The sequence below is a fragment of the Panthera pardus genome, unplaced genomic scaffold (assembly GCF_024362965.1).
Source record: "Panthera pardus isolate Hobbes unplaced genomic scaffold, ASM2436296v1 HiC_scaffold_15, whole genome shotgun sequence".
NCBI lineage: Eukaryota > Metazoa > Chordata > Mammalia > Carnivora > Felidae > Panthera > Panthera pardus.
In genome coordinates this window covers 5,635,177-5,774,579 of record NW_026526710.1, presented here as the reverse complement: position 1 = coordinate 5,774,579, position 139,403 = coordinate 5,635,177, and the positions used below count along the sequence as shown (strand labels likewise).

The 139,403-nt window shown below is 55.5% G+C and overlaps 4 protein-coding genes and 1 long non-coding RNA gene across 8 annotated transcripts; 2 read left to right on the top strand and 3 right to left on the bottom strand.

Moving 5' to 3' along the window:
• Window positions 1-36,425: 36,425 nt before the first annotated feature.
• Window positions 36,426-45,019, bottom strand: LOC109277610 (uncharacterized). Of its 2 annotated transcripts, none has more exons than XR_002085245.2 (2): window positions 44,949-45,019; window positions 36,426-36,765 (listed from the first exon to the last, which is right to left on the bottom strand). It is a non-coding gene; the product is annotated as an uncharacterized LOC109277610 (long non-coding RNA). The 2 variants fall into 2 exon arrangements; XR_008422124.1 differs by having other exon boundaries at window positions 36,426-36,768; window positions 44,949-44,995.
• Window positions 45,020-45,437: 418 nt separating this feature from the next.
• On the top strand, window positions 45,438-53,871 carry LHX5 (LIM homeobox 5). The gene is made up of 5 exons (XM_053901904.1): window positions 45,438-45,696; window positions 47,731-47,954; window positions 48,670-48,947; window positions 49,638-49,803; window positions 53,504-53,871. Exons 1-5 carry the CDS (start codon window positions 45,524-45,526, stop codon window positions 53,869-53,871), a joined length of 1,209 nt encoding a protein of 402 aa, XP_053757879.1. The 5' UTR covers window positions 45,438-45,523.
• A 17,226-nt stretch (window positions 53,872-71,097) lies between these two features.
• Window positions 71,098-83,566, bottom strand: SDSL (serine dehydratase like). 3 transcript variants are annotated; one of them, XM_053902072.1, is made up of 10 exons: window positions 83,461-83,545; window positions 81,138-81,354; window positions 80,498-80,581; window positions 79,977-80,159; window positions 79,706-79,745; window positions 78,878-79,017; window positions 76,485-76,573; window positions 75,581-75,808; window positions 72,497-72,621; window positions 71,098-71,438 (listed from the first exon to the last, which is right to left on the bottom strand). In XM_053902072.1, the coding sequence occupies exons 4-10, from the start codon at window positions 80,148-80,150 to the stop codon at window positions 71,245-71,247; spliced, it is 990 nt and encodes a 329-aa protein (XP_053758047.1). In that variant the 5' UTR covers window positions 80,151-80,159; window positions 80,498-80,581; window positions 81,138-81,354; window positions 83,461-83,545; the 3' UTR covers window positions 71,098-71,244. The 3 variants fall into 3 exon arrangements, with proteins under 3 accessions (XP_053758047.1, XP_053758046.1, XP_019322917.1); XM_053902071.1 differs by lacking the exon at window positions 80,498-80,581; XM_019467372.2 differs by lacking the exons at window positions 80,498-80,581; window positions 81,138-81,354 and having other exon boundaries at window positions 83,461-83,566.
• A 9,863-nt stretch (window positions 83,567-93,429) lies between these two features.
• Window positions 93,430-101,532, top strand: SDS (serine dehydratase). The gene is made up of 8 exons (XM_053902070.1): window positions 93,430-93,627; window positions 96,795-96,949; window positions 97,283-97,322; window positions 97,570-97,709; window positions 97,815-97,906; window positions 98,145-98,372; window positions 100,124-100,248; window positions 100,907-101,532. The coding sequence occupies exons 2-8, from the start codon at window positions 96,797-96,799 to the stop codon at window positions 101,113-101,115; spliced, it is 987 nt and encodes a 328-aa protein (XP_053758045.1). The 5' UTR covers window positions 93,430-93,627; window positions 96,795-96,796; the 3' UTR covers window positions 101,116-101,532.
• A 1,435-nt stretch (window positions 101,533-102,967) lies between these two features.
• On the bottom strand, window positions 102,968-124,987 carry PLBD2 (phospholipase B domain containing 2). The gene is made up of 12 exons (XM_019467373.2): window positions 124,643-124,987; window positions 118,118-118,211; window positions 115,516-115,674; window positions 113,528-113,628; window positions 113,098-113,312; window positions 108,632-108,729; window positions 106,703-106,863; window positions 105,980-106,075; window positions 105,661-105,732; window positions 104,868-105,020; window positions 104,133-104,295; window positions 102,968-103,914 (listed from the first exon to the last, which is right to left on the bottom strand). The coding sequence occupies exons 1-12, from the start codon at window positions 124,930-124,932 to the stop codon at window positions 103,747-103,749; spliced, it is 1,770 nt and encodes a 589-aa protein (XP_019322918.1). The 5' UTR covers window positions 124,933-124,987; the 3' UTR covers window positions 102,968-103,746.
• Between the last annotated feature and the right edge of the window lie 14,416 nt (window positions 124,988-139,403).

Here is a 139,403-nt window from a genome sequence, read left to right as displayed (position 1 = left end):
GATTCGAGCTTTCGGCCAACCTGGGCTCCCGCCTCCGCGGGATGGACCAACCGGGCCAGGCGGGAGGCTCCTGTCCTGTTGGATGGAGAGGGGTTCGCTCGCCACGTTGCTGGGGTTTTGTTTTCTTCCCCCTGCTCCTGGCAGGGGAGGCTGGCAGAGTTGGCCGCGAGCCCTGTCCCTGGAATTTGCCATCTCAATTAGGGCCCAAGATGAGCAAAACACCTGACAGGGAGAGGAGGAGGCGAGATGGAGAGAAGCAGGGATGGGAACCCCTCCAGCCGTGCCTCTGGGAAGCAGAGATCCAGGGAGAGAGGAAAGCAGAGGACCTGAAAATCGCCCAGACCTGCTCGCTTTGGAGGGGAGGTGTGGAGGGGTCACCAAGGACACGCAGCAGGAGAGACAGAGTGTGAGCAGGGTCCGAGGCAGGCTCCAGGCTCCGAGCTGTCAGCACAGAGCTTGACGTGGAGCTCAAGTCCACGGACCGCGAGATCATGGCGTGAGCCAAAGCTGGACACTCAACCAACCGAGCCACCCAGGCGCCCCGGAAGCAGGCAACATTCGAGCAGAGGCTTGAATGAATTCAGGACACAAGCGAATGGGAGAAGACCAATCCAGGCAGAGGGAACCACAGATGCAAAAGCCCTGGGGTGGGACGAAGCCTATGGGTTTGAGTGGCAGCCCATGGACCAGTATGGCTGGCACGTAGCGAGCAAAAGGGCTTGGTAGGAGGTAAGGACTGGGAGGCAGCAGGAAGTCAACCAGGCAGGCCCTTGGAAGCCATGGGGAGCAGGTAGGACGTGGAGGGTTTGAGCTGGGAGTCGTGTCATCTGGTTGATAATGTACAGAAATCCCTCTGGAAGGGTGGGGGGTGGTGGTGGGGAGGACTGTAGGGCCCAGCGGTGGGAGCAGGGAGGCCCAGGCAGCAGCCGTGGGATGGAGAGACGTATCTGACCTGGGATGCAATTTGGAGCCGGAACCAACGAGAACCAGTCCTTCCGTTCACAAGCATGCAAACGGGGGCTCACAGAGTAGGCACAACTTGCCCAAGTCTTCCCAGTGAACTGATGGGCCTGGGACCAGTACCCGGGATTCCCAAGCAAAGCCCTCCCCTGCACCCCGAGTCGTCATCTTAAAACAGCAGTCCATACAGCTTTTGCGGCAAAGAAACAAATGGTCTCGATTGCAACCGCTCAGCTCTGCTCTCGTCGCTGAAAACAGTCACGGGCAGTGTGTCAACAAATGGGCGTGGCCGGGTGCCAATAAAACTTTATTTACAAAAACAGGTGGCCTGCCCAGGAGCCAAACGCGGCCCAGGAAGACTTTCAGAAGAGGGGAGTGAAGAGAAATCACTTAACGAAACCTTCTTACCTGATTGAGGTGAATGGGACAGAACGTCTGCGCCTTGAGAAGATGAACACACCCATTGCAAAGAAACAGTTAGCATTTGACTCAAAGCCCGAAAACCTCCACCTCCACTAAGAAGGCTTGCTTCAAGCCCCCAGGGAGGAAGCGCTGAGCAGGAGTCCCCGCTCAGAGGTATCTGTCCGTCTGATGACAAGACCTGGGGAGGTGGGGACCCCCCGCGCCATCAATGTCTCAGCTGTGTGGGCTGGCGATACCTCCAGACCGCTGGCGCTCAGCGATCGTCCCAGGAGAGAAAGCAGGACACAGATGCTATTCCAGAGCATGAAATGGGTTGGAGGAAATGGAGACATTGCCCGGGGGGAGGGGGGTGGGGGGAAGCTCCCCCCCTCCCCCACCGGGGTCCCTGTCATCGTATTAAGAAAGGGCCGGTGTGCTGCCTGAAAAGTGATGGTTGCTGTTTCGTTTGATGTGTGTTTACGCATGTGTCTGTTGGGAAGGCATGCATTTCTTTTTTTCCTTTAGATTTGGTATTTGGTTCAGCAAAGGCGCCTCGGCCATACCTGGTTCGTGCGGCTCCTGTCACTTGGTGGGAGACTTTAACTGCAACCACCACTCGAGCTGAGCTTCAGTTTCCTTCTTTATGAGGCAGGAAACCATCGAGGTAGAAATGGCATCTCATGGGACTAGGCCAGTGCCTCTCAACCTTGCCGGTGCATCAGAACCACCCGGGAATTTTTTTTTTTTTGAAATTTTTTTAACATTTTTATTTATTTCTGAGAGACAGAGAGAGACAGAGTGCGAGCAGGGGAGGGGCAGAGAGAGAGAGGGAGACACAGAATCTGAAGCAGCCTCCGGGCTCTGAGCTGTCAGCACAGAGCCCGGTGCGGGGCTCGAACCCACCAACTGTGAGATGGTGACCTGAGCCCAAGTCGGATGCCTAACCGACTGAGCCATCCAGGCGCCCCATCTCCTGGGAATTTTAAACCCTCCTCCAGCCCTGCCACCCAGTGCCCAGAGCTCCTCCCCAGAGATTCTGAATCAATCGGGGGAGGGCAGGGCTTGGCGATTGGTACGCTTTAAAAATGTCCTTTTTTTGGTCATGTAGATGACACGGTCGTGTAGATAACCCGGCTAAAGTGTTAGGGGTACTGGCATATCCAGTGGGCAGAGGCCAAGGATGCCGAACACTCCACACTGCACAGGACAGCCCCCAAACAAAGTAGCCACGGGGCCAAGGTCGAGGAAGGCTGGCAAAGGTTCGGCAGCCCTCGGCTGGGGTACGAGTTCCTCTGGGGAGCCACTCCAGGCTCCCAGCACGTGTGGGAGGTGCCCCTCCCCTGGAGCCCCCACAGCAGCGGTGCGCATCCATCAGGGTCCAGGGAGGACATCAGAAGCCGCGTGAAGTGTTCACAAGGGCAGGAATCATGCAAGGACCTGGCGATTCTAGTGCTGAGGAAGCTGATATCCCACAGGGGAGAGGACGGAGGCACCGGAGGTTAGCAAGAGGTGGGAGCCGCCTCCACCCTAGTCGGGAGGGACAGAGGAAGAAGGCGATATCACTGGAGCCAGGCACTGGAGGTCCTCAGAAGAAACCAGAACCACAGTCAGGGGCTCTCCAGAAGGAGCTGGAGCCACGGAGGGGATACCACGGAAGCCACCCGCAGAAGAGACGGCAGGGGAAATACCCTAGCTTCTCCCTCCCTCCCGCCTTCCAGTGCCCTGATGGTGTCTCCCACTGCCAAACTCAACTGGCCAGGAGCCTAGAAATGCAGCCGGTAGGTGCCAGCCCTCCAGCGGCAGAGCAAGATCAGGAAATAGATCTGAGAGCAAAGGAGCTTAAGATCGGCCCACTAAGGGGCGCCTGGGTGGCTCAGTCGGTTGAGCGTCCGACTTCGGCTCAGGTCATGATCTCACGGTCCGAGAGTTCAAGCCCTGCGTCGGGCTCTGTGCTGACGGCTCAGAACCTGGATCCTGCTTCGGATTCTGTGTCTCTCTCTCTCTCTGCTCCTCCCCTGCTCATGCTCTGTCTCTGTCTCAAAAATAAATTTTAAAAATTTAAAAAAAGAAAAGATCAGTCCACTAAGCCCCACGGGGGGCTGGCAGTGAAGAGGTGACTGTCTGTGCCTGACAATGCACAGGGTCTAGGGTGCATTTAGGTTGGGCACACCACCCTGCTCCTTTCTGCCTCCAGTCTGGAATAGTTTCAGAGGGATCCGTGGTCAAGCCAACCTCAGGACTTCCCTGTCACATCCTGGCTGCAATCAATCCATAGACAATGCTTTGAGCACCTGTTATATACCGTTCCCAACGCTGTGAGCTTTAGGGGCTCAGAAGCCCAACAAAACACAGTGAACGAGACAGGCAACTGGCATGGGAGACAGACAGCAAGAGAGTAAACAACCACCTTAAATAATTTCAAGTGATTTCAAGTGCGGGGGGGTGGGGAGGACAAACCAGATGATGTAATCAAAAGTCATCAGGAAGAAGGGGGAGGGGCTATTTTCGATCGGGAGGTCAACAGAAGCCTCTCTGAGATGTTTAAGCCGAATCCTGAGTGAGGTAAAGGGAGCAGCCCTGCAGCGTGGTGCAGGAAGGGCATCCCAGGCAGAAGGGACAGCCAGTGCAAAGGCCCTGAGGTAGGGTGCATTTGGTGGGTCTGAAGAATGACTGAGGCCAGCGTCATAAATTGGCTTAAAAGGGATAGGAGAGCTTTAGGTAGTGTTGCCACATGACCTGGTTCCTGGGTTTGCACCCTGGCTCTGTGTGGCAACATGCACCAGGTTGAAGAAATGAATCAGGCTGTCATTGATTCCCTTAGATTTTACCGACTAGTAAATTCTCTGCCATCCTGACCTCAAAAATGGGGGACCATTATATGAGGTTGTCAAGCTTTCATCTCACCAAGACTGCAAATGCCCAAAAAGAAAAAAAAAAACCTACTGGATCCCCATCATCATACTTTTATAATAGAGAGGACATTTCAGCACCAGAAAACAAGGAGAAAGGAGGAAGGACATAATCTCAGAATAAAGGACAATGCTTTGTATTCAATAGAGTTGACTTTGTGCAAGGCTCCCTCCTTTATCCTGCCTTTGCTCATTTTCTCTGAGGATGGTGGCCATTTCATCACGCCCCGGTGTGCCCTTGACCCCCAGGGCTGGCCAGGAGGTCAGAGGAGCAGCCAGGCGTGGGATAGAGCTCAGGTCCTCCAGGAGGTGCTGTGATGAAGTCCTTTTTCATCCAGAGCCCTTTTGACAAACCTAAAATCCTCCACAGAGAGAAATCAGGATCTGGTTCCCTTCTCCTCCCACCCTAGGACACCCCTGCCCCGTGTCAAGTGTGAGAATCATTGAGCCATCAAAGGCAGAAGTCCTGGGGCACCTGGGTGGCTCATTGGGTTAAGCATCTGACTCTTGATCCCAGCTCAACTTAATAGCTCATGGTTCGTGAGATCGAACCCCATGTGGGGCTCTGCACTGACAGTGTGGAGCCTGCTCAGGATTCTCTCTTTCTGCCCCTCCCTAGCTCAGGTGCACACATGCTTGCTCGCTCTCTCTCTCAAAATAAATAAATAAACTTTTAAAAAGGCAGAAGTCCTTCCTGGGAGCTCAGAAGATAACACTGAGCCTTAGGTTATACCATAGATAGATAGATAGATAGATAGATAGATAGTATTTATTGAGCACTCCTATGTGTCCCCAGCACTATTCCAAGAGCTTTATAAATATTAATCGAGGGCGCCTGGGTGGCTCAGTCGGTTGAGCCTCCGACTTCGGCCCAGGTCATGATCTCACGGTTCACGAGTTCGAGCCCCGCGTCAGGCTCCGTGCTGTATCACAGAGCCCGCTTCAGATGCTCTGCCTCCCTTTCTCTCTGCCCCTCCCCCCCTCAAAAATAAACATTTAAAGTAAAAAAATAAACACTAAGCCATTTAGCGACGATAATCTAGTAATTGTAATGTATTATATACAATATGCACATACGATTATTAAGCAGTACCTGTACTGTCTGTAGTATTACATCATTATAACAGTCCTATAGGGCAGGTACCACAGTTCTATGATGAGAAGCCATAACTTGCCTGGAATAAGGCGAGAGCTGGCAAACCGGTGCGGCCAGACTCCTGTGCCCGGGACTTCAGGTTTTCCACTGGCCACTTCGGTTTTTCTCCTTTGCTTTCCAAACATAAAATTACACTCTAATACTGACTCTGCTTTATCAAACTGCACGTGCCCCACCCATCCCCCCCCCCCCCAAGACTCAGATCCAAGTCCTATTTATTTATTCAGCCGAAAGGCACTGGACACCTACCGCGTGGAAGGTTCTTTACTGGGCACTGGGTGGCCAGCCCCGCGCCCCGGCAGAGAGAGCTGGAGGGGACGTTCTGGAGAGAGGAGCGGCTGGGGCAAAAGCCTGGGGGTGTCAATGATGACAGGGACAGACCAGAGAGATGGGGAGGCAGGGCAGATGTGGGGAGAGGAGGGGTGAGTGGCAGCGGGAGGCGGGGAGGTCAGGAGGGGGCAGCGGGCATCTATGTCATTACCCCACCCATGGCCCATCTCTGGACTGTGAAAGGGCACATCAGTGAAACGCATAAAAGATCCGTGTAGATTCTTTTCCAAGCCTGCTTTTCAAAGCCAGGCATTCCCTCTGGGTTTATTCCTTCAGTCCACAGAATCTTCACGAACACCTTCTCCGTGATGTGCCGGCCACTGAGCACACAGCCGAGCACCAAACAGATCGGCCAACGTCGAAGGTGTGTGGAAGTCAGATGCTCCTTGGAACGAGCCTGTGATCACAAAGCCGTGAGGGGAGGAGCCTGAACAGGCTGTGAGACAATACGAGGCCACCTTACTCTGCCCGGGCTGGCAGGAGGTGGCCTTTGGGCTCTGATTAGACATAAGAGCCACAACTGGCGAGCTTAGAGCTTCTCAACCCTCCCAGGGCTTCAAAATCACCTGACGGGACTTGAAAAATACCCAAGCCCAGGAGTCACCAGGAGAGAAGCCGCGTGGATTGGTCTGAGCGGGATTCGAAGGTTGGTGACCTTCAGGCACCTGACTGGGGGACGCAGGCCATGTGGGGAAAGGCAGGCGGCACAAAGAGAGAGGGGAGAGCTCGCCAGTCAAAGCGATCGGCCTGAACCAAAGCCCAGGAGCTGGAAAGAGCTTGCCTCTGGGCCTGGCTGGGTGCAGATTACTTTTCCCCCAAATCAGAGAGCTTCCTAGAGTCAGAGGGCTGGACAGACCTTCTTTCCTTCAGACGCCTTTTCCTCCTCGTGTTAAGACCCAGCTTCAAATCCTAGCCCTGCCCCCAGCAATCTGTGCCAGTCTGCAACATCTCTGAGTCTCGGTTTCCCCCATCCATCCATCCATCCATCAGGGCAAATGTTTTCCGGATTCGCAGGAGAAGCAAATGAGATCTCCTGAGGGGTGCTTGAAAACACGGTGCTCGTGGGCCCGGCACTGCGCGGGAAAGTGGGGGCAGAGCCGTGGATAGGCCGTAGACTCTGCCCTCAAGAAACTCAAAGGCTAGTGTAGACCATGAAGACATTCACAGATATCTTGTAACGAGAAGGGGGCTGGGACCAGGCGGGTGTGGCGGGGTCCTCACGGGGACATCTGCCTTCCGGCCGCTCCGAGGCTGAGGTGGGGCAGCCAGGGGCCACCGGGAAGGCAGCGGGCCACAGGAGAGGGCGCAGCGGGCACGGCGGGGGGGTGGACAGCAAGGCCTGGAGAGGGTGGGGAGCCGACTCAGGGTGGGCGCTAGGGGAACGGGGCACCTTGCCATTGGGACCCTTGAGGAGGCCGCCCCCAGAAGGAAGTCGACCACACAAAGGGAGCCAGGAGACAGCAGGGGGAGCCTGATGCAACCTTTTAAAAACCAATAAATAATAGCGCCCGGTGATAAATGCATCCCCCATGTGAATGGCGGCTGGAGAACCGGCCCCTTCTTTCTAATCACTTAATGACCCCCAAGAGGGCGGAGGGGGCTCACTCAAGGCCCCCCTCCGCCTTCCCCTCTCTGCACCAGGTCTATAAAGAGAAACTGGCTCCTTAAAGAGGGTCATTTACAAACCCTCCTTAATGGAGGGCGGCAGAGCTCCCGGGTGACACCCTTCTGGTCCCGGACAAGGGTCATGAAAAAGGAATTGGCTTCGGAGGCCCGCGCACATGAGCTCGCGCAGCCCCAGCCGCTCCCGCCCCCCACTCCTCTCCAGCCGGGAGCCCCGCGGCTGGCACGCTCCGATGTATTTATTATTTTTCCCCCCATTGTCTCGCCCTCCCCCCTGCCCCGCCCGAGCCCCCTCCCTCCTCGGGGCCTCCCCCTCCCCAGCCGCCCCTCCGGCCCGCCCTCCGCCTGCATCCAGCCTCTCATAATAGCGTCCTTTTCACAGAGACAAATTGTCCGGCCTCAGGATGCACCTGAGGACTTTCGCCCCTTAACAAATGGTCTTTTAATTTTCTACCAGAAGGGCAGAGGGGAGGGGGGCTGAATCAATCACACATCCGTCTTCATCATTGCTGCTGAGGGACTCTTTTTGCTGGCTGGCTGCCCCTGGGGAAGATGGGGTGAAAGAGAGGAAGGGGGGGGCGCCGTCGGAAGGGCCGTGGGGGAGGGGCAGCTGCAGGGAAGCCATGCGGAGAAGAAGCCGGCCGCCTCTCCGAGGGGGATGCCCACCCCCCCACCTCCCCCTCCCTCCCCTGCCCCCCCCCCCCCACCCACCTCGCCTCCCAGCGTGGTTTGAGTCCAACCAACACCACGCAGGGCAGGAGGTGCTGCTATCTTGGCAAATGGGGAAACTGAGGCCCACCTAGCCAGTGGTCTGACAGGGAGGAAGTACCAGAGCCGAGATGGGAGGGCGGCTCAAGCCGCTTTGCCACTTCTGGCAAAGTCTTTGGGGCCAGGGAGGCAGGCTTTCCAGTTCTGCCGGGTGCCCACTTACTAGCTGCACCGAGGCCCCGTGAGCCCTTCAGCCTAAGCCTCCAAACTTCTCACCTCCCTCCTAAGGGTGCTGCGGGAACCGAGGGAGATAATTCAGGGGAAACGCGTGGTCTGGTCCCCAGCACAGAGTGGGCATTTGATCCATGATAGCTATGTTCCCCAGATACTAGGTTTCAGATCTCCCCCCACATTACCCCCCTCCCTTCCAAAAACACGGTCTCTCTACTTAGAAACTTGGTTTTCCTGGAGTCTGGGGAGGAAGCATCTATTTTCAGGCCCAAGTGTGCTCAGGGCCTTTGCCCCGGCTGTTCCTTCTGCCTTCTTTCATCAGATATCACCCTTTCACCTCTTCAGGTCTCTACTCAAAAGTCATTCCCCGAGCGAGGTCTTTCTAGATCATTCTACATCATCCTGGAACACCTCCCACAGTTTCTTTTTCTGTGGAGCACCTATCTATCTAATACCCTATGTGTATTTTTTGTTTAAACAAACATTTGCATAGCATGAGCTAGGGGCCAGGCATGGTTCTGAGCACATTTCAGATACCGGCTCATTTAATCCTCATATCAATCTAGGAGGTAGGGATTATTGTTTCCTGCTAACACGGGGAGAAACTGAAGCACCCAGCTAGGTGTTCTGAGAACTCCTACGTGAAGTGACACCCCAGTAGCCGTGAGCACACCCGGAGCCCAGACTGTGGCTTCTACATCCCATTCCCCCACTAAAAGGAGCTAGGGTTCCTCAAAGAAATGGCTGATTCCAGGTCTGGAGCAGAGAAAGGGCAAAGTGAGTCCGAGACACCTGGAAATGTCCATAGAATGATGGGGGCCTGTCCAAAGGGCACAGGAGTCCACTTGAAAGACTCCCATTGGCCAAAGCTAGGACAACTTGAACATCAAAATACATAGGTGATGGTAAAAGATTATTGGCCAGTGAATAAAGTAAGAGTCCTAAGTCCATCCTGACATAGTAAATACATAAATGAATAAACAAATGAACGGATGGATAAATAAATATATATATATAAACAAACAAGCAAATAAGTAAATAAGGAATCCTCTTGTTTACAGTAGAAAGCCAACTAATAAGTATAGAAGGAAGACCAGAGTTAGAAAATTTGCATTTGGGAAGCATCATAAGGGGCATCTGGGTGGCTCGGTCAGTTGAGCATCCGACTTCAGCTCAGGTCATGAGCTAACAGTTCACGGGTTCCATCCCCGCGTCGGGCTCTGTGCTGACAGCTCGGAGGCCGGAGACTGCTTCAGATCCTGTGTCTCCCTCTCTCTCTGCCCCTCTCTTGCTCATGCTCTGTCTCTCTCGAAAGTAAATAAAAACATTAAAAAAAATAATCGATGCAGGCAAGAATCATCAAAGAATGCTAAAACCAGTCAGTGCGAATCTGAGGAGTAGCATCATCTCAAAAGATACATAGATGCCAGTTTGCCCCTCTTCGTCTGTCTTCCTGCCTACCGCCCACACAGCCCTCAAAGTCCCAGGAAGACAGAACGGTTTGGGTTTGGGTTTGGGTTTTTGTATTCTGTTTTATCAACTGCTATATTCCCCGAGCCTAGAGCAACGCCTGGCACACAGTGGGAACTTAATAAATGTTTGTTGAGTGAATGCATGAAGTTCAGGCAGAGGCGTTGAGGGCCCCCTCCCCCCACCCCTCCACCCCCCCCCCCCCATCACGCAGCTGCCAGGGATGGAGTTTGGCCTTGGCCAGGTTTGGGTAACTCCACAGGCACACCCTCACACCTGCTGCATCCCATGGCCCCCAGGGTCTGTGTCCTGGGGACTCCAGGGTCTGGGGGACTCTCGCAGGGAACAGGCTTTGCCACCTCCCCAACCCAAGAGGAAAACCAGAAACCAAAGCCTCCCTTTTCCCTGAGGGCCACGAGGGCCACATCCCTGGCCCTAGCAAATAACGTGGGCTTGCCTTGCGCGTTGGGGCTTATTAAACCGGAATGCAGATCTCAGATCAAGCCTGAGGCTGCTGAGAAAACCAACCCGCTGGAGTTTTAGCTCAGCCCCTGCCTGGAGGGGAGCTGGCAAAAAAAAAAAAAAAAAAAAAAGCCTGGCTTCCTCTCCCTCCCTAAGGCCTCCCCTCCTCGTCCCATCCCCCAAATCCATCCCCTGAGGGAAGGCTGGGAGCCCTGGGAGGGCCGCCTCCCTCTCTGCAGAGGGAACTGAGGGAGAAGGTTAATTAGATGTTTGCATCCAATTTATGTCTTGTTTGTGAAAGCGCCGTTTCAGCCGCAGCCCGGGCGGCGGCCCCTTGGCCTCCTCACAAGCCTCAGAGTTAGTTCACAGCTCGGGAACTGGTTAGCCCGGGTCAAAACGCGCCCATTATCATTTTATCACTGCCTCTTCCTCTATAATTACGGAGCTCTGCTTCCCACCATCACCACCCCCCACTTTTCTGTTGTTTCAACCCCAACCCCCCTTCTCATCCTCCTCCCCGGGCACCCACGTTGGGAGAGACGGGCCTCGGGGAGGTCCACGCGGGCCAACACCGCTGACCAGGACCTGCCTTCCCGGGCTGGGCTCCGAGCTGGGCACCCTGGGGCGGGGCGGGGGGGAGGGGATGGCACTGCTCTGGAAGGTTCCCATACCAGCTAGCTGCCCCGGCCAGGGATCAGAGCCCCCTTGCACACTCGGATGCCATGCAGGTAAGGCACGTGGGCCATGCTGGAGATTGAAAAGCCACAGGGGAAGGGGGAGACGTGGGCAAAATGGAGCAGACCGCCCAGCCCGAAGGGGCGCCATTCTTGCGCTCTGGCCAACGGATAACCGTCCACTGGCAGGTTGGCCCATCCCTGTGTTCGGGAAAGGTGGCGGTGGGGGTCAGGAGGACAACATGGCCCAGGATGGACGAACAGCCCATCACTGGAAACTCTGCCAATACCCATCAACAGTAGAACAGGTAAATCAAACAGGGTGTAGTCATACCATGAAATATGACGCGGCACTGAGAAAGATCACTCAGCAACTACCGCCAGGATCGGTTTTCATCTCTGTTGTCCCCGATGCGGTCCCAGCGCCTCCCGCGGCACCTGGCGCGTAGTAGGTGCTCGCTATGCGTTTGTTGAGTGAATGAGCAAAAGCCCTCAAGAAACATGTCCCAAGACTCAATTCTAAAAGTCTGCTTGTGGAGATCTCTGCCCCTGCTGGAACCCAGCCTGGACCCTGCTCAAGAAGGCCGTCCCCGTGCCCAGCCCCCACCCACAGCCTGCCTCCTTCCACGCTGTGTCCCTCAGCCAGGCCTGTTGTGACCTGTCAGTCACTCTAAGTCCTGCAGGCAAGGCCCACTGGAGACCAGATGGAGCCCTCCTAACTCATTCGGCTTGTCAGGGGACCCCCACCTGGAGGGGGGGGCAGGGGCTCTGGGGAAAGGGGGCCAGTTGGGTCTATTAACCCCTTCACCCCTGCCCAGCTCCGTCCAGGGAGGGCTGGGCTTTGGGATGCAAATCGAGGTGGTCCCTGGTGAAGGAGGGATGTTCCTCCTTTCTGTGGTTTGGGAAGACCCCATGCCAGCTCCAGGTGGGGGGTGGGGCCCTCCCTGGGGCTCCTGGGCCCCCAGCACCTCAGGAAATATAAAATGTAGTTCTGCTTTGTCCTTGGAGGGAGAGCCCGCCAGCCGCAGAGACAGGAGGGGGGCGCTGACCTGCAACTCTCCTCCCTCTACCTCCCAGGGCACCTATTCAGCCTCCCTGTTTGCAAACAGGGAAACTGAGGCCCAGTGGGAGAAAAACCTGAGCTCACCAGCCGGTCAGAGGGGAGAGCTGAGATCGCACCTCCTGAGTTCACTGCCAAGGTCTTGCCTTCTCTCCTGTGCAAAGTCCCCACTGTCCAAGGACCCATTCTGCTGTTGCCCCCAGCCCACCACAGCCCTGCAGACCCCCTACCCATCCTTAGCAGGCAGAGCAAGGGAAGGCATCTCACCTTCAGGGGCGAGGGTTTCGGGGAGAGGAGCTTGGGCAAAAGGGATCCAGAAGGGGGAGTTGGTGCCGCTTCTCTTGACGTCCCCAAATGTTCCTTACTCTCTGCAAAGATACAGAATTACCCGCTGCCTCGGTTTCCCCCTCTGCCACCGTTTGGCTTCTGTGCGCAGAACTACCGTAGAGATCTTGAGAGATCTACACACAGCACCCCACTGGGACACTGCACCTGAGTTGTGCCTTTCCAGAGCCCTGGCGTGGAGCCTAAGAAACCCCGACTTAGAAGCTCCGTTGTGATGCCACAAGGCAACTCTGTCTCCCTCCATTGGAGCCTCCAGCCCTGCCCCAGGCTCCTCCCTCTGACTAGATGGGTGGGTGGGCAGGGGGGAAGGCGCTCTGCCAGAACTGGCTGATCCCCTTAAGCATCAATCCCCACCCCCTAACTTGGGGGGAGTTGGGAAAACCAGAAAGGCTCTGTATCCGGAAGGAGGGAAGAAAGAAGGAAGGGGGGGGGGGGGTCTCGCTTCTTGCGACACTATAGTGGCAGGATCATTTACAGAGATTAAAATCCAATTCGTAATGGGGTTTTTAATAATTTCCCCACTGCAGGGCCAGCAGCTGGGCAGGGGTCCCTCACACGCCGAAGTGTGAACAGCTCAGCTACAGGTTCGGGACTCGTGACAAATCAGTTCACCTTCCGGTCCTAGGAAGGCTGAGGTACTGGCTGGGGTTGGGCGGTGGCCCTTGGTTCACGTTCTCTCATTCGTCCCAGTGTTTGTGGCATCTGCTGAATGCCGGGCACCGCGCCAGGCGCCGGGGAGGTGTAACCCCTGCCCTCATAGCGTGCACAGTCTTGTGAGGCTGCACCATGCGAAAGAAGCTGTCAGACAAAGGAATAGAAAATCCCAGTGATTGGGCTCCATCGAACCCTTTCCTGAGAAGGGAAAATCCTGAGATAGAGGGTCCTTGGCAAACTTCCCCCTGCCCCCAAGCAGGTCCAGGCTTCAGAGACTGGAAATATAAAGAGCCCGCCTTCAAGTCCTGCCTTGGTCGCTTCCCAGCTGGATGACCTTGGGTAAACGGTGGCCTCTCTGAACCTCGGTTTCCTCCTCTGTGGCCAGGAAACGATGATCACAGCACCTGCTTCCTGGGGTCGTTGGCAAAACCGGCTCATTGGTGGCAGGTCGTAAAAGGCCGGTGACGGGAATAGGGAGGAGGCTGGAGAGCATCAGGGACATTCTGGGCAGCTGGGCCCAGACTGGGGGGATTATGGAAATGCAGAAAGTACCAGGCAGGGTAGACATAAGGAGAGAGAAGGAGACGGCAGGAGAATCCGTATTACTATGGAATTCAAGGCACGGAAGGTAATAGTTAAACACACAACCTGCCTGGGTTCAAATGCCAGCTCCAACCCTGACCCGCTGTGTGACCTTGGGCGAGTTACCTAATCTCTCTGTGCCTCCCTTCCCCCGTCTGAAAAACGGAGAGCATAATCACACCAATCTCACAAGGTTGCCGTGAAAATTGTTAATACGTGGATATCGCTGAAAACAGTGCTTTTGGCACAAAGGAAACATCACGTGAGCAAAAGCGCGAAATAAATAAACATATATAGAAACCGCATCCCGTTCAGGCAGCCCCTGCCAGCAGACCCCCAGCCTTCAGCAGTAGCTGGGGAAGGACAGTCGCCCCCCCCCCCCACACACACACACACACACGGATGTGAGAGAACATTCCACCATCAGCAAATAGAAACACTGAAAGGTTTTGCTTGAAGGAGCCAGAGATCATTCGTTCACCAGCCTGGGATCCTGCTGCTGACCTCAATGAGCAAAGGGACAGATGGTTACAAAAGACCTGATGAGTTTATTGGGCCCCGGCCACAAAGCGCTTTCAGGGTGTACCAGGTTGAAAATCAATAGGGAGCCAGAAGGGGCGTGGCTTAAAAATAGCTTAGTGGGGAGGGGATTCCAGGGGACAGCGGGGAAGGGCACGGAGATACCAGAGCTTGGTGGAAGGAGGGCTCACTGGCTGGGGAGGCAGGAGGTAGCTTTCAGACCCCGGGCAGATCTGGGTCAGCTGTGGGTCCTCGATAAGCCTCTTGGAAGCCAACCCCAAGCCTAGCACCTGCCACGGACATCACACAGTTTCAGGGACTGTGAATTACCCTGGGGGCTTTGTCTAAAATAGCTGGGCTGATCCACGAGGAGCCCAAATGGTGAAAGCGGGAAGAATTGTAATATTCAACCAGTTAATTATAGCAGCTCACGCTGACCAAGCTCTTACTACGTGCCAGGCACAATAAGGGCTTTACCTGGCATGTGAGTTTCCTAGGGCCGCTGTAAACAGATTGTGGTTTAAAACAACACACAAAAAATGACTGTCTTCTCATTCCGTAGGTCAGAAATATGTCATGGGTCTCCCTGGGCGAAATCAAGGTGTTGGCTGGGTGGCATTTAGTCTGGAGGTTTTAGGGCAGAATCTGTTCTTTACCTTCTCTAGCTTCTCAAGGCCACCTGCTTTCCTTGGCTTATAGCCTCCTCCTCCTCATAGAAAGCCAACCGCTTTCCCTCCTGTCTCTCTCTCTCTTCCTTTCTCACGTCTCCTTCTCTGATTGTGATCCTCCAACCTCCCTCTTATAAAGACCCTTAGGGTTACACTGGGCTCACCTAGATAATCCAGGATAATTTCTCCATCTCAAGATCCTTAATCCCATCTGCAAGGTCCCGGTGGCCATGTAAATGAACATATTTACAGGCTCCAGGGATTAGGATCCAGGAACAATTTTCTCTTCAGCCTACCTGACTTGGATCGACTCATTTCACCTTATGAGGGAGGGACCGTTAGTCCCTCCATTTTACAGATGAGAAAACTGAGGCTCTGAAAGGGAATCTGCCTATCTAAGATCATGCTCCCAGGAAAAGCAGAGACCCTCCCTTTCTCTGGCCTAGAACCTAGGAGGATGAGCCCCCAGATCCAACTGTGCCTGAAGGAGTCTACCTTCAACTTTTCAGTGAATAAGCTAACAAATTACCTTTTCTGGATCAAGTCGATCAAGTTGGATCTCCTGTCACTTGCAACCGAGAGAGTTCTGCGGGACATGGGAGTCCTTTAGGAAGAGTATACAGGGGATCTGTTTCCTCCAGGGCAAGGATTATACATGGCGATAATGCCCAGTGACTTAAGAGTCTGCTGTCAGAGTCTGATTCTTAAAAAAGTTGGGTCTCGTATCCATTCATTCATTCCACAGATAAATTTTGAACACTCGCTGTGCGTCAGGCGGTGTCCCAGGTCAGGAGATGGCAACGTGTTTCTGCAAAGGGCCAGGTAGTAAACACTTTTGACTTTGCACCCCCCTGTCTCTGTTGAACTCTGCAGCTGTTGGGCGAAAGCAGCCGTTGACAGTCAGAGATGAATGGGCATGGCCGTGTTCCAACAAAACTTTATTTACAAAAGCAGACTGCAAGCTGGCTTTGTCCGTGGGCTGTAATTTATTGACGCCTGCCCAGCTAATAACAATATAGCCGCGAACATGTCTTTCAAAGTCTCTGCCCTCATGGAGCTTCCATTCTATGGACAGAAAGGGACCACAAAGAAATAAATAGCTGTATGAATAACAGTCAAGAAGTGCTAAGTGCCATGGAGAAAAGTAAAGACTGGACGGAAAACAGGGAGGTCTGGGCAGAGCAGTCAAGGAAGGGCTGTGTAGGTCACCTTTACCTGAAGGTAGGCGGCTGCAGGAAGAGTGAGCCGGGCAGGGACCAGCAGGTGCAGACACGCCAAGATGGGACCGTGCTCGGGGAGTCTGAGGAACAGCAAGGAGGCTGCGGCGGGAACAGAGTGATGGAGGGCACAGAGGGAACCGGGGCCCACAGTTAGGACTTAGGGATTTGGCTACGACGGGGGTGATCGGAGGGTTTGGGGCAGGGGAATGACAGGACCTAGCTTGCGCTCTGGGACAGCTCTGGCTGCTGGGTGCAGAAGGAAGGAGCCCAGGCAGGGGACTGCAACAGTGGACGGCCAACACATGATGGGGTGTCCGGCCCGGGGCAGCAATGCAGAGGGCGGGAGCTGATGGGATTCAGGATAAACGCTGAAGGTCGAGCTGACATGACTGTCTGATGGGCGCCCCCACCCCCGACCCGCCCGACCCAGGCCTCGCTTTCCATCACCTTCTGCAGCAGCCCCCACCCACCCCCACAACAGTGAAAACAGCTGTCAAGACTTCTTTTTTTCAGAGAATGAAAAAAAAAGCCAACAATCTATTAACTCATCAATACAGAACCCCGCCAATCTGTCCATCACCCGGGTTCCCGTCGATAACTCCATCTCGGGACTGACAAGGCGGGAGGGAAGAGGGGAAAATGAAATATTTATAATTTCTTAAGGGACAAAGCCCTTCCCCAAGGTGATGTTCTCAGGTTCAAGCGCATTAAGGTTTCCATCACCGAACAGTCTCCCTGACTCCTGCTGCCATCTTGGTAGGGCAGAAACACCCAACAGAAAAGAAAATCCTAGAAGCCATCTAGAAGAAAACCTCTTTAATTTTGGACCTCGACTTGGAGGGAGGGCAGATTCATAGATTTCCATGGGCTCCTAGATGTGTGACAAAGGGCAAATTGTTTCACCTCTCTGGCCTCAGTTTCCCATCTGTAAAGTGGGAACAAGATAAATGGAGGTGATGTACATGAAGCACTGAACATAGTGTGTGGCACATGGGGAGAGTCACCGTAAGAAACATTTCCTGGGTGCGCCTATTTGATCTGAGTCTTGATCGAAACGGCATATCAAGCAGGAGAGGAAGAGCCTGGGCAAAGGCCCTGAGGGTTGAAGGAATGTAGATTTGAGGAGCTGTGTAGGGCCTGGTGGGAGATGAGACAGATGTAGGCAAATTAATTCCTCCCCTGGCACCAGAGACAATAAGATTAGGTACCCGAGGATGTAAGCAAGAATGTCAGACTTCCCCAGTTTGGGCTGAGGAAAGACAGAATCTGGGGCTGGTCACTCTGCCAAGAAGAGAAGGCGATGCCCTGTGATGAGTGGGTTGGTTTGTTCTTAACCTCAAGGGGTGAAATCAAGTTGACCCTTCTCAATGCACAGGGTACATTATCACCGTTTATTCAGGCAAGCCTCCCCTTTTGCTTTTTATTATTATGTTTCCCTTTGTCCCTGTGTTAGCCAGCTACTGCTGCAATAATGCCGCGTAACAAAAAAACCCAAAAAACACAAACAAAAACTCAGAATCCCAGAGGCTTCCGACAACAAATTTACAATTTTTTTTTCACACACGTGGGTCTGCAGGTTGGCTGTGGTTTGGCTGATCCAGGCCGAGCCCTCCTGGGTCAGGTTGGCTCCAGGCTCCGTGAAGGGCATGACTGTGCTCCATGGAGACCAGTAGCTGCCCAGGGCATGAACTTATCAAGGCAGATCATGAAAGTGCAAGAGGAGAGGGTCAACCCCATATGCACATTTAAAGCCTGTGCTGGTATCACATCCTTTAACATTCCATTGGTCAAGTCACATGGCCAAGTTCAAAGTCAAGGGGCAGGGAAGTTCACCCCACCACACTGAAGACACAGCAAAGGTGGAGAAGTATAATTTTATAACATGACGGAGTGGGGAATTGGGAGCAATGATCCAATCTATCACAATCCCCCATTCACAATTTCCTTTTCCTCCCCACCGTGGGCACCTACGCTTATCTATGTCCAACGAGCAGAAGACACATACGTACATACGTACGCGCATACACACACACATACATACATACACACAGACACAGATAGAGACATAGAGGCATATATACATATACAGCCACTAAAAAAATCTTTTAAAAACATTTTTTAATGCCTATTTCTTTTTGAGAGACAGAGAGACACGGTGTAAGCAGGGAGGGACAGAGTGAGAGGGAGACACAGAATCCGAAGGGAGCTCCAGGCTCTGAGCTGCCAGCACAGACCCTGACGCAGGGCTCGAACTCACAAACCGTGAGATGATGACCTGAGCTGAGGTCAGATGCTTAACCAACTGAGCCACCCAGGCGTCCCTAAAAAAAATCTTAAGTGTTGGGTGCCTGGCTGGCTCAGTCAGTGGAGCATGTGACTCTTGATCTCGGGGCTGTGAGTTCGAGACCTACACGGGGTGTAGAGATCACTTAAAAATAAAATCTGTTAAAATAATTTTTAAGTATTATTTTTGTTTTATATTTTCTTATTTACAATAAAATACTGTTTTAAATAAACCTTATTGAAGCTAAAGTCACGCACCCGTTTTAAGTATCGAATTTGGTAAATTTCGATGAATGTATACATTCATGTAACCTCTTCCATCAAGACGAGCACATCGCCATCACCCTAGAGAAAGTTCCCTCGTGCCTCCTTGGAGTAACTCTACCTCCCCTAGCCCCAGCCTTCTGCCCTTAGAGATTAGTTTTACTTGTTCTTGACTTTCATGTCAACGGAGCCCCACGACATGTCGCCTTTCGGGTCTGGCTCCTACCTAACAGGATGCTTTGGAGAGTCATCTGTACTGTGGCCTGAATCAGGAGCGCATTCCTTTTTATTGCTGAGTAGTGTTCCTCTGCGTGAATGTGCCATAGTCTACGAATCCATTCAACCGTGGAGGGGCTGTAGTACTTTTCTTCATTTACGTAAGCGATACCGTTTTGCACATCTTACCCCGTTTCTTACTTTTTCACATCAAATATTTTCATGGCCACCATGTGGCCATGCATAGCTCTGGTTTGCTTTCTGGCTGGCTTGCATGAGCATGTGTGTGTGTGTGGGTGTGTGTGTGGGTGTGGGTGTGGGGGTGGGTGGGTGGGTGTGGGTGGGCAGGTGTTACCCCTGTGTCTATTTCCACAGACCACACACTGCATTTGCACAGTGGTGTCCCCTACCCCCTCCCCAAGCCTGTTTGTAAAGACACCCGGCATAATGTGGATGTGTGTGTGGATGTGTGTGTGTGTTTCCCTTTTATTTTGCTCACTGTTCTGTGACAACAGAATGCTTTCCCCCGCTTACCTCCTCTTCCACATTGCAATCCTTTGGGGGATATCAAGGGCAAGCCAGAGAAGGGTTACCTGGAGAAAAAGGTTGCTAAGCAACCAAACACCCACCACCCCGGAGCACCACCAACCCAAAACTCCGTTCCAGGCCTGCAACCAGATTAGCATATTAATGAGGCTGTAATTTCCCCCGAATTGTCTGCTCGTACACACTCAACTCACAGCACACTGGCCCAGGAGTTTGCTATGCAAATAAACTGGTTTTACAGACTGCGACTTAATTAACTCATCAAGTTCATCCTCCTAACAGAAAAGGCAGACGAACTACAGATTAATGAACCTGTGTTTGCTCGCCCCTCTCTCTCTCCCCAGCCACAGCAAGCCGCCTTTCTCTTTTTATGGCCCGTTTCCTTTCCTTCTCCTCCTGAACCCCGTAGCCCCCCGAAAGCCCACCTGGGGCTCTTCTCCACCTTCCTCCGGGGTTTCCCACTCCGAGCCTGGTGGCCCCGACACCCCGAGCGCCTGGCCTTCCTCATCCCTGCCTGGAGCCCCCAGTGCTCCTCCCCCCCCCCCCCCACCCACTCCCAGCCCCACCCCCACCCCACCCCCCCGCGCCGCACCCGGCTCAAAGCAGCAGGCAAGCTGATGGGGAGGCAGGGGGCTGGAAATGGGACGCTGCTCCTTTAACAAGTGGAGCGCGCAGGCTTTATTTTTGACACACGATTCATAGTTTAGCCCGAGCCCTGATATTCAATCAGCTGAATACAGACTCTGGAAGAAGAGGCATTCTCCCTGCCTGCGTGTTAATTAGAAACGCCAGTCCTGGCTGACGCCCACACTAATCAACTTTCTCCGCGGCTTGACGGAAGACACACACCCGGGAGGGGTCTCTGAAACTCGGTGGAGAAGTTCCCAATGCCTTGGAGGCAGGAGGCGCCTCGGGAGGGAGTGGCTTTGAACACCGGACCATTTCTCCTTAAACCCCTTTTCTTTTCTCTCTGGGTTGGCCCCTCACTGAGGTCTGGGGTGGGGGAGCATCACCTCCTCTGGGAAGCCCTCTCTGGTTTGCTGAAATTCAATGTATGTGGTGGAAGTTGAAGACATTTCTTCCCCCGTCCCTGACCTCACATAAGGCAAGACCTTTGGCAATTTCTCCAATGCCACAGATGCCCTGCACACTGACTCTCTGCCCCTTCTCTATTCTTCTCTGTGCAAGTTCAGGCCCTACTGTTTCTCCCATGAACAGTTGCACCCTGGTCCTATATCACTTCTCCCTGCCTCCTGTCTTCCCTCCTTCCAACCAGCCTCCCCTGCTCCGCCAGAGAAATAAGCCCGGTCCCTCCCTTGCTCAAACACCTTCGATGGCTCCCTATGGATCTCAGGACAAAGTCTAAATGTAGCACAACATTAAGGCCGCCTGTGATCTGGCACCACGTAACCTCCCCCGGGTTTTCTCGGCACCCCAAATATCTGTGGTTCCGAAATACCAGGGAGTGTGAGAACCCCCTGGAGCCTTTGTTATAATACAGATTCCTGCTGCCTCCTTCAGAGATTGTTTCGGGAGGCCTGAGGCAGGCCCAGGAATCTGCAGCTTTAACCAGTAACCCAGGTAACTGGGTCCTCAGACGGCTCTGCGAGGCAGTCTTGTGAGTTGAAATTCCCTTCTGCCTCCACCTGATTAAACCCACCCGGCCTAAGCACCTGCTCAGGACTGGCCCTCCTTCTACAAAGGCCACCTTGACTCCTCCCACCTGGTGCTCCCGCCTGGGGTCTCCCGTCAGGGCTGCTGCCTGGACTGTAGTGAGTGGGGGGCCTTTCCCTGAATGCTCCAGCCCCACAGGTGCCCGCAGAAGGGGGGATCTTCTGTCTGTGGGCAGTGGGCACCCATGCAGCCCCTGGGGCAGTCGCGTGTTACTTTAGAGGCCGGTTCAAGGTTATTTTTTTAACTGTCCTTCCAAACCAAGATCTATTTGGAAATTTGGGGGGGCAAAAATAATAATAATTCTCCCAAATGGTAGCTCTTACCGTCGATCAATAAAGACCTTGAGTGTGAATAAGAAAGAACGTGAATTCTAGAGTCCAGCCTCCTGGGTTCGACCGACTCCCTCATCTTGCCACCAGCTGGCTGTGTGACGCTGGGCAAGTGTCCTCCCCTCTCTGTGCCTCGGCCCCCCGGTAAGCAAAGTGTGAATGATGGTAGCATCTGCTTCATAGGAGCGGACACGAGATTTTACAACATCCACAGGACTAGCGGAGATGCCCGGACCGTGGCCGGTCACTGCCGGTGTGGTTAATGCCCCGTTTGCCTGCTGGTCGCAATCCAAGGGGTGCTGAGAGCTTTCTGCCAACCAAGGGTTCGGGTTTGGGTGTGCGAGAGAGCGTGAGCGGGGCAGGGGCAGAGACGGGGGAGGACAGAGGATCTGAAGCAGGCTCTGTGCTGACAGCAGAGGGCCGGACTCGGGGCTCGACCTCACGAACTGCGAGATCGTGACCTGAGCCGAAGTCGGACGCTCAACCGACTGAGCCCCCCAGACGCCCCAGACAAGCTCCTTTTATGCATCCAGGCACTTCTCACATTCACACACACACACACACACACACACACACACACACACAGACACGCACAGACAGACAGGCATAGAGAAGGACACATTCAGACACACAGACACACAAAGACAGAAACACATAAAGACAGACGCGATCAGACGCCCACAAATATAGACAGGCGTTCGCACACATACGAAGGCTCACCCAGATGCCCACGTGCACACTCCCACGCACACAGATTCTCACACGTGCACACGCGTGCACACACACACACACACACACACAATGCCAGTCTGTTCAGTCCTCTTACACCAACAAGCTCAGGGGCAGCGACCACTGCAGGAGCGGCCTCCCCATCTCTAGAACAAGCCTGCATTTATTTGAAGAGAGTCAGGAGGTCATTCCTCAGCTAAATAGTGTCATGCCCGTCCTTTCTGTCTCGTCCTAGGACCTATTCCGCGATCCATTCATCATGCCCCGCACCTCCAGCCGCAGGGCCCCTCCACGGACGTCCCGACGCGGCCCCTCCCACACGGGGGGCCGCCGCAACCTCTCTGGGGGGCTGGCTCCAAATCCCTCCCCCTGCTCAGCGATTACTGCCCCCACCCCACGGATGAGAAGGCGGAGGCTCAGGGAGGAGAAACGCTTTCATTTCATTCATTCGTTCGTTCGTTCGTTCAGACACTGGATGGTAAACGTTCACTGCAGGCAGGAAGCAGACACCACCTAAAAGTCCACCCACAGACGCTTAAACGGATGTGGCCGATCCGTACAACGGGATACTCTGCGGCCAGAAAAAGGAGCAAAGCCCTGATACCTGCCACCTCGAAAACGTGACGCTGAGCGGAAGAAGCCAGGCACGGAAGGACAAATGCTGCGCGGCCCCGCTTACCGTGAAACACCTAGAACAGTCAACCCCAGAGAGACAGAGAGCAGATCGGGGGTGACCAGGAGCTGGGACGGGGGGAGCAGGACTTAGTCCTTAAGGGGGCGAGTCGGGGGTGAGGACGTTTGCAAACAGACCATGGTGATGGTGGCACAGCACGGTGAATGCCCCTGATGAAAAATGGTTAAGACGGCAAGTTTTACGTTGGATTTATTTCGTCACGGTAAAGAAAAAGAAGGAAAAAACCCACCGCCGGGTAGAGAATGGTAGAGGCAGGGACAGCAGCGGGGAGACCAGTGTGAGGGCCACGGCCTTGGTCCAGGCGAGAGAACACTTCTACCCAAGGTGTCCCGGGGATACGGTTAATACTGGGGCTCCAACCCAGGACTGTGGCCCCCACACCCTTTCCTGTGGCAGAAACGTCCGGCTTTGGGGGCTTTCGGAATAGACTCGCAGCTGAGAGTTCAGATTCCAGGGCTGCCCTCCCAGCTCTGTGACGTTGGGTCGATGACCTCCCCTCTCTGGGCCCCAGTTCCCTCATCTGCTGAGTGGGAGCCATAATAGCGCCCGCCCCCGGGGCCTGGAGGGAGGATTCGTGGGCGTAGGCGGAAAGGGCTTGCCCGGGGGCCTGGCAGCACAAAGGACTGAGCACTCAGTACTCAGCTGAGGTCACTGTGGGATTCCCAGTCCCAGGGGCCCTCCCTTCTCCTCCCTCTTACTCTCTGCTCCTCCCTCCCTCTCCTTTCCCCTTCTTTTCTTTTTTTCCCCCACCTCTCTCTTCTCTCCAGGATGGGTTTCGTGGCCACACAAACTGTGAAGTCCCACGGGGGCCTCCCACTTGCTTTAATGGCCTGCGGTCGCCATCTTGAGATTCTCAAAAGTTCTTAAGAATTGTTAAGGGCCTCTCGTTTTCGTTTTGCGCCTGGGGTCCTGCCACCCCCTCGTCCAGACCCTCCTCCACAAAGAGAACCACGGTGCCCATCCCTGGTCTTCAGGAAGGCGTTTCTAGAACTCCAGGCCAGAAGGGGCTGTGCCCGCTAGCTCACCAGGAGCCTTCAATATTATTTTAATGACCCGCCTCCTATTTTAACCGTCCTCCCTCTAGGGAATAGCAAAGGGGGGGGGTGGGGGGCCAGAAGTCTGAAGACTCTCAAAGTTGGCTACATCTCAGACTCGCCAGGAAAATGGATTGAAGAGTGGCCTCTGTGGCCCCACCATTCCCAGGGTTCCTGATGATTCTGGTGCAGGGAGATAATATCCAGGTCCCCACGGGGCCAGGTGCCGTCTGGCCGGCCCACACCCTTCTCTTCTGCCACCCCCTCCCCACCCCAGGGCCTGGGCACCTCCCTTTTCTTCTCCCAGGAACGCTCTCTCCCTGGATCTTTAGCTTAAATGTCACCTCCTGAGGCCCACATCTAAAGCAGGTCCCTAGCCCCCATCCCTCTCCATCACCCGAGTTGGTTAACTTCGCCACACTGATCCCAACACACAGCTCCCTTATTTAGGTTTCCCCGTCTGTCTCCCCGACTAGGACGGGAGCCACGTGACAGCCAAGACTTCAGTGTCCTGCCACTGCGGGGGCCTTGGCTGCCTCGCCCGGGGCCTGGCACATGGTAGTTGCTCAGTAAACATCAGCTGCACGTACGAACGAACGAGTCTGTGTTTTCCACAAGTGCCTTGGTGATTTGCAGGTGTCTGGGCGTCAGAGACCTGGATGGGTCCCTGCTGGAGTGCTCTCTGCATCCCATCAGCTTTTGCTTGCACACCCCCGGCGTTGGGGAGGCTCATCCCCTTTTGCGACAGCCCTAACAGTTGGCAAGACTGACCTTCTTGAGATGCTGAGCCTGCGTCCCCATAGCTTCCAGCGATTGGCCCTTATTCGACCCACAAACCCCTCCGAACGGCCCTAATTCCTCCATCAAACCACGGCCCCTCAAAAGCTTCAGGACTTCATTCAGGCTGCACCTCTCCTGGCCCTTCAACAAGCCCCATTTCATAGTTTCACTTCCGCTTAGAGAGGACCAGGATTTAATCGAAGTAGATCCCTCTTCTGGAGTAGATACCTCCCGTATCTCCCATTTATTACTTTTGACATCGGCTTCTTCTCCAAAATGTTCCACCATGAACTTGGATTCCTTCCATAATCAGAGAGAAGAGCATTTAAGAAGACACGCTATTCAAAGCGACAGTCACTTAGGAGAACGCTCCCTCCTCCTGCACCACCTCCCCGCCCCCCAAATAAAAACAAATGTCTTTGAGGTCTAGAAAGAGAGTCGGTACTGAGGAGTGGAAGTCACCAAAAAGGCAGAGAGCTCTCTTCACGATGCTTGTGGAGAAAAGCAAATGTATGTCCTCATTCGTGAGGGCCACTTGGGGGGGTTCACAGGCCCTGGGGGACCTATTTTGTGACAAACCTAAGCCAGCCCAAACGGTCGGACCCATGCTTCAGGAAGAGACAGAACTTCCAATGGGGGTGCCTTCAATTTTGGAATTTTCAGCACGAAGTCCTGGATGTGCTGTTGAGAGAAGCATATTGATCAGAAGAGGGTTGGGTAGGGGCGCCTGGGCGGTTTACTGGGTTAAGCGTCTGACTCTTGGTTTCAGCTCAGGTCAGGTCATGTTCTCAAGGTCTGTGAGTTTGAGCCCCACATTGGGTTCTACGCTGACAGAGCAAAGCCTACTTGGGATTGTCTCTCTCTCCTCTCTCTGCCCTCCCTCAAGCTTGCTCTCTCTCTCTCTCTCTCTCTCTCAAAATAAATAAATAAACTTAAAAAAAAAGAACAGGACCGGGTATAAATTCAAAAATCTCTTTCTGATCATGTGGAAATTGTTCCCACACATGGGACTAAGACCTCAGTTCCCAGAAAGCCTGAAGGCCCGGGGCCTCTGTGCAAAGACCTTGGGGTGAGTCAGGTTTGAAGGTTGTACAGTGATCCTCCCGGAGGAGCTGCGAGCCTCTAGGATCATCCAAGGAGACTCCTAGGGTGGCAACGGGAAAGGACTCTGGAAAACAACCCGTCCCCACCCAGGCCATCTTCTGGTGCTTTTTAGAAAGTTTTCAAGCAGCAAGCATCAGCTTTGGTCAACATACCCAGAGAAGCAACTGGAATGATGGCTTGTCAGGCAGGAGACACCGTCTCTCAGCAGGAGCTGTGACCCCTGTGGGAACAGCTGCCCAACGCCCCTCTGGCCTCCCTCTGGGGATCCCCTTTGGGCAAACCCAAGCAGAAGCCAGGGGGGAGAGAGACGCCTGGGCGGCTCAGTCCGTTAGGCATCTGATTCTTGATTTCGGTTCAGATCGTGGATCTCACCGTCATGGGATCGAGCCCCACGTTGTGCTGGGCTCTGTGCTGGGCGTGGGACCTGCTTGGGATTCTCTCTCTCCGGAGCAGACAGAAGACCCCCCACACCATTCTAGCCCCGTCCCCAGCACAGTGCCTACCATCTGCCTGGAGCTCAACAGACGTTCGATGAGTGAGTGAGTGAGCAAGTGAGCGAGCGAGCGAGTGATGCTTGGCATAGCCTCACCTCGTTACCTTGCATTTCTCCGCCTTTGGATTTTTGTGCACGCTAGTCTCTTCCCCTAAAATGCCTTCTGCTTCCTCTCTGACTCAGACCCCGTCCTTCCCAGCCCAGCTCAGACTCAGCTGAGACCCTGTAGGCCCACTGAAAGAAGCCAGACACAAAACACTACATACTGCATGGCTCTGTCTGCATACAATTTTAGAAAACGCAAACTCATCCGTAGGGACAGAAAGCAGAGCAGTGGTTGGGGGGGGGGGGCAGTCGGGGAGGGGCGGCTTGGTAAGAAGCGTCATAAAAGGACGTGTGGTCACTTTAAAGGCCGATGGCCGTGCTCAGTCTCTTGATCGCGGTGACGGTGTATACAGGTGCGTGCATGTGTCCAAACGCATCAGATCGTACGCTTTAAATATGTGCAGCTCATTACACACCAATTGTATTTAAATAAAACTAGACCCAAAAAAATCCGCCCCCCCCCCCGCCAAAATCTTCAGATTCCCCACCTCCTGATGATGCCTGGTCCCTGGCTCTCTCTGCCTGGCATGCATTCATTCCCCAGCTATTTATTGAGCATCCACTAGGAGCCACGCAGTGGGGCTGGATGCTGAGACCAGCCCCAGCCCTCAAGGAGCTCAGAGCCCTGTGGGGAAATCCACAGGGGGTCTGGGGAGTAGGAAGGTTTCCTGGAGGAAACGTGTCTGAGAGCCGACCTGAAAGGCAAGAGAAGCAGGGGGAAGCCGGGGAGGAAAAACAGTTAAGATGAAAGAAACAGGCTCAGAAAGGGACAGAGTGTGTTGGCGAATCCAGTCAAAGCTCAGGATGGCTGGACTGTAGGGAGGGAGGAGGCAAGAGAGGGAGTAAGTGGGGGGTGGGGGGGTGGCTGGAGGGGGGGCAGGGAGACAGGGGGTTGGAAACCAGCTAAGACACTGCATTTTGTTCTGGCAGCAATGGGGAAGCACCCGGAAGCTTTCAAGCATGGGAGTCACCTGGTCCGTTTTGTTCTACAGCAAAATCACTCTGGCAGGGGTTGGGGTGGGGGTGGGGGGCGTGGGAATGAATTGGAAGAGGAGGGGTGGGAGCCTTGTGTCCAGGCAGGTCACAGGCAGGTGGGAGACTGGGCGGGATTCGGGAGGGGTTGCAGGGAGCAGGAGAGAAGGAGCCCGTGTGGTTTCTGGCTTGGGCGGCTGGGAGGACAGCGGTACCCGGAAGGGGCAGCAGGTAAGGGAGGGAGAAGGTGACCGGTTAGTACCGATCACGCTGAGGGGTCTGTAGCCACCCCCACCGCAGGGAGTCTGTTCAGTGGGCAGCTGAGTAGACGAAGCTGACGCCCAGGAGCCAGGTCTCCAAGCCCTCCTCAAGCTGTGAGACCCTTGAAGAGACTATGAGATCCCTGAGGATCTTTGCATCGTCCCCAGCAAGCCACCCACAAGGCCTCACAGATCTTTGTCTCTTAACGGATGTTTGTCGATTGGCCCATTGCTGATTTCTCTCTCCAGGCCGAAGCTCAGTCTCAAGGGACATCTACTTCGTTGGTGGTGGGGTATCATCGCCTCCATCCAAGCCTCAGGTGCGAACGGTGTATGGAAAGCAGCGCTAAATTCCCATGGGCCCATTCCGCCAAGCCCTCCCATGACTCCCCCACTGGGCTCCATTCCTGGAGAAGAGGCGGCCTCTGGTTGGCCAACCCTCTTCATGGTCACTTTGTCCTCAGGAGGGAACAGAACTCCTGCCATATATTTACTATGTTTTTAATGTTTCTTTATTTTTGACAAAGAGAGAGAGAGAGAGAAACAGAGCATGAGCGGGGGAGGGGCAGAGAGAGAGGGAGGCACAGTATCCGAAGCAGGCTCCAGGCTCCAAGCTGTCAGCACAGAGCCCGACGCGGGGCTCGAACCCACGAGCTGTGAGATCATGACCTCAGCCGAAGTCGGACGCTCAACCGACTGAGCCACCCAGGCGCCCCAATGCCTGCCATATATTAATCATTGCATCTCGGAGAGCCCCGACATTGTGTTCCAGGAAGCTCTGGCCAACGTCCCCAAGGCTGGGGACGCATAATTCCCAATTCAAAGATTGAGACACGCAACAGAGAGGTTCAGGGACTCTCCCAAGGCCACACAGCAAATCCAAAGGCAGAACCAGGCCTCCGGATGCAGAGGGTGTCTTGTCCCCAACACGGGCTCATCTTCCCTGTCTACACTCTCCAAAGTTGGCCTCTGAGGACCCTGAGGGGCTCAGATTAGAAAAGCCGTGAGGACTGCAGAAGGGTAAAGGGACTTGCCCACGGCCTCACAGCTAGGGAGGGGCGGGGAGCTTTTTCACTGGAGCGGAAACTGGAACCCTCCTCTCCTCCACTTCCAGACTTCTCCAGGGAACACGTACAATCAGCACTCTATTTATCTACACTGATGAGCTCGGTCACGGCAAACCCTTCCTTCCGGGGGGCATTTCGTATCTTTTACTGGTTTCATATTTAATCTTTTCCAACTGAACTCCTGGGGCCAGAACTGGGTCTGATTCATCTTCCTGCTCCCCAACCCCTCACAAAGTGTCCTGATGGGGGAGGAGGCTCGACAGTAAGCGTCTGACCCTTCGACGAGGCGGAGAGGAGACATCGCTGGCAGAGGGGAGACACAAACCGTTGACTGAATAATGCCCATGGCCCGGGAGGCCCTCTGGAACTCTGGATTTCTACCCCGACCCTTTTTGCTACCACGTGGCAGTTACCAAAACAGCCATCTGTTCCAGGCCTCAGATGTCTACAAAGTGGTAGTGATGATATAAGGAAGGACTTGAGGCCTAGGCAATCAGAATTCACACGGAAAGCATCGCATCTCATCGAGGAAGGGGGCGGGGCACGCTGCTCCCTTGTCCTCTCTCCTCTCGAACTTCGTGGGGATCAGAGACCAGAAAAGGGCCGCTGCTATCCACCGTGGAGAATGGCCGGCTCAAAGAAACACACCCCGGTCAAGTCCATGCAGGGCTGGGGTAGCCGACCCACTGGGTCCACCTCACAGACCGGTGCCCAGAGAGGTAGAGGGACTCCCTCAAGCTCACACAGCAAGAGAGTGGCAGCGTTTGGCAACATGAGGTCCACCAGACAAAAGCGTCCCTGCTGGGAGAGTGTCTTGCTGAGGTAGCATCAGACAGCTCCAGATTCCATCCTGGCTTTGCAAGTGAGACGTTGTAACATCCAGGAAAAGTGGCCCAACCTCTCCGCACCTCAGTTTCCTCATCTGTGCAGTGGGTGGAATGGTAGCACCTGCCTCAAAGACGCGGAGGCCCCGGGACACGCCATCATCAGCTGAGCTGTCGTGGCTGCTGTTTACTTTCCAAAAGACCCCCAAGAGGTAGAAATGACTCGCATTGAATCAGAGCTGGCTGGGAGACCTTTCGGACCACAGAACTTCTGATGCCCTCAGAGCTCCCGATCCGGTGCCAGACCACCTGGTCACCCGTGCCCCGCCCCACCTGCAGATTCCACAGGGACATGGTCCGTAGAGACCTGTGTGCAACAGCTGGGTCACCTCCTTCCAGAGAGAGCCCCGACGGCATCTTTAAGAACAAAGACCTTCTCGGATCTGGTTTCATGAGGCCTCAAAAATCCTGAAGCTTCCCAGAGAGAAGGAGAGAGGCAAAGAGACCCCAAGACATTTCCACAACACTAGCCTGCCAGGAGAGACCTCCAGAGAAGCCCATGTGGCTACTGGACCCCGGGGATCTGACCAGCTGGGGCTACCGATTGGCTCAGGAGGGAGCGGGCTGGGCCTGCCCGGGTGTGGGTGCACACACACACACACACACAAACACCACAGTAGGGGCCTCTAGTGCAGGGGCTTGGGTCTCAGGGCCTTAATCCCAGGCACCGGAATGGGGGCTTTCTCCCAACCATAGGACGTAAGGCAAGGTTTCTCCGCTTTTACACTACTGAGATTTGGGGTAATTCTGGGGTTGGAAGAAATGGTCCTGTGCATGGGAGGATGTTTAACAGCATCCCTGGTCTACCTGTCCCATGCCCATAGCACGCTGCACTTGGTTGGGTCAGCCGACATGTCCCCAGATATTGCCGTATGTCCCTTGGGAGACAAAATCACCCCTGACCGAGAACCACCGACATAAAGGGGGCTTCCCAGCAGGGGAGGGAGGAACAGAGCCCCAGGTTAACAGTGGTGGGTAGAAGGGGAGAGAAAGGGGAAGAAGCGTAGACACGCCCACCGGCCTTAGAACGGAATCTTGTCCAGGTAACAGAGCTCACATTCTGCCCCTTTATTCTGAGGGATCCCTCCTTCTTATTTTTCTTAAGGGCATGATTCTATTATGTAAATATTTATTGATCGCTTTTTGGAGACAAGGCACTTCCACGCATGCCTTTCAAAAATGATTCAAGAAATTTGTGCTGCTCGTATTATTACTACATATTTCATCCGTGATCATGAATAGCAGCCGTCGTTAATTGGGCACTTACCTTGGACCAGGCACTGTAGTAAGCACTTTACATTTATCATCTCATTTAATCCCCACAACTCCTGGAGCTGAGTCGTTGCTTTTATCAGTGTTCTTTCTCCCGGTTTGCAAATGAGGACAGTGAGCCGTCAAAAGCAAAAGCACTCAAGCTGGTATAGCTTGGGGGAGGGAAGGAAGGGAAGAAGGAAGGAAGGAAGGAAGGAAGGAAGGAAGGAAGGAAGAAGGAAAGAAGGAAGGAGGAAGGAGGAAGGAAGGAAGAAGGGAGTGAGGGAGGGAGGAAGGAAGAGAGGGAGGGAGGAAGGAGGGAAGGGGAAAGGAAGGAAGGAAGGAAGGAAGGAAGGAAGGAAGGAAGGAAGAGGAAGGAAGGAAGAAGGGAGGGAGGGAGGAAGGAGGGAAGGAAGGAGGGAAGGAAGGAAGGAAGGAAGGAAGGACAGCCCAACAGTCCATACCTCTTCTTCCTTTGATGTTCGGTAGTAATATGTAGACGCTGTGTGCAAATTCGAGTTGATGGTGGGTCTCCCTTGCCAGGCCGTGAGGCAGTTTGGGAACTGGGGTGGGGGTGGGGTGCTCCTCATTCACAGAGGCAACTTCAGCCTCTGGCACAGGGGTTGGCACACAGTAGGTGACCAATACAGGTTTACCGAGTGAGCCAACGAAAGGAGGCACTTTGCGCACGTCTAATTTACCCTCATAAACACCACCTCCCAAACCCAGCACGGGCTCTGTCCCATCATAGGATCTCTCAGTATGACTGTATTTTGTTCAAAGAGGACAGGACGGGTTCTGGAATCCTGAGGCTTCCCAGGGCTTGAGGCAAGTCTGGGAGACCTGTGGGTTTTTTCCCCAATGTTTTATCTGTTTTTGAGAGAGACAGAAGCACAGAGTGCGAACGGGGGGTGGGGGTGGTGCAGAGAGAAAGGGAGACACAGAATCCAGAGCAGGCTCCAGGCTGTCAGCACAGAACCCGACACGGGGCTCGAACCCACAGACTGCAAGATCATGACCAGAGCAGAAGTCGGACGCCTAACCAACTGAGCCACGCAGGCGCCCCTCTAGGTCAGTAGTTCTTAAGTGGCAGTGATTTTGCACCCCAGGGCACAGTTGGCGATATCTAGAGACCCTTGGGGCTGTCATACTCCTGGCATTTAGGAGGAAAGGCAGAGGAGGCCGCCTAGCATCCTTCTATGCACAGGACAGCCCCCCACGAGAAAGACGTATCCAGCCCAAGATGTCAATAGAGCCTCCTCTATTATAATCAAGCCCGCTCTACGTGGACATATTAGCAGATGAATTGTAATCGGGGATTGTTACAGATATCTAGGGACAGACACTCTGGGGTCACCTAGCTGTTCGTTCATTCATCCAGAACACCTGTACCCAAACCATCTGACGTAAGGAAATCGCAAGAAGGGGTGGGTGAGGAAGAGACAGATAAATACGGCTCAGTTGCGCTCTGCCAAGCTTACCAGCTCCTGGGGTTTCTGCTAACGACAAGCAACACCGGAGTGCTGGATAGGAAATGAGTGGTGAGTGAGCCAAAGAGAGGAGAACTCAAGGAGAGGGAGGAGGCACACCACCTTGGCGTTGCTCAGGGGGAGGGAGGCTCTGCCCCACTTCAATTTCATCCCGCGATCTTTCCAACTGTGTGTCGACGAGATGCACCAACGGGGGGAACCACGTGGAGAGAAATGTCTCCTCTCGTCCCAAGTCACATCTGTGTGTTTACCTTACAGAGGATTTTCTTGGACAGCTCATATTACATTGTGAAGTTTGTTTATATTTTACACACACACACACACACACACACACACACAAAGAAAGCCCGTTAGCACTGGGGCCAGAAATTCAGTCCGAGTCTTCAGATCCAGGTACAAATCTGGGCGATGGGCTCTGACACCAGCCGTGTGACTTCCCTTCCCTTAGTGTCTCCGCCTGCGAAACGGGGTCTGCCTCCTAGTGCCGTTCGGAGCATTCGACAACATGATGTGCTTACGTGGATCATCAGGATCACCGCACTGCAGAGCACCGTATCTGGCCCCTGAAAAGACTTGATGACTTTTTTTTAAGGCGTACAGATTAGGGAGTGCTCATTAACCTAACAAAGGGATTCACCAGGAGAATTATCTTAACGGCACATTCCAGTAGGGCATCGACCATCGTGGGTTGGAGAGATGTCTCTGTAGAACATTCTGTTACGTAAAGGATGGTTCCCCTGAAGGGTGAAACTGACCACAGTGGCCCAGATAAGGTCTCTGGGAACCAGCGCCATCTGAAACCGGGTCAGCCCCAGCAACAGGATTGGCTATAAGAAGGCCCTTTAATGACTCCAAGCAGGTCGCCTTCCTACTCTGATCCATTCTAGGGCCCAAGAATAATGCTCAAAGAGACACGTTTGTTTATAAAGAGAAAAAAAAAAAAAGCTCCACATAAGACCCATTGACAGCAGCTAACTACTAGAGATGCTGTCCCACATGCTGGACAGGTTCCCAAACATCATCTCCCCAAATGCCAAATGAGGCAGGCTTACAATACTGCCCATTTTATAGATAAGAAGACTGAGACTTGGAGAGGCTGAGAGTTCCTTCCTGCCATGACTGAGCTGGTCAGTGCTGCAGCTAAGACTCCAAGCCAGGCCCTCTAATTTCCGAGCCCTCTTCTACCTTGACAGATAAGAGAAGAGCTCTTGAAGGAGAAAAGGAGCTCTTAAAAAGGTGACTCTCATCTTTTTCCCTTGGCACTCAGTCTGCTTGCATCTATGTCTCTCCCACTCTCAACCCTGCTCCCCTTCTCCTCTCCTATACCAAACTCCAACACAAATAAAACAGACTAGAGCAATCCCTCATGGCCACTCTACAAGATAGGTATACTATTTTTATCTCTAGTCCACAGATGAGGAAACTGAGGAACAGAGAGGCCCAGTGACTTGCCCCCCGTCACGCAACTCCATTCGGTGAACAATGGAGCCAGATTCCAGGCCAGGAGAATTGGGCTCCAGAGTTTGAAACTGTTAACTAACACCACACTGTATTACTTCTCTCACAAGTAGGACTGGCTAGATTTTTTCAAGAAAGATTTTGTAATTTAGATATCTTCCCGATTTGCTGTGCTTTTCCATTGCCACCCTTTTGTTCGTAACCAAGAGAAGGTTCCAGGTCCGACAAGAACAAATAAAAATCACTCTCTGAGGCATAAACCTGCTTTGCCACCCCAATGTGATTTCTGCATCTGGTTTTCAGAATCCACCTAAAGACTGTGCCCTCTTGGGGTCTTTGGCAAACTTTTCTTTCTTCCCTTCTCCATACTGGGAACCCACCAGGTGGCTGCTCCATTTGTGGAGCCCAGAAGATAGGCAAATGCAGTTCAGTCTCTCCTCGGCTTTGAGCCCATCTCCATTCACTTCTGTACCACGTGGTTCATCAGTTACTTTTCATTCAGTCGACACACGCATACTGAACAGCTCTGTTCCAGGTACTGGGCTAGGCACTGGGGATTCAACAGTGAACGAGACAAACACAGTCTCTGCCCTCAAGGAGCTTTTATTTTATGAAGAAACACAGACAACGTGCACCTAAACAGACAAGTAGGATAATTCTAGATATTGGTAAAGGGCTACAAAGAAAATTGACAGAGGGGTAGACTGGAGAGTGACCGAGGACAGAGTGCTTAGAGAAGGTGGCCAGGAAAGACTTCTCTGAGGACTTGACGTTTGAGCTGAGACCTAAGGGACAGAAGGGAGCCAGTCTCCTAAGGATCTGAGGGCAGAGGGGCAAGCCAAGTGCAAAAGGTCTGGAGGTGAGAAAATCTAGAAGTGTGTGAGGCACAGCAGAGGGGCCAATGAAGGGGGAGCATGTTACAGAGATGGGCGGGGGCCAATCACAAAGGGCCCCGCAGAGCAGGGTGGGAAGTATGGATTTTATTCCAAGTGTGCTGGGGAGCCGTGGGAGGGTTAAAAACAGAAGAATGACAAGATCTGATTTATGATTTTAAAATATAATTTGAGTTATCGTGTAGAGAATAGATTGCAGAGGAGGGCAAAGATAGGAGAAATAGGGAGACCAGTCAGGAGGCTACTTTTATAAAATAGATGAGATGATGGCGGCTTAGACTAGGGTAATAATGGAGAAGAAGATGAGAAGTAGATGGGTTGGAATATATTTTGGAGGCAGAGCTAACTGCATTTGCTGATGGATTGGATACATGGCAGGAGAGAAAGGGGGAGGTAAGGATGACTCTTAGGTGTGACTCCTGTGAGATGGCCCAGGACCCTTTTCACATTCTGCAAATACCCACCTAACCCACATGAATGGAGGCTCCTCCGTCCTCTCCATTCTTATTTCTCGCTTTCAGATTTAGAGTTTAAGCCAACTTCCAAATACAGACCAAAGGCCATGATGGCTGGGCAACCCAAAGGGATTGTGGCAGTGTGGCCACTGATATAACCACCAGTATAACCATCAGTGTGATCCCCAGAAAAGCATGGGATATGAGAGTAAGGACAGGCTCCAGAACCAATGAAACCTAGGTTAGAATCATTGTATAACCATAAGGAACTTCATGAACATCTCTGAGCCTCAATTTCCTCATCTGTAACATGGAGCCATGATAAATATCTACCATTTTTCAGAATCTCAGTGAAGATTAGGAATCAAATGCACATAATGGTCACTCAATAAATGGCTTTTTTTTTTTTCATTTCTCCTTTACTCACTCAAGGTCAGGGTTTCTGTCCTGCATTCTTCTAAGAGGTTGAAAGGTATATGATCCAGAAGGATGATGGCTTTCGCCTTAATGAAATATCTCAGGTTGTTTTAACAGTGCGGGTTTGGCGGAATGGGGGTTCGTTACCTCAACCCAAAGATTCAGCCTCCTATTACAAATCCCCCCCCCCGTTTAAGAATTCTGGTTCCCCTGCCTTTAGGGGCAAATTAGCTCTAGAATGCCCAGGTGGGGAGCCAGAGTGAATCTATTCCATTGAATTCACAGGGACCTCTCTCCAGATGTATTGACAATGCTAACAACTGGGCTTAGCTGACACCCCTGTGGTGGGGAGGATTGGAGGGTTCAGAGAAGACCATAAGAAGTGGCCCCAGGGTATCTGGGCTCTCTGGGAAGCAGTGTATCTATGAGATGCCAGAAGGAACGTGTACGGATCTGTGTGCATTAAAAATGGGTGGGCGCTTCTCTTCCAGAGGAAGTATGTGATTTTTTTTCTCCCCTGCCCAAACTTCTTTAGACACGTACTGCATACAAATTTGAGCAGAGGAATCGATGCTTGGTTATACACCATGCCAGGCATCTAGATAACACAGTGCACATTTAGAAAACGAAACCCAAGATTAACCCTTTTGTACCCAAACTTTCGAAAGGAATCATTTCCATCTTGATAATCCTAGAGATCGTTACCTTTTCAGATCTCATCTCAGCCTCAAAGGGTTAAGTCAACTTAATGTCCATGCTGTGACCCTCACAAGCCATCTATTGACTTGTAGGCAAACGTCTTAGTCTGTTCACTTTCATATTTGACTGCCAATCCTCTCCAGCTCTTATATTTTTGAGCCCAAAAGTTAAGATGCCAAGGATATGATTTTCCTGAAACTAAGATGTCTAAACCCCTCGCCTCTTCTTTAGAATAAATCAAAAGGCAGATTCATGGCATCCGCTATTGCCCAGTTCTATTGTTTTAAGCATGAGTTTCCACTTCGTTGGGGTTAGCGATACCTACTTGTATCTATTTAAGAGTACACTTAAAATGCACCTTTCTTACATCATTTATTTGGGAAGAAAGGAGAGGACACCGTATTTAGTCAGTTGTTTTGTTCTTTGATATATATACCTGTGTACAGGACGCGGGTGCTAAGGAAAGACAAAGCGGGGGAAACAAACGCAGGAGAGAGCGAAAATCACAGGGTAAAGGGAAGGTGGAAGGAGGGAGTGAAGGAGGAGAGGGCAGGTTACAGGAGCCCGTTTGCCCCCTTGGCGGCGCGGCAGGTTCAGCACCGCGGACAGCACCCGTCTTTGTCTTGGTCCAAACTCCGGGCCCGCGCTTAGCGAGGTAGCGACCGCCGGTGCACCTGCTGCCTTCTCCACCAAACCTGCTTCGGAGAGAGAGAGGGAGCGTGGAGGAGAGGGAGGGATTTTCCTATCCCCTCCCCGTATCTTCCGAATTCGGCCCTGATGCCATCCCACCATAGCACGGCGGCTGATATTAACTTGGCGTCGCCAGGAACCTCGCTTCTGTCTACATGGTGTTGGGGGCTGGGGTGTCTCCGTGGTGAGTTCAAATTGGGTTTGGAATTCGTTTTGCTGTCACTGTCCCAGGTCCTAGACCCCCACATCTGTCCCCAGACAATGCCTAGCCTTTGACTAAAAAAAAAAAAAAAAAAAAAAAGAAGGTGGCGATGTCGAACGGTTCGCTGATGCGCGTCCCGAGCTGTGGACACACAAGGACGCCCAGACCAGCTGAGCTTGGCCCAAGACCCACAGCATCAAATCCAGGAAAACCACCACTGGGAGACAGGAGCCAGAAAGATGAGAAAGGGTTTCTTCTGATTCAACCTAAGCCTGGCAGAAAGCAATGGATTATGTTGTGTTCAGAAACTATACATCCCACCACACGAAATCAGCCTCGTTTTTCTCCCTTTCGCCAAAGAAAGCATCTGGCTCTGAGTTCAACAAGCATCACCCACAGAGGCTGCTCAAAATACTTTTTTTTCTGGGCCCTTTCGTAGGATCCAGGATAAAAAGAACGTCTCATGTTCTCCTCTGCCTCAAACCTTGCTTCCCCGAGGGAGTAGGAGATGCCGTGCATGTGAAACTCATTCTCCAAATCTTAACACACACACACACACACACACACACAGAATGTAGCCTAGGGTCACTAAAGTTCTGCGCTTTTGCCAAGCTTCAGAGAAGTCGACCAGCCAAGCCACCATTTGTTCTCATAGAATTTGTTCCCCAAGTGGAGCCCTAGGGTGGGGGTATAGACGAGGAAAGTTTAAGAATGAGCCTCCTGCACAAGGAGGACTTCCTTTGGCAGTCCGCAAATATGTTAGGAGGAAAGAAAGCGGACCCTTGCAGATCTGAAGCTTAGGGCCCCCACACCAGCATCTGGAGCACAGAGATAGCACCACAAACCAACCAGCCAGAAGACCCGGAGCCCAGTCCAGCCACTGTAGACGGATTGGTATTCCCCTCCAAAATAAGATGCTTCACCATCCCCTTCAGGGGGGAAAAAAAATCCCTGGATTTTTTTTTTAAACAGCATTCTGTCCCTCCCCTCCTCCTCCCCCCAAGAAACCTGGAGGAGAAAGGCCACCGCGCACCGTTGGGCAGCTCAAAGGAGTTTTAGAGAAAGCGCATCCCCGCTGAGGTCCCCGTGGAGCAGAAGGGCGCTCAGCGGGGTAAACATACTCGCCTTGGGAGGAAGGAGCGGGGGGTCGCTTTCCCTGGGCCCCTCCCCCCTCCCGAGGTCCGACGCCTGGGGCGGGGGGTGGGGGGAGGACGCCCCCCCCCCCACCCCGCCCGCTCCGGTGCGTCGTTCAGCCCGGCTGCGGTGTAAACCGCCGCTTTCCGATGCAGATTTCCCTTTTAACACCTTCTAAACAAAGGCTAATGAGGCCACTGCTTTACTCTATCAACACACAATCATTAGCAGCCGAGAAATACACGCGCGCGCGCACGCACACACACAGCGCGAGGCTGCCAAAGTCGGGCGGATTCTAAAGGAACCCATATGAGGCTAACAAAAAGGAGGTGGGGTAGGGAGGGGCGGGGAGAGGAGGTGGGATAGAACGGGGAGAGAAGGGCGGGAGGGATGTTATGGAGACCGCGAAAAAGACCAAGAGGAAAGAAAGAGGCAGCAAGATCCGGGCTCAAACGCAGACTCGCTGGTTCAAGGGTACCAGAAAGTGTAGGGGGTCCTAAATCGGAAGGTTAGAGGCCCCAGAAAGCTCTCTCGTTTGTGCTCCAGAGATGGCGTAGGGTTGCAGGCACCTCCTTCCAAACGGCTCCCTCAGTCCTCAGTCCCGCAGCTGGTCTCCACCTTCAGATACGCTCAATGGGGCCAGGGAAGCCGTGGCCACAGCCCGATCCCTCAGCGCTGCCGGCCCTCCGTCGCCACTCGGCTGGGGCTGGCCTCCAGGCCTAACCGCCAGGGCGAGGCTGAGGAGGATCCCAGCCGTTCTCAGCTCCGACCGTCGTCTTATCTGGCCGCCCGGGAGATGCGCTTCGGCGGGCAGCCCGCAGCTCAGCACCAAGTGCGAAGGGCAGCGTTTCCCCTCTCTGAACAAAAGCTTCAGTGTTTTCCTCAAGGGTTGGGGGGCTGGCTTGCACCTTTTTTTTCTGTCTTCCTTGGGCCCCCTTCTGGTTCCAGGGAATCAGCCCCAGCCGGTGGCCTCCCAACGAATGGAGCCTGAGTCCCGCCCTGTATCGCAGTGCCCAATCTCAGAATACAGGCTGCAGGAGCTTGCTGGGCAAGTAGAGGCTCCCGAAGGGTGCGTTCCAGGAGAGGGGCTTGCAGGAAGGAGAGAGGGGCCACCATTCCCTGCCCCCACCGCACTACTGTCGGGGTCTCTAAGCTGGCCAGCACTCACAAGCACTTGCACTCGCGCTTTGGGACTGGATCTCCCAGAACCCGAAGCGGTGCTCAGCCGCTGTCCTCCCCACCTGCTCCCTCCCAGAGTTGCCAGGCCTGCTCCCCAGTGCCTGGTAAGGCTGCAGAACTGACCTGCACCGGCCACCCGACTCTCCACCCTGTGAAGCTGATCACAGTCTTCTGGCCCCCGAGTCCGTCCCAAAGCTACCAAACATGACAGTGTTGCCCAACCCCTGCTGGCTTGCCCCTCTCGGGCCCCTCAAAGTCCCAAGCAGATACTAGACTGGGGTTGAGTTCAGACTCAAAAGCCACCCTTGCAGGCTCTGGCAAGGGAACTCAGGGGAGGGAGGGGGCTTGAGGAAGAGTGCCATTGTTGAATGGATAGAGGGGAGGGAGGGAGGGAGGAAGGAAGGAAGGAAGGAAGGAAGGAAGGAAGGAAGGAAGGGAGGAAGGGAGGGAGGGAGGGAGGAAGGGAGGGAGGAAGGGAGGGAGGAAGGGAGGAAGGAAGGGAGGAAGGGAGGGAGGAAGGGAGGGAGGAAGGGAGGGAGGGAGAAAGGGAGGAAGGGGGGAGGAAGGAAGGGAGGGAGAAAAGAAGGGAGGGAGGGAGGAAGGGAGGAAGGAAGGAAGGGAGGGAGGGAGGAAGGGAGGAAGGAAGGAAGGGAGGGAGGGAGGAAGGGAAGAAGGAAGGGAGGGAGGGAGGAAGGAAGGGAGGGAGGGAGGAAGGAAGGGAGGAAGGAAGGGAGGAAGGAAGGGAGGAAGGGAGGGAGGGAGGGAGGGAGGGAGGGAGAAAGGGAGGAAGGGAGGGAGGAAGGAAGGAAACAGAGGGATTCCCTGCCTTTTTGATTAAACGTTCCAGGTCGGGCCTGCCCAGTTAACGAGACCGTTAATTAAGCCATGCGCAATTCAACTGACAGGAAGGCCCCGCACCCCGCAGAGATGTTCTGGAAACCAAGCAGTCCAAGGCAGAGCGTTAGGGGCACACCAGCCTCATCGCCCCTGTCCTCCAGGGTTCCGCCTATGTCCCGGCACTCTCGGCGAGGCCCAGGCCCAGATACTTTCCCTGCCTGGACTCGGGGCTGCCCCCAGGTGGCCACCCCCTGGGGCTCCCGGAAGGTTCGTCCACCCCCACATTCTGCATCCCTGTGCGGATATCCAGGCCTGCGCCGGAGCCCTGACCTACTCATCGCACTCCACCAGCGTCCACCCGGGCCAGCCAGGGCGCACACGTTCCGGGCGTCCTCGGGCAAACTCGAACTCCCGAGGATAGAGGTTGGAGACCCGGCCGGCCAGCTCGACTCTCTGGGTCTCTCCGGAGCGCCAAACCAGGCGCTCTTCTCAGGCCTCCGGGCGTCAGGGCCCAGCCTCCACGCCCGCTCTTACTCGGGGGCCGATTGCGCGCAGCGGCGGGCAGAGCGAGGCGGCGCGGCGGGACGCTGAGTGTGTGTGCGCGGCGCGGCCTATATTTACACCCCAAACAAAATAATTACACTTTTGTCGGAGGGAGAAAGCCAGTGATTAGGCGCGGGCTCTTTGCGGCAAAACAGTTTCTCAGTGGTACACCAGTATAATTTTTCACGGCTGGCTGAAATCAAAGAGGGGAAGTAATGAATCCGGCGAGCAATTTAAATTTACAATTTGTAACGCCGCCGCCGCCGCGCAGACCCGGCCGAGAGCGCAGCTCTGAGGCGCTCGCTGCGTTTGTTTAATGTTAAAGCCCGCGCCGGCTCTTGGGGGAGGGGTGGGGGGGTGGATGCGGAGAATGCGTTTGGCTGGGGGGGTTGGGGGGAGGTAATGAACGAAGTCGCGAGCGGACCGGCAGCGCCGCCCAAGATGCCGCGCGGAGAAGCCAACGAAGGGCGCACCCCTCGGGTTCCCTCAGAGCGCGCGTCCCCCAAGAAAGCAAGCCGCTCCGGACCACTCAAGGGGAGGGGATGCCTTCGGAGGAGCGAAAGGAGATATTCCGGCCGCCACAAAAGCTCCAGGTTCCTGCTGGCCTGCGGAACCACCCACCCGCCCCACCCCAGGCAAGAGAGCTTCCAGGGAGTTAGGGAGGCGCGACCGAAAATCCTCCTTAGCCTGCGGGGAGGCCAGCTCCAAATTCGCGAAGAGTCCCCGTTCCGGCCGCCGCCCCGAGTCCCCGGCTGGAGAAGACAAGGGCGAAGCACCCCAAGCCCCAGCTCAGCGCGCCTCCAAACTCCCACCCCGGGCGGGTGTGTGCCTCTTCGCCGGTAATTAATTACCGAACTCAAGGGGGAATATGCAAACCACATATTACTAACTCTACAGGGCTTAAGTGATTGGAAACAGATTATTATCTTGTTTGTCTTTTGTCTGTTTTACTTATCCCGCCGCCGTCTGTTGAGTTGTAATGTTGATACTCTTTAGTCTAGGAGGAAGATTTTTATATAGTAAATTCCATCAACATCTTGTATAAGTGACACTGCGTCTCCATGCATTACCCTGTTAAGACACAAGCGGTTTATTAGTTACATATAGGAGCGGATTTCGCTGCCTGGTCGCCATCTGTTAGCGCTGTTAGGGCGGGATAATTCGTCTAATAGTTGGTCTGCCGGCGTTTTTCGGATGCTGTGCGCCCTGGAAGGTGGAAGGCTGGTAAAGGCCAAGCAGGCTTTCCTGCGGTGGGGCTGGGGCATGGAGGTTCTGGACTGGGGCTGGGCTGGGCTGAGGCCCCCAGGGTGACTTCAGGGGGGCTCTGTCCTGCACGGGATGGGTAAACCCAGCTACAGGAGGCAGAGGCCAGAGCAGGGCTTCTGGAAGCAGAGCTCTCTTCTCCTGCAAACGGGCACTCGGCCCCTCGTGACTCACCACATCCAGGCTCCGGAAGACTCAGAACTGCTCTCTGAGACCGTCCCCGATTCCTGCTACCTCCCCAGCCTGGTATCACAGCCGCTGGGGCCTGGCTGTGCACTGGCATTTAAGCACATCCAGGAGGTGAGGGCAGGTGGATCTGTCCCAGATGGAACCCGGCACACAGCACCCAGCAGCCGGCAGGGTTGGCAAAGCCAGGGCTGGGAAGACACAGTAACCTGGCTCTCAAGGACCCAGTCGGGCGGGGGGGGGGGGGTGGGGGGCATTGGAGGACAGTGAGTTTGGGGTGTTTATCCAGAACAGGGCAGAAGGCTGTCAGATGGGGCTTTTAATGACTGTATGTGAGTCTCCCAGCACCCCAAGAGCTGTGCGGTGCGCGATGAGAATTGTTCACTGAAGCATTGAGCACGGTGCTGGATTTGGGCGCCCAGCAGAGAAGAAGGGGGGAGAAAATAAAAACGGAGTGAAATCGAGAAAGTGATGGAGAAACAGAGATGAAGGGAAAACAGAAAGAGAACAGAGGCTGAACATAAGAAAGAAAAGGAGACAGAAAGGAAAGCAGATGTGCAGAGAACGCGGGAGAGAGAAACCCCAGCGAAACAAAGGCGGGGTAGGCAACCCAGTTGGCCTCCCCTCCCAGCCCGGCGCCTCTCTCCTCCTGCGTTCTCGGTCCTCCCGGAGCCTGCCCCGCTGGAGGCTGGGGCCCCTCATGCCCCGGGAGGGCAAAGCCAGGCTGCCAGAAACTGTGGTTTTCGTTCGGGGCTCTGGGAGCTCTCCCAGCTGGGCCTAGGGGACCGGGCGAGCACCGGCCACTGGCCGAGCCCGGCTCTAACCAGCCACGCTGCTACCTCGTGTGGACACCTGTCCCTGGGCAAGCCAGAGGCTGGAGTGACAGCACCATCAGGCAGAAGCTACCCGATGTGGGGACTTCTTTTCAGAGACCCAGCTGTGGGTCAGTGTCCCACCTGGCGACCAGCATCTGTCAATCTCCTGTCCCCAGCCAGATCGCCTCCCCTAGAGACGGGGGGACAGCGCTAAGCCTAGACAGGAACAGAGAGAGAAGTAAGCATCTCTGTGCCTCCACCAAATGCCCCAACACGGGCATCCAGAAATCCTGCCCCCATCAAATCCACAAAGGTAATACGAGCCGCACACACACAGCAGGGCCCCCAAAGCCTACAGGAGTCACATAAACAAAAACAGGCCATCCACACACACACACACACACACACACACACACAGTGACTGGCATACAAGCACAGACCCACAAAATTCTGCGCGCACAACCTAGCTCAGTCTCACACACACACACACACACACACACACACACACACACGGTGTCTCAGGCACGCACACGCTCACCCACGCACAAACACACACCTCCGGGTTTTTTTAAGTCCCCTTACACGTCAATGTTAGCACACACACGCGATAATATTATCCACACGCACACTCACACGTGCAAACACCCTCCCGCTTGAGTGTCTGAAAGTAAGCCTACACACACACACACACACACGCACCCCGACAGAAACAAGACCACACAGGCTAAAACACAGCGCAGAACTATTAACAAATGCAAACACACAGATTTGCACCAAAAAAGACACATGCCCAAATGTATTCACGTGATTAATGGCTAACTATAAATAGAGGCAAAAATGCAATTCTCAAACAGCAAACAGACACTAACAAACTCCGTAGATGCGCCAAACACACGTTCACAGCCAAGTCTTGGCACAAACACACTTCTCTGGCCCCAGCCCAGGGCCTACCTACCCGGTCGGCCAATGGCGACTTTCGGCGAGCAGGGCGCAAAAAAAAATCCTGCGGAGGCTTCCCGGCCTTGGTGAGTCGGGTCGCCAGGTCGGCCCCTTGGGAGAGGTGGCCGGGCCTCTCCCTCCACCCCCCAGACCCACCCCTCCCTCTTCACACACACACACCTGCAAGCGCCCCCCGCCCCCCCCCACACGCCCCAGACCCTCGGCTCCCCGCCGAGCCGCTCTTCCTTCGCTCGACTTTGGATGGAACTTGTACACACAGCCCGCACGCGCCGCCAAGTACAAGCAGCGCCCACACAACCTCTAGCGTTCCGCCCCCACCCCTCGAAAGCATGACCCACTCACCACGGTGCCCCGACTGGCTGAGCCGGGATCTGGAAGGTGCATGGAGGAGAGAAGAGACGTGGTGAACGCCACCTCTGAGCTGGCTTCAGAAAGACCCGTCCGCCCTGGGTCGTCTGCTCCCCACCTCTCCCCCAGAGTCCCGTGGGCGGCGCGCTCAGGCCTGAAACGCCAGGGTCTCGGACCAGGCCAGATGACCCACTCCCCCTCCCCCCCACCCCGCTCCACCTAGGTTTGGGGCCTGCGCGGGGAAAGATACCCAAACGGCGCGACGCGGCTGGCGCTCCCGCTTGCTCTCTCGCTCGCACGTTCGCGCTCTCTCTCGCTCTCTCTCTCTCTCTCTCTCTCTCTCTCTCTCTCGGTCTCTCGGCCCATGAGAAAGGCCGGGCTGGGCCCCAGCTCCGTGTGTGACAAAAGAAGCCGCCCGGCTCGGGGAGCCCCGTGAACCGCGCTGTCGCAGCTCCAGGGCGCAGACCCCAGGGACGCCGGGACGAGGGAGTCCAATCTGGGCGTGCTGGACTGGGAACGAGGAGGGGTGGACGCAGAGCGCGCTCCGGGCCTCGGGCAACTTCTGCAAGTTCCGGGGATGGCGAATGGGGCAGGGGTCCCTCTCCCGCCAGGCCTTGGAATCCTGGCCCCCAAATATTTACGAGAAGACAGAGGAAGGGAGATGCAGTTCTGAGATCGCGCGGCCCGCGCCCCCAGCCCCAAACTGGAAGGTAATACTTACTTAGCCTCCGAACCAGGTACAAGCTAATACTCAACAATACTGATGCCTTGTTTTTTTTGCTCTGTCCGGACCGCAACGCTGTAGCCAATTTAGATATGCTATAAATTTAAGAGGTTGCCATGGCCACCGCGCGCCCATTGGCCGCCGGGCCCCCTACGTGCCGCGCCACGTCACCAAATCTGAATAAGGATGCGCGAATTAGGCGGCGGCCAGACAAAGATGAGGATCGGGACCGCTTGAAAGTGGGGGAAAGTGCCGGCGCCTCCGCCACCGGGGAAAGCCGCTCCGCAGCGCCGAGGCCATTCGCCACCCAAGACAGCTGGGGGAGCCGGGAGCCAGCGCTGGGGCGCGCGGCCCGGGGCATGAGGCTGTGAAGGCCACCCCTCCCCACCCCACCCCCGGCAGCCCAGCGCCAGGCCAGCGATCGTCCAAGGACTTGACCGGCTGAATCTTGGTCCGGACCGGACTCGCCCGGCGGCGGCCGAGATAAGAGGCGGAGCGCAGCAGCGGGGCCCGGGGGCCCGAGGGCCGGGGGCCCAAAGGGAGGGCAGGGCGGCCCGAGCCGCCGGGGCGCTATGATGGTGCACTGTGCCGGTTGCGAACGGCCCATCCTCGACCGCTTTCTGCTGAACGTGCTGGACCGCGCGTGGCACATCAAATGCGTTCAGTGCTGCGAGTGCAAGACCAACCTCTCGGAGAAGTGCTTCTCGCGCGAGGGCAAGCTCTACTGCAAAAATGACTTCTTCAGGTAAGAGGCCGCGCCGCCCTGCTGCCTGCGCGCCCGCCCTGCGCGCGCTCCTCTGGGGCGCCCGGGCAGGGGGACACCGCCAAAGCAGCCTCCTTGGGCTCCCAACCTTAAACGGGAAGCGGGGCAGCCCACTGCTCTCCTCCTGCCCTTGGTCCGGGAAGGCGCCCGAGCCCGGGCGGAGTCAGAAGAACGCTGCTTCGCTGTCTCTAGTTCGCTCCTCCAGCCCGGCCTGGAGCCGCGGTGGGGCAGGGGCGGAGAAGCCCTGAGAAACTTGCTTGCCACCCATCTCTGCCCCTTCCCCGCAGCTGCGACCCCAGGGTGGAAGTTCAGGCCCGGTTCTGAGAGAGGAAGAATTTTTGCCTAAGTTAGGGACTGCTGGAGGCTTCTCCCGGCCGGCAGAGTGCGGGAGCCCAGGGGCTGACCTCCCGCAGGCCAGGGCCCCAGAGCCCTCCTGGACAAGCCGAAACTTCCCAACTCCGAGGGGACTCGGTCAGGAAGATCTCCTCTGATGACGGAGGGAGGGAACCTTCTCCTCCTTGCCCCCACCCCACCCCCAACTCCTTAAACATTTTCTCCCGCGTTGAAATGTCCAAACGAAATCGAAGCTGAGAATCAGGACCTCCAGGGTCCAGTCTGCGATGTGTCACCTCCCTTTGCCACCCACGGATCATTTTTCTGGGCCTCAGTTTCCCCAGCTGGGAAATGCCAGGGGATGACCTGAAAGGCTGTGGGGTTTTCGGCAGCTCAGCCCTGCCTGCTTCCGCCAGGCGCCCAGAGCCGGCTTTGTGCGTGCGAATTCCCGGGCACCAAGGGAAGGGGGGCGTGATTAACGCCGCGGAGAAAGGCTGTTCTCCGGCCCCACCAGCCAGGCACCAGGGAATTTGAATGGGAGAAAATGTCAGCCTCGGCTTTACACGTGTAAACTCCCTGGCTCCGGAGGCCTGAGGCCCCTAATGTGGTGCTGCTTTGCAAAGTGCCTAATGATTTTTGATAAGGTGCATATGGCCAATTACGCTGCCGGATAAGGCCAAAAGTGACTTATGGCTTCTAATGCCCTCACTACATCAACGTCACCCAAATTCGCCCTGTTTAGAGACATGGGTATGAGTCGATGGGGGGCCCCAAAGTCCTGGGTCCTCACTCTCCCCCTCGACCCACACCTCCCCCCTCCCAGTGCTGGCCTGCACCACCCATTTTGGGGGGAGGCTGGCCTTCTCCAAGCGCTCAAGGAAGAAAGAAAAGGATTTAGATCAGGAACGCGGGAAAGGGGGGATTTGAGAGATCCTGTGTACTGGCCGTGCAGGTTGAGGATTGCCTTCTGGTTACATTCTCCCAGCTCCTGCCAGGGCCAGAGATTGGAGACAGGGAGGGGCGGGGGAGACCCGATCCCTGCTTTCCGGAGACCATCGCTCTGAGGCCCTGCTGTCCACAGGCTCCCAACTAGCTCCAGCGGGTCCCAGAGTGGTCCCGGACTGGAAGGCCTCCAGCGCCCGTGGCACTGGGAGTCAGCTAAAGGTCCCTTCCTCCTTGCTCGGGTCCAGCTCCGAAGAGCTCCCCACCCCGTTGATAGGACCTGCCATCCGGGCCCGTCTGGCCTTACCCGGGCCCCAGCAGGCTGGAAAAGCATCCAGGAGGCAAAGGAAGGGGTGGTCCAAACCTGGCTTGCCGGGCTTAAAACGCCTCCTAACTTGGAGATGCAAGTTTGCCTCAGGAGAGCAGCCGGGCGGATCTGGCAGGGACGGGGGCTGGCATCTCGGGGTGCTCTGGCCTGTGTTTGGCTCAAGGCTCCAAGCTGTGTGTGGACAAACCTGAACAAGGCACGCAACAGTCGCAGCCCCAAGCACAGCCCGGGACATTTGTCTCATCTCTCTTGCGCTAGTCGGACAGCATAGGATTGGGGTCTCGTTTGACAGATGTGGACGGGGCGGGGGGGGGGGGCTTCTGAGAAGCTAGGGCGCGTGGGAAGAGGTCAGGGGCTCGAGGGAATGGGACGCCGGGCTGCTCCGAGGTGACAGGCCACGTTGCGTTCCGCAGGCGCTTTGGCACTAAGTGTGCAGGCTGTGCGCAAGGCATCTCGCCCAGCGACCTGGTGCGCAAGGCCCGCGGCAAAGTGTTCCATCTCAACTGCTTCACCTGCATGGTGTGCAACAAGCAGCTGTCCACGGGCGAGGAGCTCTACGTCATTGACGAGAACAAGTTCGTGTGCAAGGATGACTACCTGAGCTCCTCCAGCCTCAAGGAGGGCAGCCTCAACTCAGGTAGGAGCCCTCCTCCCCTGCCCAGCCGGGGGCCCTGAGACCCTGCGGCGCGGCCAGCCGGGCCCTCTCTACTTTGCACCCCACCCCCCGCCACCACCCCCCCCCACACCCCCGTGTGCGTTCTGTGCCAGGCTCGGCGCTCTCCGCTCCCACCAGGCATTTCTGGGGCAAATGGAAGGGGCGGTGAAGGGGGACAGCATCTGGAGTCTGTCCCCCCCCCGGATACGGACTCCTGGCTCTTTCCCGCTCTCCTTCCCTGGAGGGACCTTTTCCGAGCTGCCCTCCTCCCCCAGTTTGGAACCACACGACTCCCCCCACTTTCCGAATCTTTTCAGCTCCTGGTAACTTCAGGCCGCTCTGGGAGGACGGTCAGTGGGGTCTGGAGGAAGGAGAGAGGGGAGAAGGCGTCTGTGGCCTCCTCCCGGTCCCCTCTCCGCGAAGGCCAGGCTCCCCCAGAGGGCGTGCCTGCCCCTCACCCAGGCCATAGCCGAAAAGCGCTGGAGAGGGCTGGAGAAGGGTCTCTCCGAAGGCCGGGCCCCGCCTGGAGGGAGTGGGCGGGCGCCGGGCCCCTGGGGGAGGGGCTGTCGCAAGGCTTGGGGAGGAACCCGGCGCGGGTAGCGGCGCGCCGGGGTCGGCGGGAACCCGCTACCCGGTTGCAGAGACCTTGGGCCGCCGCTGACGCCGGGGTCCTCTTCCCGCTCTGTGCGCCCCGCAGTGTCATCCTGTACGGACCGCAGTTTGTCCCCGGACCTCCAGGACCCTCTCCAGGACGACCCCAAGGAGACGGACAACTCGACGTCGTCGGACAAGGAGACGGCCAACAACGAGAACGAGGAGCAGAACTCGGGCACGAAGCGGCGCGGCCCGCGCACCACCATCAAAGCCAAGCAGCTGGAGACGCTCAAGGCTGCCTTTGCCGCCACGCCCAAGCCCACGCGCCACATCCGCGAACAGTTGGCGCAGGAGACCGGCCTCAACATGCGCGTCATCCAGGTGCGGCTGGGCCCGGGTCGCCCTTTCCCAGCCCAGAGGAGCCCCGGAGCCAGGAGGCCCACGGGAGCCTCCCACCCAGCCTCCTTGGCCAAGAGTGCGCCGAGCTGGGGTCTGCCGAAGGGCAGACTCTGTGCCCGAGGTCAGGGCCGGCTGGTCAAACTCCTAACCGAAAGATTCTGCAAAGCCCCGCTGACCTCCTGACGGCGCGATCTTGGGCGGGTCACTTCACCCCTCGGAATCCCGCCCCCTCCCCGTTCAAGGAGTTTTAAGCCTCGCTGGGGTACCCCCTCCCTTCCTCTCCTATTTCGGAGCGGAGAAGAAGGCAAGGTTCTCCACGCGCCCTCTCCCTGCGCCGGTGCGCGGGCGGACGGACAAACGGCCCGAGCCCGGCTGGGGAGCCGAGGGGCCGGGACCAGGGCCGTGCAGGGCGGGAGGCCTTTATAAAGCCGTCAGGCCGAGGGCGGGCCGAGGACCAGGAAGCCCAGGTCTTTATGAGTCGCCCCACGGGTCCGCGAAATCCTTCACCCTTGGCTGGTTCCCCGAAGCCCCTCTCCACCTCTCCTGGCCTAATCCGCCCGCCCCCGCCCCTGGGCAGTCTTGGTGAGGAGGCTATAGAACCCAGAAGGAGCGGCCTGGGCAGGAAGGAGAGGGCACCCCGGATCGGAGCTCACAGTCCCTGCTCTGTCCCAGGTGTGGTTCCAGAACCGACGGTCCAAAGAACGCAGGATGAAACAACTGAGCGCGCTGGGCGCCCGGAGACACGCCTTCTTCCGGAGTCCGCGGCGCATGCGTCCGCTGGGCGGCCGCTTGGACGAGTCTGAGATGTTGGGGTCCACTCCGTACACCTACTACGGAGGTAAGGGCCCCCCTCCCCCCACCTCGGAGCGCGCTGCCCTACACCCAGGCCCGTGCCGTTCTGGGGGTTGAGGACGCAGGTCCGGATCCCGGGCGCTGTTGGCCGCCAGGGACGCCCTCCCTCCCTTCTACTCACGCGGGACGTACATACACAATCAGGAACACACCTTAACAGACGCACAGCAACGTAGGCGTGTGCACTCTCCTACTCCTGGACCCCAAATCAGACACCCATACAGCGACACACACAGATGAACACCCACGCACCCACGCAGGACTCATGGGTACACACTCCCTTGCACACACACTGGAGTTCAGAGACCTCGTGGACACAAATCTAGACACATGATCCCACACGACAACACACAGGTGGGTGCCACTCCCCAGTTACATTCAATGACAAATATACCCAAAGAAACGCACAGGCTCACACACTCCCAAGCGTCATGCCAAGGCGAGCGCTGGCAAATCCACCTGCCCCCTGTGCCAGCCGGACACAAAGCCTTCGTGCTGCCCTTGCCCCGTGGCCTGGTGTCCCTGGCCCCAGCGGGAACACAGGCACTGGAGGGCAGCGCGGGCGGTAGGGATGGAGGGGTCGGGATCCATCCATGGCTGTGCTGTGCGCCCTGGGCGTCTGGAACTGTCCGCCAGGATGCCGGCCGGGCGCTCTGGGCAGGACTCCCGCGCGCTCTCCAGCTCCAGGCACGCCAGTGGTCATTAGGGTTGGAGTTACTAGATAGAATTGGACGAACCCGGTTCCCCACTCCGGGTCTTTGGAGCTGCAGGGGGCCAGGAGCTGGACTCTGCAGACAGAATTCTGCTGTTGCTGTTACCGGGTTCAAGGCCTGGGTGAACTCTCCTCCTGGTCACCCCTTTTCTTCCTTCCCTCCTCTTCTCCTTCCTCCCTACTCTCCTCACCACCACCACCACCCCCCTTCCATTTCCTTGGCATTTGCCTGGCCACCCATTCCAATCCCCCACTGCCCTCCCAACTCCCTCACCAGGTCCTGCGCTTCCCCAACCTTTGGGCTCAAGGAAAACACCTCCCGCTTCTGTTTGTTTCTGAGCCTCTGAATTTGGAGAGCCCCCAGGAGTGCCTATGCCTCAGACACATCTCTGCTGAGTTGCTCAGTGCCACAGGCCTGTGGGGGGCTGGTGTCCCGGATTGGGGAGAGGTGACTTTTCTTAGAAACGTGGGTTCGGAGGCAATGCCGAGGCCCGCGGGTGGGCGCCTGGCACGCGGGCCGACCCAGGAAGGAAGGCTTCCGCACATTGTGCGTCTAGGAGGTTAGATCTCACCTCCGGCCAGGGCCGCCAGAAATTGTGGGCATATGGGGCCGCTGTGTTCTGGGAAGAGACTCTGCGGTGGCAGGGCCCTGACTGGGGGGCTGCAGACGCCCAGGACGGCTCGGATGGTGGACGTGTCCCGGGGTCTTCAGTCACCAACTCTCTCTACCTATCTTTGCGTCCTTCGGCTCACGATCTCCGCCCGGCGCGGGGAGATGGTGGGGCGGCGCCGTCCGGAATTTCTCCCCGCCTGGGTAATTAAGCGAGGTCTCCCCGAGGACTCGTGTGCCCCCACCGGTCCCGCTGCCTCCTCTCCCCGCGCGTCTGCTGGATGGGGCGGGGGCCTGGACACGCGGGCCCCTCTTTCTCCAGGAATGGGGGGCAGGACCCCCGCCCCCCCAGCCCCAGGGAGGCAGCCCCGCCTAATCCGCGCTGGGAGATCCCGGCGGCGGCGGCCGGCAGCGGGCGAGAAAGGGGCTGGGCGGCGGGGCCGGCGGCTCCCCGTGGGAGCGCGGACAAAGCCCCAGCTGCGGCTTTTGTGCCCTTTTCAGACGGCGTTTGTTCCAATTACCTCCGGCCCGGCCGCCATATGGGCGGAGGCGGCGCGCTGCGCGCGGGGGCCGCGGCCCTGGCTGGCTTGCCGGCTCGCCCCGAGCCGCGGCCGGCCCCCATCCCCGTCCCTCAGGGGCCCCAAGTTCGCCGCTTCCAACCTTTCTCTTCGCTTTCGGGGAGAATGGAACGAGTGGTTTTTAAAAAGTTAATTGGCCAACGCTTTAGCTGTTGCCGAAACCGTCGACAAGCCGCGCGCCTCCGGGCACCCCCATTTGGACTGATTTCGGGGTTTGGAGAGGGAAGGGAGCCGGCGGCAGGGGACGTCCCGAATTCGCCCCAGCGACGGAGACCCCCCAAGACGGAGTGCGAGGGTGGGGGGGCGTGCAGAGAAAACCCCGGCTTGGGGGCGCGCTGGTTTTCCCGCCGCACAAAGCGGGTTATTGTCACCGGTGGCCGCTACAAGGTGCTCCTTCCGTGGGGTCCCACACCTCAAACCTTCACGGGCGGAGGAGGGGAGGAGGCTGCCTGGAAAGACCCAAGCGAAGGGGTTCTGGAAGGAGGTGAGAGAGGTGATGCGGAAACAATTTTCTTGAGAACCAGGGGGGCTTGTCACCGGGAGCCCCTGCGCCCCCTGGTTTTGGGGGGGAAATGCGATGTGTGCATTTTTCTGGAGAAAGCCCATAGCTATCACCAGATTCTCAGAAGCACTCAGTGTCCCCAAATGTTTCCGAAGCTGGGTGTCCTGGCCAACCGCCCCCCCCCCCCCGGGTGAGACTGAAGGCCCCAGCCTTCCCGCTGAAGTACCCACGAAGCGTTGGACGTGACCAGGCGAATACCCTCCCTCCTTCAAGTTCCGGCTTCTAGTGAGGCCGGCACAAATGGTGGGACCCCCACATTCACCCGGAAGGTCCAAGGGCTGTGTTTGAGGGGGCGAAGGACCGGCCAGGGCCGTGGGGTTCCGGGGGCTGTCAGAGTTCTGGTTGCCAGGTCCCCAGGCCAACTCCTCAGCCCTGCTCTGCTGCTCAGGCAGGGGGCAGGGGACCAGGTCCGGCTTCTTCCCCCCCCCCCCCAGGTCACCGTCCCCTCTCAACCATTTGGTGCTCTGGTCTCTGGCCACCCCAGCATCCCCCACCCAGCTCTTCTCCGGTCTCTCTGACTCATCTGCCGGGTCTGTGGGCGCCTCTGTCTCTCCTGGCCTCCCCCCCTCCCCGGCTCTCGATGGGTTTTTCACGGTGTATCTCTAACCAACGGTCCATCTCATCCCTTTCTCTGTGCTTATCCTAGGCGATCGCCCTGGTCTCTGTCTCTGCCTTGGGCTTGGTGCCTCTGGGTCTCTTTTCCGACCTGAGTCTGGGGACTCCCTCCTGGGTCCCCTCTTCGCCCCCCTGTCACACTGTTCACTGCCCATCTCCCAGTGACCCTGTCTCTGGCTATTTCCGTGTCTCCGGCTCTCGGTGGATCTCCCCACTTCAAAGGCACCGTCTCGGATGGTTCACTGACTCTGTGTCCACTGTTCTCTGTCTCTGTCGGGGAACCTCTGACTTTGAAGTCACGATATTTTTCTGTCTGTGCTTCTGGCTCTGGTCCTTGTGTCTCTCAGCCTGGGTCCCTGGGCCTTCGGGCAGCTCTCATGGTCTCTCTCGGGGACGCTTGTCCCGGGTGTGGGGGGGGGCGGGGGGAGGTGTCTGTGTCCTGGTCTGCCAGCCGCCCTCTCCCTTGGTCTCCTCAGGCCTCCCCGCGGGGCTCGCCAACCTGAGTCGGTGTGCGCCCCCCCCTCCCCCCGCGTCCGTCCGTCCGTCCGCGTTCCTCCCGGCCCGGCCGCCTCTGACCTGTCCCTGTCTCCTCCCCGCCCCCTCCCGCAGACTACCAAGGCGACTACTACGCGCCCGGAGGCAACTACGACTTCTTCGCGCACGGCCCGCCGTCGCAGGCGCAGTCCCCGGCCGACTCGAGCTTCCTGGCGGCGTCGGGGCCCGGCTCGACGCCGCTGGGCGCGCTGGAGCCGCCGCTCGCCGGCCCGCACGCCGCCGACAACCCCAGGTTCACCGACATGATCTCGCACCCGGACACGCCGAGCCCCGAGCCGGGCCTGCCCGGCGCGCTGCACCCCCTGCCCGGCGAGGTGTTCAGCGGCGGGCCCAGCCCGCCCTTCCCCATGAGCGGCGCCAGCGGCTACAGCGGACCCCTGTCGCATCCCAACCCCGAGCTCAACGAGGCCGCCGTGTGGTAAGGCCGCGGGGCCGGGCCGCCCCCGGACGCAGCCGCCCGAACCGCCACGCCGCCCTCAGGGGTTCCCTCTCGCGTCCGCGCGCAGCGGCAGCTGCTCCTCGGCGGGGCGCGCGGGGGCGCCCCGGTGTCCACCCCGCGGGGCCGTCCCGGCGGCGCGAGCGGTGCTCGGGACCAAAGTCAATCCTGCGGAGGGTCGAGAGATTTCGAGCAACGCCCTAGACTTCCCCCGACCCCCGCCACCACCGCCTCTTCGGACCGAGAGAGGGTTGAGGCCCAGCGGCGAGGCTGACGTTCCCCCCTCTCCGCCATCCGAGTGGCATTTGGTAACCTTATTTCTCACTCTGCTTCCCCCCGTCTTTAAAACAAGAGGATCAGAAAAAGAGAGAGATGGAAGGGAGGGCGAGGGAAGGGAGCAAAATGAGGAAGAGAGAAGATGGAGAGAGAGCGCGAGAGAGGAGCGCGCTCGAGGGGTGGGGGGGTGTCGCCGGGAGGACGAAGGATCCGCCTGCGCGTGGGCGCCCCCTGGTGGCCAAACTGGAGGATCAAGGTCAGCTTTCTAGGAAGGGGGCGGTCCGGACCTCGCGGCCCCGGGCCGGGCACACACCCCCCATCCCCCGCCCCCCCCCCCGCCCGCTCCACCCCCCACCGTCTCTCCACTCTTCCTTCCTTGGACATTTATTGTGAGCCCGGGGGTCCAGGCCAGACTGGAACATTCGCCCACCCTGCTCTCCCCGCCCTGGCAAGGGCGAGGCGCCAAGATCTCCGGGCTCCGGCCCACAGACCACCCTCCCTGCCCGGGGCCTGGAGGCTGGGTCGTCAGGATGTACAGTATTATACTTTTTTGGAAGTCGAACGCTTCTAGTTTCCTTATTTTGTATAAAGAAGAAACAAATAAAGTATGTTTTTGTGTTTACTGTTTATTTATTGTACTCTAGTTATCCGGGGTTGGACATTTTTATATTTTTAAGAGGAGGGTGGGGCAGAGTGAGGGAGGGGAGGCAGAAAGAGGTTTACCTAAAAAAAAAAAAAAAAAAAAAAATCACAAAAACACAAAAAATCAACTTTTTTTAAAAAGAAAGATTAATAAAAAAAAATGCTTTTTTTTCCCTTACTGCTGTGTGTGTGGTTTTCTTTTGTGTGTGTGCCTGCCTTCAGCCGCTCAGAGTGAAGGGAGCCATTCTTTTCTCTGGTCCACGTGTCCCACATAACACGGACTCGATGGGTGCACAGCCCTCTCTGCATCTGGGGGGGGGGGTGCTTTTAAGAACCAGGAGGTAATGACAATGGCTGCCATCTTCCCCCCCCCCCCCCCCCCACAGCTACTATGTGCCGGGCACAGTATAGCCCAGATGCTTTAATACTCTGCTGCTATACTTAATATCCCGCCTCTCACATCGGGCTCACAGTAGGCCTTCAAAGCCGTTGACGAATGCATGACTGTGTCATTTGTTCGTCCTCAGTGTGGGTCAGAAGAATTCCAGCCTGGCTCCTAACGAGGCCCCCTCGGGCAAGAACTATGGGCGGGCTGGTAAGCTAGTTATCTTCCGAGGCCCTGTTAGGACAGAAGTGCCCCAGGGAGAGTGAGCAGCTGAGGCTGAGGTCCTCTGCCTTTCTGATGCGAGGCGTGCCCGCGCCAGCAGGTAAATCCGCAGCAGCATGACGGAAAGTGCTAGAGATTCGGGAGGCCTGAGGCCACTACCTGAAGACAAGTCCCTCCTTCCTGTTGCCTCAGTTTCCTGACTTCCAAAAGCGGGGATTGGAGGGAGGGCTTGCTACCTTCCCTTCCGGCTCAGACACTGTAGGGTTAGAGAGGCGGATGGGGGAGATACCAGTAAATGGAAGAGTGTTCTGCACGGGGTCCCTTTTCACCTAAGCCTGGGGGGAGGGGGTGGCCCACTTCAGGGGCAGAGGGGCCAGGAGGGGACGAGGGAGACCAAGGAACGGGCACACACTAAGAGCCCTTTTATGTGGACTGTGGCGCAGCAACTCAAGGTGGCTTGGCTTTTTCTTTCCTTCCCCTGACATGCGTTTGTCTTTATCAGACCAATGCTCCGCGCTCGTTGAGGAAAATTTAGAAACTTCAGCTAAACAAAGGGAGGAGAACGGAATCACCCAGAATCTCAAGCGCCTTGGTGATGTATCTGGCGCATTTCCTTCCAGACTTTCGTTTTTGTCTTCATTTTGAAACTAGAGATCATTCTCCCCACACTATATGGTTACCTGTTCTGTTTCACTCAGCAAGATCCCCAGGTTAATAAACTGATCACAGAGCGATGTCATCCTCTGGAGTGACTGGTGAAAACTTCCTGGCGATGGGCGAACCACCCTTTTATGGTTTTAAGTGTTTTATTTATTTTTGAGAGAGTGAAAGTGGGGGAGGGGCAGAGAGAGGCGGTGCGGGGGGGGGGGCGATGAGGACAGAGGATCTGAAGCGGGCTCAGCGCTGACAGCAGTGAGCCCGATGTGGGGCTTGAACTCGTGAACGGCGAGATCGTGACCTGAGCCCAGATGTGATGCTTAACCAGCTGAGCCACCCAGGTGCCCCGGGTTTTGTTTTCTCTTTAACCTATTCTGTTGTTGGACATTTGGGTCTGTTTCCAACTTTTTGCCGCTGTAAACCAGGCTGGAATAGACATCCTCGTCGCTAAATCTTTCGACTGGTATCAGGGGAGGTGTTATTTGCCCCCTTAGGATGCTCGGAGAGGTCAAGGGACTTGCGGAAGGTCACACGGCTGGGGAGTGGCAGAGTAGGGATTCAGGCCCATGTATGTATCAGGTTGTGTTTCTACGCCACAAGGGTGCCCTGATTGTAATGGGTCTCGGAGCCCCAGAGACAATTTGCAAGATTCTGGGCCCCATCTCTGCCAGGCCCCCAAGTGTTTTCTGGGCACATGTGAATTTTGCAAGCTTAGGCTCGCTCAGAACTTTTCACCAGAGAGAAACCTGGGCAAGTGAAGTTCAGAGGCACAGACTCACCGTCACTCCCCTGCAGACAGGCCTGTGACAGGGTCACGGAGGCAGGGGAGGAGGAGGGGAAGGGATTTACAAGAGAGAGGAGGACTCCCCCCACCCCAGCTGTGCCAGGTCACGTGACCTGCCGCTCAGCCCCGCCCCCCCAACCTCACCCCACCCCCCTCCAGCTGCCGACAGGTGGAAAGACTGAGCAGAGGTATCAGCTCCTTCCTGGGGACAGCAGAGTGGACCTACAGGGTGAGAATTCTCGGTAGCACCATCCCTCCCAGCCCCCCATCCAGCTACACACACACACGCGCACGCACACACACACGCACACACGCACACGCACCAAACACGTATGTCCTCACACAAATGCACATTCACACATACAAAAACATGTGCACAAACAGAACACCCACACAGACACAGACACGGGCACAGGCACACGGACGCACTCCTGCCGATGCACACACAGGCACGTGCGTGATGATCGGGCACACACGGGTGCGTGCCAGCACAGGCACATTAATGTGCACACCCCACGTGCTTGTGTCCAGTGTGATTTGCACAGATACGCAAGCGCAGACAAGCACACACACGCATGCCCACACATCCATGCTTTGAGCCCACACGCCCAGCCCCCACGGACGCCCGCAAACCCAAACCTCATATCCTTGTGAACGTGTGCTCACGCACATGGATTCAGAGCATATACCCGCCCTTCGCATGCCCACAGTTTCGGCCTGAGAGAACCGGGAGTGGAAGGAGCCCACTCGCGCACCAGGGAGTGCTTGAATGGCCCTGGGGTGGTCCGTCAAGATCTCTGAGGGTGGTTCCAGAAACCAGAATCCAGGAGGGAGGGACATCTGTGGGGTCGTGACCAGTACTGGGGGCTGACTCCCAGGGCACTCCCTCTGAGCGTGCCTGAGTGAGGAAGGATGAGAGCAGAGGTCTCCTGGGACCAGGATGAGGGCAGAACAGAGCAAGGGTCCTGGGGTCCCGGAGGTAATCTGGTTGGTCACCGTATCACCCTTCTGAGGCTTTTTTTTGGTCCCGCTGCAAAATGGGCTCACAATGGCATTTCATGCACGTCGGAGAGATGTCATTCATCCAACCTGTGGCCAAGGTTCAGGAAATCTAGGACCTGGGTCCAATCCCCACCCCCATCTCCCCCCCACCTCCACGCACACCAGCTTCCTCGAAAGGGGACAAGCAGGGGGCTGGGGGGTGTTGTCGTCGACATCTGCTCAAGCCCACGCCCACTGCTGTGAGCTCATCTCAACCGCCCAAGTGCCTACCTGGACCCAGGGACTCTGAGAGGAGAGATCCCACCCCCACCCACCTCGTCTCAGTGCCCCTGCAGGGGACCCGCGGTGCAGTGGCTAAGTTAGGTGTGCTAAGTTAGGGAGACCGCTCCTGAGGAAGGCGGTCCGGGGAAGGGGGAGGGCTGGGCGTGATTGCCGGTCCCTAGAGACCCACAACCATTTTCTCAAAGTGTGATCAGGGGACGGTGCTTGCTACGAGTACATATCCCCCCGGGGCCTCCTGGCCCCTGGCTGGCATTGCTCCCAGGCCCGCACCCCAGATGCTCCACCCACTCAAGCTCCCAAGCTGATTCCACTGTCCCCCAAACATTCAGGACCACCGCCCGATGAAGTCTTGTCCATCTGGGGTCCACGTAGACCCTCAGATGCCCTTCAGCGTGAGTGTTGTTATCCCCACTTTGCAGACGAGAAGACTGAGCCCCGAGAGGTGACGTGAGCTGCCCCCGGGTCACACAGCCAGGGAGTGGCAGACCCAGGCTTCGAAAGCAGGACTCCTGCTTCCAGAGCCCATGTTGCCCCTGGACCCAGGACAGAGCCTGGCCCAGGTAACGCCTCGTTCTCTGTGGAATAACTACAGGAATGAATGAATGAATGAATGCAGTGCAGCTGCCACCAAAAGAGATTTCTTTAAGAGAGACTCTAACGGGTGCTAACTCTCACGGGTAGCGACCTCACCGGATTTGGATTTCGTTCAGGGGTCAAACAAAGCTAGCCCGAGGGCAAAGGGCGTAAGGAAAATCGCCAAGGTCAAAAGACACAGGGACTTCCGGCTTCTCCAGGCTCGCCTTTGTTTCTTTCACTCTCCCTCCCCGCTGCCATCTCCACCTCCATTAATGAAACTGTTCCTCTCCTCTTCTATCTCTTCATCACCTGTATTTATTATCATTTAAAAATAAAAGATTTCCGAGAGGGGGAAGAGAAAATGCTCTGAGCTGTGCCCGTAAGGAAGCTAGCCAGGCCCTTCCCCCCCTACAAGCGGTGCCCTCCAGCTCTGGGAGAAAGGGGCCGGCTCCTCTCCCTCGCTGCCCCCAGGCTGTGATTCTGGCAACCCTGGGCAGTGAAACCACATGTATTCCGCCCCCCCCCCCTCCTGCCTGCTCTCCCCAGCCCCAGCCCTGTCCCCCTGCCCGGCAATGAACCCCCCACAGAGCACGAAAGCTGACCCACTGTGCTTAGGACTAATATTTAAAATGCAGAATGGCTGTGGAGGGCTCCGGTTCCCAAGCCTTGTCGTGCAGTAAAAAGATATAAACAGAATAAATTACCTCTCCAGCTCGGATTATGAGAATACCCATCTCCTGACCGGAATTTTAAGTCCTGTCTCCCTCGTAGTGCCGCACACGGCTGATTTATGGAAACCTGAGCACTTCTCTGCATATTTCTTCTGTTGAGCCAAGTGACTGAGTTTACCCTTCCTATGCCATTAGTGTTATTAACACCTGGGCAACCGATCATTGCAAATGGGCCATTTCTGTGATGAACGGAAATCTCTCCCGCCACTTCTCTGGGGCCTTGCCGCCTCTGGCCTCCTTTTTCTGCATTTTGTGCCCGGGCTCAAGACCACCGCCCCCTCCCCCCCACCGCCCCCCGCTTCCCCCTAGCACGTGCCGATGGGCTCCTGAGGGCTCTGGAAGGAAATCCTCACCCCAGCAGGTGCCCGTGGCTCTCTGGCAGGCACGCAACAGCAGGGACCCCAACTTCACGGTCAACCTGAGTGAAGACGAGGCAGCCGGCCGAGCCAGGGAGACTGCAGCACTGCGAAGCGACATCCCGACCCACGCTGCGTGCCCGTCCCCGTCCTCAGGCTGCGAGCAACTTGAAACCAGGGACTGTGTGACTTCACATCGGCCGCTCAACCTCTCTGAGGCTTGCCAGCTGTAAAAAGGGTACGACAATACCAACTTCGAGTGTCATTGTCAGCGTTAAGTAAGGCCACATCGATCAGAGTCTAAGCGCGGTGCCTGGCATAGAGCGGGCCACAGAGTGATAGACCCTGAATGAAATGATAATAGTTTAGTAAGATAGCAATGGCCACTTACTGCTTGATGTCGTGATTATTACCATTACCCTGTTTTCTTCTTTGAAGAAGGGGCTTAAAGCATTTAAAAAAATTTTTTTTAGTGTTTATTTTTGAGGGGGAGAAAGAGAGAGAGAGAGAGACACGGAGTTGGAAGCAGGATCCAGGCTCTGAGCTGTCAGCACAGAGCCCGACGCGGGGCTCGGACCCGAGAACCGCAAGACCACGACCTGAGCCAAAGTCGGACACTTAACCGACTGAGCCACCCAGGGGCCCCAAGCATTTTTTTAAGACAAAGACTAACTTCACAGCCTATCTGGATAGATATGCAATGTATTACTTTCCAGAACGTACTAATAGATGGAACACTTGCTAGATGGAAAATTATAGGGCCTGTAAAGACAAGAACGTGCCCGCATGCGGTAGGAGGCCAAGACAGGGGGGACAGAGGATCCGAAGCGGGTTCCATGCTGACACCAGAGAACCCCATGCGGGGCTCGAACTCATGAACGGTGAGATCATGACCTGAGCCGAAGTCAGACGCTCAACCAACTGAGCCACCCAGGTGCCCAACAGTTGCACTGTCAACAACGAAAGGATATTGTGGTACGTCCATTCAGTGGGCTATTATTACTCAGCCATGAAAAGGGATGAAGTATACTGATACCCGCTAAGACATAGGAGAACCTCGAAAACATGACGCTAAGCGAAAGAAGCCAGACAGGTGCAAGGAAATCACACGTTGTCTGGTCTTACCGTCTCCGTGAAATATCCAGAACAGACACATCCAGACACAGCAAGCCGATCGACGGTTGCTGGGGACTGAGGGGGGCGAGGATGAACAGTGGCTGCTCAATGGGTACACAGAGTTTCCTTCTGTGATGACGGAAACGTCCCGAAACCGGACACAGAAGGTGGTTGCACAGCATTATGAGTGTGCTCACTGCCTCTGAATCGTTCGCTTTAACGTGATTCATTTTATGCTGTGTTTCACCTCATTTTTTCCACATGAAAAGAGGGGCGCCTGGGTGGCTCAATCGGTTAAGCGTCCGACTTCGGCTCAGGTCATGATCTCACGGTTCGTGGGTTCGAGCCCCACGTCGGGCTCGGTCTGGACAGCTCGGAGCCCGGGGCCTGCTTCGGATTCGTGTCTCCCTCTCTCTCTGCCCCTCCCCCGCTCATCCTCTGTCTCTCTTCCTCTCAAAAATTAAAATAAAAACACTTAAAAAATAAATCAATCCTTGCTGGAGAATGAAGAGTCTCTTGGGGCCTCTGTTCCTGCCCACGGTGGATGTTCGGGCTCCAGCTCCTCCTGGAAGACTTTGGGGGGTGGGGGGGGGTCCCTGAAATAAAATCGGCATCATTGTGGGGTTCTACCGGGCCGTTACTTAACTGAGGCAGGGTTTCCCAGGGTGAGGGGCAGGGGCCTCTGGAGGAAGCAGGAAGTCACTCTCTTTCCCCTGCTTCTCCCGCTCTCCTGACCGTCTCAGGGCCAGTCCCCGCTGGGTGTTTGCGGGTCTTCAACGCCCCTCTCGCGCTTGCTTCTCAAACACACTGCAGGCAGGCTCGGAGACCCGGAAGCCCGCCCCCACGCACAGGCATCGCTTTGCTTTTCCCTGTATTCATTGCTACATTCATTGCCTAATCCTGGGAAGTGATACCGTGTCTCCATTTAGAGTGGTGATAACGTTTTCTTTCTAGAAGGCATTTAAGATTTCAAGAAGCACAACCCTAGGTGGCAGCGGGGGGTTCCGGGACGATATTGCAGGTACATGCGCACTGTAGGAGGGCTGGCCCCCACCCGGCCGGCTCGGGGTCACCAGAGGCTTTCCTGCGGTGAACACGCAGCCCCGTGGGATTCTCACGCGTGCGGCTTGCTCGGCCGTGGCTGTGCTGTGTGGCTGACTGCGTTACTCACCCCCTCTGGGCCTCAGCCTCCTCATCTGAAAAATGGGGCTGGGAGGTGGACCAAAGACCTTGAAGCCAAGTTGTACAGGCACCTGCCTGACCTCCTACACTTCCTCTTCATTCATTCACTTAGCAGGTATCTGTTGAATTGCCTCGTATGCGCTGGGCACTCTTCTGGGCTCTGGGTTACGGATGTGAATAGAATAGATTTGATCCCAGCCCTCATAGAGCTGATATTTCCCTGGGAGAGACAATAGCTCCCGCCGCCTCCGGGCACAAAATGTAAGGGGCGGGGCAGGGGAGAGGCGCCCCAAGCACTGTAATCGCGATCAATCGCATTTTCATACAATATTTTGAAAAATCGAAATGAGTGCGCAAGAACCCATAATGAGCCAAATGGCAACCTTTCCGATAAAGACCGGATCTGACAGGCCTGGGATTCGGTGAGGAGAGGCACGCACGTCCAAGTGAGGCCCTGTCTTTATTTAAAATGTCACTATTTTACTTTTCACGAATTTCTTCCACGTTAATTTTAATTGAAACAATGTTTCATTGCTATGTAATTTCTTCTGATTTCTGAGTTGGGGGTACCCCTTACTTTTTGCTCCCCAGCCGAGGGCCACGCTGGCCTCAGCCTAGACCCGGCCCTGAGAGGCAGGCTGCGAGCCCTCAGAGGGAGGGCCCCTCTAAGTGCCGAGTCAGCTGAGATGTGGGGGAAAAGTGTGACAGGCAAAGGGAACAGCACTGACGATGGCCCTGAGGCCGGGTCAAGCTTGGTGAATCCTAGGAAGAGAAAGAGGCTGGTGTGGCTGCAATTTGGGGAGAGGTGAGGAGGGGCCGGGGAAAGGCAGGAGCTAAGGTCTGTCTGAAAGGTCAGCAGAGATCAAATGATACAGGGTTCTATAGGCCAAGGCGAAGGGGGGGCCCTTTATGCTAAATGCGGTGGGGGCATGGGAGGGTGTAAGCAGGGTGGGGAGAGGGGGCAAAGATCTGCCTTAGCCTCGTTCTAGACTCCAGATCAGGGGGTGAGGGCAGCCCCAACACCGGGCAGGGAGACCAGTGGGGTCTGGCCCACTTTCTGCCCACCTTACCAGCTCAGAAGAAAGGGCTGCCTCACGTGACTTCAAATAAACAAGCCTCAGTTTCCCTCAGCTGCAATGTGGGACGAATTGTAGTACCCACTTCCTAGACTTGAAGGGTGGAGGGAATTAAATAAGCCACGCCCCGGCGAAGCACACCGTACCTTTTCCCTTAAAAGGAAGGGAAAAAAAGCCCTTCCCCACCCACTTCTCTCTCCGCTGGTTCTCCCCTAAATGGAGAAACTTTGGTATTTGTTCTTCAAACATTTATTTTATTCTTTAGGGGTTTTTTTTTTGTTTTTTTGGTTTTTTTTTTTTTTTTTTTTTGGAAGAGGAAGGCTTGGTGAAGGTAATCAGTTTTCGGACTTAAGATAAAAAATCGCAGCAAAGGGTCGGCTTGACTCTTTATAATTAATGGGGCAGCTTGTAATAGGATTCTCCTGCCTATGGCGCTCCCAGGAAACACCTTTTTACATAAGATATTGCCCACGCCGGAGTGGCAGCGAGGTGATTTATGGGGTTCCTTGCTCCAGAAAACCTCTCCTGGGGTTGCCCGGCCGGTGGAATTTATCAGGGAGTTTGGAAGCAGTGAGAGAAACCGGCCCATGACATTTTTGGTGGAGTTTAAAAAGCGCAAACACTGGAGAAGGGAGAGGCCGATGGGACGGGGAGCCGAGAGGGAGGGTCCCATTCGGCTGGCTTCTCCGCCAGCAGAGCAGGAGGGCAGTGGCTGGACGGAGGGCGGGGAGGGCTCAGGGGGAGACTGACCTCGGCCTGATGCCACCCAGGGGGCCCTGCTCTGGGGATGGCACCACGGAAGCGCCCCGCCTGGGGCTCGCAAAGGGGTCTCCTTTTACTTCCCTCCATCGGTCATCGGCTGCGGGGTACCCCGGGGGGGCGTGGCCTCTCGCGCGTCCCTGGACACAGCGGTTCCCCTTGACCTTTCTCCGGAGAAGGGTGGGTGCAGCTGGGGGCTATTAGCAGCCGATAACCCCAGCAGCTGCGGAATGGTGCACCTGCCTGATAAAGGGGACTTGAGTCAGGGAGAGAGGCAGCAGTAGGGTCCCTTGTGGAGACAAAGGGGTCCCTGGACAGGAGACGGAACTCAAAGCGGGGGATGGGGCTAGGGGATGCAGGGGGGGTGGGTGGTCTCATCCTCCACTGTCCCAGGGCTCTCGCTCAGGCACAGAGTAAAAACCAAAGTCCTAACCCCAGCCCAGAAGACCCTCCATGATCGGATGTCCTGTTCCCCTCCCCCCCCCCACAGACACTCTTGCCTCTCTGTCCACCTTCTACCATCTTCCGCCATTCTCTCCCTCGCCCGCTCCCCTGCAGCCTTACTGGCCTCCTCACAGGTTCCCACCTCAGGACCTTGGCACATGCTCTCCCCTCTGCTCTTCCCCCCACGTGCCCCACATGACTCGTTCCTTCATTTCCTTCAGGCCTCAGCTCAGGTTTTCCCCTTTCTGAGAGGCCTTCTCGGACCATCCTACCTCAACCTACCGACAGAGTAAGAGACCCGAGAGACCCCTTTCAGAACCGAATGCGACGTGAACACGTTGGCCCCTGATTCCAACAAACCCACGCCAACAAGACAGCTTTGAGACCGTCTTGGAAAAGCTGAATACAGACTGAGTAGCGGATCCCATTAAGCAGTAACTTGTTAATGGCGATGGACCTGGTAAGGGTATCATGCGTGCATTAAAACATTTTTTTCCTTATCTATTAGGGGCCATGCTGATATACTTTATAAGTCAAACCATAGGATGCCTGGGATCGCTTTGGCAGACTCCAGCGGGACAAACTAGCCCCCCACCTCTTGCGAGGCATTCTCTCTCCTTTTCTCCCGCCTCATCTTTCCTCACACCATCCATCACCATCTGACGTGTCACACAGTTTTCTAATTCCTTTTTTGTAATGTTTATTTTTCCTTTTGAGAGAGAGAGAAACGGAGTACAGGCAGGGGAGGGGCAGCAGGCGAGAGAGAGCCGGCCCCAGGCTCTGGGCTGTCTGCCCAGAGCCCGATGCGGGGCTCGAACCCTAGAACCGTGAGATCACGACCTGAGCCGAAGTTAGACGCTTACTCACCTGAGCCACACAGGCGCCCCTGACGCGTCATATTTTTATTTGGGGATTTGTGATTGTCTGTCTGTCTCCATTAGAATGTAAGCGCTACGAGGCCAGGGCTTTTGCTGTATTCCCATCACCTGTAAAAACGCCCAACACAGAGTAGGTGCTTAATAAATATTTGCTAAGCGAATTATTGAGTGACTAAATGAATGGCGGGTGAATGGATGGATCTTTTCTTCCCACATGCTCCCTCTGTTCGGATCTCCCCTCTCAGTCGTCTTCCCAGACGGTCACCAAGCCTGGTGGGCCCCTCACCACGCCAAGTCAATCACTAGGTCGTGTCGGTCCCACTCGACACATTCCTTATTTCCCCAAACTCGTCACCTCTTCTCCAAGCAAACCACACGGCCAGACCACACGCTCAAAGCCGCCGGGGCCCGGCCCAGCGTCACCCGGCCAAGCAGAGGTGAGTCTGGGGTTGGGCATCTGAGCATCTAACCCCAGCACAGACTTCAGCCCAGTCGGGGCACCTCCCACGCCCTCATCCACCGTCACCCAATCACCCGTCCCTTCGTTCCTCGTCATGGCGAAAACTGCAAATTGCCCTTTGGTCCCACTTCTCCTCTTTGGAAGTCGAACCCTGAGCTTCAGCCTGGAGAGTGCCTCCCTAGCTACAGACTACATTTCCCATGTTCCTGTGCAGCCAGGTGACCCATGTGATTGAGTCTTGGCCGACGGGCCACCAGCAGGCGCAAAGGGTGTCACATCCAGGGGAAGCCCTTAAAAAGGAAACGTCTTGCCCTCTGCTTTCTCCTTTCCCCACGGCAGCCTCGGTTATTACGGACCAATGTTGAGCATGTGGACAAGGACAATATTTTCAGCGGTGGTGAAGCAACAGGACAGAAGGAACCTGGGTCCCTCTATAACCTCGTGGAACAGAGCCGCCTCCCTTCTCTGAACTAACACCGTAGCGTGGGGTCTCTTCATTCTACCAACTTAACCTGTACCCGTCCACGTTTAGTCTGTGTGCCAAAGACTTCTTGTCATCCCTCAATATTCATTTATTCTTCTTTGTCTGTAGCAGAACCTTTGGTCTTAGCTGGGCGTATGGCTGTCTGGAATAAAGACTACATTTCCCAGCTGCCCTTGCAGCTAGCTGTGCCATGGGACTAAGTTCTGACCAATGGGCTATGAGTAGAAAACAGTGTGCATTAATTACAGGGAGCGTCCCTAAAGAGAAGAAATGTGCTTCTCCTCATCCTCTCTGCCTTCCTACTGCCTGGAATGAGGATGTAATGGCCGGCCCCCCAGCATCCATGTGGGACTGTGAGGTGACCACGGCAACAGGATCCATTCACAGCTGAACCAAAAGCAAAGGAGCCTGGGTCTCTGACACCACTGAGACACTACACCAGCCCTTTTAAGTGAAAGAGAAATAAACTTCTATTTTGGTTAAGCCGCTTATTTCTGTGTTTTCTGAATCGCGACGCGGAACCTAATCCTAACTGATACACTTGCGTGCGTTTATTCATTCTGAAATGAACCAGCAACAACAAAAGAATGGAACTGAGTGTGTAATTCCGGGTTGGATCCTCCTTACCCTTCTGCACGGGACGCCGAGTGGCCAGTCTGCCCCAGAAAGCCCGAGAGGAGCCGGACTTTGAGATTAGGAATAAGTGGGGTCTACATCCTCGTGAGAACAGGCGCCCTACGAGAGCACTGTGAAAGCCCAGGTGTCCTGGAGGGAGTGGCTGCCCCTCTCCGGGCCTCGCCAACCTCCTGGTTCTCCCGGCAGCTAACGGTCCTGCCGGGCCTTCCAGGAAAGGTGGGCATGAGGCTCTAAGTCAGAGTGATGCTGGTCGCAGGCCCCGGGGGTGTATGGAAAATTAGGCAACCGTCTTCTTACAGGCTGGCGGCGTCTCTGGGTTCCACCAGCCCCAACACCACTCACACCGGCACCGGCTACTTCCAAAAGAGACTCCTACCCTCTGATTTAAAACACCCTCCCAGCCTCATCAAACACTGCCCCCCAACGTCATCAATATCACAGTGGGTTAGGCTTTGCTCTTCCCGTAAAGGCAGGCGGGACGAACCCCCACGCCCAGGAGGGAGAATGAAAAGTGCACCCAAAGACAGGCGGAGAACGAAAGACAAACTGCCCAGACTGGCCTCATTTTTGCCGAGGGCCAACCGCAGGTCGGGCTCAAACCCAGGCAGCTCGAAGCAAGTGAGTGCAACTCGGGAGACGTGTGCTGACTGTGTAGGCCATCAGTCAGGGCCCTTTCTGCCCCAAGTGACAGACACTGCTATAAAGGGGAATGCACTGGCTTGCATAAATGAACAGTCCATGGATGGCTCCCAGTTCCCTCCTAAAGTCCTGACCAGACACTCTGACTGGACAGCGTGGCTCCTGGGCCCAACGGGAACCAATCACTGTGGCCAGGGGACAAACAAGCCTCCAACTGGCTCAGGCTGGGGTCACGGGCTCCTCCGGACTCAGAGCAGTCACTTTCCTGCAGGACTCATCAGAGACTTTCCATGAAGACGTGGGCAAAGACACGTGGTGTTTCCTAAATTGCTTTGAATCCGGCCGAACCATCAGGAGATCTGTCGTACCGGGACTGTGGTTAGATGGGCTTGAGCAGCGGCTGCCTCCCTGAGACAGACCACAAGTTCTCAGTTTGCTCCAATCCCCACCATTCCCTAATGTGTAGCCCCCAGCCCGCCTCCCTGTAGACACTGAAGTTTGAAATCTGCTTGTGGTTGCATAAGTCCCAAATGCAAAGATGTGAAGCACACTATGAGAGAAATCAAATAGCCTTCAAACATTTTTTTAATGTTTATTTGAGAGAGAGAGAGAGAGAGAGAGTGAGTGGGGCGGGGGCAGAGAGAGGGGGAGACACAGAATGGGAAGCAGGCTCCAGGCTCCGAGCTGTCGGCACAGAGCCCGACGCGGGGCTCGAACTCACGGACCGCGAGATCGTGACCTGAGCCGAAGTCGGCTGCTCAACAACCCACTGAGCCACCCAGGTGGCCCTCAAATGGCCTTCAACTAACGGCAACACTCCCTCATAAATACCTGAGTGTGCGCCCTCGCCCACGTGCACACACACGTGGACCCAAACACGCAGGGGCACGCAGACGACCCGGGACACAGAGCCAGCCTGAGCCGTCACGTCCCCAGCACGGGGGTCAGGTCTTGCCCTGCAGGTGCTGGGGCATGTGCCCCGCCCTGCATGGGCTCCCACTGGGGCTGGAGGAGGGGGATGTGTGTCTGCATGTATGACTCTGGTCCCCCCCCTCCTCACATCCCGCCTCGTCTGGGTTCCAAGCCCCTGTGTCACCCCGGATTAAGGCTGGAACAAAGGACCGGATGGAGGGGAGGCATCGGGAGGCAGGGTGCCTGGGTCAGGCCGGCCAGGGGGCAGAGGAAGCCTCAGCTACTAGAACACGTAGGGGGCCAAAGGGGCCCTGTGCCCCGCGCGGGGGCCCCGGTGGCGGCGGGGAGGCTGCGTGTACCCAGGGCAGGTACGCGCACCTGGCGGCGGCCCCGTTTGCTGCGCTCTCTGCACAGCCCTGGACAAACAAAACACAGAGAAGCTCCCGCTGCCAGGACCCTCCTCCAGGCTCCCCGTCTCCCCCCCGCAGCGGTCCGCGAGGGCACAGACAGATGGTGAGAGTCCCCGTGCCCGGTGCCCGTCCTGCTACACCCCCTCCCTGCGCCTCCGCCCTGCCCTTGGCATTCCTGGGGTGTCAACCAGGAAGGGCTAAAGTAAGGTCGCTGCCGGGCGTTATCTGAGCGGGGCCACGGGCCCCTCGGCGTCTTATCTCTGGCTCGCCAGGACCGGTAGGTGAGCAAACAGCAGCTGACAAGTCTCCCAAGGGTGCGGCCGCGGCCCAGGCCTGACTGGGAGACGGGGCACCTGGGACTGAGGTGCGCCCTGCCCCTCGCCTGGACCAGCACGGGGCGGGGGGCGGAGAGCATCGCTGGCTGAAGCAATCCCGTGGGGCTTCTGGGAGGAGGCTGCCCTGCCGATGCGCTTTGAAAGCACGTAGGATTTAGAAGCGCGGAGAAGCGTGGGAGCAGGAGCAGTCACACACACGCGCCTCGGGGGGTTTACGCAGCGGGGTTCTGGTCGGGCTGTGTGGCCTGGAGGAAGCGCTCAACTCCTCTGTGCCTCAGTTTCCTCGTTCGCAAAAATGAAGGTAATGGTATCTACCCACGTGGGTGATCGCGGGATTCAATGACTGCTAAGGCCCATTTGCACACAGTAAGTACTCAGGACACGAATAAACTCTGGCCCCCGCGCACCCTCGTTGCTGGGGAGCACGCTCAGGAGGTAGTAAGAACCAACATTGATTGAAATAGGCCAGGCCCATAGCAAGAATCCGCAAACCACCCATTTTACAGATTAGGACGCTGAGGCTCTGAAGCCGGGCAGTGCTTGCTCAGTGAGGAGGAACAGGGCCGGGCTCGGTTCTGGCTGAATCCACAGCCGGGGCTCTCCGCGCCCCCTCTGTTCCGGGGAGCTCACACCGTAGGGTTCCCAGGAAACACCGCAGGGCCCAGTGGCTTCTGGAGGGGCAACTCTGGCAATCGAGGCCAACGTCAGGGTCAAAGAGAGAATGGGACACAGGCAGAGGGAGGTCACGGCAGGTCTCAAATTCTCTTGCGGGAAGGAGGAGGTTCCTGGGAGGGGGAAGCGCTGGGGCAAAGGAAAAGAGGCGGGAAGCCAGCACACTGGCGCAGGCTTTGAAGCCCAGAGAAGGGAGGGCACTCGCCCAAGCACACACAGCCCTCCTGAGGCAGCAGGGGGGACTCCGTGGGAGGGGAGCCAGGGGCTGTTGCCAGCTGGACCCCACACCCTCGGAGCCTTGTTTCCAGCAGGGTCGTGAGGGTGGGATAGGGCTTCCCGATTCCAAGACCTCATGGGCTCCGGCCATCTCTGGGACCTCAGCACCCCTAGCTGGGGTGAAGGCCCCTGAGGGGCAGAGCCCAGGGAGGCTGGAGGGGCGGGTCCCGGCCTTCCCAGCCCAGAGCCCGGCTTCCCCATCAGAGACGCTTTGCTGCCCCCTGGTGGCTCCAAAAGATTCTAATTTCCCTTCCTAAGGGATGCTTCCCACAGGTCAGATCAGCACCCACCCTCCTTGTGACCCACAGGTGTATCCGAACCAACCTGGAGGTCCTCCCTCCTTCCCCAATGTCCCGCCACCACCGACCTGCACACAAAGGTGTCATATTGAAAATCACAGGGTTTGAGCCTGGCTGGGCCGCACTCCAGCTATGACCCTGAGTGGGTTCGGTCACCTTCCTGTGCCTCAGTTTCCCCATCTTTAGAACGGGGGTGATAATAATGGTTTCTGCTTCATAAGGACCTTTGTGAACATTAAAGCAGCAAATGCATAGAGAGCACTTGGTAAAGGGACGTCTGGGTGGCTCAGTCAGCTGAGCGTCCGCCTTCGGCTCAGGTCATGGTCTCACAATCCGTGGGTTCGAGCCCCGCGTCGGGCTCTGTGCTGACAGCTCAGGGCCTGGAGCTCCCTTCGGATTCTGGGTCTCCCTCTCTCTCTCTGCCTCTCACTCAGTCACACTCTGTCTCTGTCCCTCAAAAATGAATAAAGGTTAAAACTTTTTGTTTTTTTTAACAAAAAGCGCTCGGTAAAGACTGGTGATATTGTCCTTGCCTACCCAGGCCTGAGGTCCCCCTCCTCCCGAGCGGGTCCCCCAGGGAGGAAAGCCCTGAGGGGGTTCCGCATGACGGGATTCCCTTAGAGACCCAAGTTTTGCTTCCTTGCTATCATCACCATGTGATGTAGAAAGAGGCGCCTCACCGCAGAGCCAGCCTCGAGGAGAGACCGGACCAGCTGGAATCACAAATTCAACTCAGAAAGGGTTTATTGGCCAGGGCTGCGGGGAGTCACAGGGAGCAGGAGGGCTTCCTGTAGGAGGCGGCTGCGCCATCCACGAGCCCAGAGGCCCCTCGGCCACCTGCGGGTGTGTCCGTCCGGAGGAGGGGCCCTCAGCTCTGACCCAGCTGGGCTTTCAGGGCCTGCAGCCCTTGACTGTTGATGTTGTTGCCTCCACACACAATGACCACGACCGAGGCCAGGGAGGGGCTCAGGCGGCCCTCAGCCTGGAGCCTCCCCAGGAGGCCTGAGTAGATGACAGCCAGAGCTGCCCCGCAGGCAGGCTCCACCAACATGCGCTCGTCGTCTGCCCGGAGGAGGGGACGGGGGTGGATGAGAAGAGAGAAAGGGAGGAGGAACCAGTCAGTGCTCAGTAGGCTCTGGGCACTGCAAATCCATGAAGCCAGCCAGCCAGCCATCTCGCAATCCATCATTTGGCTGACCCCCTCTCCATCCATCAATCTGACCATCTATCCATCCATCCATCCACCTTTCATCTATCTATCCATCCATCCATCCCTCTATCCATCATGGGACTGTCTGTCTGTCCATCCATCAGCGTGTCCATCAATCAACGGATCCATCTATCTATCCATCCATTCATCCATCATCCCCTATCCATCACGGGACTGTCTGTCTGTCCATCCATTAGTGTATCTATCAATCAATGTGTCCATCCATCCATCCGTCCGTCCATCTATCCATCCATGCATTCATCCATCCATCCCCCTATCCATCATTGGACTGTCTGTCCATCCGTCAATGTGTCCATTAATCAATGTGTCCATCCATCCATCTATCCACCCACCCACCCATCCATCCATTATCTACCTTTCCACTCACTCATACGTTCACCCATTCATTCAACAAATATTTATTGAGTGCCCACTCCCTGCCAGGCCCTATGCTAGGAAGGCTCTGGGGACACAACAGTACACAGGACACAGCAGGCCCCACCCTCACGGGGGCTACATCTAGTGCCGTGGATGAATAAGGACCAGGCAGGTATGAACAGACAAACTGATGCCTGGGACGTCTCTAACCCCAGCAGGATGTGGGTGGGAGACCGGAGGAGGCTGCCCGGAGCAGGTGCCGTGATGACTGAGTAGCCCCGAGTCACACGAAATCGACAGGGGCCAGGGATGGGCGGCCGGAAGGAAGAAGGTACACATGGAAGCCTGGAGGCTAGAGACGGCCCGGCACACGCCCCTTCTGTGCACTCAACGTGCAGTTATTTGGTAAGCACCGCACGCCCAGCCCCGTGGCAGGCACTGAGGATACAGACAAGAGAGAACACGCTACCTCTAGGGGCCCAGGGACCTCATGAGTCTCCGAGCCTGGGGAGGGAGGGCAAGGCTCACTCACCCAGGAACTTCTGCACAGCACTCACGGCCTGGGCATCGTCCACTACCTCAGAGAAGATCTCCAGCTCCTTCGTGCACTCCAGGGCCCTCCTGGCCACAGTCTTGGCACCCAGGCTCTTGGCCACGCTGCAGGAGGGGGCAGGCAGGACAGGGAGCGCAGGGGTGTGGGGAAGAGCTGGTGAATCCTCGGACCTCCGCCTTCGCGGACCCAGCCCTCCAAGCCCCAGGGCCCCCTCCCATCCAGCCATGAGTCGCGGCTCAGCCCTGTAAGAGGCTAGCACAGCACGGGCCCAGAGGACGTGCTCAACGATCGGGTGTCCCACGAATGGCGGACAAATGCACCTCAGTCCCTCCCACTCGATAACCACGAGTGTGCCCTTCCTTTGCACGGACCCCAGAAACCCAAGCACAGAAATGGGTTGGTTTTTTTTTTTTGCATCTTATTCATTAATAACTATTTATCACGTCTGCACGATACTTGCTGAGTATCTGCAGGGTGATAGATGCATTTTCTCTTTCAATTCTCATGATCCCCCCTTGAGTTAGAAATTTATGAACTCTTGGGGCGCCCGGGTGGCTCAGTCGGTTGAGCGTCCGCCTTCGGCTCAGGTCATGATCTCGCGGTCCGTGAGTTCGAGCTCCGCGTCGGGCTCTGTGCTGCCAGCTCGGAGCCTGGAGCCCGCTTCGGATTCCGTGTCTCCCTCTCTCTCTGCCCCTTCCCCTCTTGCACTCAGTCTCTTGCTCGCAAAAATAAATAAACATTAAAAAAAATTTTTTTTAAAGGAAGAAATTTATGAACTCCCTTTTACAGAGAGGAAATTGAGGCTCGGGGGGAATAAGTAACTGATTCCAGGACACGCAGTGAGTCAGTAGCAGAACGTGGAATCAAATCCAGGCAGTCTGGCTCCAAGGTCCTTGCTTCTTATCTCTGTGCTTGGGATCACCTACCTGCTGGCACTTTCCGGAGCTGGGCAGTTTGCCTCAGGCCCAGGAGAGACTTTGCCGAGTCCATCACAGCTGGCTCTGCGTCCCGAGGGGCCCAGAGCATAGATTCGGGAGCCAGGCTGCCTGGTTTGAAACCTTGGCTCTGAGCTAGCAGTGTGACCTTGGGAAAGTCACTTCACCTCTCTGAGCCTCAGTATCCTCAATCTGAAAAATGCAGATAATCATGAGATTGTCCTGGGGACGGACTTCGAACATTTCAAGGGCCTAAAAGATTTGAGAGCCTGGCATTTCACTAGATGTGAGTTCTACAGAAGGCTTAGTGGTGGTTATTGTCATCGCCATCGCCAAGAATAAAGCCAACAGCAACAAGAGAGAAATGGTCTCACAACTACAAAGACCCACTAGTGGTTGCCAGAGGGGAGGGGGCTGGGTGGATGGGCGATACAGGTGAAGAAGAGGAAGAGGTACAAACTTCCAGTTATGAAATTAACCAGCCAAGGGGATGAAAAGGACAGCATGGGGAACCGAGTCAATGATACGGTAATAGCTTTGTGTGGTGACAGATGGCGACAACACTCACGGCGGCCAGCGCAGCGTAATGTATAGGCTTCCCGGGTCGCTATGAGGTACACCGGAAATGAATAGAGTATTATAGGTCAACTATATACTGGGTGGCAACTGCCTGGCTGAGCCACGGAGGATTTCATCAATGCAAGAAAGGCTGGTATTTCAGGTGGAAAGGACAAGAAAGGCTCAGAGATTAGAGGCACAAATAATTTCCAGGAAAAAAGCAGTACAGAGATGCTGGAGGGTGGGTGGGGCCAGAAAGGAGGAGAGATGGTAACCAGAAACACAAGAAGCAGACTCATATATCCGGATAGAATTCTCTCTTTTTTTTTTTTTATTTAATTTAATTTTTTCAATTTTTTTAATGTTTATTTATTCTTGAGAGAGAGATCACAAGCCAGGGAGGGACAGAGGGAGAGGGAGACACAGAATCTGAAGCGGGCTCCAGGCTCCGAGCTGTCAGTCAACACAGAGCCCAATGCAGGACTCGAACTCATGAACTGCGAGATCCTGACCTGAGCTGAAGTCGGGCATTTAACTGACTGACCCACCCAGGCATTCCTAATTTATTTTTTAAAATATTTTTTATGTTTATTTATTTTTGAGAGAAAGAGAGAGAGAGAAGCAGGCTCCATGCTGTGCCAGCAGCTCAGATCCTGAAGTGAGGCTCGAACTCACGGACCATGAGATCATGACCTGAGCCAAAGTCCGATGTTTAACTGACCGAGCCACGTAGGTGCCCCCAGATAGAGTTCTTGAGGTAAGGACTGAGTTGTTTCTCTAACTGGCCACCCAGAACCTTACACAATAGGTGCTTAATATACATGACTTAGGGGGCGCCTGGGTGGCTCAGTCAGTTAAGTGTCTGACTCTTGATCCCAGCTCAGGTCATGATCTCACAGTTCATGAATTCAAGCCCTGCATCGGGCTCTATGCTGAGGTGCAGAGCCTGTTTGGGATTCTCTCTCTCTCCTTCTCTCTGACCTTCCCCAGCTTGTGCTCGCTCTCGCTCTCTCTCTCTCTCACTCTTCCTCTCAAAATAAATAAATTTTATATATAAATAAATTATATATATATACATATGTATGTACAAATACATATACATATACAAATTCACTCATTCATTTCACAAACATTTGTTGAGCACCTACTGTATATGCCAGGCACATTTTACTTGTGTGTAACTATGCATGCACAAGGGGAAAACAAAGACTAGGAAAATGTAGCCCATTGTTCATCTTTGGATGGTGGGATTGAAGGTGCCGTTTTGTTTTCTGTTGCTTATTGCTTGCCTACATTTTCTACCTTACCTGCAACACATTTAACTTCCTTTTTAACGGTACATGCCAATGAAACTTGTTTTATTAATTCATGAAACTTAAACAGATCATATCCTTCATCTACTTGTTTGGCATCACCTTCTAAGTGAGATCCACATTTCCATGGTCGGGGTCCCCAGGTGAAGTAGAACCTCTTGTGTACACCCTGCCTCCACCGGTTGGGACTGAGAAGCCCAGTGACACTAACACCCCCATCCTCCAGCCCCCCACAAATGCCCCCAGCCCACACCTACCTGGTGATGTCTGGCAGTGTGACTAGCTTGCCTGCCTTGATGGCTGCATTGAAACAGTATGCCCCTTGGGTCTCTGCTGTGATGATGGGCACATGCTTCCAGCCCACCTCTATGAGGCCAGCTGCCACGCCAGCTAGGAGCCCTCCACCGCCTACTGCCAGCACCAGGGCCCCCGGTGGGGTCCCCAGTGCTGCCTTCAGCTCTCGCACCAGGCTGGCATGGCCTTCCCTGGGGGAAGGAGGAAGCAGGTTGAGCAAGGTCTCCCCACATATACACAAACTCTCCTCATCACCACCCCAATCCCCACCCGCATCAAGGGGAGAGGAGACCCAGGAACACTTAGTTCACTCAGCTTTCATTCATTCAATGTATTCATTCATTCATTCTTTCCAGGCACGTTCTCAGACACTGTCCCGTTTAATCCCCTCCACAACCTTGGAAATGGGTAGTTAGTGTGTGCTTAAGAGGAGACCAGCATGTCACTTGGAACCAGCTGACTCAAGTTCTGGGCCTGGGACCCGATGTCTTGGCCACGTACTAGCTGTGTGATCTCAGGCAAGTTCCTTGACCCCTCTGTGCCTGTGAAATGGGCATAAAACACTCACCTCTAGGGCTTTGGGGAGGATCAAATGGCTTAAATGCATCCCAAAGTGCATGCCATAAACAGGATTTGTTATTAACATTTCCATTTTATACATGTGGAAACTGAGGCATGGGGTGGTGAGATACTTTGCCAAGTCCCACAACTCACAAGTGACAGAAGCAGGGCCTGAACCCCAGTGTGCCTGGCTTCCAAGCATCTTCTCCTTTCTAGGCCTCAGTTTTCCCTTCTGTACATTGGGAGGACGCCAACGCAACGAGGGTCTGGGCTCTCAGCTCTATGAGGGAGGGACAGCAACCTTACCAGATCAGGGGGTGGTCAAATGGAGGGACGTTCACCCAACCGTCCCTCTTGGCCAACTCTTGCGCCTTCAGACTGGCCTCATCCCAGACCTAAAGAGAAACCGAGGGTCTCAGAAGGCCCAGGCATCAGACCACTCGGAGGCTGGAGCAGAGCCTGAGGTCTCCTGGATGGCCCCAGTCCCGTGCCGGGGGACGCAGAGAAAGCAAAGAAATGGTCTCTGTCCACAAGGAATTTCTAATCTAACCGCAGAGATGGGCCTCATTCTCTTGAGTCATTGAAACAAAGATGAGATTCAAAACCATGTGGCCCTTGACTCACCTGGACCAGCTGCCTCCTCACAGGCTTTCCTGCCTCCTGTCCGTTGCCCGAGTAAGGGTCCCATCGTGTCCCTCCCCTGCTCAAAATCCTGTCATGGCTCCCCATTGCCCTCAGATGAAAACCTGTGCCAGCCTGACCCGCAAGCCGCCCTGCTGCTGAGGCGGCCATCCCCACCCCCACTCTCGGGCCTCACCTGTCATCCCCCCCCCCCCCCCCCAGGGGAATGGAATGCACCAATGCTCATCCCCATCCATGCCTTTCCCTCGCTCTTTCTTCTGCCCACGACCCCCTCTGCCCTTTCTCCAATGGGAGGACTTGTATTCCCCTCTCAAGACCCAACCCAGGGGACCCTTCTTGGGGAGACTTTCCTGGGTCATCTCCCCAAATCTGAGGCACAGCCGGGCGGTAGTTTGGACCACTGCCCAGTTCCTTCCCTCCATTACACTCACACACCATGCCTTTTGCCACGTGACCACTGTTCTTCCCACTAGAGAGGGCAGAGGACATTCTCCACCACCAATTGATGCAGGTCCCAGTGTGGAACTTGCTTTGGCCAATGCCATGTGACAGAAGCGACAGCACAACAGTTCTGAGCCACGGCCTTGAGAGGCACTCTGCTCTCACTCTTCCTGACATTCACCTTGAGAAGAACAAGTCCCAGGTGGCCACTGGTCAAGACGGATGAGGGGCACGCGTGCAGAGCTTAATCCCGTCTGCAGCCTGAAGCAGAGCCACCCTGGCCCACGCACAGGCCCATGAGCAAGACAGATCATGTTTCTCATAAGCCCCTGATATGTGGGGGCTGCTTGTTACGCAGCATTATCTAGCAGCAATCACTGATTAAAACAGTATACCTTCTCTGTTCTTCCTCAGGGCCCTGTGCTTCCCATCACAACACTTACCACATTCTCTTGTCACCATCTGCTTATCTGTGTGTCTCCCCAACATCGGGGAGTTTTGCAAGAGTAGAGACCATGGCTTACTATCTCTATATCGCTGGCTCTAACATACTACAGGCACATAGAAGTTCAATGAATATTGGATGGATGGATGGATGGATGGATGGATGGGAGGGAGGGAGAGAGGAAGGAAGGAAGGAAGGAGTAGAAAGGAGGGAGAAAGGAAGGGACAAAGGAAGGGAAGGTGATGAGGGATGGATGGATAAATGGATGGATGGATGGATGGATGGGAGGGGGGAAGGAAGGAAGGAAGGAGTAGAAAGGAGGGAGAAAGGAAGGGACAAAGGGAGGGAAGGTGATGAGGGATGGATGGATAAATGGATGGATGGATGGATGGATGGGAGGGAGGGAGAGAGGAAGGAAGGAGGGAAGGAGTAGAAAGGAGGGAGAAAGGAAGGGACAAAGGGAGGGAAGGTGATGAGGGATGGATGGATGGATGGATGGATGGATGGGAGGGAGGGAGGAAGGATGAATAACTAGAAGAAAGGAGGAAGAAAGGAAGGAAGGAAACTGGGCACTGAATATTTGGACACCAGGTCTCAGGTACCATGGTATGGTTTTTAGTTTTAATTCTGATGCTTTAAAAAATTCTCTTTTCCAAGGATGCTTTTTTTCCTTCTTTCCAGGAAGGTAGAAGGATTACATAGTTGCATCTCTGTTTCCTCAGTAACGAGATGAGCCAGCGATATCCTTGACGGCGGGCCCCTTTCTCACTGGGGTGGTCTCAGAATGAGAAATGATGCCACCGTGATCTTTCTCTACGCTTTTTGTCTCATCAAATGCCAACAATTTTCAGACGAATAAGGCCAAGTGTTAGTGAGGATGTGAGGACACGGGCACACTCCTGGCCCATTAGCTTCCTGTTTCTCCTGGGCCCACGCAGGGCAAGGAGGGGTAGGTAGAGGCGGGAAGCGCTAGCCCTCAATATACATCATGCCTCGCTCCTGCCCCTCGGCTCAGCCATCCTAAGAGAAGGCTGGGCTCCAGGCATAATTCATTTTAAAAATGTGTGTGGATGGCGGTCGGGGGGGGGGGCAGATACCATCTCTTAGGGGTGAGTGGAGGGTAAAGGGGGACAGCCCACTCCATCCGGCTTCTCCTTCCTGGGGTCCTTACCTTTCCAGCCAGCTGGACTTCAGCCCCCTCCCCCTGCAGCCTCCTCACCACGTGAGGGGAGGTGCCCTCAGGGAGCACAATGGTGGCAGGGATGCCCAGCTTCCGAGCGGCATAAGCAGCAGCAAAGCCTGCGTTGCCCCCTGTGGAAGAATTGGAAGGGTGGTCAGCGTGGTTTTAGCCCGTTAACACACTCTCCCCCCTCCCCACTACTTCCCTTTGTGAGCCACTCCTTCCCCACGCTCATATGCCCCACCTTCTGTCCTCTTTCTGGTCCCAGAGGTGGATATGTGACCTAGAATGAGTCAATCAGAGAACTCAGTCCCCTAACCTGTGACTGTTTCAGGGATGAGAACATGACCCAAGACGGGTGCAAAAGACCAATTCATGGATTGAGGAGAACCAGCCAGAAGGGGTGCTCCCTTTTCACTAGGGCTGATAGGGTGACAGGAGGCAAGCCTGGAACTCCTGATGGCCATCTTGCTGCTCTGAGGTCTGCGTGAGATTAAAGCTAGTACAGAGGAAAGACAAGCCAAGAGAAGGAGAAATACAAAGGGGAGCTCCTGGATCCAGCTGTACCTGAAAGCCACTTATCCCAAGAATTTTCCATTCTTGGAACCTGTAGCTTAAGCCTGTATAAATTGGGTTTTGGTCACTTCTGCCACGAGTCCTGAATGACGGGAAGAGGGCGGGCAGAGGACAGTGGCCACCTGACCATGACCTTGATGAGGCGGGACCTTCGGGAGGAGGCTGATCCCCAGACATCTACTGCTGCTGCTCCAGCTCTTCCTCCCCCACACCCAGAGCTGAGGACCCAGCCCTGAGGGTCACCTGAGGAGCACACCAAGTGTCTGCATCCCTTCTTGACCGCCTGGGAAGAGAAGGAATGAGCTTAGGGGCTGACCCAAGCAGACATCACAGAGCCTGTGCGGGATGGACTCAGACCGTCCCCAGCCCTCTCCTCACCCCTCGTCCTGCCCCTCCCATCTGTACAAGTCTGCTTCTCCCCTCCTGCCCTTGCCCCCCATCCAGCCGGCATCCATCCCCCGCCTCCTCCTCCTTCCCCTCCGCCCTCACTTCTCCTCTCCTGCCAACACCTCACCTCCTGGCAGAAATGCCCAATGCCCCGGATCTTGAAGGAGCCGGCCGGCTGCACGTTCTCACACTTGAGGAAGACGGTCGTGCCTGCCACCTGGGATAGTGCCCGGCTCTCCAGCAGAGGAGTGACCACATGGAAATGCCCACCCTGAGCACAGTCTGCCAGGGGGCTCTCCATTCCAGCAGCCTGCAGAAGAACGCGACGGTCATAGCCCAGGCGGCTCCAGCAGGAGACCCCTTAACCGGGACAGAGGAGGGAAAGAGGGAGAAGAGCCTCGACTAGGCCCCTCAGCCCTATCTGGCTGCGGAGCTGTGACACTCCAGGCACCTAGCTGCTCAGTGTCCCCGTCTGGACCACCAGGTTTCACTCTGTAACGGGCGTTGCCCACAGTGCTGGGGATGTAGAACGTGGCCAGTACCTGGGGATGAATGAATGAGAGTAGAATTCATTCATTCATTCACTCATCATTCATTCATTCAAGCAGGCTGCAAAAAAAAAAAAAAACCCTTTTCTTGAGCACCTACTATGTGCCAGGCAGTTCCAGGTTTGGCGACCCAGGAGTGCCCAAGTCAGAAGCAGCCCCTGCTTGGCCAGAGCTCACATTCTAGCTGCGGAGACAGGATCGCAAAATGTCAAACAGGGGTGACAGGGGCAGGAGGCAGTATTTTAAATTTTTTAAAATCTATTTATTTTTGAGAGAGAGACAGACAGACAGAATGTGAGCAGGGGAGGGGCAGAGAGAGAGGAGAAACCGAGAATCCCAAGCAGGCTCCCCACTGCCAGCGGTGGCCGGACGTGGGGCTTGAATCCATGAACCGTGAGATCATGACCGGAGCGGAAATCAAGAGTCAGAGGCTTATCCGACTGAGCCACCCGGGCGCCCCTATTTATCATTATTATTATTATTACATTTCCCTCCTGTATTATTTCATCTGCAAATACTTCAGCACACATCTCTGAAAGTGAAGAACTCTTTTCCAACAAGGTAGCCACACGGTTTCATAACTGTATACGTTTGGGCAAACTCACTGAATTCTAACTCAAAGTGGGCTCATTTTATTTTATGGAAATTACACCTCAAGGATGCTAAGGTTTTTTTTAATCGTCAAAATGGTATTTGACTTCCAAAAATATTATTAATGATCTCTTATTATCATCAAATACCTGGTGAATGTTCACCTTTCCCTCCCTCTCATTAAGCTGGATAAATGGCCGGTTTTGCTGTCAGTGATTTGGGGTTTCTAACAGTTTGAACCAGGATGCAGATCGGATCTGCGCGTGTGCGTTGGTTGAGAGGTCTTTGAATTCTCTTTCGATCTGCAGGTTCTCCAACGGGGATGTTGGAGATGAGGGACAACAGGGAGCCCAGGGAAAAGCATTCCTGCAGAGGGAACAGGGGTGGAAACCCCTTGAGAGAGAAATGAACTTGGGGAGATTCCAGTGCAGGGATAAGGGGGTTGGGCGCAGGAGGCGAGCAAGGAGGGCTGGGCAGGGACTTCTGGAAGGGCCTACCAGACCACGGGGAGGAACTGGAATGTTCTTCTAATTCTGCTTGCAGCGGGAAGCCATCGGGAGGTTTTGAGCAAAGGCCCCGTTAGTGCAAAAGCAACCCCTCTTTTTCACTGGGGGCAGAAAAAGCATTGGGCCAACCCCTGCAGTTCCGCTGTTGGCCAGTAGGAGGAGCGCTGCAGCTTTCACCGCCCCGGGGGGGGGGGGCGGTGGGGGGGAAGGGGCTCTTGTCCACCCTTACTTGGTCACATTGCGCCCCTGCCCCACCAGAGTTCCAGGGCTCCTGCCCCTGGAGTTGACCTGGGGCCCTTGCTGGGATGGCCCTGGGATTCCCTGGTTAGAGCAGAGTCTGAGGCACCTCCACCCAGTTCCATCAGGGGCACTTCGCAAACTGAGCATGGCATTGACGAAGACGGCCCCGTGGGTCACCCAAGCTCAGCATACCTCAGCCTGGGCCTCACCTTGGCCCCGGGCTCTGGGCTGAATCAGAGACCAAAGTTAGAAACCAGCTCTGCCTTCCTAGCTGTGTGACTCCAACAAGTGTCTCAACTTCTCTGTGCCGTATTCTCTTTTGTAAAATGAGACTAATAACAGTCCCCAGACTCGCAGGGTATGCTGTGCATTCACAATAATAATAGCCCCCTTTGTTGAGTCCCCAGTGTATGCCAGACATCAGGGGAGTCCTCTAGAGGCATTTCCTCAATGGGGCCTTGTCACAGGGCGGGCGTGCTTACCCTCACTGTAGCATGTCTGTAGGGCACCCACGAGGTGCAGGCCCTGACCTAGGAACTGGGGAGACCACGGTGAGCAGGACAGACATCTACTCTTGGAGCTGATGGGGGAGATCGGCGATCAACAAATAACTGTATAGACAAACAAAATAATCGGAAATGGTGAAAGTCGCTAGGAGGAAGACACACACCTAGGGAGTCTGAAAGAGAAGAACCCATTGCCAGCCAGGCACCGTGCCGGGAACCTTATATGCCGTCGTATATAATCATCGCAACAACCCCGAGGTAGGTTCACCCACTAGCTCCGTGGTACAGACAACGAGACTGAGGCCCAGAGAGGTTAGGTTATCGACCCAAAGTCACACAGCTGGAAATGGCAAGGCCAGGCTTCAGACTCGGGCAGGGCACTTGGGCATCTGTGTTCTTAACACGGTGCCGTGCTTTCTCTATTAGATGGCGACGATGGGGACGGTTAGGGTTGTGAGCATTTCATACTAATCGCCAGTTGTCCTTAGGCGCCAAATGCTCCTGGCTCAGTTCCCAGGCCCGCCTAGTGCTGTCAGTTACACTATCAGCCCACCGAAGGACGGCAGGCATCAGTCAAATGGACAAGCCTCAAACCGTCAACAGCCTTATCAGGCCCAGATGCCCATAAGGACGCAGGCCTCCCAGACTGAGGTCTGGGGCCAAGGTGAGACCTTGGCCTAGGGACACATGGCTCTGACCACATGTGGCAACCACTGGGGCTGAGGTGGGAGCCCCGGGCCCTCTCGGCTGTGGGGCAATGCAGTGGGAAGCCTGGGGCTTGGGTTCAGGTCCCAGCAAGCACGACTTTGGCCACGTCCCTCTTCCTCACCGGGCCTCACCTGCCGCATCTATGAATTAGGGTAACAGTCATCTGCTGTTTCTGCCTCCTTTGTCCCTCAGGCTTTCCCAGAGGCCACCTGGGTGGCATAGCCAAATCCCTGGGACGAGCGCCGGGAAGCTTTGCCTGGCAGGAAGCCCCTCTGGCAAGAAGGGCCTGCTCCCCAGCCATCAGAGTCCCCGGCACCCCGCCTTCTTCTCCAAGGCAGTCCAGACCACAGAGCACCCCGAGTTAAGTGAGCGTTCCTGGGAAGGTTTCGCACCCGTACCCTCTCACTTTGTGTCCACTCATCATGGACTTTGCTCCAGAACCTTCCAGACTATCCTACGCGCACATGCACACACAGCCCCAGGGGCAGCATTCGGGCCCCAGGCCCCATTACCTTCCAGCCGAACAGTCCTCAGGCCCAGCTTGGCTCCAGTCTGCGGCCCGGGCGGCCAGCCCAGCCGGAGCACCAGCTCTGCACAGTTTCCTGCAACTTCCTGTAGCCTTAGCCCCTCCTCCCCCGTTAAAGGGACACCTCCCCCGCCGGAGGAAGAAAGGGGACAAGATTCAATTCAACCTTCACTGCCCCGCTGTGCGCTGTCCAGGGTCCCATTGGACAGATGAAGAAATTGAGGCTCAGAGAGGGAGACTCTCTTGGCCAAGGCCACCCAGCTAGACTCTCCTTGGCCAAGGACCAGCTCTCCTGTGACACCGACATCTCCGAATCCTCTTACCCAGGGTCCAGTGTCTGCTCTGTGTGCCAAGCCACCATCCCTGGGCCACTGTCAGCTCAGCTTAGGTCAAAGGACAAAGAGACAATTGTTATCTGTCACACGAGAAGGCATAATTTTTCTCTGAAGCCCCTCCTCACCTCTAATATTTCACACCCAACACAGGCACCCAAATAATTATTATGGTTCAAATGAATGACTCTGACCATTGATTCAGTCAACAAATATGTACTGAACGCCTACTATGTGTCGAGCGCTGGGACTTTAGCCTCAAAGGACACAGCAAGTCCCCTGCCCTCATGAAGCCCCAAGGGGCCACCAGAGAGCAGTTACCATCGGTGTGCTATCAGATGTTATCAGGCAGAGGTGGGGGAGGGCTGTGGACGCCCAGAGCAGGTACCTCACCTGGCCCCGGGGGGCTGGGAAATTTCTTGGAGGACGGCAGGTTTGGGGCTGGAGATGTGGGCAAGGAACCACAGTCTGCAGGATGCCTATGCCACTCCAGAATCTGGAACTTACCCAGGGGTACTGGGGACCCATAGAAGACTATAGGCGGAGGAATAACACGAGCAAATTCACATCTTGTCACCATCTCGCTGGGTGAAACCGAGCTAGTCATATCCATCTCTGAGCCTCAGTTTCCCTATATACAAAACGGGAGGTGAGCTCCAGGAAGGACCTGGCAGCCGAGATGTCCTTTGCCCTCCTAGGACTACGTGTGACCTCCCCAGGCTTGATGATTAACTCCTGGCTGCTCGCGGTCAAGTTGAGCTGCTTGGCCATGACCCTTGATGAGGGTTCTGGCAGCTTCCTTGCCATCCTCCCACGAAACATGTACCCGTCCTCGTCAAATGTCCTGTCCTGGACGGGGCACTGGGGACGCAGAGGTGGCAAAACCCAGTTCGTGCCCCGAGGTGGCCTCTGGCCTGGAGGGGAGAGGAAGACATCCAATTCAGAGAGCAGAAGGTCCGCATAGGGCAGCTGGGGGTGGGGGAGAATCAGGGAGGGCTTCCTGGAGGAGTGGGGCCTTGGCAAACAGCTTAGACTTGAACAAGAAGCATGATAGCCCTCGAACCACACGGATGTGAACTGCACAGGTCCACTTATATGTGGGTTTCTTAATACTATACACGTCTTTTCTCTTCTTTACGATGTTCTTAAGGTTTTGTTTTGTGTTTTGTTTGTTTGAATAGTAAGTGGGAGCCACGGCAGCGGTTTCTGGAACGCAGACCACGGAACCAGCCTCTGGCACAAACACCAGCTCTGCCACTTCCTCGCTGTGCAAACTCGGGTCAGTCCCTCCGCCTCCCTGTGCTTTGTTCCTTCAACTGTAAGAAGGGGCTAGAACACAACCTCTCTGGTGGAGTTACAGGGAGGACCACGTGAGTTAAGACGTGTAGAACATCTAGAACAGCAGACAGTGGCGGCATGCGAGGGTGGGAAGTGTGGCGACACGACGTCGTCGGATCACGGAATACTCGTTGCGTGTCAGCATCCAGGCCGAGCTCAGAAAGGTCAAGCCGCTGTCCCGAGGTCACACAGCACTGGCAGAGCCAGAGCTCAGAAGCCGAGGGGCCAGGCTCCAGAGCACCTGTCTTAGAAGCGCACCAAGTGGGGACGCCAGGATGGCTGCATCAGAGGGCAGATAAGACTGGAGGGGTGGCCCGGGTCACTGACCCGTGCCCTCCCGGAGCCCAGAGCTACGTTCGTCAGCCAGCCGCTGTCCCTGACGCCCACAGCCGCCAAACACTCACGCTGGCCAGTCCCCCGGGTTATTCATTAAGCTTCCTCTTACCAGCTTCACCCCTGCTGTCGCCAGGGCGAGGAGGGATGGAACCTCGGACACAGGAGACTGGCCCTCCCGATTCCCCCGTTTAACCCCGGACTCTGTGTCATTCACTTTCCGGGCCACGGGGGCAGCATTGCACCGACCGGGGCTAGCCTAGCCCGCGAGTAACCCAGCTGGGACGTGGACCCGGGTCTTCTGATGTCCGAGGAAACACGGCATCTCAGCTGAGGTCTCGGATCCCTCGACTCTCGCCAAGACGCTAAATCCTTCTAGCGCAGGGAGGGTCTCAAACCCGGGGGCCGCATTTCCGCTGACTGGAGCTAACCCACCATGTCCTCTAACACAGTATATGTGGCTCTCCACCCGCCAACGTCCCCACCCCTCCCTGTGGCATCCTCAACACCCAACAGGCCCCCGCCCGGCCCCTGAGATTTCTGAGTTTGAGAGCCTTGGACACCGGAACTCTCCCTCTCTCTCTCGCCCTTGAAAAGAAGGAGTCAGTTATCAAGGGAGAAGCAGAGGGCACAGAAAGGTCGAGCGACTCGGCCCAAGTTGCCCAGCAAACAGGCCACAGGGCCAGTCTTCAAGGGAGCCCACATCCAACCTGGATGCTCTTGTCCTCAGAGACTTACAAACCCACAGCCATCATGTCTGAGCTGAAAGAATCTATGTGGGCCTAATCCAACCTCTTTCTGGATGGAGAATCTGAAGCCAGCGGCGGTGGTGGGGGGGGGGGGGGGAGGAAGGGAACAGCTTAACATCTGCCCTCAAGCAAGACCAAGGGAAATTCTTGCCAGACTTTCAGAATCAAGCCTTTCCCTTAGGCATTCAGCAAACATCACCCCAAACCACCAAAACCTAGACCCTAGGGAAGGAGAGATGAAAACAAATAGACATTCCTGGCCCTCAAGGGGCTTAGAGTCGACATATCAGTGCAGAGATGCCATAAAGTGTTAGGGATGAAAATCGGAGCAACCATAAAATGCCATTAAAAAAAGCTTTGGGTGGGGGGGGGGGTCCTGACTGGCTTAGGCTGGCAGCGTGGAGCCTGCTTGGGATTCCCTCTCTCTCCCTCTCACTCTGACCCTTTCCCACACTCTCTCTCTCCCTCCCTCCCCCTTTCTCTCAAAAATGAATAAACTTAGGGGGAAAAAAAAAAACAATGGGGTTGGCAAAAACTCTTCAAAAGCATGAAAACGACAACAACCAGGGCTGGTGAGCATGAGGGAAAATGGGCTCTCTCGTACGTGGCTGGGGCGACCAGAAATTACCACAGCCTTTCGGAAAATAGATCTGTCGATACTGATTACCATTTAATCCGTACCCATTCCTTTGACCAAGAAACATTAATTTAAGAGGTTTACTCTCCAAAGTAAAAAGTGCCAGAGGGTAGGGATATGAGTATGAGAAGGTTTCTTAGAATCCTGTTCGGAACAGCAAACAAAGAAACAAAAAGCTGGAAGCTTGGACGCCCTTGAATCCGGAAATGGTTGTTAAGTCGTAATACGCTCTCGGCACGCAATTTTGTGCAGTCATCGCAGAAAATAAATTAGCTCTAACTCTATTGGCCCAAAGAGACAGTCACAACGCATTGTAAGTGAGAAGAGGAGAACATATATACGTACAGTGGATAAGAGCTTCTTTTCTTTTTACGAAGAACCGTGACCCACAGTGCGTCATATACCAGCCTGCGGTTGTATAAATACCTGTAGGCTCGTGGAGAACAATGCCGATCACGTTGGTTGTCCTTGGGGGACCTGGGAACTGGGGACGAGGGAGGAGAGGGGTGAGGAGACACGGGGGCCGTAATGAAACCGGGGATGGAAATGTCCCCTCACCTGCACTGTCCAATGTGTTAGCCCCTCATCACCACCTACGGCTGCTGCCCGCGTGAGATGTGTCTGCACAACTCGGGAGCTGAACTGTAAATCTTGTTCGATCTTCGTTAAACCTAAATACTGCGAGTGGCCCCCGGCGACTGGATTGGGCAGCAAAATTCTGAAGCATGTAAGAGACAGTGCGGACCCAACAGGAGACATATCACTGTCACCAGGAAAGCAAGGAGCATCGGGAAATCCTTAGGCTTTGCGTAACGATGCCCTCGCCCCAAGCCAGACAGATTTGAGTGGCCTGCAGACAGAAAGACAACGACCCAACAGGGACGTAAGTCCCCAAAACAAACACTCGGTCCGTGTGGCATACAGATGGACGCAACTTTTTTTTTTCTTTCAGACGGACACAACTTTTAAAAATCCCACACCTGGGGCGCCTGGGTGGCTCAGTTGGTGAGCGCCCAGCTCTTGATTTCGGCTCAGGTCATGATCCCAGGGTCGTGGGATCGAGCCCGGTGTCAGGCCCTGTACTGGGCACGGAGCCTGCCTAAGATTTTCTCTCTCCCTCTCCCATTCGCTCTCTGACTCTCCTAAAAAAAAAAAAAAAAAAAAAAAACCCACACCCGGAAAAAAGAGGGAACTTTACACGAAGACACCTGACAAAGACCAGTTCAACCGGGCAGTGAAGGTTAGTATCAGCAGCGATAAGTCACGTCGGTGTTTGACATGGCCTTCTCGTGATGCGAGAACGCTGAGAGGACCGCGTCACCTCCACGGTCTTCCTCCCCGGATCCCCGAACCCCATCCTACTCATGAGAACAAAACAAAGCACAACACAAAATCCATGACCCGTACTATTTGAAACTGCCAAGGGCATGGAAAGCAAGGAAAAGTCTGGGGAATGTCACAGCCAAGAGGGACTTAAGGAGACATAAGGACAAAACGTAGTGCACGCCCCTGGATGGGACTGCGGGGCAAAGGAAGGACGTTAGGGAAGAACCAGGAGGTCTGAACAGAGCACAGACTCCAGGGAGTAACAGGGTATCGATATCGGATCGATAATCTTTTTTTTTTTATTTAAAAAAATTTTTTTAACGTTTTTATTTATTTTTGAGACAGAGAGAGACAGAGCATGAACAGGGGAGGGTCAGAGAGAGAGGGAGACACAGAATCCGAAGCAGGCTCCAGGCTCCGAGCCGTCAGCACAGAGCCCGACGCGGGGCTCGAACTCACGAACCGCGAGGTCATGACCCGAGCCGAAGTCGGACGCCCAGCCGACTGAGCCCCCCAGGCGCCCGTCCTGGATCCGTAACTGTGACACATGTACCACAATAACAGGGGACACTGGAAGCCGGGTATCCGGGAAGTCCCTGCATTGTCTACACAGTTTTAGAGTTCCTTTTCGGTCCGTCTAACCCTGTTCTAAAATGTAAAAAGGGGCTTTTCAAAGTCCCTACCCCCAGACCTACAAAAGTAGCAGGAAATAAACAATACCCCTTACAAGCAGATTCTGTGCAGAAAGCTTCTCCTCCGAGAGGACTTACATAATGGGGCTGTTTTTATTCCCGTTAACATAGAGCTTCTGTCACAGAAGTCCTGTGTTTCACAGCGAAGACAGAAACAGGCCCAGCCCTGGGACAGAGATGTCGAGAAGCTAGCGGATGACAGAGAAGAAGCTGGAAAAGAGATCGGTTGCAAGCCTCAGATAAAGAAGGGGCAGCGAACGGGAGCTATCCGGGATCATCAGCACAGTTTTTCCCTTCTGCCGGTTATTCGTCTGCGTGGCCGGGAAAATGCATGCGGTGAGGCGTGTGTGAGGGAGGAATAATCTTTGGAGCTTATGAACTTATCACTCCCTCCCCCTTACTTCCCTCCCCCGGGGAGGAGAGAGAGACAGAGACAAAGGCACATGGAGAAAGCAAGCAAGCAAGCAAGCAAGCAAGGGAAGAAGAGTCCTGACTGACGGCATCGGCCGATGTCCGTGGTGTCACCACTCCCTCGGTGGACAGTTGCAAGCTGCCAAAGCTTGGCTCACGAATGTCCCGCAAAGTTGAGAGTTGGAAGGAACCTACTCCCCAGCTCCACTGCTGGGGGAGGCGGTGGGGGGGGGGGGCATCCTACAAGCAGGGGGTGCTCTTTGCCTCTGGGAAAGGAGGGAACAACAAGAGAAAGGGTTTGTGGCAGTGGCCACAACTCGGGGAAGACACCTTGAGTTTCCAAGCGTTCTCTGGAACAATTGCCACAGGCCCCAGACTATAGGACAAGGACGCACGTGGCTGGGAAGGAGGAAGGGCCCCCAGGTGAGCTGGGGTCAGGGGGCAGACAGCTGAGAACCACCCGGCACCCCACCTTGTACCACCTTGGCCCCTGAATGTCCCTGTCATCTCTGGTGAGCAGGAGAAAACCCTCACTGCCTCCAGCTAATTATCTGCATGAAATAAATAAAAATTAGCCTTGGGGGCGCCTGGGTGGCTCAGTCGGTTAAGCGTCCGACTTGGGCCCGGGTCACGATCTCGCGGTCCGTGAGTTCGAGCCCCGCGTCGGGCTCTGTGCTGACAGCTCAGAGCCTGGAGCTCCCTTCGGATTCTGTGTCTCCCGCTCTCTCTCTGCCCCTTCCCCGCTCGCACTCTGTCTCTGTCTCTCTCTCTCTCTCAAAAATAAATAAAATAAACATTCAAAAAAATAATTAAAATAAAAAATTAAGCAGGGTTAGGGGAAAATAAAGAAGTCTCCATTTGTTGCACATGGAGTTTGTGGTCTGAGACTTAATCCTGCTGCGAATATCTTGATTTTTCTATGAACTTTGGACAAAATCCCTCAGAAGCCATCTGGACCTAGCCAACTCCACCCATCACATGTTGATTGATGGGTGATGATAAGCCCAAGGGGGAGGCCCAGTGTGGCCCTGGGGTCCTGACCTTGGCCGTGGCCAGTTTTAGCCATAAAGGCCCACAAAGAGACTGTTGTCACATTTTCGGATGACGCAAAGCCGGGAGGCGTCCCTACAGACGGCCCTGCCCAATGACCGAAGGAGGGGTCACAAAGTCTCAATCGAATCAAATGATGAACTGAAGCCAGGCGAGTGAACACGAAGAGGACTGAATGCCAAGCCCCACAGTAGAAATCACAGAGGTTAAGTGCATCACGTCCAAAACAAGATAGGCCTTATCTGATTGGGTTAATTTCACCAAGAAAAAAAAAAAAATCTTTTAACTTCTCTGGAGGTCGGTTGGGAAGTAGCTGGATACAGAACAACAGCTTTTTAGATAAAGCACATGTCACCCGGGTGGGATTAATTCATTTCTCCTGGTCATATTAATAGAAGTAGAGAAGGGAGAATGAGGGAGGTATGGGTCTCATTCCATATTACCCTTACGCAGGTTTCTTAACCTTGGCACTACTGATATTTGGGGCCAGATAACCCTTTGTGTTTCTTTGGTGGGGGGCTGTCCTGTGCCCGACAGGATGTTGGGCGGATAGAGAGGGGAATCCATCAGGGAAGGGGTCCGTACAGACCTGCCCTAAGGCTGCTTCTGAGCTCCCAGGGAGAGACTCCAGGGGCCGCCAGGCTGCAGAATCCCAAAGAGGCACTAAGCCACGACTGGCTGGGGAGGGAACATGAATGAGGAAGGGAGATTCAGGGCCAGGGGACCAGCAAGAGTGGGAAGGTGCTGGATTACGACAATGAGATCGAAGACGATCAGAACGGCAGCTACCATTCACGGATCCCTTCCTCTGTGCCCGGCCCGAGGCTGCAATACCCAGACCCGGGAGGTATCATCGTCCCCATTTCTGGGGGCAAGAAACTGAGGCTCAGGGAAGTTAAGTGACTTCTCTGAGGTCACACCCGGGTGTCAGTTTCAACCCAGGTCTGACGGGCTCGGGAGACCTTAACCAATCAGCAGACTCCAGGGCTGGCGGCTCCAGCCAGGGCGGGCAAACAGAGAGGGGAGCTGCCCGTTCCTCTCTGAGCTGTGAAAACAATCGTCAGAACCCCCGCCTCCCGCGGCCAAGGACACGCTGATTTGGCCATCCTCGGGGACGCTTCTGGAAAAGGTGTGATGTAATAGAAGCAGCAGGCCCGGGAGAGGGAGGCAGCTTGCCCAAGGTTCCCCAGCCAGACTCCCATCCCTCCTCCCGGGACGGGGACTGCGCTGCCCCCTCGCCTTCCGACGTTGGATAGATCCAGGCCTCAGTTTGCCCATCTGCTAAATGGGAGAGGGTGAGTTGCACTTTCTGCCCCCTACTTCTGAAGCCCTTTCAAAGGAGGACTAGATGGAAGAGAAGAGCCCTTGTTCCCCATCACCCAGAGCTAAGAACTCAAACGCCTTCTTGGGTACCAGAAAATAAGGATGACCATCACCTCTCAAGGGTCCACCACTCGCCGGACACGATCCTTATAACTTTACGCCAGTTCGGTTTCAATCCTCGTAACAAATCTACAAAGCGGACACTACTATCAGTTAAAAAAAAAAAAAAACCGAGGCACAGAGAGGTTAAGTAACTCGTCCGAGGTCACACAGCAAGTCAATGACCAAAGTTGGATTTGAACGTGGGCCCGTCAGAAAAGTGACTCACTTGCTGTATGAAAGCTGCCACACCCCGGGACGGGAGAGTCACAGGCCCGAACTGATCCCGCTGAGGTCTGCACAGGGACGGCTGCCCCTCCTCCCCCCAGGCCTTCCAGGGAGGGGGCACAGGGGAGCAAGTGGCGGATGTCCACAACAGGGGCGTACCTGTGGCCTTTGTTCCTCTTTCGGGCGCTCACACAGTTGGCTGTCTTAACGGGGTGGTTTTCAAATCACAGCAGTGACACATTCTCGCTGAAGCGAATGAAACAACGGGCAGAAGTCTCCGGAAAGACAGACTCGACTTGCCCCACCCCTGGCAGCTCCCGGCCGCCCTCCCCCACCCCCCAGTCCTGCGTCTGCCGAGAACTCCGACTTCCTGAGCCCGTCTGCTCACCTGTGACAGGGGGCTCAACATGCCCAGTCGCCTGGCGGTTCCAGAGTTAAGCGAGACCCCACACGGCCGCACTCGGAACGGGATGGGCCGCAGGCAGCGGCTTGGGCGTCGTGAGCGCCGGCTGTATACGCTCAGATGCACACAGGGAGGCTGTGCCTACCGCGTGGGAGCTTGGCGATGCCCACGCGTCTTCAGTCCTGCTGCACCCCGTGAGAGGGACGGCTGGGCGGGCTGTCTGTGCCCTCGCGGCCCTCCGTCTCATTGCTATTCTCGTCCTGGCCAGCGGGACAAGAGGGCTTTGTTGAAGGGGCCGGAAAAGACGAGCCGGACGTGTGTGCGCGCAGCACCCCTAGGGGCCTCCGGACCCCTGCCCACGGCCAGAGACAGACGGACAGGAGGCTCGGCACGGGGCAGGGAGTGGGCACACCCACTCCGGTCCGGGCCCCGCAGGTCGACGCGTTATTGGGTCATCTAATCCGCGGAGGGAGGTTCCATTTTCAACCCCCCCCCCCCCCCCCCATCTTCCGGATGAGCAGAGGGAGGCTCCAGGAGGCAAACGGACCTGCCCGGGGCAACACAGCGAGTAAACCGGCAGAGCCAGGACTTGAACCCCCACCCGCCAGGGTGGTCCCCAGAAGGCCATCTGCCCCTTCGAGACGAAAGCGTCACCGAGAATGCCAGAGCAACGCAACGGAGACCTGTGCTCACACTGTAGCCCACTGGGGTCCCGGGCCCGCTCATCTCTGTCACCACGTGGGTCTCCGCTTCCCTTGTCGTCAAATGAGGGTAGTGACAGTACCCACTTTCCCCGGGGGGCCCACTAGGTGCCAAGCACCTGCTAGTGACTAAGTGCACCGTCTCACGCCATCCTCCCGCAGGCCCTGGGGGAGGGTGGGGGTGGGGAAGGGAGGTGGCCACCGAGGACAGAGACCCGAGGGAGCCGCAGGCAGGACAAGCCCGGCCAGCTTCCCCCTCCCCTCCCGGAAGCCCCCGGGCCAGCGGCCAGGGGCGGGGCCTGGCGGGGGGCGTGGCCAGCCCCGGGGCTCCATTGGCTGCCGGGAGGCGCCCGGGGAATAAAGCCTGGGACCGAAGGCCCAGACCGGTAGTCCCTGGGACAAATCGGGAGACCCTCTATCTGCCCCGCTACCCTCCATCTGTCCGAGGCCCATCTACCCAGTCCATCCATCTAGATCACCTCCTGGCCGTCCCTTCCCGGCTTGCTCGCTCTGTCCAGCCGCCTTGGCCAGGTAAGTACCCCTCCTCAGCCCCACCCCAGACTGGAGTGCCTGCGGCCCAGCGAGGGGGCAGGTTCCAGGCCAAGGCGAGGAGGTAGAGTCCGTGGAGCGTAAAAACCCATGCTCTGAAGCCAGACCGGCTGCGTTGGCATCTAGCTCTGGGCCTCGGTGGTCTCTTCTCCAAAATGGGGGTCATGACGGACCCTTCCTCATCAGGCAGTGGGAAGGGTGAGATGAGATCATGCGCTCAAAATGAGAGTTCGTTTTTATTGAGCTCTTGCTATGAGAGGGGGAGTGACTTCTTCTTCTCCTTCTTAATTTATTTTTGAGAGACGGAATGCGAGTGGGTTACGGGCAGAGAGAGAGGGAGACACAGAATCCGAAGCAGGGTCCAGGCTCTGAGCTGTCAGCACAGAGCCCGACGCGGGGCTTGAACCCACGAACTGGGAGATCATGACCTGAGCCGAAGTCGTGATGCTCAGCCGACTGAGCCGCCCAGGCGCCCCGAGGGGGAGTGACTTCTGAGCGAGAGGGGACACATAGACAGCAGCTTCCAGCCCCCTCCCTCCTCCGTGTTTGGCAACCCCCCCCAGGATGTTGTGCTGGCGGGAGCAGTGCCCATAGGGGGTCCCTGCCCCTCATCTGAAGGCATCCGTGGTGCAACCAGACCCAGGTGGGGGCAGAGGCTTCCCAAATCCGCCCGAAAGCAGTCTTGGGGGGATGCCCCCCACTGCCAACCCGAAGAGCTCCCTGAGGCCAGAGCTTGGCGACACGCACAAGGGGTCCCGTCAGCCAGAAGGGGGGGTGCCGTTGTTTCAGGAGTAACCCCCAGGAGGGTAATAATCAAATAGATATGGGGACGCTTCTGTAATGGGGTGCATCTAGTCTCCGGCTTTTGTTCAGGAGACCTAGGGGAGAAGTGATATCCGTTCAGGGCCTCCCGCTCCCAGGCCCTGGATGTTAGTTAATTCACACAGACATCAGTTGTCCGTATGTGGGGGAGCTAAGGCTGGGGAGGTGGTCAGGAACCCCATCCCTCGCTTTTCTTCTGAGCCAGGCATATATGGCCCTCTCTGGGAGCCAGAGGCCTGAGCTGGAGGCCGTGGCCAGAGCGGGCTGCACCGGGTGGGTCACTGGAAATGGGGCAGGGGTGGGTGGGGAGAGGCAGCCAGCCGTGTGTGGGACGGAGAAGGACATGGGGAGGGCCAGACAGGCTCCCCGCGCAACCACCCGCTGATCAGTTCTGGCTCAGCCCGAGTTGGGGAGACTCCGGGAGGAGAAGGGACGTGTGTGGTGGCCAGACTCTGGGCCACTTCAGCTTCTCGATCACCCAGAGCCCGTGCAGAAGGGGAGCCCTGAGCCGCGCCCACAGCCTGCAGCCCGGGTGCTAGACTGTCTCATCCAGTCCTGCCTCCCCCACTAACTAGCTGTGTGGCCTTGGGCAAGTCACATTAATATTCCGGTCCCTGTTGCTGTGTGACCAACTGCCCCAAGGTCAACAGCGTTCATCGTATTGTTGTCTGTCATGGCCCTGGGGCTTATTGGGGCAGTTCGCACTGGGGTCTCTCAGATGGCTGCAGGGTGACATCTCAAGGTCACCCCGCCATGTCTGGCCATTAGCTGTCAGGTGGGGCACCTACATGTGGCCTCTGCATGCGGCCTGGGCTTACTCCCATCCTGGCAGCTGGGTTTCGACAGGGGAGCTGCCCCAGAGAGACGGCCAGGCGAAGGCTGTGTCCCCTTCTGTGACTTAGCCTGGGGAGCAGGGCTGCACTGGAGCCAGCAGATTGTGCCGTCTCTTCCCAGCTCCACAGGCAATGACGTCATGTTGGTAGCTCGAGAGTGGCCTTGCAGAAGGTTACGTACAGTACAGAAGTGCGCCCGCTACAAATCGGGGCTTTGTCTTGGGAGAGTCCATTGCTGAACATTTACAAGCACACCACCGCTTGGAAATCGCATCGTGTCTTTTCCAACTGCGGCCACAGACCACCCCCCTCCTCCAGGGTTCAAGGGGAGGAAACACAGAGCCCGCCTCTCACTGAGAAAAGCATCTGTGTCCCATCATGAAGGGATGGCAAGGGCTTGCAGGGGCCATCCTGGGAAACACAATCCGAGCCTTTGTCCTCATCAGGAGAATGGGATAATGATGGCACCTCCCAGGATTGGTCAAAGGAATAAGTGAATTGATATTGGCAAAGCTTAGGGGTGCCCGGATGGCTCAGTCGGTTAAGCGTCTGACTCTTGATTTTGGCTCAGGTCATGATCTCACCGCTCATGAGACTGAGCCCCGCATCGGGCTCTGTGCTGACAGCCCAGAGCCTGCTTGGGATCCTCTCTCTCCTCTCTCTCTGCCCCTCTCCTGCTCATGTTCTCTCTCTCTCTCAAAATAAATAGGTAAACTTAAACTATATATATCTGTCAAGTTTAAAATAGTGCCTGGCACATGGTAATCGCTTCATACGCAATTAATAAACAATATAGTAATTATTATAAAATAATAATAATAAAAAGCTTTCCCTAGTTGGGTACAGGGCTTTCCAAAGGTTAGTATAAAAAAATACACGTGTTTAAATAAAGAGGCAATACCTCTTTGTAGCAAAATAGTTAAATAGCACGAAAGGGGACGCCGAGTGCCCGCTCTCCCCAGAGAGAGTTTCTCACCCTAGCGAGTTTCTTGTGTGTTTTCTGCGATGTTCTATGCCCGCAGAAGCCTATGGATTGTGTGTGTGTGTGTGTGTGTGTGTGTGTGTGTGTGTGTCCCCATGTCCTCGCACAGACTGTACACACCCGCCGTCCTGCCCCTTCTTTAGCACGTAACCGTCTCGCAGCTCGCTCTGCATCCGCCCCTGCGAATCCATCTGAGTCACGCCCCTTGACAGGTGCCAGGTCCCAATGCTATTTCTGAGTTCACAGCTTCCCAGCACAGTGTGCCCTGTTGGGGGGGGGGCTTCCCCCCCGGTTTACAGACGAGGCAGCTGGAGCTGAGGGGGCCTCGCTCGTCTGATGTCACCTGGTGAGTAGGTGGCTCAGTTGAGATGGGAATCCAGGCATCCGGGATGCTTCTCATGTGGGCGTTTCCCTCGGCCTCGTGGGAGGGGAGGGCAGGGCCCGCTGGCAGGCACGCCGAGGGTCCCAGGGCCGGCTCTCCCGACCATCTGGGTCTCCTTCCCGCCTCCCAGCAATGACGTCTGGAGAGCCCCTGCACGTGCGGACCCCCGTCCGTGACAGCATGTCCCTGTCCAAAGTGGCGGGCACCAGCGTCTATCTCAAGATGGACAGCGTCCAACCTTCAGGCTCCTTCAAGATCCGGGGCATCGGACATCTCTGCAGGATGGTATGGGATGGGCTCCGCGTCGTCTGAGGGAGGGGGGCAGGTCCTCTCCCCTCGACAGGGCGAGGCCAGAGCTGTGTGAAGTCCCACGACGCAGCCGCGGTTAGCACTCCCCCCAAAGAGGCGGTGCCCGCGCGGGAGGGTCTGCCCGTGGACTCGTCCCAGAGCCATCATTTGCTTGCCTTTCCCCCCGCACCCTTCCCTGAGACAGGCCCTTTGGGGAGGGGCGATGTCCGCGGAGAGGCAAGGCCAATACGAAGTCCTACTCCCTGGGGGAGGGGAGAGCCCGGGGAAAGCCTGGGACGTGGGCCTGACCCTCCCCCCTTGTCTCCACAGTGGGCTGAGCAAGGCTGTGAACACTTCGTCTGCTCCTCGGGTCAGTGGCGGCGTGCCTCCTCCTGTGTGTCCCAGGGCCGGGCGCTCTACCTCTCTGGGCCCTGGTTTCCCCAGCGACGAGCCATTACAAATGCCCGCGGCAGCCACCGTTCGGAATTCCAGGGGGGGAGGCGGGAAGTCACTCGTGGGGGGGGGGGGTGTTCGGAGCCCCGAGGCTGGGGACGACAGTCCCAGCTGGGCTCCCAGGCCATCCTTCACTGACACGCTCTCTACCCCATCCCCGGCAGCGGGCAACGCAGGCATGGCAGCCGCCTATGCTGCCAGGAAGCTGGGCATCCCTGCCACCATCGTCGTGCCCAGCACCACACCTGCCCTCACCATCGAGCGGCTCAAGAATGAGGGCGCCGTGGTCAAGGTGGTGGGTGAGGTGAGCACCAACCCGGGGGCAGGGACCACGGAGGGGGGGCACCTGGTGGCAGGGCAGGGTCCCCCCAGCCCCTCACCCTCTCCAACCTCCCCTGTGGTCTTGCAGATGTTGGATGAGGCCTTTGAGCTGGCCAAGGCCCTGGCAAAGAACAACCCGGGCTGGGTCTACGTTCCTCCCTTTGACGACCCCCTCATCTGGTATGTGGAGCCCAGAGGCACCCGGTGCAGGGGGCGACAGAGGGCTCTCGTGGGCAGGTGACTGATGCGGGCAGCCGGAAACCCGGGTGGAGGTGGGGAGGAGGCGACTGGCCCAGAGCCCGTCAGCCGCCTGGGTTGAGGACGAGCGTCTCCAGGATCGCCCCCAGCCCCCGTGGGGTCTCCAGGGAGCCCAGCCCTGACCCGCCCCCCCCCCCCCCCCCCGTCCCTAACTCTCCAGGGAAGGCCACACTTCCATCGTGAAAGAACTGAAGGAGACGCTGAGTGCAAAGCCGGGGGCCATCGCGCTGTCGGTGGGTGGCGGGGGCCTGCTGTGCGGAGTGGTCCAGGGGCTGCAGGAGGTGGGCTGGGCGGACGTGCCCGTCATCGCCATGGAGACCGCCGGAGCCCACAGCTTCCACGCCGCCACCACCGCGGGCAAGCTCGTCTCCCTGCCCCAGGTTACCAGGTGAGCAGCGGGGCCCCCTCCGGCGGATGTTCAGCAGGCCTTGGGAAGCCCACCTCGGTGCCCGCTGCGAGGCAGATCCCCGCTACCCGTCCCATTTTACAGATGGGGAAACTGAGGCTTTCCACTTGCCCAGAGTCCCACGGCCAGAGAGTGGGTCTGCTGGGACCGAGCCCAGGTCTGTGTGACTCTGTAGGAGGAACGTCATGTTTCCTCACATGAAGAGTTCACTGTTAATCACTGATCGACGCCCCTGCCACGGGGTTTTACACCCCTCGTTAATCTGCCAACCATTTCCTGAGCCCCTAACAGGTGCAAGCATTGCTGATCCCGGGGACAGGGTGGTGAACAAACACAGCCCCTGCTCCTAAGGAGTTCATATTCCAGCCCCGAACCTTTGACAGATGGTATGTAATTAGGATTAGGTTTGGCACGTTATACAGGAGGCCCACGTAACAGTGACTTAAACAAGATGGAGCTTTACTTCCTCTCTGTAAAGTGAAAAACATGTCTAGAGGTACACGGTCTCGGGGCAGGGAGCTCCCTGAAGCCAGGGGTCCAGGTTCCTCGAGTTTGTTCTCCATCATCCTCCTCATGTAGCCTTACGGCCCAAAAGGGCTGCCTAAGTGCCAACTGTCACACCCACAGTCCATCTGGCCAGAAAGAGCCATGCCCCCTGCCTTTAAAGACACAGTACTTCCACTGACCTCTCCCTGGCCAGCATTTAGTCACATGGCCACAACTACTGCAGGGAATGTCTTCCTATCGGGTCTCCACGTGTGCAGCTAGAATAGATATTGGGTAGACAGGTCCCTACCTCAGATAGGGAAGACTGAGTCCAGGTGAGACCTCCTTGTGGATTCCTGAGCCTGGCACCCAGCAGCCACCATGTTGGCCTCTGATCCTGCGCCGTGGGCATTGAAATAAGGGCGGAGTGCCTACCCCGAGTCACGTGCCAGGGCTCAGAGCTCAGGTGGTTCAGGCTGCAGGTGCTCATGGGCGAGGTGAGCTGGGAATGAAGCCGACGATGACTCCAGGGAGGGCGGGGAGAAAGACAAGGCACCGATTACGCGTGCAGGTCCCAGGGTTACGTGGATCCTGCTCTGGGTGCCCACACCACCGACTCCCTGAACACGTAACCGTGGGCCAGTGACCCGCGTGCTCTCTGCCTGGGTTTCCTCTTCCACGGAATCGAACCAGTGGAACGGCAAACACAGCCGTGAGGATTTAAAAACGCGCGTAAAACGGGTGGTACCTCATACTCCCTCCAGAAGGGGTCGCTATGTGTGTTTAGGGGGGAGGACCGACCGTTCGAGAGTTCCGTCCGGAGACACAGGCACTGGAGTCCCTGGGGGACTCCTTGGAGGAGGTGGCCTGAATCCTGAGCCTTGAAGGGCGGGACGGGACTTGGACGGGCAGAGTGGTGCCCAGCTTAGGGAGGGTCGAGCAGGTGGCGTCCTTTCAGGGAACCGCAAGGGGGCTTTTCCGTCCGCGTGGATCAGGATAGGCTATTTGCCCCACTCACGCCTCCGCGTCTTATGAGGAGACCTCACTCTGGCGGGGAGCCTCTGGGGCCTTTCAGTGCTTTACAGCCACAGAGGGCATGCCCCGCGCCCCTGCCCGTGGACCCCACTTCCCTCCTCCCTCTCAAATCCATTTTTCTCTTTCTATCCCTCCTCGTCCCGATCTCTGCCGCCTTCCTCCCTCCTGTTTTCCCCCGTTCCGGCCTTCTTCTCCATCACCACCTCTCCCAGCGTGGCCAAGGCCCTGTGCGTGAAGACCGTGGGGGCTCAGGCCCTGAAGCTGTTTCAGGAGCACCCCATTTTCTCTGAGGTGATCTCGGACCAGGAGGCTGTGGCCGCCATTGAGAAGTTTGTGGGTATGTGCCAAGTCCTTCCAAGCCCTGCTGGCTCAGGGACTAACTGGTGTCCTAACAGATCCCATTCACGACAAATTTTCCTCACAGTTCTGTCTCCCACCCCTTGCTAGAACTTCCCGTTAATGAAAGATAATAGAAGGCAGCAGTATAACTAGAAAGGCCAAAGCCACAAGTGAAGAGGACTGATAACCATGATAGCAGGGAGCTTCCTGGTAGCCAGGGTGAAAAAGGAAAGCCAACCCCAGGGTTGGCTTCAGAAGTGGGTCTGTGATGCGGTTGGACTCTTTCTGGGTTCAGCCTAGGACAGGGACCGCACATACACACACACACACACACACACACACACACACGAAAGGGAGCACTTAATCCTCCTGTACCAGCCGTCAGTTTGGCTAATCAACCATGGCGGTCTTGCTCAAGTGACGACCCAAGCCTTCTCAACACAGTGCTCGGGCAGTTAACATTCATCCATGGGAGCGGTCCGGGTGAGACCTAGCCCTGCCTCAGGGCTCCGAAGGTCAACTAGGATAGCGATGGGAGGTTTGGTGCCCAGACTCCTAGCCCCGAGTCTTTCCCAGGGACCCAACAGTCCCCTTCCCCTCCCCCCCCCCACCCCGCGGAAGCCAGGCCCCACCCTCAGCACCCCCTCCTCTGGCAGATGACGAGAAGATCCTGGTGGAGCCCGCCTGCGGGGCGGCCCTGGCCGCCGTGTACAGCCGCGTGGTTCAGAAGCTGCAAGCGGAGGGGAAGCTCCGTGCCCCGCTGTCCTCCCTCGTGGTCATCGTCTGTGGCGGCAGCAACATCAGTCTGGGCCAGCTGCGGGCCCTCAAGGAACAGCTGGGCATGAAGAACGGGCTGCCCGAGTGAGGGCCTTTCTCCGCGGCCGGCCTCCCCTACCCGGGGCGGGGGTGGGGGGTAGGTACCCCCGGGGGAGCTGGAGTTTTATCCAGCGTCTCACTGTAAATATTATTCTTGCGTCTGCCGGTGACCGGCGGTTCCTTCGGTTCCTTCTGGGCCGAGGGGCCGAAGCCCCAAGGTGGGGGGCGGGTCGGCCGCCAGCGAGGCTGGATCTGAACCTCTCCGGCGTCTCCGCGCGACTATCCTGGCCACCCCTGCTAGGCGACGGCTGCCCGTGTGTCCCCTACCAGGTCCCCAGGGCGGGGTGGGCCCCCTCCCTGGAAGGGGCCATGGTCGGGGCCAGGGGCCAGAACTGAGAACCAGCTGCCCTCCCCACCCCCCCCCAAGCCCCGCCCAGCCCCGCCCTCAGGCGTTTTTCTAATTGCAGACTTTTTCGTTGAAAAAGAAAACAATATATTTATGGACTGAAGGTCCTTTGGGCTCCTCCTCCATCGCGGTCGGCCTCCCTCCCCTCCCCCACCCCACCCGCCCGCTCGCGGCCCCGGCTCTCAACAGCGAGCTCCCTGCACCCTCACCCCTGTAACCTCGGGGCCCCGAGGACACGGAGGCCAGGACCCTGCGCGCAGCTGGGCTCGCGCGCCCGGAGGCAGCGAGCAGGAAGCAAGGAAGGGCGCCGAACCAGAGCTGGGGCAAGGGCTGCCTCCACTGGAGGCGGAACCAGCCGGAGAGGCGGACGAGGCCAGGAGGGCCTCCTGGGAGCCGAATGACTTTAGCACAGAACCGCTGGGAGCAGAGCAGCGAGCCCCCTACCGGTGGGGGTGGGCAAAGCTACACCGACTGGACACCCATCTCGGGGGTAGGGGAAGGGGCGGACTTGAAGAGGTCGTCACTCAAACCACGACACCCGTCTTCCGAGGAATGCGTGGGCGGAAGCCAGCGAACGAAAACAGACCGAGGAAGGCCTGCCAGGGCTCCCCGAGGTCCGAGAGGGGCACCCACGCTGCTCACGGGCATCCCTGCGCCTTCGGCAGCAGCCTCAGGCAATTCATTGAATCCCCAAGGTCAGGGTGAAGCTTGAGACCCCCCCCCCCCGGAGCCCCTCAGGACACGATGCAGCTCCCTCCGCAGAGTCCCACCCAGCCGAGCAAACAGCAGGGGCTGTGAGATTCAGGGGAGAGTGGGGACCCTACCCCAAGCCCGCCAGGAACACAGGCCCATCCCCCGATTTCCAGCCAGGAGGGGCACACATGTATCTTACAGGGGACGGAATACCAAGGAAGGGCTGGAAGGAACAGCATAGCAGCAGCCGCTGGGCCCCACAATTCTTCCCGGGGGCCAGACTGCGACTAAAATAGCGCTCAGTTTAAGAAAACCTGCCCAGAACATCGGATTGCTTCCAGCCTCCACTGTCCCGCCTGTGTCGGCACAAAGCCCCCAAAAGAGGCGAGGCAGACCCCTCTGCCCACTACAAGAGCTGAAGGCTGGGGTCGACCAGCCGGCTAAGGTCAGACGGTGACAGGCTCTGTTTCGTCTTGTGTAGTACCCCACAGTGGAACTTGGGAAAGTCTTGTTGGCTCAGAAGGCCCCAGGACAGGACCCAGAACAAAGTAGGTGCTCAATGAACATCTGGCTGGCTGGCTGGATGGATGGATGGATGGATGGAAAATGGATGGATCTATGGATGGCTGGATGGGTGGTGAGTAGATACAGATAGGAGGGTTGGCAAATGAATAAATGGATAGGTGGATAGACAGAAGAATGGACAAGAGAATGCAAGAGTGGATGGTCTAGAACCCAAACCAGAGAGGAGAAAAGGCAGCAACCCAGCTTTCCCCACTGCCCCAAAAAGCACAGCACAGGGGCCACGGCCTCTCATTTAATGGCAGCACAGCCTGCGATTTGGTTCCTACAGCAGGGGAGCTGTGGGCACGGCCCAGAGGCCAAGGGCAGGCCCAAGTCGGGGGGCAAGGGGCACGAGGCTGCAGCCAACGAGGCCAACGAGGCCAACACTCTCGTCTGCCCCTCAAGAGAAGCACACTCACACCCCTGCAGCCACAAGTCACCAGAAACTTTGGTTTTTGTTTGTTTTCAAGTTTCTGTCCTCAGGGAAGCCGCCCAGGAGGGAAACCAGGGGGCTGCTTCCCGAGGGGGGCAGGGGCGGGAGGTGGCAGGACGGATGCCAACCAGAGGCAACGTCCAGGTCTCGGGGCCGAAACCCCACAAGCTCCAGAGCCACTGGCAGGAATGACACTGGGAGGCAGGGACCCAGACAGTCCCCCACTGCCCCAGCAGGGGCCCCGAACCCCATCCGAGGACCCCTCCCAAGCCCTCAGGAGAGGGCAGCATGAGGACAGGGCCCCAGGCCGGGGGAGAGAGAGAAGCAGACGGGGCAGAGAGAGAGGTGCAGAGGCAGGGGACAAGGGCGGCACTCGCCCACTTACGGGGAGCGAACGAGTCAGTGCTGGGCCCTGGCGGGCCCCGTGTCCCACCTAGGAGACGACCCAGATGAGAGTAACCCTGGCAGAGCCGGGTCCCAGATCTGGGCACAGCAGGTGACAAAGCCCACGGAGCGGGCGGGTGGGAGGTAGGGGCAGTGGCCCGTGGTGGCCCCGCAGGGGTCAGTGGGGCCGAGACGGAGGCTCAGTCCCACCGCACCTCGATGGGCGAGAACTTCCAGAGGTCGGGCTGGCCCATGTGCAGCAGGCCGCTGAAGGGCGAGGAGCTCCACTGGAACGGGGGCAGCTGGTCCCACGTGGGGCCACTGGCCGCCACAAGCTGAAAGGCCTTGGCCAGGGCCATGCTGGTCACCTGGGGGCCAGGGCAGAGGCCGCTGAGCACCAGCCCAGGCCGGGCCCCGAGCCGCCCCAATCCGGAGGGCCCCGACCCCCAGCCCTATCTCTGACCCCGACCGCAGCCCAGCGCCGACCCTGCCTCCTGTCCTGCCATCCGCTTTGACCTGAGCCGTCACCGCCCCCCCTTCCTCCCCAAGCCCACCCCCAGCCCCCAGGCCCAGGGCAGGGCCGTACCTTCACATCTATGCCCCCGTGGGAGCGCTGCTGCAGGGCCTGGAAAGGGTAGGAGCCGTTGGCCGGGTTCAGGTCGGAGCGGGCCGAGATGGCGTTCTCTGCGTTGGCCTGCGGGCTGCACGCTTTGCACAGTGACAGTGGGTCGTGCAGGAAGTCGTTGTACCTGGATGAGGGAAGGGAGGGGGCATCAGTCGCGCTGGGGAGAGGGGGCCGAGGAGGGGGCTGGGCTCCCCGTGGCGGCAGAGCCCCGGGACAAGCCACCCGCCCTCAGGTGCCCGCTCCCGCCCCCCAACCCCGCCGCCCGGGCCTCCCTCACCCCTGCACCTGCCCGTGCCTTGCTCAGCGTCTCGTCTCTGCTCAGGCCGCCCCCAACCCCAAGCCGGGCTAGATGCCCCATCCTGCCCCCTTCTGGCATCTCTCGGGGCTCCGCCAGCCTGAGCTCATGCCCACATCGGTGCGCGCGCCTGACGGGCTCCGCGCCTCCCACGGCCAGGGCGCCCCTGCTGGGTGCGGGTTCTCTGGCACCGGGCACGGTGCCCGGCACGGGGTGGCCCACCCCACAGCTGCCCGGCACCCTCGCCCGGAACAGGAGGACAGCGCCACGGGGCTCCCGCACCCGCGGCTACAGCTGGCCGCCGCCCCGCGGCCCCCGGGCTCGCCGTGAGGGTCACACGAGGGCCAGGAAAGCGCACAGAAAGCCCCCACGGGACTCGGGGCTCCCGCTGCCCCACGCACCGCATAAGCCGGATCATGGAGTCCAAGTCGTGCACCAGCGACTGGTTCCGCCCGAAGATCTGGGCCCGGGGGCTCCTGTCATAGGAGAACCAGTCCCCGTACTGGGCCACGAGGGCCTGCATCCCGCTGGCGTTGAACACGCTCTCAAAGTACCTACGGGGCACAAGGAGGGTCACTCCCGGCCTCTGACCGCGCTGGCTGTGGCCCGGGAGGCGGGGGGCGGGGGGGGGGCGGTCACTCCAGAACATGATCACTAACAACCACGACAGGACAGCAACAACGTCTTCCGTTGAGGCCGGGGGGGGGGGGGGGCGGCTTGGTGAGGTGACCAAGCTTAGGCTCTGCAGTCCCAGAGACATGGGTTCAGACGCTGACTTCGCCACTGAACAGCTGTGGAAGGCACCTCAGGGAAGGCAGGCATTCACGCAAGGCCTCAGTTTCCTCATCTGTGACATGGGAACAGTGGCCGTGGCTGCCGGGAGGGGGTCGTAAGCGTCAAATCTCTCGTCTGGCAGAGGACAGAGGGCCAAGAGGTTGCGGCTGCGCAGCCTAGTTACGGGACACACGGCGAGGGAGCCACGGCAGGCGTGGGCACCTGAGCCGGGCCAACCCCCACCACCCTGCCGTGGGTGCAGACCTAAGCCCCCAGACCGGCAGGGCTTTTCTGGCCAAAGAAAGGGCAGAGCGGTTTCTCTGCTCCACGGGTTGAAAAGATCACGCACGGAAGGACCCCTGGCCAGCCCGGAGAGCTGAGCAAGGGTGAGGCGGGTATGGGGCAGGGGTGGGGACATACGGGATGTTGTAGCTGGCCCAGTAGGTCTTCTGGTAGAGTTCCGAGGTCTTATCGGCCACCACCACCATGCCCCTGGGACCGAGAAGACAGACGGGGCAAGACCGGTGAGAAAAAGGAGCACCTGTGGGCGCTGCCCTGCTCCAGAACCCCTGATGGCTCCCCACTGCCCCGGGGTAGATTGCGTCCTGAATCTTCCCCTCTCCCACCTGGCCTTCCTCAGACGCTCGCCTTCCCACACACCTTCCGGCATGCCTCCAGACCTTTGCCTAGGCAGTTCCCTCTGCCTGGAACACCCTTCCGTCCTTCCCACAGTACTCACGGGATCTGCTCCAGGACGGTGAGCACCCTGCTCCGAGGGCTGGGCCCGCCGGGGACAAACGCCTTGTAGTCCACAATCATCCACTGGTTGTTGTACCTGCCGTGCCCAAGGAAGGGGGACTGAACACACCCTGGGGACACTGCCCCAGTGGCCCGCGGAGTCAGGACTCATGGGGTGGGGGTGGGGAGGGGGATGTCCGGCCGTCTGATTGTCACCCTGACGTTGCAGCTTGAACAGGTGTCGTCAGCTCTCATCATACTGTCCGCCTGCTCCAGAGGAGTCTGTGGCTCCCCAGTGCTTACTGGAACAGAAGTCAATTTTTCTGCCCAACCTTCCAAGGCCCTGCAATGTCCACTCCAGTGTCTCTGGCTCACGGGCCCTCATCCACGCATGCCCCCTTCCTCACACAGCCCTCCCCTGTCCCCAGAGCTCGCATATTCCAGGTTCTCTTCCTGGCCTCCCTCTCAGAGCCTGTCCCTGGATAGAAGAGCCTGCAGGAGAGGGGCAAAGCCCTTCCTTTCCTGAGCCTCAGTTTCCCTAAATATAAGACAAGGGAGAAGACTTTAAGGCACTTTCCAACTCCAGCAAGAACCATGAGGGCTCTGCGGAGGGTGTGGGGTATGTGGCCCTGGTGCCACGTCAGGTCCCCGGGGGCGTGACTGTTAGAGGGGGGGTTGGTCCATTTCGGGGATGAGGAGGCCACAGTGCCAGAAGCCCACTCACGTGCCACTGTTGAACTTCTGGAAGATGTCCGCCCAGGCGTCCCCGTCCAGGGCCAAGCGGTTGGCCACGACATTGCGGACCCACTCCAGCACAGAGTCCTTGGGCTGCACGTACTTCCACAGGGCCGGGTTCCTGTTGCCGATGGTGGTCTCCAGTGTCACCTGTGGGAGAGCAGAAGGGACGCTGCACTGAAGGGCCACCTGACTTACGACCGGGGCACGCTGCCACCAAGTGGCAACGCTGCCCCAGTCGTGGTCCGCACACTGGTTATTCACAGCCGGGTCCTGGTTTGGGTGCGCGTTCCTCACTGGTTCCTTGGCTGAGCGCCGAGGGGGCTTCACGATCACGCATCCAGCTTTGTCCCGGAGAACAGCCCCCGACAGAGCCCACGGTGCTGGTCCTCCGGACCCGTTCTCCCGACCAAGTCGGTCAAATCTTTCCCCAGAGAGACGGCATCCCATTTCTACACCTGCCTTGCAGTTCTGCAGGGCAAGTCGGGGGGCTTGAGGAAAACGCGGCAGGACCTCTGATGCCCCTCTTTACTGAAAGGTAAAGTGAGGCCCGAAACAGCCAGGAGACGCGCCAAAGGTCATGGCTGGTAAGCGGATGGGCCGAGATTCGATCACCGAACTTGCGGCTCTCACACCAATCCGTGATAGCAACGCCCGGGTGGGAACACCTTCTTCCACTCCTTCCACCCCGTCCCTTCCTTGTCCCTCGCTCTACCGCTCTTAGCACCCAAAGCCACTGCCAGAACTCGCACCGGCGTGGCCCGGAAAGCCCCGGAGGGCGGTTTCCCCTCTCGGGGCAGGGGGGCTCTGAGCCGGGGGCGGGACAAGGGGAGCCCGCAGACTGGGAGGGGAAAACAGTGCATCTCTGTTCCCACCTCCACCAAACTGAAACTCGGCATCTCCTTCCACTGGCAGCTCCCATGGCACGAGTGGCACCGGAGACCGTCACCAAGAGAGGTCACAGACGTCTGCCCAGCATGCGACAGGGCGGCACCTCGCTCAGGATATCATTTCTGCTCCCCGTTCCTTCTACGTCACGGTGGTCAGGCCTTCAGTGCGTTCAGTAAGCAGCACGTGTACAACATGCAAAGGTTCCTTACGTGGTATTGCGATCAACGCGTTTCAGTATAATTGGTTCCCTTTATGATCCCTTATATTCTGGCTTATGCATTTAAAAACGTTACTCTGAGAAGGGGGTCCACAACCCCCTCGCCTGCCAAAGGCGTCTGTGGCACAGAAACAGTTAAGGACCCTGCCGGAAGGTTAATTTCCTGCCGGGGCACCTGCCAGGGAACTGGATGAAACCTTCTCAGTTGTCCTTCCCCAGACTGTACCCTCCTTTCCCCACCAGGACTGCAGCGAGGGGGTCCCCGCCCCCACGAACTGGCCCTCTCGCGCTTCCTTCCACATTTAAGGGAGCTAAGCCCCACGCTTCTCTCAGAAAGCAACAGGGAAGGAAGGAGCCCCTCCCCGCCGCCCCCCACCCCACCCCGGGAACTGGCACCTTCTGCGAGGAGGGTATTATTTTAAAGCAATGTTTTTTCTCCTCCGCATGTTGCAATCTCAGGGCTCAATGCCCCGGCTCGGGGATGCCAGGAACAGATTTCTGAAAGAGTCTGGACCCCGGCCAGGAAAACCGATTAAAAACAACACATTGGAAACAACATTTATTCAGAAAACCTGGCCGGGCTAGAGAGAGTGTGCGGAAGGCAAGAGGGGAGGCAGCACGAGAAACAGCAAGGTCACGGTGGAGGGAGGGACGGCGTATGCTAAAGACACACGAACAAAACCGCAAACGGGCCCCCAAACCAGCGACGGATTGCTGAGGGGGTGATCGCGGAGCAGACAATGTGCAGCCCCGGCAGGGACTGGGGATCGGCAGCCCCGGGGAGAAAGGCGACACGAGAGGGACACTCACCAGCCCGCTGCCCACGATGTAGAAGTCGTCACAGGAGAAGAGGGTGCCAGGGTAGGATGAGAAGACCAGCTTGTTGCCAGGAGCCAGCGGAGAGTTCACTGTGGGGGGGGTGGGGGAGAGTAAGCCCAGCGGGGGATAGGGGTGCAGGTCAGATAAGCCCATCCGGGGACCCCTGCGCCCCCGCCCAAGACACAGAGCCTCCAGGTGGGGAGAAGCAGGCCTCAGGGGGGGCCTCCATCCATTCTGATGTGTAGCAAACCATGCTTTTGCTGTGTGTGTGTGTGTGTGTGTGCGTCTGTGTGTGCATGTGTAAAAAGGAAAGCCAGTAGCAAAAAAAAAAAAAGAAGAAAAAGAGATATATATACACACACATTTCTTTAAAAATATATTTCGTTTACTAGAACACTTTGGCTTTCCTTTTTAAATTTTTTTAGTAACAGTTTAGTTTTGAGAGAGAGAGAGGGAGAGCAAGGGAGGGGCAGAGGGGGAGGGAGAGAGAGAATCCCAAGCAAGCCCCACGCTCAGCACAGGGCCCGATCTCACCATCGTGACATCATGACCTGAGCCGAAATCGAGTCTGACGCTTGACTGACTGAGCCACCCAGGCACCCAGCACACACACACACACACACACACACACACACACACACACACACACTGCGAAGTGATGCCCACGGTCAAGCTCTCGAGGGCGCCCATCACCTCACATAGTTACCATCTCATGTGGGTTAAAGTACTTACGGTCTATTCTCCTACCAAATTTCAAGTGTCACGACCCAGTTGTTAACCTCGGATCCCCAGAACTTACTCCTCAGAACGGAAACTTTGTGCCCTCGGCCAACGTCCCCCTGCTTCACCCTCCCCCCGCCTCTCTCTGTATTTGTCTCTCTGTGTCCGACGTATTTTACTTCACACAATGCCCTCCAGGTTCGTCCATGTTGTCGAAAGTGGCAGGGATTCCCTTTTCTTTAAGGATTTAACTTCCAAGAGTGCCAAGGTGAAGAGCGTCTAGCCCACAGCGGTACACAGTAGGCCTCCAATCGGGGGGGGGGGGAGGGGGTGTATATGAAGTTCTAGAACAGGCAAAACTAATGTAATGGAAAGGCGATCAGGGGCGTGGTTGCCGGAAGGATAACTACAAAGGGCACAAGGACCTTCCCAGGGGACGGAAGTGTTCTCTGCTTTTACTGAGTGGCGGTTACATGACGGCCTGTGTTTGTCCAAACCCATCAATATATACATCCTACACGTGTGTTTAAACTAACCATCAGTAAAGTTAATACAAAAAAAAAAAAAAAAAGCTCAGTCCGGGATGTCATTTATGACCCATCAGAATGTCAAAAATGGAAAAAAACCATAACACCCAGTGCTGGCAAGGTTGAGGGGAAAGCTGATACCTCCCAGCCTTGTGGACAAGTGTAAACTGGCCCAGCCACTTTTGGAGGCAGTTTGGCTGTGTGCATCTTGAGACTAAAATGTTTAATTATCCCATCTTTTAACCTAGTGTTTCTACCTGGGGGCCCACTTGTCTTGCAAACACCAAAGACCTGGAAATGGCCCAAGTCCTCAACTAAGACCTAGTTTAAAGTTTCACATCCAGCAGTTAGAAGGTGGACTGAACATGGCAATTATCAAAACTTCTCCAAGGCCAGGGGCGTCTGGGTGGCTCAGCCAGTTAAACGTCCGACTTCAGCTCAGGTCACGATCTCGCAGGCTCCGTGCTGACAGCTCAGAGCCTGGAGCCTGCTTCCGATTCTGTGTCTCCCTCATTCTGCCCCTCCCCACCCCCCAAAAAAAATAAACATTAAAAAAAAATTAAGAAACAAATTCTCCAAGGCCAGCTGTTGCGCAAAGGGAGCAAGCTGCAGACAATCCATACGGTATGATCTCATTTAAGTTTAAAAAAAAAAAAAAAACAGACAGAAAACAAACTTTTTAGGGCAGTGAAACTCTTCTGTATAATACTATAAAGGCGGATACGCATCATCGTGCATTCACCAAAATCTGTACGACCATACTTTTCAGACTGAACTTGAATGTAGGCTAAGGATTTCGGTTGATAGTAACATACGGATGTTGGTAGATCAACTGTTGACCAGTGCACCACACCAAGGCAACATGTTTATAATAGGAGAAAGGAGTGGGAAGGTATATTGGAATTCTCTGTGACAGCCACTCAATTTATCGGTAAACCTAAAGCTTTTCTAAAAAATAAAGACTTCCCAACGGGTGCCATCCTCAATAAATTATATTTAATATAAATAAACAAACAAATTAATTAAATAAAATAAAAATAAAAATAAAAAATAAAGACTTAACCACAAAAAAAAAAAAAAAGGTTCATACATACACATTATAAAGGCATCCAAAAAAATCTAGACGCTCCAAACCAAAGTGGCAACAGGTGTCCTTTTAGGAGGGGTCTGGAATTTGGGAGAAGGGTTTCACGGGAGAGATGTATTTCTTCATCTACATCGCTAGAATTTGTGTCCGCACGAATGTATTCACATGTTACTAGCATAATACAAATCAGTTAAAGCAAATGGAAAAATAAAGTATATTTCAGTCTCGGAAAAAACATAACCAAATAGTCTCCGAAACGATCTCTCAGGGGTCGTGCGGCATTCAAAGTGATTGTGATTCTATGTGAATGTTTTATTGTATTTTCCAATTTTCTGTAACATGTGTATAACTTATGTAGGTTTTTGTTTAAGTAAACTCTGCTCCCAGCGTGGGGCTCGAACTCACGACCCTGAGATCAAGCGTCACAGGTTCTCCTGACTGCGCCAGCCAGGCGTCCCCTTACGTAGGTTTTTTAAAAAGACATTACAGGGGCGCCTGGGTGGCTCAGTCGGTCAAGCGGCCGACTTCAGCTCAGGTCACGATCTCGCGGTCCGTGAGTTCGAGCCCCGCGTCGGGCTCTGCGCTGACAGCTCGGAGCCTGGAGACTGTTTCAGATTCTGTGTCTCCCTCTCTCTCTGACCCTCCCCGTTCATGCTCTGTCTCTCTCTGTCTCAAAAATAAATAAACGTTAAAAAAAAAAAAATTAAAAAAAAAAAAAAAGACATTACAGTGTTCACGGATCTACAGCAACGGAAAGGAGAGACCTATGGCTGCAGGTGACAATATGGACGAGCCCGACAGGCATCACGCTAAGCGGGAGAATTCAGACACAGGCGAGCACATGCCGCGTGTTTCCACTCGCGTGACGTTCGAGATCAGGCAAACCTCGTCTGTGCTGTAAGAAGTCAGAGGGAGCTCATGCTGGGGTGAGGCCAAATGTGGGTGCTGCACCCAGGGCCGTTCAAGCCGCAAACATCCCATCTCCACACGAATGACGCGCACACTTCTCTGTATACGTGTCAGTCAATTCAGACATTTACTTGAAATTAACGGGCATTAGGTTGTTTCCAAACCATTATGGTAGTTGACATCCTTGTACCCGGGCTCTGTGCAGGAAGTCGCAATGTTTCTCTAGGGACAGACCCGAGCCAAGAACTGCTGGACCATGGGAGAGACAGGTTTTGAATCTTATTAGAGGCCGGCTGGGCTCGTCTTCAAAGAGGCAGCACCAAGCCCCAGTCCCGTAAGCAGAGGAGGAGGGTGTATGTTTCCCCACCGCCTCGCCTCCTCCTGGCAACATTTGATTTTTAAGGGTCGCCAAGAGGGAGGCACTGCGAACATGTGACAGTGGCTACCTCGGGGCGGGGCGGGGGGGTGGGGGTTGCGGCGCTGGGGCCGGGGACCGGTGGGCGGGGAGCCACTCTGGGGCACTTGGGCCTTAGTTGCAAAGTTTTCACATTGGACAGGAAGAACGTACTCGCACGCTCCTCACGCGGCTGAGCATTTGCACAAATGGCCGTCATTCTTCCCGATCTCGCACCCATACCGTCTGCAGTGGGACCCTCCAATTCCTCACCTCAAACAGCAGGCTCTGCTTCCCCACCTCTCAAATCTGAGCGGGTCACCTGACTTGCTTTGAGCAACGGTTTCAATCAGCCTTCGAGAGGCCTCCCACGCTTCCCTGCCCAGATGTCACACGAAGGAGCCTGGGCCGGCCCGGCCGCCCCAACACCCAGCTGACGGCCAAGCCCCAGACGGGCAAATGCGGCCGTCCCACCTCCGCTGACCGCAGAAGCGTCAGGGACCCGGCCACCATCAGCCGGGCCGGGCCTGCCTGGCCCCGGATGACAAAACCACCCAGCCGACCCACAGACACGCGAGCACAAGTGAATGGCTGGGTCTCAAGCTTTGGTTGTTTTACACTGGGGTTGACTTGTTACGCAGCAGCGGGTGACTGACACACCTTGTAAAGTACGAACCAAAAGGAAACAGACGTGTTAAAAATGAGACGAACTCTGAGGGCGGCCCCGCGGCGTGCGAGGCCTGCACCTTCCGCCCACCCTCCAGCCCGCCCCGCGCGCCCACACGCGCCCACGCGCGCAGATACACCCGCATCCACCCACCTTGGGGGTCTTCCCGGAACTGGAACCAATACTTCTTGATGATGCGCAGCATGTTCTGGTAGGAGCTCCAGGTGTTGTGGGCGATCAGGAGGTCACTCTGGCCAGGCAACAGCTTGATGAGGGCGGAGCACGAACCAGAGCCCATGACGTGCTTGCTCTTGGTCTTGTTCAGGGCTGGCTCTAGGTCTCCCAGGTCCCCAGCAAGCTGCAACAGGCTGGGCAGGGCCGGGCACCAGAGGGTCACCGTGCCTGCCGGGAGTGCACTTACACACCCCTTTCCCAGAGGAGGAAGCTGAGGCTCTGGAAGGTGAGCCGAGCGGTGCGAGGCCGGGCCAGGCAGCGGCAGAATGGGCACTGGAACCCAGGTCTGTCTGACTATAAGGCGCGGGGCCCTTTCCCCTACCCTGTCCACTCCGGGGGTGGCACTTACAGGAACCCCAAGGGTTTGATGGTGAACCTCCCAGTCGGAAAGGTCACACTGCTTTCATAGCTGTCCTCCAGACCCTTCAGCTGCAGGAGGGTCAGCCGCACCTGAGGGAGGGGCAGAGGGAGGGTGAGGCGGTGGGAGGGGCTCTGGTCTGGGGATCCAGACAGAGCAGGAGCGGCCCAGGTGCACCCTCATGGCTCCAGCCAGCCCTGACCCCCCTCTTACCCAGCACCCACCCTTCCTGCCATTACTTACTTAATTATATGTCTCTTCCCTGCTCCAACCTAAATCACTCCCACTTAAGAGCCCAGTTCAAAGCCACCTCCTCCAGGAAGCCTCCCAGCCAGCCCTGACCCATCGTGAACTGCTCCCAATTCTGAGTTTAGCTACTGGCTGCGCTGCTGCCTCAGGGCATGTGTCTTGTAATTGACTTCTCCCCATTGTCACTGTCACTGTTCTATAACCAGGGAGATCATCACTGTGTCCCCCGTAGGGCCTTGACCATGCACCTAGCATCTGTAAGATGGATGGACAGATGGGCAAAAGGCTAAGCTACACAGACAGACAGGCAGGCAGGACTGAAAGATGGATGGGTGGCCACTAAGTTATGTAGAAGGAAAGGAAAGAGAAGCAATCGTCCAGATGGATGGCAGGGTGGACAGAAGGACAGATGTCTAATCAGATGCATAGACTGGATGGGCAGACAGGACAAGACAGACCCATTCCTTCATCTATAAATATTCAGCAATCCCTTACATATAAAGCACCCACTATGTGCCGGCCCTTGTGCTGGGCACTGGGAGTATTTTGGTGAACAAAGTAGATGTGATCCCTGCCTGTCCTCAAGGGCAGTGGAAGACAGACTCTGAGTCCTTCACTAGAGCACCACAGGGAAGTGTGAGGACCGGACAGAGGTGAGGGGTGGGGGGCGAGCCAGGCAGAGGAAGTGCTCTTGGCAGAAGGAGCAGCGGGCCACAAGTCCTGAGGGAAGAGGAGGGTTCAAGGAACCAGGAGGTCAGGGAGGCTGGAGCACAGAGCGTGGTCAGCAAGGTGTGTGGGCATGATCCCCAGGGAACAGGGCAGCCCCTGGCAAGATTTAAGATGGGGAGAGAGGGCAGGCATGACGGAGCTACAGATGGACAGACTCACACTGACAGGTGCTTCAAGGACCGATGGCCAGGAAGAAGGTGAGGAATAAAGCAGACAAGGTGGTTGGTCAGACAGACAGCTGGGCAAGTGAATGGGAGGGGGTGTAGGGGGGAAGTGTGCAGATGGGTAGATGGTGCACAGGGACACAGACAGACAACCCAATGGGGCACATCAATGGTGGGAAGGGTGGGGCTATAATGGGTGGGGGTAACAGATGGGTGAGAGGAAGAGAGTGAAAGATGGGAGAAGCTTGTGGGGGGTAAATGTGTGGACAAACCAGACATACAGAGGGCGGGGTGGGAGGGAAGGATGGACAGCGAGGGAAGGATGAATGGAAGATGGACAGATGGGTAGACAGGTGAAAGGGAGAGAAGGAAGGATTGAGGGAAAAGGAAGACAGAAGGGAGGGAGGGAAGTATGGCGGGAGGGAAGACTGGATGGCTGGATGGAGAAGTGGGTGGGTGGGTGGGTAGATGGGTGGATGGCTGGATGGGTAGGTGGATGGATAAACGGATGGGTGGGTGGGTGGGTGGGTGGGTGGGGAGATGGCTGGAAGGACAGATGGGAGGGAGGGATAGAGGGAAAGGGAAGAAGAGAGGGAAGGAGGGAAGACTGGATGGATGGACAGACAAATGGAGGAATGGATGTGTGGCTGGAGAGGGAGGGAAGGAAAGAGGAAGGCCTGACTGATGGAAGGGAGGATGAAGGAGAGAGTGAGGGGAAAGGGCCGGCGAAGAGGGGTGGGAGGCCGGCGGTCAGAGCAACAGCACCCACAGCAGAGTCAGGTCCCCAAAGCAGCCCCGCCCACCGCCCCGCCCAATGGGCACGGGGGCCACGCCCACCTGATGCCAATAAGCAGAGCCCTTGTTCCGCTGCATCTGCTCCTGCATCCACTCCAGGTTGGTCTCCAGGAAGTTCTTGAGCTTCTCGCAGTAACCGACTTCGTACTCGAAGGGGCCACAGTAATTCACCACCGTGTTCACCCAGTGCATATAGATGAGCTGCGGGGCGGACGAGGTGGGCGGGGGCAGGGGTGGCGCAGCCGGGCTGCTCCCCTCGCGGAGGACCCAGCCGGCCCCCCACTCGGGCTCCGATGCCTCGCCCCCACCCGAGCCGCCAAAGAGCCCAGGCGCCCTGGGAGGCCCCCTCCGCACCTTTGCTCTCCTCCCCCCACCCCGCTCTCGTCCCTTCGGGGGCCCAGAGCCTCTGGCTGCCTCCCTCCTTTGAAAGCCTTCACCGTTCAAAGTCTGTTCAGACTGGGCCTCCTCCGTTACCGGAGACGCCCAGTCTACGTCCCCATTCAGTCAGCTGGTGCGTTCACGCACCTACTGTGTCCCCATCCTAAGCCCCGAGGACACAGCAAGGAACTCACAACCGACATGGGGGCAAGAGAACGCGTGCCCGTTCAACCGGCCCTCAAGAGGCCCTCCACACCCCCGCTGCTCTGATGTCACACGAGCAAGCCTGGACCACCTTCCTGGGAGGTTAAAGACCACGCCGCCCCATCACCCCAGCTGGCAGACAGCCCATCCCCAGGCACAGGAATGAGGCCATTCTAGGTCACCCGGCTGCCCCGGCTGACCTGTCAGCTGCCTGCAGAAGCCCGGGGGAGGCCGGCCAAGATCAGCCAGACCTGACCTGGAATCCCAAATGCACCCAGTGACATTCCAGCCGGGGGAGGGAAGTCCCCTAACTTGCAGCGCGATGGACAAGTGGCCGGTTGCCCGTAGCCAGCATTAACAGCACTCTGTCAGCATCCCTACTTCATAGCTGCAGAAACTGAGGCACAGGCGTGCGAGGACCTTACCCGAGGTCCTCTAGGTAATGAATCAAAGAGTCAAGACTCGAACCGTGGGAAGGTGTAGATGTGTCATTTCCCAAAGCACGGACCTCACTGGGCCACGCCCCTCACACCGGAAATATTCCCAAGACAGACAGGTCGGTGAGGGGACCGTGGCGGCACCCAGTCTCCCGAGACTGATTGCTTAGGGACGCCCACTCTGCCTTCACCTCCCTGAAACACGCTCACATTCTACTCAGCCCTCGAGGCCTCGGTAAGATGCCACCTCGACCATGCAGCCTTCCCCTACTTCCAGAAGCATTTGCCAAGTGCCTGGCCTACACCAGTCTCCGGCCTGGGCGCAGGGGACACAGCCTGGGATAGGACGCAGTGGCCAGTCACGGGAAGCCCCCCGGGGCCAATAGGGGAGGCAGCAGAACCTCTGGGCGGACAGAGGCGGGTCTGAGTGCTGGCTTCCCTGCTGATGGGCTGTGTGACCCTGGGTGAGTAATCTCCCCTCTCTGGGCCTCGGTGGGGTGAGCGGGATCAGGGAGAGAACGCGGGCAAAGCCCCGGGCACACGCGTTGGGGATTCCTTACAGGGGAGCCCTGTGGCCCTGCCCCGCTGCTCCTGGCAGGCTACAGGCCCCCCGAGAGATGGAATCAGGTCTCGTTCACCACCGAGCGCCCCAAGCAGCACAGGCCCGACCCAGCGTCTGAGCAGCTCCCCGGACATCGGGATCCCAGGAGGGCGTCCCAAAGTGCTGCTGGGGTATCACGACGAGGAGCGTTGAGTTTCATAAAGGAGTGTCCCACTGCGTGCAGCCGTCTGTCACATGCTCTTCCCTCTCGCCCCCGAGCACCTGGACGCAGCTCGGCTGCTCACTCCTTGTCAAGGCCCTGTCATCGGCTCCCTGCCACCGTAGCACCATCTGGGCACTCACGCGCCAGGGGTGTTCGGCTGTTGCCACCTTAAGGCAGTTCTGAGCCCCTCGAGCGCGTCCTCGGGTCGCCCCGGGCACACCCGACGACTGGGGCCGCTGGAACCCCGGGCGTGGGCAGCCTCCGCTCTTTACTGCCCAATGATTTTCCAAAGCAGGCTTCACACCTCCACCCACGCGGGGGGCGGGGAGAATGGCTGTCACTCCACAGCCTCACCTACTTGTGACCCGGGCTGACTTCGGAAATTTATGAGATCCCTTTCACAGCGCCCCAAATCAAGTAAAGCAGATTAGTAGGTATGTTGCCTGGGGATTCATCACATGAAGTACAAGTAGGTCACCAGAAGTAAGAGAGGGGAGATAATTCGGGTGTCCGTCCACGGGCGATCCGAACGAATGAAACGGGCTCTATCCACACGATACAGAATCACGTGGCCACGAGAAGGAGCGAGGCTCGATATACTTTAGAACGTGGATGCGTCTTGAAAACATGACACCGCGTAAAAGGAGCCAGACACAGGCGACCACTCGTTCATATGAAACCTTGCTAACAATACGCGAATCTGCACAGGAGGGTTGCCCGGGGCTGGGGTGAGGGAGAGAAGGGAGGTAGGGGCACACGCCTCACCTCAGAGCCCTTCAAAGCTCCCTGGGGGCCACGCTGGGTGGGACGGGAGGCAGGAGCCCCGGGTCCCCCCCTCCCCACCCCCCGGTCCGGTCTTACCTCCTCAGACACGGCGGCCTCCACCACGCCCGCCGCGTAGGCCTGCAGGCTGTCGTTATAGCGGCCGTTCGTGCGCAGCTCCAGAAAGGCCCATCTAGACGGGGAGGAGAGGGGACACCTGGTCAGCGCGGGGACAGATGCAAAGCCAGCCCCCGGCTGGGCACACGGCCATCTCTAGCGGTAAACCCTGAAAACATAGTGAGGAACGGCCATTCGCGCGAATGTCCATCAAGAGGAGTGCTGGGTCAAAGGGCACATGTTTTTGTCACTTCAGTAAACACTGACAAACATCCGTCCCCCACAAAGCCGTACCAATCCACGTCCCACCCCCCACAATCATGTCAGCCAGCGTCCGGTGAGGGCTTCCGCTGTGCCAGACGCTGTTCTAGTCACTTCTTAGGTACGGACTCATTTATCCTCGCGACCCTCCTACAACCCTAGCAGGTCGGCATGGTTACCCCCACCCCCCATCACACAAGAGGAGGAAATTAAGGCACAGAGTTATGTCACTGCTGCAGGAGCCTGTGCTACTGCCCTCGCCCCCCCGTATCTGTGCCCTCTGCTGTGCGACTTTGTGGTCCCTCCCACCAACGGCCAAGCGCTTCCTCGCCCCATTGATTTGGGCCCGGTCACATCACAGGACTTGCTCTGGCCAACAGAACATGGGTGGAAATGACCCTGTGCCAGTTATAAGATCAGCCCTCAAGAGGCCTCCTTTGGGGCGCCCGGGTGGCTCAGTCGGTTGAGCGTCCGACTTCGGCTCAGGTCGTGATGTCGCGGTTCATGAGTTCGAGCCCCGCGTCGGGCTCTGTTGCTGACAGCTCAGAGCCTGGGGCCTGCTTCGGATTCTGCGTCTCCCTCTCTCTCTCTCCCCCTCCCCAGCTCATACTCTGGTTCTCTTTCTCAAAAATAGATAACATTAAAAAAAAATGCCTCTGCTATTGACTTGAGAACATGCCCCAGCCAGCCCGCTGCTCCCAGAAACATGGAGCGGACCAGGTCCGCAGACCCACAGCGTGAAACAGAGCCGGCAAAGGGCAGAACCGAAATTCAATTCCAGGCAGGCTGGCTCCCATTCCCCCTGGGAAGCAGCATTTCCAAACTCTGATGTGCATCCGTGTCGCTAAAAGGCCTTGTTCAGAAGCAGATTCTGATCAGGAGGTCTGGGGCAGGGCCCGAGGCCCCGTGTTTCTAACTAACAGGCTGCCTCGTCGCAAGGTACACACTCCTGGCTGGGAAAGATTCCTATCAATCTTTCCCACCTTTGCTCGGGCAATGGTGGAAAAATTCCATTGTGTTGTTTTCATTGTAATCCTTTCCTCGGTTAAATTGCACTCGTCTTTACATTTTTATTGGTCATTTGTAGCTCTTTGGTTCACGCGCTTTACTCTTTTCTCCCTTGTGTTTATCTTTGCTTATTGATCTGCGAAATTCTCTACGTCCACATTAGCCCTCCGCTTGTCACTAACGCTGAAAATATGTTTGCGTTTTCATTGATTTTTCGCTTTTGTTTTTGCCACACAGAGGTTTTCGTGTGTGTGCGGCCAAGTCTATCCATCTTTTCCCGTGTGGTTCCGGATTTCATCCTCGCTCCAAGGACACCAAACTATTCACCCAGGTGACTTCTGTACCTAGGGGAGAAACGCTGGTTAAGGCAATTCCTGCGAAGAAAATGAGGGCTACGGGAAGGCACTAATGAGAGTGTGAGGCAAAACAGGGCACAGCCAGGCTCAGCCAGGACAGCCTCATGGGGAGGCGGCTAAAAAGCCCCCGGAAGGGGTCCAGGCCCGGAACAGCTCAGCCCCAGAGAGGGCTCTGGAGACGAAAAGACGATCAAAATGTGCACGCCTGATACTTTGGGCAAGCAAGCCTCGTTGAGAGCCTACTGGGTACCAGGCGCCAAGAAATGAATAACAAGCAGGCTCGGCCTTCCAAAGGCCAATGCAGGGGAGGGGGGGAGGGGTCGGCATGTAAACAGGTAATGACATAACAGGGAGACTGCTCTGATGGGAAGAGAGTGCCATGTGCTGACGAGATGTCAGAGGCAACGTTAAAAAAAAAAAAAAAAATTAGCTGGGGCGCCTGGGTGGCTCAGTCGGTTGAGCGTCCGACTTAGGCTCAGGTCATGATCTCGCGGTCCGTGGGTTCGAGCCCCGCATCGGGCTCTGTGCTGACAGCTCAGAGCCCTGAGCCTGTTTCGGATTCTGTGTCTCCCTCTCTCTCTGCCCCTCCCCCACTTGCACTCTGTCTCTCTCTGTCTCAAAAATAAATAAACATTTTAAAAAAAGAATTTCCTTTAAAAAAAAAAAAAAAGTTAGGGGAGCCTGGGTGGCTCAGTCGGTTAAGCGTCTGACTGTCGGTTTCGGCTCAGGACATGATCTCATGGCTTCGTGAGTTCAAGCCCGGCGTTGGGCTCTGTGCTGACAGTGCGGGGTCTGCTTGGGATTCTCTCTCTCTCTCTCTCTCTCTCTCTCTCTCTCTCTCTCTCTCTCTCCCTACCCCTCCCCCGCTCATGCTGTCTCTGTCTCTCTCAAACTAAACAAATAAACCTTAAAAAAGATTTTTTTTAATTAGAGAAGCGCAATTGGTCTGTGTGAAAGCGTTTTACACACACACACACACACACACACACACACGGGCGCATGCACATACCTATGCTTATACATAGGCATACATACTTAGGCCTATTTATGCACAGAAAGTTCTGGAAGAAAGAGCTAACACTGGTTATCTATGGGGCTATATATTTACTTCATGCATCCTGTCTTAACTTTCTAGACTGCTGGGATTTTTACCACAAGAATTGCTTGTATAATAATTAATTACCTGTCTAATACAATTCACTACTTGCATAATAATTCCAAAAACTTAAAAGAGAACGGAAACGAGGAAGAAGCAGCAGGAAGCGATAGCCCCACCACCTTCCCCCCCGCCCCATCTCCTGGTGTGCGGCTTCCTTCCAAAGGGCAACTGAGGTGACTCCATTTAGGTGGGTTGTATTCACTTTGCCCTCAGAAAACCCAGGTTGATGGGTTTCCGCCTATTTCCAGAACACTTTGCTTGGAGGGAGTTCCCATTCAAGGGGCTTTGTTCTAAGTCACCAGATTTCAGGGCTGGAGCCCCTGAGGCTGATCTCTGAGGATCCCTCTGTTGCCACAGGCCCTGGGCCTAATCAAATGATTTTTTTTTAAATATGTATTTGTTTATGGGGGGGGGGGGGTGGCGGGCAGGGAGAAAAGGAGACAGAGAATCCCCAGCAGGCTCAGCGATGTCAGCCCGAGCCCAATGCAGGCTCCACCTCACGGACTGTGAGACCAGGACCTAAGCGGAAATCGAGGGTCAGCCTCTTAACCGACTGGGCCACCCGGGCACCCATCAAATGATTTCTTTTCCAAGGTTGTCACCACAGAGATGAGGCAGGCGAAGGGCCCCAAATGTCTCTGACAGTAAAGCAGACACTCGGCCTCATACCACACGTCCTTGCCCTTCCAGCCCCAGCTTCCCCATCTGTAAAACGGGGAAGCTTGAATTTGGGCAAACGGCCTCTAGGTTCCCTGTTGTGCTGACCACTTTGCCAAACTCTACCCCGGTCCCCGGTCAAGAGAAAACCACTGATAAGAGCATTTCTGAAGCTTAATGTACCCATTAGACTGCTCTCTATTAAAGAACACATCCTTTCTGCTTATTTGGCTCTAAAAGAGCTGATCTGTTAGGAGATAAAACTGACAGAGGTCAATAAATGCTTCTCTGTTTTGTTCTTAATGCACTCCTTCGACAAAAATAAAAAGTTGGCACACTGATCTGTTCCCTCCGGTTTTTTTTTTTGTTTTTTTCTGTAAAGTCTATGGGCCACACTGTGATTTTACGCTGTCGGTGCCTAATGCCTGACGATTCCAGGGTCTAAAGAGGCCACGTTTGAGAAAAACCAGCCCATTCCTGTGAGATGAGCTGGGGGTCACAAATCTCCCCTGGCCACCGTGCCCTGCTTCGGGGTATAGGGTACCCTGGGCACCCTCGGTATGTAGGCCACCCTACCTCATCTGGGGCTATCACTCCTTCCTCATTCTCAATGGAATATGATTATCTTTTCTGACTCCCAAGAACAGTTGGATGGTATTTATCCACTTCACAAGCTTCTGCTTGTTGGCTGGTGGACTTGGGCTGGTTCTCTGCCTCTTAACAGGTGAATTCCCTCTCATTGGTATTCTCTTCCTTTCCTGACTCCAAGGTGATCTGTGATTTGTATCAAGCAGCTGGTTGACGGAGGGGGGCGTCAAGGAAGGGGGAAAAGGTAAGGCTGGAGGGTTCAGCCTCCCCAGCACCAAGGTCAGAGCCAAACTGGCGAAGGCTCTGCCTCCTGGGGCAGCTCAGATGCCCACGCACCCAATCCTAACTGTTTCAGACTTCACGGGGAGTATTGGTCCAAGGTCAGATACAGCACAACTGAGAGAGAGCAGACTATGTGGGAAGAGGAAATGGAATTTAGCCAGACAATCCTGTGGCGAAATCTGGGGGACAGAAGGAGGAGAGATCCCGAGTCCAGGTAAACAAAAGACGAGTCAAATTCCTGGCCTCCATCCTTGGAAAAATGAGACAGTCACCCACAGTTCGGCGGTTCTGCTGATCGGGGACCAGGAAACCCCACATGTAGTTCGTCTTACCTCTGAGTTCTAAGAGGTTGTTCTGAAGGGCCTCATTTTCCCTGCTTCTGGTACAGTTCTCCCTACATCATGGTCCCGAGTGCTAAATGGGAAGACTGGACCGAAAGGATGCTGGAAAGGGGAGGTGAGAGCGAGAAGTACAGAAGAGACCTGGCCTCTTGCCTTAGGCCTCAGTTTCCCCAACTGTAAAATGGGGCAGAGGGCACCTGCTCCTTTCTTTCACTCATTCCTTCTTTCAGGAAACAGAGGTGCTTTCTGTGACCCCACTGAATTTCCCCCCCCCCTTCCTTTCAGAGGAGGGAATGGGTTCAGAGAGGTGAAGGGATTTACCCTTCACAGAGCAAAGGTCGCAGAGCAAAGGAGCTGGGCCTGAAAGACCTTTCCAACCGGCACAATCAAGGAAGTCCTCTCTCCACCTCTGTTTTCCAGAATTCAGAGCAACACAGCCCAGTGGGGGCCTCCTGAAGACAAAGCCCCCGCCCTATGCGGGGCCTCACCTCTGTGCCTCCTTCCTAGCCAGCATTCAGGCAGAGATTTGTCAGGCCCTCTTGGCTTTGTTAGGGCCCAAAACACGTATGAGTCAGCAGAGAAAGGGTAACCAGATTCCAGAGTCACAGAGCCACAGAGCCCTGGTTCCTGCCATAGACTCTAGCCCACCCTGTGGCCTCCTCTCCCTGGGAGCCTTCCCAGATTAGCCCCACCCGCTGTGTCTGCAGCAAACCCTTCCTCACAATGTCCCCTCTGTCTACCTGATACCCTCCCAAGTCCCACAAAGCACCAGAATGGGGGTGTCTCCCACGTTCTGTATCTCCCCAACACCTGCAGGAATTAATGCATGCCAGCAAAGTGGATGGAGGCAGTGGGAGGGCAGTAGAGGGGAACTTAGGGTTCACTAGGATCCCCAACACAGCCTTGATCCAGGGCCTGAGCCCTGCTGACAAGGCTTTTAGGCAATTCTCCCCACGCCCATGGGCTCAGGTTTCCCTCCTGGCACTGTCTGCCTCCCCACTGAATCGGGACCCTCACCTTGCTCAGCTCTGTGTCCCCAAAGCCAAGTACATCAGGTGAGTGAATGAATGAATGAATGGGCACAAGCCCTGGTACAGGGCCTGAGAGGGTACCACTCAACCTCCCGATGGAGCACATCCAAAATCTGAATCACAGAAATGGGAGCCCAGACAAGCAAGGGAGTCAGAACGACAGCCGGGGGCCCAGTGATAAGGACAGCAATCGTGACTACCAAGGACCGAGCACTTGGCTCCATACTATCTGGCCAAGCAAGAGAGGACCAGGAGAGAGGAGAGAGGATCAGGAGAGAGGACCGGGAGAGAGGAGAGAAAAGAGAAGAGCCCAAGCAAACACACTATCTGGGTCTATGTGAATTTAGGGACCTCGCGCTTTTCCCACTGGCCTACAATCTAGGCTCAGTCCCGCTGCCCTGGTTCTAGAACAGAGGCAGGAAGCTGGCACCCATGGGGTAAGCCACCACAACCAAGGAAGTGAGATGAGAGTTTCTCTCTTGAAGAGCTATCACCAGCCTTCGGGCCCAAGATGGGGGGAGGGGGGCGGCGCTCCGCGGACCTGATCCAGATGGAGTCACTAGGGCCTGGGTGGCAGGGATCTGGTCTCTAGGGTAACAGAGGTACTGTCACCTTTGGCTCAAGGCCAGGGACTGGTCCCCATGAGCTGAGAGATGTTGCATTAGCCCCAGGGATCCGGTCCGGATGGCTGTGCTGCAGTCTCAGGGGCGGGAAAAGTGACCCTCGGGGAGACAGGGGCCCCGTTCTAGGGGCAGGCGAGAGGCCCGGTGTCCATGCAACCCCCTCCCTCAGCGGGTCCCGCGCGGAGTCGGACCAACCCTCACCCGGTCTCGCGGATGGCGTTGGTGAGGTTGGCCCAGGCCACGGCGTCAGGGTGGCGGCCATCCACCAGTCGGAGCTGGCCGGTCTCGGCGTCCAGGAGCACCGAGCGGCTGCGGGAGGCGGGTGGGACCGGCCCGTCGGGCCCCCACTGGCGCCCCGAGATCGGGATCGCGCCCGTCAGGCCGCTCAGGAACAGCCCGACCAGCAGGGCCAGCACCAGGGCCAGCGCCAGGGCCCGCGTCAGCGCCCGGGCCAGGCGGCCGCCGGGGGAGCCGTACATCGGGGCCACCATGACGGCGCGGACCGGGGCACCGCAGCCCGGCTCACGTGACTGCACTCGGCGGCGGAGGGCTAGGCCGGCGCAGGCGGGGAGAAGGCGGGGCGCGGCGGGAGGCGGGGCTTGGACGAGCTCTTCCGGGGTGGGCGGGGCCCGTCTTAAAGGGCCCCGGCGCCCCTGTCCACCTAAGCCAACTGCCTCGCTCGCTTTGCCCCCTGTTTATCTTTCAAATTGTCAAACCTTGAGAAAAGGTGCAAGCGTGTGCCTGCCATCTATGGCTAATATTTTGTTCTATGTACTTATCTGACCCAGGATCCACTCCTCCCACCATACACAAACACAAACTCCTAAATGATGAGAACGTGATGTAAATGACAAAACCAGAAGTGGTGAAAAAAATATGGGTGAATTCCTCCATAGCTTGTGTGTGGAGGCGGGGGGGGGGGGGGGGGGGGCGGGGAGAAGGCCTTCCAACTATGACTTAAAATCCAGATGTGAAAAAAGATCAATACATTTGGACTACATAAAATCTTCTGTAACTTTTACACGTGGAAAACGCCATAAGCAAAGTCAAAAGACAGCTAACTGACAAAGAGAAAATACGTGCAACATATGTTATAGATAAAGGCTAATACCATTAATGTATGAAGAACTCTTTAAATGTGAAAGGGGGGAAAATGTGGAAACCAGATAGAAAAATAGACAAAAATGTGAACAATTGATGAAAAAAGATGTAAAAATGATCCTTAAACTTATGAAAAATGCTCACTTCATTGGCCATAAGAGACACCCAAATTATAGCTACATTGAGGATAAAATTTCAATGAAATATACACCAGAAGTTTTGAGTGCGTGTAAAAACTGGGGAGATCAGAATAAGGTATGTGATTTAGTGAAAAATGATGTGTTCATGTCAAATTCCTGGCGCTGATCATTGCACTTTGGTTAAGTGGCACGTTATCCTTGGGAGAAGCCGGATAAGCTGTACTACTTTTCAAAAAAACTTAAAAAAAAAAACTACTTCTCACCCTTCAGATTAGAAAAACATGAAGAAGCTTGACAGCTTACGCTCTTGATGACTCTGGGGAAATAGACATGCCTACTTTGCTGGTAGATGTGTTAAATGGAGGAGAAATAGGTAATGTCTCAAAAAACTTCCACTTGCGTTTACCTCCTGACCCAGCAATTCCTCTTCTAAATATCTATGCATAAGGTCCGTTCACTGCAGCCTGGTTCATAATTTTAAAATATTGGAAACACCTGGGACTCCTGGGTGGCTCAGTCACTTAGGGCATCTGACTCTTGATTTTGGCTCAGGTCGTGATGTCAAGTTTCATTAGATCGAGCACCCACATCAAGCTCTGCGCTGACTGTAGGGAGCTTGCCTGGGATTCTCACTCTCTCTCTCTCCGCCTCTACCCCTACCATCCCCACCCCCGCCCCCGCCCCCCGCCATGCATGCAGGCCCCTTCTCTCTCAAAATAAATAATAAACTTAAAAAAATATTGGAAACACCCTAACGCCCATACACATGAAATTCATTTAGTAACTGGATCAGCTCCAAGATGAAGTACTATGCAGCTGTAAAAAAAAAAAAAAAAAAGAATAAGGAAATTTTCTATAGATTACTAACACACAGTGTTCATTGAAAAAAACAAAGTGTGAAAAAGTGTATGTAATATGCGGTCTTTTGTGTAAGAAAGAAGGGCAAATAACATTTACTTGAAGCTTCTAATTTTTGCAAAAGAAACACAGGAGGGATAAACCGAAAACTAATGAAATTTAGTTTCCCAAGGAGGTAGGTGAGAAACGGTGTGGAAGGGTTAGGAGAGAGAATGACATGTCCGTGAAGACAACTTTTTGTAGTTTTCTTTTTTTTTAATTCCAATAAAACGAAAATACAGTGTTCTCTTTTTGCATAGTTTTGACTTTGGGAAGTGTGTTGATATTTTGTGTACTTTAAAAAAAATCCAAGTCTGGGGCTCCTGGGTGGCTCAGTTGGTTGAGCGCCAACTTCGGCTTGGGTCATGATCTCACAGTTCGTGAGTTCGAACCCCGCGTCGGGCTCCGTGCTGACGGCTCGGAGCCTGGAGCCTGCTTCAGATTCTGTGTCTCCCCTCTCTCTCTGCCCCTTCCCAATCATGCTCTGTCTCTCTCAAAAATAAAAAAATATTTTTTTAGAAATCCACGTCAGCAATATGGGGAAAATCCATAAAAATGAATACAAGCAGAAACAAACAACCTGACTTATTTTTTTAAATTTTTTTCAATGTTTAGTTATTTTTGAGAGACAGAGAGAGACAGAGCATGAGCAGGGGAGGGGCAGAGAGTGAGGGAGACACAGAATCCGAAGCTGGCTCCAGGCTCTGAGCCGTCAGCACAGAGCCTGACGCGGGGCACGAACCATGAACGGTGAGATCGTGACCTGAGCCGAAGCTGGACGCTTAACCGACTGAGCCACCCAGGTGCCCCCACACCTGACTTATTTCAAATAAATCACATAACTGCACTGAATGAGTCTCGAACTCTGTGTCACAAATTTGGTTTTCCAAAGAGGTATTCTGAAACTCTTCTCCGGGTATTGTAGGACTGAGCAAATGAAATAAATATAATGCCGGTTCGGGATCCGGGTTTGTCACTGCGGGGAGGAGAGAAATACAAATATGGAAAGCTAGAAAGAGGCCTCAGAAGATTATCGTGGCATTGGGCTGGATTGGAGGTATTAGCATGAACTCCTGGTTTGTCACTATACCTAGAAATCCACATACATATGTCCTTGCTCTGTCCAATTAAGATGTCCCAGGGGCAATGCCACCCTGGGGGCACCAAAGAGAGTCAGGGCTCCGTGAAGAAAAGGCTAACTCCAGGGCTGGGCCAGGGAAAGTACAAGACGAGCCTGGAACATCTTGTGCCCGAAACCACGAAGTACACAAAGAAGGAGGGAACTGTGTCCACGGGGCAGGACCCCGGCTGGCAGAGAGATTCCCACTGGTGAAAACCGGGACAGTTTGAGCATCCTTGATAAAGACAGCGATGTGTTCAGCAACACTGAATTAAATAAAATTCACGGGGCCAAAGCTAAGAACACTGGCACCTTGATCTTGGACTTCCCAGCCTTCAGAACTGTGGGAAGTAAAATGTGTGTGTCTAAGCCACGCAATCTGTGGTATTTTGATGTGGCGCCCGAGTTGACCCACGCGCGGGCTCACGTGGCGATTCTGGATTTAGCATTTGGAAGATCTGCCAACCCGTTTTCCAAAGCACCTGTGCCATTTTGCATTCTCACCACTGGCCGGGGGGGGGGGGTGGGGTGGCATCGTCTCCACATCCTCACCGGCACCTATTGTCTCTCTTTTTAAGTCACGGCCACCCTCGGGGCTGTGAAGACGTATCTGAGTGTTGATTCGCATTTCTGCAACTGACATGGGGCACATCTCCCATGCCATTGGCCCCTTGGTGTGTCTATTCGGAGAGATGTCGATCAGACCCTTTGCCTAGTTTTTGGCGGGTTATTTGCCCTTTTCGGGTGGAGTCTTCGTTTTTTACACATGCCACGTCCAAGTCCTTATCAGAGAAACGATTTGCAAACTGTTCTCCTCAGGGGGGTGGTTTGGAGCAGAGGAAAACGTGATCTGATTTCGTATTTTGGCAGAGTCCCTCTGACAGCAGAGGGTGAATAAGGGACACCCTTATCACAGGGACACAGAAACAGGGGACACAGTGAGGAAGGTCCTGCAGCCGACCCAGCACTCTGACCGGGGTGCGACGGCCATATCGGCGACGTGTGGTTTTTGTCACTCTCGGGGTGTGGTTTTGTCATTCTCAGGAAAGGATTTGCCGAGGGAAGGGCCGGCGTGGGCTGAGAAGGAATCCAGGACGACTCGCGTTTTCCTGGCCTAAACGCCTGGAGAATGGAGCGGCCGCAGGGAGGGGGACGATTGTTGGGGGTAGCAGGACGGGGTGGAGGGGAGCTCCTTGTGAGAATCAGAGCTGTGGCAAAAGTGTCTGTCAGATGTTTTCTGAGCATGCGAAAGCATGTCTGCGTGAGGCCATTCCCTCCCCCAGCCTCCACCCACACGCCTCCATCATGCACAGGGCAGGTGCGGGGGCAGGGAGGGGTCACACACACACACAATGGTAAGTATGTGAGGTGACAGGCAGGTAAGTTAGCTTGATGTGGTGATCCTTCCACAATGTATATGCATATCAAAGCATCATGTTGTACATCTTCAATACAGACCATTTTTATTTGTCAAATATACTTCAATAAAGCTGGAAAGAAAGAAAGAAAGAAAGAAAGAAAGAAGAAGAAGAAGAAAGAAAGAAAGAAAGAAAGAAAGAAAGAAAGAAAGAAGAAAGAAAGGAAAGAAAGAAAGAAAGAAAGAAAGAAAGAAAGAAAGAAAAAAAAGAAAGAAGGGAGGAAGGAAGGAAAGAAAGAAAAGAAAGAAAAGAAAGAAAGAAAGAAAGAAAGAAAGAAAGAAAGAAGGAAGGAAAGGAAGGAAGGAAGGAAGAAAGGGAGAAAGGAAAGAAGAGGAAAGAGGAAAGAAAGGAAAGGAAAGGAAAGGAAAGGAAAGGAAAGGAAAAGCAAACACACCTTCCAAGGCCTTTCCTGGAGGGAAAGGAAACCAGATTCTCCCAGACAAGGGACACCCAAGGGTCCTCAGCCCCACTGGTGGTCAAGAACAGCCCTGTCCCCAAGAGTGGCAATTGAGACTTAAATTATTTTCTTATTTGATTCTAAATTTGCTTGGGACAAATTTTGCAGAGCTGGCCCTTGGAGAAAAACCTCGGGGGTGAGTTATTGTGTATAAATGAACTTGCCTATGGCATCATCATAACTGGCCCTCCCGACGTTCTGTGCTATTATTTGCTGTGTGGCCTCTCCTCCTTTAATATTAAAAAAAAAAAAAAAAAAAAACAACCCTGTAGGTCTGTGTCAATGTGCATGCCCACATGTGTATGGGCATGCCCATTTACAAGTCTGTAAGTGTATCCATTTGTCTACCCGTGTTACTCTGTGTCTATATGTCTGTATCTATAGGTCTATCTACAGGCCCAATGCGATCCATACATCCGTGTCGTTATCTGCATCTTTGAGTAGAGGTGGTGAGAGCGATCAAATTCTGGTTTCCTGCAGCTGGTTACTGCCATTCCTAACTTTGGATAGAGTTAGGGTTAGAGCCAAAGAGGGGGGAAGGACATTCCTGGCGGGGGGTCCAGCCTGGGCAGAGGCCCAGAGGCGACCCCACAAGGCTGATTCTGGGGCAGTGAATAAACCACCTTGGCGGGATCCAACGACCGGCCCCATCTTTAGCTTTCTGCCCGCCCAACGAGGGACAGAGAGGCAGTGTGGAAGGGTAGGTTGAAGGCAGATGCTGGACGGTGGAACTTTGGGAACTATGGGGAGCCATGGCTGGTTTCAGAGCCCCGGGGAGTGAAGGCAGTGAGAAAGGGAGGGCTTGGGGGAGCTTGGCCAAGAGGTTGCTAAGTGGTCACCGTCACGAGGTGGGGGGCGCACTGCTCTGACACGTCCTGACTGTGTGGCCTTGGAAGAACAGAAAGGAGGCAGTGAAGGAGGGGAGAAGGTTGCATGAGATAAAGGGATGGTCCTTGATTTCCCCAAGGTAACTCTCTAAAGCTTCGAGGTGCCCCTCCTCCCGCTCTTCACGCCCTTGGTGAGCCGCCGCGAGGGGGCACTCCCGCTCCCTTCCCATCCTGGGAAGAAAGGAGTCCCTCCCTTGCCACTGACATCCATCCGCACTATCATGGGTCAGTCATAACCTGTGAACCCTTTCTGTGACAGAAGCCTCGCAGCGACCCGAGAAGTCCCCACTACTACTATTCCTATTGTGCAGGTGGGGAAACTGAGGCTGTAGCGGGGTGAAGTGACTCGCCCAGGTCACCCAACCGGGAAACGTGAGAACCGGGATTAGAATTCAGCTCCGGCGCTGTGGCGCTGCCCGTGGTTGTCCGCCAGCAGAGGGCGCACGCCACCGATTCCCAACCGCTTCCCCGTTTGAGAGCATTTCCTGCCTCCCTCCCTAAAGGTGCCAGGGGCCCTGGCTAGAGACAGACTGGGCTCCGTGTCCCCCACTCCAATCCTCATTCGCTGGGGGGGGGGGGGGGGGGGGGAGGATGGGGGATCTTTGGTTTAAAGTGATGTCACCATGCTGTGCCTCAGTTTAGTCATCTCTAAAAAAGGGGCAAGAGCGGGACCTCTTTCATCAGGCGACCTACCAGGATTCAGTCAGAGCCTTGCAGGGCACCTGAAACTCAGGGGGGCTCGGGTAACTGTTGCTCGTCAGCCCGGTGCCTTCCAAGTATACCGTACTTATCTAAAGCTGCTCCACGGAGAATTCTGTGTGACATCTGGTCCGGGTCCCCACTGTGGACTGACCACGTGGAAGCAAGGGCAGTGGCATTCTCACTAGCCAGACAGCGTGGGGTGAATAGCACCATGGGGTTGGGGATTCAGACAGACCTTGGTTCAAATCCCAGTTCCGTCATGTGCCGGCTGTGTGATCTTGAGAAAGTGAATCACCTCTCTGAGCCCCAGTGAAAAGGGGATAATAATCATTTACACCGTGGAGGCCTGTCCAGAGGTTTGTGTAGGCTGGGCACTACAGAAGCTTGAAGTAATGGGACCCTCTCCTCTGCCTCCTAATGACCCCCCGTGGTGCCCCCCCAGCTTGCTCGGGCCCACGCAAAGGGGCAGACCTCATGAGTCAGGATCCTGTCCGGTCCCCCACACCTAGCAGGTGCTACCCGCACCACAGCCAGGGTTTGAGGTCTCCACCATCCAAAGCGGCCATCTATGCCAAGAAAACAGGCTCCCCGGCAGAGGGGGCACTGCTCGGGCTCAGGGATGGCCCAGGCAGTGCCTGGAAGGCCCCTGCTGTGAGAGCATTTGCCCCAGCGCAGGGCCTCTGATCTCCCCATGGGTCATATGAACCCCCCCGCCCTCCATGCCACTGCTGCGGCTCTGCTGTGACCAGTCACTCTGATGTGCTGCATGTGACCGCGGAGCAATTCTGTGTTCCCGGAGACTCGACCCCTGATAACATCTGCCATCCACCTGCTGAGCGCTGACAAATCCCAAGCATCTGATGTGCGTTTTCTCCTTCAATCTTTTCAACAAGCCTAAGAGATCCAAGAGCCCTTCAGCCCGATTTAAAAGTAGGAGAAAACCAGAGTCCGAGAGTGAGGTGACTTCCCCAGGGACAGTTTTCAAGTGAGTAGCATTCTGAGTCTGGATGAGCCAAGACCTAATTCTTATCCAGGACATAACAGGGGACCTCAAGGTGGGCAGCCTTCCAATGTGCAGAGTGTCCCCAAAACTGGTTTTAACAATGTCATTTTGTAGAGGTAACAATGGCAAGACAAGACCCTCATAGAAAAATACTCAAAGGTGCTCAACGTCGCTCCTCATCACGTCGCTCCTCATCAGGGAAATACAAATCAACACCACACTCAGATATCACCTCACGCCAGTCAAAGTGGCCAAAATGAACAAATCAGGAGACTATAGATGCTGGAGAGGATGTGGAGAAACGGGAACCCTCTTGCACTGTTGGTGGGAATGCAAATTGGTGCAGCCGCTCTGGAAAGCAGTGTGGAGGTTCCTCAGAAAATTAAAAATAGACCTACCCTATGACCCAGCAATAGCACTGCTAGGAATTTACCCAAGGGATACAGGAGTACTGATGCATAGGGGCACCTGTACCCCCAATGTTTATAGCGGCACTCTCAACAATAGCCAAATTATGGAAAGAGCCTAAATGTCCATCAACGGATGAATGGATAAAGAAATTGTGGTTTATATACACAATGGAATACTACGTGGCAATGAGAAAGAACGAAATATGGCCTTTTGTAGCAACGTGGATGGAACTGGAGAGTGTGATGCTAAGTGAAATAAGCCATACAGAGAAAGACAGATACCATATGGTTTCACTCTTATGTGGATCCTGAGAAACTTAACAGAAACCCATGGGGGAGGGGAAGGAAAAAAAAAAAAAAAAAGAGGTTAGAGTGGGAGAGAGCCAAAGCATAAGAGACTCTTAAAAACTGAGAACAACCTGAGGGTTGATGGGGGGGTGGGAGGGAGGGGAGGTGGTGGGGTGATGGGTATTTGAGGAGGGCACCTTTTGGGATGAGCACTGGGTGTTGTATGGAAACCCATTTGACAATAAATTTCATATATTGAAAAATAAAAAAAAAAAGAAAAAAGAAAAAAGAAAAAAATAAAAGGAAAAATACTCAAAGGATGTGAGCTAGCAGAGCATGAAAAGAAAAATGCAAGTAGCCACCAGGGTTGTGAAAATTCGCCAGTTTTGCCAACAGGGAAAAAAAAATACAAATTAAAGCAGCGATGAGAAAGCATTTTTTTTTTTTTTTTTTTTTTTACCCATTGGCAAGAGTTAGCAAAATTGTTGAAAATCAGTCTGGTGAGCATGCAGGGAATGATTATTCCCTGCTCTGCCATTGCCGGTGGGAGCGTGGACTGCTATGGTTTCCTAGGGAAGTATCTGCTGGAGTCTCAACGTTTATTATTATTTTATCATTTTTGTAATGTTTGACTTATTTTTGAGAGAGCGAGAGAAAGACAGAGCACCGAGCGGGGGAGGGGGCAGAGAGAGAGGGAGACATAGAATCTGAAGCAGGTTCCAGGCTCTGAGCTGTCAGCCCAGAGCCCGACGCAGGGCTCGAACCCAGGAAACCGTGAGATCACGAGTTGAGCCGAAGTCCGACGCTTAACCGACTGAGCCACCCAGGCGCCCCTCTCTTGGCATTTAAAACCACACATGCCTGTTGACCTGCCTTCTGCTTTTGGGAATCTGTCCTACAGAAATAAAAGCACGTGCCACCCAAGGAAATGTCTGCAAGGATGTTTATGGAGCATTGTTTATAGGGGGCAAAACCCGGAAGCTTAGCAAGCACCCAGCAACAGGGGGGTGTTTGCAAAGTTACAGTGCTTTCCTCTGCCCACCAGAATATTAAGCAACTATTATAAAGAATAATTTTGGGGGCACGTGGGTGGCTCAGTTGATTAAGCATCCAACTCTTGATCTCAGCTCAGGTCTGGATCTCAGAGTCATGAGTTCAAGCCCCACATTGGCCTCTGCACTGGACGTGAAGTCCAGTTAAAAAAAAAAAGAAAGAAAGAAAGAAAGAAAGAAAGAAAGAAAGAAAGAAAGAAAGAAAGAAAGAAAGAAAGAAAGAAAGGGGCGCCTGGGGCGGCTCAGTCGGTTAAGTGTCAAACTTCGGCCCAGGTCACGATCTCATGGTTCGTGGGTTCGAGCCCCGTGTTGGGCTCGGTGCGGACAGCTTGGAGCCTGGAGCCTGCTTCGGATTCTGTCTCCCTCTCTCTCTGCCCCTCCCCCCACTTGCTCTCTGTCTCTCTCTGTCTCTCTCTCTCTCTCCAAAATAAACATTAAAAAAAAAATTTTTTTTTAAGAAAAAGAATGATTTAATGATTTTAGACTTAAATGTCCTGGTGTGAGGGACACTCATAAAATGTTATCAATCTTTAAAAATGCAAGTTATAAGATAACATCAATCTCAGGAGTCTTTCATAAAAATTTAATGAAGTCAAAGTTTGGGATCCCTGCATGGCGTATATTTGCCACACACTGCTCTCAACTGGTTGTCTGGGGCAGGGCAGGGGCAGGGTAAAGGGGTGGTGGGTCCACAGAAAGGGGGAGGAGGGCAGAACGAATTTCATGATTTATTGTATTGGCTTTCAGACTTTAGTCACTATCCTTCCCGCCCTTTCCGATAACAAAAGAAACAAATGGAATGCTATTGTGTGTAAAAACATGCACTTACGCCTCCTTCACACCTGGATCCTTGCTCTGGCCCAAGCAATCTCACTTCTTGGTTTATGACTGTGAAGGTCAAGGTTGTAGGTCCGCTTGGCTGGATCATAGTTCCCAGTTGGCTGTTCATCAAGCATTGAGCTAGCTGCTGCTGTGAAGGAATTTTGTAGATGTGATTAAAGTCCATAATCAGTTGCCTTCAAGCAAGGGAGGCTATCCTGGATCATCTGGGTGGGTCTGATCCAATCTGTCGAAAAGCCTTAAGAGCAGACACCGACCGTCCCCCAAGAAATTCCACTTGTGATAGCTCATGCCTAGGACTTTCCAGCTGCTCTCTGGATTTCGGACTCACCCAACTAGCTCCCACGGTCTTGTAAATCCCTCCTTGCAGTGCATCTCTGAACCCCCATCTCCTCCTGGTTGTTCCTGGTTGAACCCCAGCTGACACAATGCCTAGGAAAAGTTTTTCGCAAAACGCACCAGGAGACGTGTAAAAAAGGATGTCATTGGGTAGCAATAACCCCGGGGACAGCCCACGTACATCCAACAACGGAAAAATGGCCCACAAACCCTGGTACAGTCATGCAACGACTATGACACAGCACTGGGCACACAGCAGCTGTGGCCACACAGGGCAACACGCACGAAGCCCGCGAGCGGGAAGGCAAACGAAAAAAGTTGCAGAGGAATATGTAAAATACTGCTCCATTTCCATAGAGTTCAAAGACAGGCAGAAGAAAATAAGCCGCTGCTTAGGCAAACGTATGTAGTGATAAATGTATACATGTATATGTGACGTAGATATAATATACATTATAATCTACCACAATATATAACAATCTCTTATATTATGAGCATCAAAGCAAATGCATTAGAAATAATATATACACACATTTTATGTTTCATATATATATGAAACAAAGTTTTATACACACGATGGGAGAATGATTTTTTTAAGTTTATTTATTTTTGAGGGGAGAGAGAGAGAGAGAGAGTGGGGGAGGGGCAGAAAGAGAGGGAGAGAGCAACTCCCAAGCAGGCTCCATGCTGGGGGCGTAGATCCCCATCCGGGGCTTGATCTCATGAACCATGAAATCATGACCTGAGCCCAAATCCAGAGTCAGACGCTTAACCCACTGAGCCACCCAGGCGCCCCTATGATGGGTGAATGATTTAAACAATCATCAAGTTGATGGTGATTTCAGGGACTCTGAATGTACTGATAAGATTCTGTTTTTTAATCTGAGTGGAGAGTATTTGGGTGTTGATTTTATTATTTTGACTGCAAATAAGTAACTATTTTTGCCCCATTTTGCACATAAAATATAGTCCACGATAAAACATTTTAAAAAACAAGGCCAGCAAGCAAATAAACGGCAAGCCTCCATTGGAAGAGGAAGCCAAGCGTGTATGGAGTAGCTTGGTGGAGGTTGACCAGATGTTCTCCAGGAACAGGCACTCGTTCTAGAACACGAGGGTGGGGAGGCACCAGGTAGAACATCACAGAGCCAGCGTGCGCTGCTCTCCGGCCTCAGCCCCTCTCTCAGTTCAGAGTTCCAAGCTCAGCACACCACATATGATCTAAATTGCTTCCCTGAGGCAGTTGTTAGTGGGTCGAAAGGCAGATTTTATCTCTCTGAAGAAGGAGGAGAAGGGGGAGGGGGAAAGGGAAGGGAAGAAAGAAAAACAGAACGTTAAATGGCTTTGTGGCAACATTTCCCAGGAGATCCCATAAGTGGTCCACCCAACCGGCTGTGGTGGGACCGTTAGGGGTTTCTAATTGTTGCCCAACTGTAAAGATTGCTGCTGAGAACACTCTTGCGCTTAGTGCATTGCCCGTGTCTTCTCTTTTTCACCACCGATACCTCTGGAGCATCTCTGGCGGCACAAAAGGCACACGTGATTTTGAGGCTCTTGGAATTGACGTGTACCCATTGCCAAGTCACTTTCTAGAAAGATTATTCCAATGGAGACCCCCCCCCACACACACACACACAGAAAGCCAGTGAAAACACTTCCTCTGGTAATTGGGCTGCTGTGAGAGGTAGTGAGCGCCACATCCGTGGGGGAAGGTAAGTAGGTGTGATGTGACCGTTTGCTCAGGGCTGCTAGGATCAGGAAGCCACGTGGATTGGCTGCAGGTGAGACTCAGGCGCCCCGACGGGACCTTCCAGGTCTCTGGGCCTGAGACCGAAATCTCTGATTCTCTTGTTCCCTCCGATGTTCCGCTTTCAGCCTCACCGCTTCTGCTCGTGGTCCCCAGGTACTTGCGCTGTTTCCGGAGCTCCCGCCGTATGCCCCGGGCCCCCTGAACAGGGGTGCGGAGTGCTGGGCAGAGCTGGCCTGACCTTTGGCGTGATGGGGGACGCCAGGCCCAGGGTGGTGAAGGGGACTCATTCGAGGTCCCCCAGACCTAGGCGCAAATCCCAACTCTGACGCTTCCCGGGGAGTGCCTTGGGCCCGGGTCACTTCATTTCCTGAACCTCAGTTTCCCTGCTCTGTGCGATGGGGATCGCTGTGGGCCTCGACCCCTAGGACTGTTAAAGGTGACAAGCACGTGAACACTCAGTACAAATTAAGTCTTCGATAAACTGTCGTTATTTTTCTGGTTTACGCCGAGCACCGGGCCAGCCTGCCCGTGTTGCTGCAGGCAGCTGTCCACGCAATGGGATCTGAGGGTCTTTTCTCCTCCTATCCCCAAAATACAATTCCCCTCCCGCTGCTCGGCCCGGCCACCTAAATACGCACCATTTGACTCCTCCCTCCGTGGAGTCAGGCACGGTGGCCGATTGTGCTTTCCCAGCAGAGTCCACATTGAGAGCTCACGTGTCCCACCGTCTTCCTATGAGAGGAGTCTGACGTTTCTCCCACCGAGAGGTAGAATCTGTTTCTTCTTGAATCTGGGGGGATCCGTGACACGGCATCACTTCCACAACCAGCCATAAAAGGCAATGTGGCCGCTGCCCCGAGCCCCGGAGCCTTGACGTGCATACCCTGAGCTGCCCCAGCCCCTGGCTGTGCCATCCGTGGAGTCCGGCTGCCCGAGGCTGCCGTGCTCTATCTAGGGAAGCCCGGAGAGCGGCTCCTGCAGAGAAATCTACATGGAGATGCCCCGAGACTCCACGAAGAAAGAGGAATGGCTGGGTGGCCCCCAGCCGCCCCTGCCCAGCCACCGCACCTGCGCAAGCACAGAAGAGCCCTGCTCCTGTACCACCCGAGGGGGCCCTTCCCGAATTCTTGACCCGTAGAAACTCCGACATATAATAAAACGTGCTTGTTTGCGGAGGGCGGCTATAGGCACCCGATGCAAGCGTGAAATCCTTCATTCAACATCGACGTTTTCACCCGCTGGGTGTCAGACCCTGGGTCAGGCTCTTCCACCCTCAGCAATAGTAATGACGGTGATAATGATGATAATAACAGCAACCTCCGTGTGTTCAGCTCTTACCAGTACCGGGCAGTGGGTTATGGGTTTTACATATATAATCTCACGACAGTCCCGTGAGTGCCGTTAGGTGCTGTTACCAACCCATTTTCCAGATGGGGAAAGTCAGTCTCAAAAAGATGAAATGATTTGTCCGAGGTCAGGTAGCCAGTAAATGGCAGAGTTAGAACTTGAACTTGGATTGGGTGATTCCTGAGGCTACTCCTATGATGACTCATGATATCCAAATGGCCTTTCCCAGGGGCGCCTGGGTGGCTTGGTTGAGCATCTGACTTCAGCTCCGGTCACGAGCTCACGGTTTGTGAGTTCAAGCCCCGCGTCGGGCTGTGTGCCGACAGCTCAGAGCCTGGAGCCTGCTTTGGATTCTGTGTCTCCTTCTCTCTCTGCCCCTCCCCTACTTGTGCAAGTGCGTGCACTCTTGCTGTCTCTCTCTCTCTCTCTCTCTCTCTCTCTCTCTCTCTCTTTCTTAAAAATAAATAAAGATTTTTAAAAAATGGCCTTTCCCAGACTGGGAAACAGGCCTTAACCCTGAACACTGTCCACCAGGGCAAGGGCAAACCACGGGCTGTGTCCCAGGCCCCATTTGTCTCCCCTCTCTGTCCCCCATGAGTCTTTCCCTCCCTTGGCTCTTTCCTGGGGTCTCTCAACACATACCCTCCCTCCTCCCCACCCCCCCTCCCCACCCCCACAGCCCTGGGAGACCAGGAGATAGTGATCTGCTTGCACAGCTGACCTAGATGGTGACACTGAGTTTCTTCTGCTGGCTGGGACACCAAGTACCAGTTAGGGCCCCTTAGGGAAGGAGGACTTTGGTTCCAAACTCAGCAATTTCGGAGCTACTTCTCCAAGCAGCGGGTGCCCCGGGAACAGCTGACCACAGAGGGGGCGCAGTCATTCCCCTGCACAGACACTAGCTGTGGGCACCCCTGGCCTGCTCCCTGCTCGGATGGACTCCCAGCTGGTGAGGGATCAGGCGTGTAAGCCCCTATATTGCAGGATTCACGAAATAATGGTTGCCACGATGCCATCCATGGAGGGAGTACTCACTCAGCCCCCAGGCATAAGGCCCAGGCCTTTACACACAGTGTTGGAATCATTTTGCAAGGACTCCACGTGGTAGGTACTGTTATCAACCTCATTTGCCAGGGAAGGAAAGTGAGGCTCTTAGAGTGTGTTTACCAAAGGTTGCAAAGAAACCAGACGCTCTGAGAGTCCAAATATAT

Coding starts and splice junctions, on each gene's coding strand:
- LHX5 (XM_053901904.1), top strand. CDS start 45,524: ATGATGGTGCACTGTGCCGGTTGCGAACGGCCCATCCTCGACCGCTTT. Junction 47,955..48,669: donor GGAGGGCAGCCTCAACTCAG/GTAGGAGCCCTC, acceptor TGCGCCCCGCAG/TGTCATCCTGTACGGACCGC. Junction 49,804..53,503: donor TCCGTACACCTACTACGGAG/GTAAGGGCCCCC, acceptor CCCCTCCCGCAG/ACTACCAAGGCGACTACTAC.
- SDSL (XM_019467372.2), bottom strand. CDS start 80,150: ATGGAGAGCCCCCTGGCAGACTGTGCTCAGGGTGGGCATTTCCATGTG. Junction 76,574..78,877: donor AAGTCCAGCTGGCTGGAAAG/GTAAGGACCCCA, acceptor GTTTCTCTTTAG/GTCTGGGATGAGGCCAGTCT. Junction 75,809..76,484: donor TTTGACCACCCCCTGATCTG/GTAAGGTTGCTG, acceptor TCCTTCCCCCAG/GGAAGGCCATGCCAGCCTGG.
- SDS (XM_053902070.1), top strand. CDS start 96,797: ATGACGTCTGGAGAGCCCCTGCACGTGCGGACCCCCGTCCGTGACAGC. Junction 97,323..97,569: donor ACACTTCGTCTGCTCCTCGG/GTCAGTGGCGGC, acceptor CATCCCCGGCAG/CGGGCAACGCAGGCATGGCA. Junction 98,373..100,123: donor TCCCTGCCCCAGGTTACCAG/GTGAGCAGCGGG, acceptor CACCTCTCCCAG/CGTGGCCAAGGCCCTGTGCG.
- PLBD2 (XM_019467373.2), bottom strand. CDS start 124,932: ATGGTGGCCCCGATGTACGGCTCCCCCGGCGGCCGCCTGGCCCGGGCG. Junction 118,212..124,642: donor AACGCCATCCGCGAGACCGG/GTGAGGGTTGGT, acceptor CTCCCCGTCTAG/ATGGGCCTTTCTGGAGCTGC. Junction 105,021..105,660: donor TGGGCCAGCTACAACATCCC/GTATGTCCCCAC, acceptor TGTGCCCCGTAG/GTACTTTGAGAGCGTGTTCA.